This window comes from Haliotis rubra, unplaced genomic scaffold (genome assembly GCF_003918875.1).
Source record: "Haliotis rubra isolate DU_JTF1 unplaced genomic scaffold, ASM391887v1 Scf633, whole genome shotgun sequence".
Classification (NCBI taxonomy): Eukaryota; Metazoa; Mollusca; class Gastropoda; order Lepetellida; family Haliotidae; genus Haliotis; species Haliotis rubra.
The window spans coordinates 132089-276267 of record NW_025767339.1 but is presented as its reverse complement, the minus strand read 5'-3'; the positions used below and the strand labels follow the sequence as shown (position 1 = coordinate 276267).

General features: G+C 40.6%; 5 protein-coding genes and 1 long non-coding RNA gene across 16 annotated transcripts in view; 2 read left to right on the top strand and 4 right to left on the bottom strand.

Moving 5' to 3' along the window:
* Positions 1 to 3113, bottom strand: part of LOC124256651 — a 4874-nt gene extending 1761 nt beyond the window's left edge. Inside the window, exons 1-5 of the mRNA XM_046690625.1 lie at positions 2977 to 3113; positions 2464 to 2598; positions 1505 to 1679; positions 608 to 701; positions 1 to 415 (exon numbers count right to left, since the gene is read on the bottom strand). The exon at positions 1 to 415 is cut by the window's left edge and continues 1761 nt beyond it. Of these exons, the coding sequence (XP_046546581.1) occupies positions 1 to 415; positions 608 to 701; positions 1505 to 1679; positions 2464 to 2592 (813 nt within the window). The 5' untranslated portion in view covers positions 2593 to 2598; positions 2977 to 3113. The remainder of the gene's footprint in view (positions 416 to 607; positions 702 to 1504; positions 1680 to 2463; positions 2599 to 2976) is intronic.
* A 27758-nt stretch (positions 3114 to 30871) lies between these two features.
* Positions 30872 to 32000, bottom strand: LOC124256648. The gene is made up of 2 exons (XR_006893026.1): positions 31756 to 32000; positions 30872 to 31672 (listed from the first exon to the last, which is right to left on the bottom strand). It is a non-coding gene; the product is annotated as an uncharacterized LOC124256648 (long non-coding RNA).
* Positions 32001 to 32441: 441 nt separating this feature from the next.
* Positions 32442 to 54790, bottom strand: LOC124256646. 11 transcript variants are annotated; one of them, XR_006893021.1, is made up of 10 exons: positions 54500 to 54790; positions 48738 to 48863; positions 47594 to 47700; positions 46655 to 46726; positions 45270 to 45290; positions 41804 to 41824; positions 39206 to 39350; positions 38540 to 38631; positions 32856 to 33671; positions 32442 to 32717 (listed from the first exon to the last, which is right to left on the bottom strand). XR_006893021.1 is itself a non-coding variant. In XM_046690622.1 (8 exons), the coding sequence occupies exons 1-8, from the start codon at positions 54610 to 54612 to the stop codon at positions 33599 to 33601; spliced, it is 678 nt and encodes a 225-aa protein (XP_046546578.1). In that variant the 5' UTR covers positions 54613 to 54787; the 3' UTR covers positions 32835 to 33598. The 11 variants fall into 11 exon arrangements, 1 of the variants encoding a protein (XP_046546578.1); XR_006893016.1 differs by lacking the exon at positions 38540 to 38631 and having other exon boundaries at positions 54500 to 54787; XR_006893017.1 differs by lacking the exon at positions 38540 to 38631 and having other exon boundaries at positions 32442 to 32675; positions 33024 to 33671; positions 54500 to 54787.
* A 1819-nt stretch (positions 54791 to 56609) lies between these two features.
* Positions 56610 to 61749, top strand: LOC124256647 (dCTP pyrophosphatase 1-like). The gene is made up of 4 exons (XM_046690623.1): positions 56610 to 56819; positions 58634 to 58744; positions 59335 to 59369; positions 60744 to 61749. Exons 1-4 carry the CDS (start codon positions 56707 to 56709, stop codon positions 60953 to 60955), a joined length of 471 nt encoding a protein of 156 aa, XP_046546579.1. The 5' UTR covers positions 56610 to 56706; the 3' UTR covers positions 60956 to 61749.
* A 2148-nt stretch (positions 61750 to 63897) lies between these two features.
* On the bottom strand, positions 63898 to 69912 carry LOC124256645 (dynein regulatory complex protein 10-like). The gene is made up of 4 exons (XM_046690620.1): positions 68818 to 69912; positions 67355 to 67588; positions 66764 to 66835; positions 63898 to 64815 (listed from the first exon to the last, which is right to left on the bottom strand). The coding sequence occupies exons 1-4, from the start codon at positions 69688 to 69690 to the stop codon at positions 64546 to 64548; spliced, it is 1449 nt and encodes a 482-aa protein (XP_046546576.1). The 5' UTR covers positions 69691 to 69912; the 3' UTR covers positions 63898 to 64545.
* Positions 69913 to 70152: 240 nt separating this feature from the next.
* LOC124256644 (two pore calcium channel protein 1-like) lies at positions 70153 to 135541 on the top strand. Its single transcript, XM_046690619.1, is given in 27 exon segments — positions 70153 to 70232; positions 76128 to 76453; positions 83723 to 83836; positions 83999 to 84129; positions 84890 to 84978; positions 86434 to 86468; positions 87217 to 87275; positions 88692 to 88791; positions 96186 to 96302; positions 97007 to 97070; positions 100624 to 100733; positions 101332 to 101395; positions 108529 to 108573; positions 109017 to 109073; positions 110217 to 110282; positions 111308 to 111380; positions 111512 to 111616; positions 114479 to 114550; positions 116971 to 117060; positions 120334 to 120425; positions 120834 to 120880; positions 122496 to 122564; positions 122943 to 123006; positions 123009 to 123032; positions 132835 to 132956; positions 134802 to 134879; positions 135445 to 135541. Coding segments are annotated over 26 exon segments (2217 nt in total). The 5' UTR covers positions 70153 to 70159; the 3' UTR covers positions 134811 to 134879; positions 135445 to 135541.
* Positions 135542 to 144179: the final 8638 nt, after the last annotated feature.

The following is a 144179-nucleotide window of genomic DNA, read 5'->3' as shown; positions in this document are numbered from 1 at the left end:
ACCACTTCCGCCTAAACCGGAAGTCCCCGCCATTCCACTTCCCAAAGCGTGGCCAACTGTTGTGAAGTTATGACTGCTTCCCTTGGTGGTAGAGCGGCGGATTATCCCCCCTTTGTGGTTCACATTAGCGTAAAGGGCATCCAGGTCGGCTGGGGAGGCGAGGGTGTATGCTCTAGAGAGTCCCCGGTTCTCGTATCCTTCCCGCACATAGCCTCCCGGGGAGGGTGCGGAGACGACGCTCATGTCACTCAAGACCCCGGTGTGGTGAGTTGAAATGGACTCCCATCCGCCGTCGGAGAGGTGGTCGGGGTAGTAGTTGTAGTTGTTACTCCACCGATGGTAGAAACGTCGTGGTAAACGATGACCACCAAAAACACGGTCAGATTTTCGGCTGAATTTTTTGGCAACCCATTGTCTAGAAAAGAAAAACAATTCTCTGGATTTTGTTTTTAAGGAAATCACGATGAGTGTGTGAGTGAGTGTGTGAGTGAGTGTGTGAGTGAGTGAGTTGGGTTTAACGTCTGTTTGGACAGATTTGTAGTATTTCTAACACATTCATTACTGTTGAAATTATGCAACACTAGAAGAACATCCTCCAAAAGTTTACCTGCGTCTGATGAAGAAGACTGAGAGCAGGGCACAGAGCAGCATAAGGACTGCGGCTACACAAGCAGCGATCACAGCAGCCAGGGGGAACGAGGCTGAAATAGATCGAAACAGTGCTCAAACTTACACAAAATTTCAATCACACACCACCACCTCCCCTCCACACAACATCTATACACATTATCATATTTTACAGGTAAAATAGCATGCAGCAGAGAGGGTTCGGGTGATCCTCATCAACAGCTCAGGGCTCTTGTCCCCTCTACACGCAGCCCAGACAGCTAAAGGGACTTCTCCCAGAAAAACGCTGCCTAGTCGAGTGAGTTTAGTTTACGCCGATTTTAGCAATATTCCAGCAATATCACGGCGGTGGACACCAGAAATGAACTGCACACATTGTACTCATGTGGGGAATCGAACCCTGGTCTTCGGCGTGACGAGCCAACGCTTTAACCCCACCGCCACCTGCCTAGTCATACCCACCAAGGAATTTCATTATCATTATTATGTTTATATTTAATGGTCTGTCCTAATTATTACAATAGGTATTACCGGCTGACAGTGGGTGTAAATGTATAAAAAAAACTATACATAACATGGTACCGACTGATCGTGCTGCGGGGCGGTGGGGTAGCCCAGTGGTTAAAGCGTTCGCTCGTCACGCCAAGGCCCGGGTTCGATTCCCCACATGGGCACATTGTGTGAAGCCCATTTCTGGTGTCCCCCGCAGTGATATTGCTGGAATATTGCTAAAAGCGGCGTAAAACCCAACTCACTCACTCACTCACTGATCGTGCTGCGGTAAATTCTTCAGTTTAAACAACCATTAAGAACTGTCAATATCAAGTGACCACAGTGCAATGAGCTGTCATTGGCATCGTAAACTCATATGACATACATCCACCGTCACCGATGATGGCGACTGGCTGCGGGGACGTGGTGGAGACGTTGTTGTAGATGACGCTGTTGGTGACGGGCGGATCTGTCGGGAATGACGGGGGTAGGGAGGTCGATATCCCAAGGGCAGATGTAGTCGTTGTCGGAGGAAGGAACGTTGGCGTACTTGACGCTGTCTGAAGGAAATCATAAACAACGTATATTAACGAAGTGAACATGTTTTCACATGACTACAGTTAATTTATCGTGTGATGAAATGTTTACTATGGTCAGGAAAACCCTGGTTGTCCTTTTGTGTAGTTTATTCCAATTATGACAATTATGAAAGACAATCACTTACAAGTCACTGCTTCTATTTTATGGAAGAGAGGTTATGATAGTGTTCTCGAAGAATCAGAGTACAAGATTTAAAGTTGTTCAAACTAGTAGCAAGCCAATGTTAAAAAAGATACATCAAATAAGGTACAAATAATTACTTTGGTCCCAAATACAATTAAATAGGACATATGTCTTATGAATGAATGAAAATCAAATTTGAAATAAAATATACAAATTATGTACGATGAAATTGAAAGCCTTTCCATGATATCTGCACCTTCTGAGGGGATCCGTATTTCTTCCCAGTTGGCTATGTTAGTCTTAAGAGGTGAGCAAATATCTCATTCATTGTGTATCATTGTACCCTGATCATGTAGATTGTTGCTTACAGTGCCAGTCACTGGATAATCTGGTCCAAACAAGACTGTTTACAAGAGTGGCCATGTAGCTGTACATGGCGAGGATAGAAATTAACTTCATCTTATTAATAGATTAATTACACGGCAAAAGAGCCCTCTGACCACCATTTACTCCATATCGTGACTTTCGAGCAGGTCGAGTTAATAATAGGTCACTGGTAAGGTCTAACGGAAGCGTCGGATATTCCAAATGCAGTCAAACAAAATGGTCAAAGTCACCAACCGAACTGGCAGTAAAAGGGCTTCCGGGAGTCACAGCCGGTGTCCGCCCACCGCCACGTGTTGCCTTCGTTGTAGAGGTGGCCACAAGACGTCTCCTGAGGCACGTAGTTGCTGAGGCGCCGAAACACATCACTACCTGGAAGGGGAGAAAGAAAACGTCAGTGAACGCAGGAGAGTTCAACACCTACTCAGTTTGTCTGTCCATCTCAAACATATGACGGTGTTTGGCTCAGTCGGCAATTCCGTAGCTGCGAGGGGGTGAGTGAGTGTATGAGTGAGTGAGTGAGGTGTGAGTGAGTGTGTGAGTGAGTGAGTGAGTGAGTGAGTGTGTGAGTGAGTGTGTGAGTGAGTGAGTGAGTGAGTGAGTGAGTGAGGGAGTGAGTTCTGTTTACTTCCAGCTGCATCATGACATGTAGGTCTATGTTGGGTGAAAACAGGAAGAGAAGCAGGTCCGAGATAATTTAGTCAGGTGAAACCCAAAAGGACGGGTATAGGTATAATGACGGCGAGATACCTGAGTCGAAGTTCCAGTCGTGGTTGTACGCTCCGATCCAGTAGTTCTTCTTCAGCTTGATGTACGGTATGATCTCATACATGTCCACCAGCTCCCTACAATCAACAAGTCACCACCTCGACTGCGGCAGTCTGCACGTGCAGCAAACCACGTGACCCATGTTTGACCCACGAACACACACTGACCTTCCAACGTCAGTGTACAATCTGTCTTATTTCCTGCAAACAACCAGAGACTTTCAAATAACATGAAGTAGAATCAGATGTATTTCGGTCTTATATATTTTACGACAACGACGGAATTATTAAAATGTGTACTGTCTACTTAAAACCGTGTTGAATTGCGGACCGATGAATTGCAATCTAACTCGAAAACTAATAAACATATAATACTCAATGAAACGCTGATCATAATCAAAACATCAGACCTACTCTGTGATTTGTTTGCAGAATTTATGTTCTAAAATTAAAAAAGTTGTTTAACAAACTATCATTAAAATATCGACACAATTCACTATATGTTACGAGGGAGTAGTGCAGAGAAAGGGACAGCCAGGTGTGCGAGAAAGGATGGAGACGGCACAGCACAAGTTAATGAATCAATAACGTTGTCGGCACTTGTGCACGTGCTTCTCTAACACCTGGCTGTCCCTTTCTCTGCACTCCTCCCTCGTAACAAATGGTGAATTGTGTCAAAATTTTAATGATTGTTTGTTAAACAACTTGTTTAATTTTAGAACATAAATTCTGCAAACAAATCACAGAGTAGGTCTGATGTTTTGATTATGATCAGCGTTTCATTGAGTATTATATGTTTATTAGTTTTCGAGTTAGATTGCAATTCATCGGTCCGCTTTTGAGCCAAACGGACTATAGTTGCAGGAACACTGACCTAGGTTACACAGGTAGTAGTTCCTGGTGAAGCAGGGTTGGCTGGACAGCTCACGTATCGTCGTAGTGTCGAGGTTGACGCGGGCACACAGCGTCTCTGTCTGAGACAACGCTTCTGAACTTTTCAACACAATAGCTGTACCTGTTGAATAAAATGATATTAATCACTCACTGAAATGATCTTTAACATCTGATCTGGCGACATGAAGGAGTTAAGGTTTACGACGCTTTTAGCAATATTCCAACAATATCGCCTAGGGGGACATCAAACTTTGAACCCATGTGGGGATTAGAACCCGGTATTCGGTGTTAAAGCGAACGCTCTAACCTCTAGGCTACTTCACCTCCCCAACACTGAACACTACTAAACTCACTCGTGGGTTCTTTTCGGTAGATTGGCCGGTCCAGACTTTTTAATTTACGTGTTGACTCGACATAGCAAGGATATTGATGACGTTCACAAACTCACTTTATATATCACTGAACGTTCTAATATAATCACTGAAACGAGTACGATCTCCTAGTTGTGCCATGCAGTGACAGTTTGGCGAAATCCTAGTTGTGATTCCGGATTTGAATGTATCCATAACAACCTATGCTGGCCAATGGGGTGGCCATGTGGATCGGGTGGTTAGACACATTCACTTTATTGATTGCATGTTGGCGTAACTCGACGGCACTGAACGTTGTTCCCAATATCGATCACTGGAGTGTCTGGTTGCCGATGCTATAACCGGTGAAGATCCGGGTTAGAATATTGATCTTCAGTAACCCATGCTTGTCGTAAGAGGCGACTCACGGGATCGGGTGGGCAGGCTCGCTGACTGGGTTCACACTTGTTGATTCTGTTGATCAGTGGATTGTCTGGTCCAGACTCGATTATTTACAGACCGCCGCCATATAGCTGCAATATTGCTGAGTGCGGCGTTAAACGATAAACCAACCAACCGGATGCTATAATTTGCCGGCCACCATATAGATGGAATATATCTGAATGTGTGAACAAACAGCATGAGTGAGTGAGGGAGGGAGGGAGGGAGTTTAGTTTAACACTAGTCTAAAATCCTTACCGAACTTCGGGAAAGATGAAAACACCGACAGCCATTCTGACACGCCCCGTGTGTAGTTCCTATTGGGGCAGTCACCGATGTAGCGGGCATCAAACTGATAGCTGCACCAGCAACACGGATGTTGTCTCCCCTTCTTGTGCTGCAGCGACATAGTAAATTAGCATCCATATATGGTTAATATCAAAACATAACCACAAAGTCATATGACGTGTGCTGAAGCTATGTGACGTAAGATGTATTGACGTCACAGAGAATGATGATGTCATACTCATATCGATGGTAGTTTCTCCAGCTTATTCCACTTTTATGTATTCCATATCAATACAAATCATTAACAAACAATTTGTGGAAGAACACAATATGTTTATGAGATGATATCTAACATTGATAGTTATTCTTTATCTGATGACACCCAATTAATCAATATCTTCTTCTGTGATGAGGCTATGTCTCTTCCTGACGTAAGATCTTTGATGACGTAGAGGCACTTAAACTTCAATGACAGTACCGTGGAACAGCAGCTGTCTGCTTGATGGACTCACTAACTGACCAAGGGGCATTTTCTACTGTAGACTGAGGTTATGGAACTGCTTACCCCAGAAAATCAAAAAGTCCTGTCAAAGCCTCAAACGCCGTGACGATCCAGGTTACAACTTGCCTTCAGTAACCCATGCTTGTTGTAAGAGGCAACTAACGGGGTCGGGTGGTCAGGCTCGCTGACTTGGTTGACACATGTTATCGTATCCCAGTTGCGTAGATCGATAGTCATAATATTCATTACTGGATTGTCTGGTCCAGACTCGATTATTTACAGACCGCCTCCATGTAGCTGGAATATTGCTGACTGGGGTGTTAAACAAGCAAACTCTCAAAACACGTATGTATAATACGAGAATATAATTACAGATGGGCTATTATTGCTGTTGTTGCTATCACAATTGACTGACCTCTATCACTGAGAAGGGTGCACCCTCCTGTCTACATATACTGACGCAGTAGTCAACGCTGAGGTGGTTGCCGCAGACGTCAAATGACGGCACCGTCAACGCTGAGTAGTTTTGTGTACACGCCAACAACGGATTCAGATAAGATCCTGAAATCAAAGTTTTACATCAATTAGGTTCACATTTGTCTATCCTGAAATCAGAGTTTTACATCAATTAAGTTCACATTTGTCTATCCTGAAATCAGAGTTTTACATCAATTAAGTTCACATTTGTCTATCCTGAAATCAGAGTTTTACATCAGAAATCAGTTTTACATCAATTAAGTTCACATTTGTCTATCCTGAAATCAGAGTTTTACATCAATTAAGTTCACATTTGTCTATCCTGAAATCAGAGTTTTACATCAATTAAGTTCACATTTGTCTATCCTGAAATCAGAGTTTTACATCAATTAAGTTCACATTTGTCTATCCTGAAATCAGAGTTTTACATCAATTAAGTTCACATTTGTCTATCCTGAAATCAGAGTTTTACATCAATTAAGTTCACATTTGTCTATCCTGAAATCAGAGTTTTACATCAATTAAGTTCACATTTGTCTATCCTGAAATCAGAGTTTTACATCAACTAAGTTCACATTTGTCTATCCTGAAATCAGAGTTTTACATCAATTAAGTTCACATTTGTCTATCCTGAAATCAGAGTTTTACATCAATTAGGTTCACATTTGTCTATCCTGAAATCAGAGTTTTACATCAATTAAGTTCACATTTGTCTATCCTGAAATCAGAGTTTTACATCAATTAGTTTTACATTTGTCTATCCTGAATTTTTCACATTTGTCTATCCTGAAATCAGAGTTTTACATCAATTAAGTTCACATTTGTCTATCCTGAAATCAGAGTTTTACATCAATTAAGTTCACATTTGTCTATCCTGAAATCAGAGTTTTACATCAATTAAGTTCACATTTGTCTATCCTGAAATCAGAGTTTTACATCAATTAAGTTCACATTTGTCTATCAGAGTTTTACATCAAAAGTTCATTTGTCTATCCTGAAATCAGAGTTTTACATCAATTAAGTTCACATTTGTCTATCCTGAAATCAGAGTTTTACATCAATTAAGTTCACATTTGTCTATCCTGAAATCAGAGTTTTACATCAATTAAGTTCACATTTGTCTATCCTGAAATCAGAGTTTTACATTAATTAAGTTCACATTTGTCTATCCTGAAATCAGAGTTTTACATCAATTAGGTTCACATTTGTCTATCCTGAAATCAGAGTTTTACATCAATTAGGTTCACATTTGTCTATCCTGAAATCAGAGTTTTACATCAATTAAGTTCACATTTGTCTATCCTGAAATCAGAGTTTTACATCAATTAAGTTCACATTTGTCTATCCTGAAATCAGAGTTTTACATCAATTAGGTTCACATTTGTCTATCCTGAAATCAGAGTTTTACATCAATTAAGTTCACATTTGTCTATCCTGAAATCAGAGTTTTACATCAATTAAGTTCACATTTGTCTATCCTGAAATCAGAGTTTTACATCAATTAAGTTCACATTTGTCTATCCTGAAATCAGAGTTTTACATCAATTAAGTTCACATTTGTCATCAATTAATTAGGTTCACATTTGTCTATCCTGAAATCAGAGTTTTACATCAATTAAGTTCACATTTGTCTATCCTGAAATCAGAGTTTTACATCAATTAAGTTCACATTTGTCTATCCTCAGAAATCAGTTTTACATCAATTAAGTTCACATTTGTCTATCCTGAAATCAGAGTTTTACATCAACTAAGTTCACATTTGTCTATCCTGAAATCAGAGTTTTGCATCAATTAAGTTCACATTTGTCTATCCTGAAATCAGAGTTTTACATCAATTAAGTTCACATTTGTCTATCCTGAAATCAGAGTTTTACATCAATTAGTTTTTGTCTATCCTGAAATCAGAGTTTTACATCAACACATTTGTCTATCCTGAAATCAGAGTTTTACATCAATTAAGTTCACATTTGTCTATCCTGAAATCAGAGTTTTACATCAATTAGGTTCACATTTGTCTATCCTGAAATCAGAGTTTTACATCAATTAAGTTCACATTTGTCTATCCTGAAATCAGAGTTTTACATCAATTAAGTTCACATTTGTCTATCCTGAAATCAGAGTTTTACATCAATTAAGTTCACATTTGTCTATCAGTACATCGATTAAAGTTGCTACATCAACTAGGTTGCTAGCTTAGATAGTAGCCCTGTTCTCTTAACCCACCCTAAATCGAAGGTAAGTGATCTTACCATTAACCCACTTCCACTGCGGGCTCCACACACTGGTTGCGCCGATCCAGAAATCCAGCTTTCCTCCTGTATCTGGTGTGGAGAGTAGGCACTGGTTCAATCCTGACCCTGTTCCGAGTGTTGCTTCATCTATCCGGTACAAGGAGCCCCCCTCCCGCTCACAGATACTGGCCGCCTCAACCCAGTGCTTGGCGTCATTGCGATACGACAGGCACTTCCGCGCACCCGGTAGCTGGATGACATCTTCATCATCACATGGGTCGGACGATCCTTGTAAAGAAATACATACAGATAATGTGAAGAACAATTTTAACAATTAACAATTTCTGGGTAACATCACTCAGGAATCAGTGCTGCAGTGACACAAATGGGGCCCTTGGAAATCCTGAGATCAGTGAATTGCTTGCCCACAGAGCATACATGTATATGTTCTCTGTCACGCAGTTACATCACACGTCCTAGCCTTGATGCCTACCCCTTGTATTGCTACGCTAGGACTGGTGGTAACACAGTCAACACTTGTAAAGTTCCACGAACTCCGTAATGTCGCTGTTTTGCCATTTCACTGAGTACAGACAGAACAAAGTGGGTTTATACTGAGCTTGTCTGAGAATAATACTATATGTACTTCGTTATCATTCAGAGAAAATAATATCGTGCAAATTAATTCAACGAATTCAATGTAGAATTAATGAATTAATGAAAGATATATATCCCATCAACTAAAATCAATGATGGTGCTTATTTTCACCGCTGTTTCGCCTTGTACGCCCAAAGGAATCTGTTTCGGTGGAAAATAAAAATAATGCATGGTTATTGTCTGGGATGTAACACAAATGTGTAAACAAATATAATAGTCATCAACATATGACTACATACTGGCCGCCAGCGCAGCGTTATGTTCTAGTCTCGGTGTGGTCCTTTCTCTCATTTCGTCGATGAATACTTGATGAAATGTCATCCCTCATCCCTCATCAAGTGTTCAGACGTGTCCATTGCTGTCTTGCGTGCGATATGTCATCCGTCGTCAAATGTTCAGTACACGTGTACACGAAACACCAAAAGAAACGTTACCCTCCTTCCTTAATGACGGAGGTACCTATCTACAGCTGGCGTTGTGATGCGTGGACGTCCACTTCTTGATCTGTCTACAGTGACCCCATTCTGTCTGAAGCCCTGAATAAGTCTTATAACCGTGATACGATGGCATCTGAGGGAGTTGGCAACAGCATTGTATGTCGACCCCATCTGCACCATTACAATGGCTCTTTCTCTCTCTTCAGCTGTTAATCGTGGCATATTTCTCGTACTTGTGTATCATATCATGCATTCTAGGCTCTCTTTATACCCTATAGAATCATTCTACATGTGAAATGGATGCAAATACTGCTTGAATATGGCTGCGTTTTGGCGATTGATATTGCTATGTGTAAACAGAAAATGGAAAAATGTTACTTTGCAAGCAAATATTTTAACAAAGATATTTTTAAATGTTTCTAAACATCTTTTCACAATTATCAAAGACACGTTGTACTTGTTTTCACTAATGCAAATCGGCAGAAATGTTTTAAAAGACTGAAGTCATAGGAATGATTATTTTACAATTTTAAAAACTCTACAACAGTTGTTTTAATAGTTGAAAAATGGTGACTTTAAATGGTTCGTCTTTGTCTCAAACCAGAATCGTATTTCAACCTTTCTTTTGGACATCTAAATCACTGTTTTTTGGTTTATTTCGGCATGGACGAAAATAGGCCAATTTAACTCATCTGAAAAGATGACTTGCATAAAGCTGTGTTGTTAAGTTTTCTTGTAAACTTATACCTTCCAACATATCTTTGATAATTTTTAAGTAATTCATAAATGTAGGAGGGTAACGTTTCTTTTGGCGTTTAGTGTATTAGATCCCTCACCCAGTAATGAGGTTTTTAATTATTTTCTGGGCGCTTGTTAACCTGTAGGAAAGAACCCCTTACCAACATATTAAGCCGTTGTGTATAAGTTGCAAAACCATGTATTGCTGTCAAATATTGAAAACACCGGAAGTTTGTAAAATAGTGGGCGTATCCTACCCTACAGGTGTCAATTAAATATAAAAAAAGATATAACTAATAACATGTTAATTGCAGCAAACATACCCTAGATGTATACCTATAAAATACGCTCAAACTACATTAGTGAGTGAGTGAGTGAGTTTGGTTTTACGCCGCTTTTAGCAATATTCCAGCAATATCACGGCGGGGAACACCAGAAATGGGCTTCACACATTGTACCCATGCAGAGAATCCAACACGGGTCTTCGGCGTGACGAGCGAACACCTTAACCACTAGGCTACCCCACCGCCCCTCAAACTACATTAAGCAAATCATTAGAGACATTTCATATCTTGTAGACCGCATCAATTCTGATCAAATGAAACTTTTAAAAGTTCAATCGTCACATAGTACCCCAATGCAGTCCGACCCATATTCCACATGCGTCAATATATTGGTGACTCTAACACATACGTAGACAATCACACTCAGTCAGAGGAAGTTTGTCTTCAGGGCGTAAGTGTTAGTCCAACAGGATTCTTCCGCCGTGAGAGTGACCCCCAGTCCTCAAGTGAGTGGTCATCAAACACCTGTCTGTATAGGCCTTGGGGCAAAGGCCAAGCATGGCAGTTTTGTGAAAGCGGTCACGAAAATGCGCGCTTGAAATCCCAAGTTGATTTCATCAGATTTCAACTATTTCCCACCCTCGTCAATAGCTGGATAAATACAACTTGCAGTCCATCCTTATTTGGGCTTATGACACACGGTAAATAACAGATGCACGACGATACCTGACAGACAATCGATTCTACCAACAACGAGATTAAAGAACTTAAAGCACAGACACACACACACACACAGACACACACACACAGACACACACACACACACACACACACTCACTCACTCACTCACTCACTCACTCACTCACTCAATCACTCACTCACTCACTCACTCAATCACTCAATCACTCACTCACTCACTCACTCACTCACTCACTCATACGTATACACTAATATGATATCATATGTCATGTCCTGCCATATCTTATTTCGCCCATATTAACTTCTTACAAACTTAGGGGCGGTGGGTAGCCTAGTAGGGGAAAGTGTTCGCTCGTCACGCTCAAGATCCAGGTTCCATTCCCCACATGGATACAATGTGTGAAGCCCATTCCCGGTTTCCCCCACATCGATATTGCTAAAAGCTACTCACTCACTCACTCACTATTAAAAACTTCTCTCTCAATCAGTCAAATCACATCAATGGTCGCATGTATGCATGAATGAATAATGATATAATATTTGCGTGACTATATCAACATCTTATCCCGTAATTAACAATGCATGTACAATACGCGGTGTAACCTAAATTCTGCTGGTGACGAATTCCATGTACAAAAACATATAGTTCGTATACCCAGTGCTAAAATAAGTAATGTGAGATTTGAATGATAATCGGCGAGGGACTGGTCGCATGACTGCGCAACAACATCGTCTGCACATGATGAACGTCATGACGTTTTGACGTTATACGTTATTTTAAAAAGACTGGAATAAACACTAATTCCCGAATACAAATAAATGCAAGCGTTGTTTCTGATCATTTAGACAATTTAATCTTAAAATCAGGGTTTTCCATTACATGTTCATATGTGACGTCAGAAATCTCTCCGTCAATTCGGCTATTTTAACGTCAGAAGTCGTACCGTCCATTCGGCTATTTTAACGTCAGAAGTCACACCGTCAGTTCGGCTATTTGAACGTCAGAAGTCACACCGTCAATTCGGCTATTTTGACGTCAGAAGTCACACCGTCAATTCGGCTATTTTGACGTCATGTACTTTGAGTGTATCGCGACACACCGTTTCTGTGACTGACTTACTGGGTCAGTTCCTAATTGACAACTAATGGTGACGACATTTATATCTGTTACAACCAAACAACAGAAGACGTTACTCCAGAGGAGACCAACACTCACGTCACCTCTCATTTGAGGAACTATTTTGTTACCTGGTTGTGACAAGGCTACAGGTATAACAGTCACGGTTATATAATTACAGTCCTACGTGATACCAAATAGGGATATAACAATATCCAAGACTGACTTTTGTAATTTCGAATTGAGTATGAACCTTTATTGCGTGAGAGCAAGGGCACGCATACAGTGTCACCCTCACTCTGTGAAGCTTTACACCCTAGTGACCTCACACAAAATATAAGTCAGTTCTTAAATGACTACTCCAAATTCCAATCATCCTATAATTTCACCAACGTCTTTCAATGAATAGAAATTAGTGTTCACGCCCACAATAACAAACAAATATACTGATGCCAATAATGGTTGTCACCCCCCTCCCCATCCCAACCCACACACACCTCACACCCCCACCCCACACCCCCTCTCCAATGTAAAAAATTGAAGGGGGTGACAACCATTATTAGAATTAGTATATATACTGCAGAATCTTGAGTTAACCACTTGTTCAGGTCGCGTACATGTAACGTATTCTTGACTTGTGTCAGCATGAGCGAAATATGGATCTGTTCTCTTTAGAGATGTTATTTAAGGTTGATATCGAGCTTGGTTATATTCGCCCAGTCGTCTTTCTTTAAACAAATTCTACAGTAATACACATGCCTTATTACTACTCTAAAGATACCAATCCCATCACTGTAACACATCGTATAATGTTAAGATGATATCGGGTTTTATACAGATTTGAACAAAAAATCAATGTTTAGAACCCCCTGTAACTCTTATCTGTTAAAGGATAATAAAAAGCCAACGTCATAACATAATAATCTCGAAGAGCTACCGAAATAAACACATTTGGGTGAGTGTTACTGAGCGAGTGAGTTTAGTTTTACGCCACACTCAGCAATATTCCAGCTATATGGCGGCGGTCTGTAAATAATCGAGTCTGGACCAGACAATCCACTGATCAACAGCGTGAGCATCGATCTACGCAATCCTGACCACCCGATCCCGTTAGTCGCCTCTTACGACAAGCGTGGGCTACTGAAGATCAATTCTAACCAGGATCTTCACGGTTCTGAATTTGGGAGTAACACAAGTAATTCCCGCTATATGCTGACTGCCCCTCGAACAATCGAGTGTGGATCAAGTACTCTCTAATGTTTTACAGCATGTACATTGATCTATGTAGCTGGGATACGTAGCATTAACCAAGTCGCTCACGTTAACGGCCTGTGTTGCTGAAGATTAATTCTTACCCGGTTCCTTTCGGATCTTAATCAAAAGAAATATACATATGTATGTTTAAAGCAGATCCCATTATGCTCGTGGCAGTTAATACAAGACATAATCTTATACGTTAGACCAGAGGCTTATAAGGAGCGACACGGTTCAGTTTATTTTTGCAGAAAGAGTGCAGCGGAACATTACAGTGAAGTGTTTAATCAGAAGGTTCTACATTCGACGCCAACAGCGTCGATCGATGCTCATGATGTCAATCACGGGATTCCCTGATTATTTACAGACCAACGTCATATAACTCGCAAATTGCAGAGTGTGACGTTAAACAACAAAACATTCCACGAGTATATATTTCTTTCAAAAAAGGTTTTGCAAACAAGGAAATGACATAAGTTATCAACTCATATTTCAATCTTTGAACATACTTCCCTTAAAATAGATATTTGTTTCGTTATTATACGTGGTAAATTAATTGAGCAAGATGGACTGTTTTGGGTAGTTAGACATTATTCCATTGAAGACACCTGTAACCTTCGGGCTACTTGTTAACCGTCGGTATTGTAGACCATTGTCTGCTACAGCCAGTCGTCGAACATGGCTCTCCCGGGGGGACACAAACTTGGCATTTACAAAGTTGATTATTCATGTCTTCCAGTACTGGATTCGACTCAATACAACGGCTAACTAGTGTAGTGTCCATGTTACAGTGTCCAACTGCTGGGACCGCCTCCCTGGTGTAGTGGTTAGAGCGTCCGTCGGAGAGCGGAAGATCGCGGGTTCGATACCCGGCCGCGTCATACCAAAGAGACGTTAAAATATGGTATTTGTTGGTCCCTGCCTGGCGTTCGGCATTAATGGGTACAACAAGGACTGGTCGGCTCGGAGTCAGTATATTGTGTCTGAGTGGGGTATTCATGCTTAACTGCGGCATGGTATCTCAGTGAGCTGGCACTATAAAACCAGCTTAAGTCTGGGCTAGTACAAGCAGCCGCACATACACATACACACGCATGCACGTCGTCATATGAGCGAAATATTCTCAAGCACGATGTTAAAGCCCATTTCACCTCACAAGTTATTGTGGATAGTTTGGATAAAGGTCAAAGGATGAACTTGATAAATATTTATTTATAATATTAACGAACGAGGAATCTTGTAGCATGTAATATGTTTCTTAGCACGTCCCTAAAAGTTATAAAAAAGAAGACATACATTTGGGTCAGAGATTTTAGACATCATATTGTCTGCTCTTTTGATGGTTGAAAGCAGAAACTAAGAAGGTATAAATTGGAAGTGTATTGAATTTTCAGTCAGCGACACAACGACTCAATAACTAACGGGATCGACTCAATGTGACGATACTGGTGGCAGATTCGATACTGATGGCATATTCGCAACTATGAGTGACTGAGTGAGTTTAGTTTTACGCCGCATTTAGCAGTGTTCCAGCAATATCACAGCGGTGGACACCATTAGTGGCCTTCACACATTGTACCCATGTGGGGAATCGAACCCGGGTCTTCGCAAATATGAAAGTGAAATCGTTAATGCAAAAGAAGAGAATAAGCAGGCCACATTACCCGCCAAAACACACCATTTGACAAAACAGATGTGAAGATTATATAAATAGATCAGTGAAAACAGTAAGAAAACTTAAAGGAAGCGCGTTGTGTAAAGAATAAAACAACATGTTATTCTCGTAGCTGTATTCCAAAGCTAGGATTATATGTAAGTTTACCGTTCCACTGTACAACATTTAATCCCTCCGTAGGATTATGTTGTATTTTCGACATCTGGTATTCGTGAGGGCTGAAAGCAGCTCAATCTTCTGCATATTGTCATGGTATTTTACTTGGTATCATCACATTCGTATAGCGTCATATCCATTGTGAAGATATATCTCGATATATCTCGCCATAAGGATATTAGCTTTTAGCATGGGTATATATGCAATGTACCTAAAAGAGTTATATCATTACATTACCTGAAGCATAATTAGTCTTATTTTGAATACACTTACCTTGACATGCGACACAGTATATCACAGCAATGCTAACAACAATATATTGTAATAAGTAAAAAGTCTTTGTTTCGCTCATTTTCCCCCCGTGTCGTGCATGGCCGCTAGTCAGCGAGGTACAGCCGGACAGAAGAGATGTTGAGGAAAGCAAGGCTGTTTACCCAGGGGGCTTCAAGAGATTCCTTGTTTGAGGAATGGCAATTATACCAGGGTGTATATGCCACGATGGCAAATAGAAAACAGGGAATTTTTCGTTAAAACGAAACGAAGTCCGGATCGTGGTTGTGAAATGTTGCGGGTTTGTCGCAATGATGACCAGAGACAAATTAGCACCAGACGTGTGTTTTTGTGAAGAAGGGTAAACTGTGCCTATGGGGCGATGAGAGTTGTGTTGAGGGCTTGTGTTGGAGCTGTGTTTGTTTGTGTTGGCGATGAAGAAAAGTAAAGTCTCATCTAGGTGGTACTTGGCGGTCACGATCACATAAAGGAAGAGGTGCTTGACAATGGTTGGATGACGAGAGCCCATACTGCCATCATAGCGTCATCTCACCAACAACAAACGGTGACACAAACACCGACTTTGTCGTACTCCTCCTACACTGTACAATGCGCACAGGGATATAAACTGCATATATACAGTGTATGAAATACGCCAAAAACCCAGCCAGACATCAGGGCTGGTATCTTCAAAATGTTACCAGCCCAAAATGGATTTAACCAGACCAGACAATCCATAGAAAATAACTCAGTCTAAATGTAACGCTCAATTTGAAAAATATATTTTAAGATATGGTGAATTTACTCAGATGTTTGGAACATGTTATCGAATTTTTACCAGACAATCCGGCTGGCTACCTATAAATTTAGACCGTCCGTCAGAAACGGGCCTTATTTCATACACTGATATATAATTAATTTTTTTATTATAATCATTAATCATCACAATTCTGTATATCATTATCAAAGCGCAGAAACCTATTAGCTCTCTATTGTCATTCTAATTATTCTACTGGATACCCATTCACTGCTAGATGACAAGGATTGCGCAGAACGATGCTCATGCTGTTGATCACTGTATTGTCTGGTCCAGACTCGGATTATTTTCAGACCGCCGCCATATAGCTGAGTGCGGCGTAAAACTAAACTCACTCACTCACTAGATGACAAGGAGCATATTCGAATAAAGTCACCTGCCCTGGGAGACACTACACGTGCTTCATCTGACGACTATAAATCATCTTGTGAGAGGTAGTTCAGATGTACAGGTTTTCACGACGCTAACAGCACTATTCCCACTCATGGACAATTAGCCCGATCAACTGATAATCTTACTCTCGAGAGCCATTCTACTACTCATCCTGTCGGGTACCCATTCACTGTTAGATGACAAGGCGCATATTTCGAACAACGCCACCTGCCCAAGGAGACCCGTGAAGATCCGGGTTAGAATTGATCTTCAGTAACCCAAGCATAAGAGGCGACTAACGGGGTCGGGTGGTCAGGCTCGCTGACTTGGTTGACACTTGTCTCGTATCCCAATTGCGTACATTGATGCGCATGTCGTTAATGACTGGATTGTCTGGTCCAGACTCGATTATTTACAGACCGCAGCCATACAGCTGGGATATTGCTGAGTGTGGCGTAAAACTCAACTCACTCACTCACTCTCCTGCTCAAATAGTCGCTACATAGGCCCCATTTGGTGACTGAGTCGATGGGGTAGCCTAGTGGTTAAAGCGTTCGCTCGTCACGCCGAAGAGCCGGGTTCGATTTCCCACATGGGTACAATGTGTGAAGCCCATTTCTGGTGTCCCTCGTCGTGATATTGCTGGAATATTGCTAAAGGCGGCGTAAAACCCAACTTACTCACTCACTCCATTTGGTGCCTACAATTCATGGTGGGGGACACTGGTAAGGCATGCAAGTTTCCATAATGCTTACAGCACTACTGTTCACAGGCTTGGTGATAAATATAAACATATTGAGTAATATGGAAAGTAACTCAAATGAAAGAGAATGTATTGGCATAAAAGAAAAAAAACATCTGAAATCTAAATACCCAACTTTCCCAAAGGGCGTGAAAACCGTTTTGTGCAAATTGACATTTTAGGTAATCTCAGGCATAAAAATTCCCTTTTCACCTTATTTCAACTGCGCCAAAGTTTGAATAAACCCACCGTGACAAAATACAAAGATGGCTTCATGCTTGCATATAACCCGGGCTGCCATTTTCGAGGCCATATTCCCCTGAGCAAATGTCACGGGGAAAGAGGGTAAACCAATTTAACGCGATGTCCATTGAGATGTTGTTTGCTGGATCTCCGTCTGTTTACAGAACAAGCAGATTATGCGTAAAACCGTGGTGAGTGTCATTTTGATGTAGGTGTTGCAAGCCCCTACGTATCTGACCAGTTCGGTTGATGCGCACATCAGTTACAATATCTATGTCCGAGGCCCTTCCTATTTTGACTTGTACCTTATAGTCCTCTTGTGTGGGTGTTACCACGTGAACTGTAATAAAAACGTAAATCGTAATACTTGCAGAAAATTGTATTAATCCTTGACGTAAATTGTAATAAATCCGTAAATTGTAATAGTTGCAGCAAATTGTATTAATTCTTGACGTAAAGTGTAATAAAAACGTAAATTATAATAAAAACTGACGTAAACTGTAATTATTTTAGTTGCGATGAAATGTAATAAATATTTACGTAAACAGTGGGCTTTTATTCAGGTGTAAAACTGACTTGTTTTTGAATATGTTTGTGACGGGTGCTATCAGTGAGGAAGTAAACGGTCGCCTTGTCGCGAATACCTGATTTTGGTATCTACCATCTAGGTATTTTTGATAGGTAACCTCCCAAAACACCTACAGCCCATAACCCCAACAGCTTATAACAACAAAGTTCATGGTCCAGTGCACTGCTAATTATAATCTCCTGCCTGTTACCTATTTCATTCCAAACACTTTGGAAATTAAGAGAATGATTTATGAGCAAAAAGGAAACTAAGAGTTTGAGATAATGGTTTGAATTGAAGATAACAAAAATATTTTAATAAAAGTTCAATAATATTGAACATGAGGTTTAATTAACTTCATTTAATATCATAATGACAAATTGGTTTTACCATGTTCCAGCCTCACGATCCCAATTTTGTTTCACTTTTTATTTTGGTAGTTTGCAAAATCTGCAATAAATGCATCACAAACTTCAGGAAACAAAATATGAAAGAAACACTTTGTGTGTTTAAGATAGGCAGAAGTCCGCTAGAATCAAACTTAGACATTAAAGTGCATAAAATATAAAAGCAATGGTCACACAAGTGTCAGCTCTCAATATATTGTAAACAATGCCAGCTTGAATATCTGGACTCAATGTTTTTGAAAGATTAAAATGGGGGTGTCCTTGAAAAACAGTCCCCGTCTAAATGTCAATCAAGCAATCCAAATCTTTGAATGTTAATTATGACGGGTAGTCATCCAATATTATACTAAACATAATTTATATGATATTATCTGAGGGCATACAATTATCCAAGCGGTACCAAATGACAGGTTATTTATCTTCTCTGATTTTTAAAATAAAATATTATACCCCAATGTGTTGTGATGACTAATATCTCGTTATCCACATTACTCACATATGTGAAATTTTGGATATGGCTTTTCTAGTAATTTCTTCAAAATAAAATGGAATCTTTTCAAACATTGGACATGGAGAATATAGTTAGGCTGACTATATTTTGATATATACCACCCTAAATCATCTGAAATTATTTTTCTCAGTCTACTATCTCCAACACTATGGGGTATATGGGCTGTAGGGGTACTGGGCTGTGGGGGTTATGGGCTGTAGGGGTACTGGGCTGTAGGGGTACTGGGCTGTGGGGGTTATGGGCTGTAGGGGTACTGGGCTGTGGGGGTATTGGGCTGTAGGGGTTATGGGCTGTAGGGGTACTGGGCTGTAGGGGTATTGGGCTGTAGGGGTTATGGGCTGTAGGGGTACTGGGCTGTGCGGGTATTGGGCTGTAGGGGTTATGGGCTGTAGGGGTACTGGGCTGTAGGGGTATTGGGCTGTAGGGGTACTGGGCTGTGGGGGTACTGGGCTGTGGGAGTTATTGGCTGTAGAGGTACTGGGCTGTAGGGGTAGTGTTGGGCTGTAGGGGTTATGGGCTGTAGGGGGTACCGGGCTGTGGGGGTTATTGGCTGTAGGGGTACTGGGCTGTGGGGTATTGGGCTGTAGGGGGTTATGGGGTTATTGGGCTGTGGGGGTACTGGGCTGTGGGGGTTATTGGCTGTAGGGGTACTGGGCTGTAGGGGTATTGGGCTGTAGGGGTACTGGGCTGTCGGGGTTATGGGCTGTAGGGGTACTGGGCTGTAGGGGTACTGGGCTGTAGGGGTATTGGGCTGTAGGGGTACTGGGCTGTGGGGTTATTGGCTGTAGGGGTACTGGGCTGTGAGGGTTATGGGCTGTGGGGATTTGGGAGACAACATAAACACATGCTTACGATTTGTAGCTAGAATCGTAAACCCACTCTGACCTTTTTAATTATCTTTAAATAATTTTGTTATTGACGTTGCTAGTTTCCTGTGTCAAAACACCTTAGCAACTACGTCCACTGATGATGCGTTTGTGTCCCCATTTTTCACGTTGTAATTACCTGTGAAGATCCGGGTTAAAATTGATCTTCAGTAACCCAGGCTTGCCGTAAGAGGCGAGTAACGTGATCGGGTGGTTAGGCGTAGAACGATGCTCATGCTGTTGATCACTGGATTGTCTGGTGCAGACTGATTACTTACACACCGCCACCATAGAGCTGGAATATTGCTGACTGCGGCGTTAAACAAACAAACAAATAAAGAAAACAAACAATCCCGTTGTAATTATTGTCACCTACTGAACTGGAACTGCGATCCGCGTTCTGTTTAAGATTTCGTCTTTCTTGAAACACCCCCGTGATCACTGACAAAAAAATCATGGATGGTACGAATCGTTAGCGTCTGTTGTATAATTTCCTTTAACTATATCCATATGCCAACACCATAAAGGAACTAGAACCACGATCTGTATTCTGTGAAGGATTTCTTTATTCTTGAAACAGTCCACCCCACTAGCCAGCAACAGTGTATCTGACCATTCCAACACATCAATAATATTTGAGAAGAAAATGGTCGATACAAAAAGTCATATTGTGCTCTGGCCGCCTCCGTGGTGTAGTGGTTAGAGCGTCCGCCCGGAGAGCGGAAGGTCGCAGGTTCGATCCACGGCCGCGTCATAACAAAAGACGTTAAAATATGGTACTTGTTGGTCCCTGCCTGGCGCTCGGCATTAATGGGTACAACAAGGACTTGTCGGCTCAGAGTCAGTATGATGTGTCTGAGTGGGGTATTCATGCTTCACTGCGGCATGGTATCTCAGTGGGCTAGCACTATAAAACCAGCTTAAGTCTGGGCTAGTACAAGTAGCCACAAATTTCACACGCATGCATGTCGTCATATGAGTGAAATATTCTTAAGTACGACGTTAAACCCCATTTCAGCTCACCTCGCCCTATTGTGCTCTGGTTATAATTATCGATATGGAAGCACCTAGAACCACCAGCAAGCGTGTAACCTTCTTCACACATGAAATAGTGTACCCATAACCACTGATCACACCGTGACGATTGGGAATATGTTCTCATTCGTCACATCAGTCCTTCGTCACATCAGTCCTTCGTCACATCACCCCTTCGTCACATCAGTCCATCAGTCCTTCGTCACATCACTCCTTCGTCACATCACTCCTTCGTCACATCAGTCCTTCGTCACATCACTCCTTCGTCACATCACCCCTTCGTCACATCACCCTTCGTCACATCACTCCTTCGTCACATCACCCCTTCGTCACATCACCCCTTCGTCACATCACCCCTTCGTCACATCACCCCTTCGTCACATCAGTCCTTCGTCACATCACCCCTTCGTCACATCAGTCCTTCGTCACATCACTTCGTCATATCACCCCTTCGTCACATCAGTCCTTCGTCACATCACTCCATCACTCCTTCGTCACATCACTCCTTCGTCACATCACTCCTTCGTCACATCAGTCCTTCGTCACATCGAAGGTTCCACTCACGTTGGATTCAATGTGTAAAGCTATTTCTCCGCCGCGATATGTCTGGAACATGGCTAACGGGACATGAAACAAGACCAAACGAGTGACAAACGTCCACTGACTGGGTTATTTGGGACACTCTATCACTTTGACTTTGAGAGTGAGTGTGAGTGTGTTTAGTTTTACGCCGCACTCAGCAATATTCCAGCTCCATGGCTGCGGTCTGTAAATAATCGAGTCTGGACCAGACAGTCCAGTGATCAACAGCATGAGCATCGATCTACGCAATTGGGAGACGATGACATGACAAGGTCAGCGAGCCTGACCACCCGATCCTGTTAACAAAGTCAGCGAGCCTGACCACCCGATCCTGTTGCTGGTAGTCGCCTCTTACGACAAGCATGGCTTACTGAAGACCAATTCTAACCTGGATCTTCACGGGTAGAGAATTACAGAGAACTCTCATTGTTGTTGTCAAACTGTTATGATCGCAGATTCCGATTCTCTCTATAAAGGTGAAAAATCGTTTGACTTGAATTAGAGAGTGAGTGAGAGTGAGTGAGTTGTGTACCCTTCCAGTTATATTATATAGGTCTATATAGGATATATGATAAGGTTCAATAATTACCAGTCTGGTGAAAGTCAAAAGTACGGGTGTTGTGCTGGCAAACATCAAACAAAATATAGTCGAACGGAATTCGAAAATAGCCGGTCTCGATTATTCGCCATAAGAGAGTCCATAAGGAAAAGCAGAAAGGCTGTCAAGATTATATGAATGGATCTTTGGAAGGGGTAAGCAGGTAACGCTTCACCAGAAGCACGCAGTATTTGTTTGTAAATCCGAGACAGACTTCAAATAACAAGAACAAAAAGCAACGTAAGAGTGAATTACAACAACTTCAATCTGGTGTTTCCTGGCCCCCGTTTTTACATCATCCTCATCGCTGTTCGCGTTAAACTCTTTACACAGAAACCAGAGTAAAGCATTTGTGTAACTTGTTGGCCGAGGGTGAAATCAGAAACACACATGACCATTTGGAAGCGGGCGTAAAATATCTAATGTGCGTTATGTACCTGAAATTCTAAAATGTGGATTAGAATATCATTTGCTTCGTTGGTTGTTTAACACCACACTAGCAAAATAATAGCAATACTCCAGCTATATGGCGGCGGTCTGTAAATAATCAAGCGAGTCTGGACCAGACAGTCCAGTGTTTAATAGCATGAGCATCGATCTAAGCAATTACATACGATGACATGTGTCAACGATTTATGCCCGGGGTGGCCCTTCCCACAGTGGCCCCTGAGTTTTCAGGCCTTGTTAAGGACCCTTCCCAGAGTGGCCCCTGAACACTTAAGTGTTCCCGCACTGGCCTATCCTAACCCAATCCATGGAAAAGGTATCGCTCTTGCACAGCCTTTGCAGGTTATCAACAGTAGCAAATACAACAATTCTACTACTTTCTTGAAGATCGTCTATGAGCAGAAAGTCATCACCAGAAAAAGTCTCTGTCCATTCACCATCTAGCTGTAGATCTGTTGCTGCTTGCGGTGTCTGTGGAACTTTCTTGGCACGTTGTCTGTACAAACTCGACTTCACACTGTGAAAGAGCTTAAGATTTGTAGAAACTTCTAGTGGTGTTGCGTTTGCTGAATCTGTCAGTAGTTTCTTTCTTCTTGTTCATATATCTGTGGGATGCTGATGAATTCCTCTCAGGCTCTTTTCTTCATAGAAGTTATGATGACATGCTAACAGCCTCAGCAGTCACCTTCTACTCACAGTAGCAGATTAACTCTTTGTTTTCACAACTAATAAGTTGTCCCACACTGGCCCCCACGTTCACACCTTCCTAACGAGTTGTCCCGGAGTGGCCCCTGAATTTGGTTGTTACCTAATAGACAGGGGGACCACTCTGGGAATACACCGTGCCAACCATAGGAATGACAAGTCGTTATGGATGATCAACTTCTTGACTGTACAATAGCAACGTTTCGGTACAGATACCTTTACCGTTTTCAAGTATGAGGTTCAAGTTCAACATACACTCAACAAATACCGATAAGGGCCCATGTTCAATATTAAAGTATCAATAGTTCATATTATGATCAATATAATACTTAAATGTTGAATATGAAGGTGGTCCTTAGCATTGTTGTTCGAGTTTTCTCAGTGAAGCTCAGGTGGCTTTTTCATTTAGGGGTCAGACATGAACTAGGCATATTGTGCTCCTTGCAGATTTGTTTCCCTATGCATATAATGCAGAATTTCTGCTTGGGTTGGCAATGAAGATTTGGCCGGACGATTAAGTTAAGCTTTAGGTATATGATATTCTAATAACAATCAAATAACCAATTCGCTTCCACTGATTTACCCACCTTATCATAGGAGGACCATCGAGACCGCTTCGTGTGTTGAATATTTAGATCTATGCATGAAGATTCAAAGGGACACAAACCTCACCACAAGGCTGTATGAAAAGGACCACTTCAGCTTTCCAGCAGCCAAATTCCATGTCCAGCAATATTCTAGAAATGGGCTTCACACATTTTACCAATGTGGGGAATCGAAATCGGGTCCTCGGCGTGTCGAACGAACGCTTTAACCGCAAGGTTACCGCACCACCCCAAGAATATTGTGAACATGCATGTATAGGTTATTCTAGATTGTATTATTATGTGAAGAATTCATTCAACTCTTACAAAGCTAATGAGTTACAAAGGTATAGCTACCCACCGAATCATTGACGGCCTGTCCCAATTCTGGCAGTGCAATTTCCGTATGTCCCATTTCTGGCAGTGGATTATAACACCTCCCTACTTTTCACGTTTGATGATGTCCTTTAAGCGTTTCCAGATTTATACTGAAATTAAGCCGTTACCTTAGACTTGGTAACCTGTTACAATGGAATATTAATATTTTGGAGTGAGTGAGTGAGTATGGTTTTACGCCGCTTTTTAGCAATATTCCAGCAATATCACGGCGGAGGACACCAGAAATCGGCTTCACATATTGTACCCATGTGGGGGAATCGAACCCGGGCCTTCGTCGTGACGAGCGGACGCTTTAACCACAGGGCTACCCCACCGCCCCTAATATTTTGGAACTATTGACAGTCCCAAATATAACATGTTACTACTTTGACACACTGAAACTGTTAATCTTACTTAAAACATTATTGGGTTCGCAAATGGATAGCAAATGTAACAATAGGAATTTTGAATGAGAATAGGGAAGCACTGGTTTACGTTTAACATGTAACTATTTGGGCATACTGTTTACTCCGAAAATGTAACAAAAGCAAAATATATCACCACAAAATAACAGGGCTCTAGTCTCCCAACTTGAAGGATTGTATTACATGTACATCCGCCCCTGGGTTTAGCTCTCTTGAGAACAGTATTCAGTCAGTCAAAGACTATCAGTGATATGAGAGGAAAGCCATCGGTGAAGGGCGTTGACATTTATCACCTGAAACAGAGCTGTGGGTGCGACAACCAGTAAGGTGAAATGGGGTTGAACGTCGTAAGAATATTTCGCTCATATGATCGTTAATATTTTAAGCCGGGGGAATAAATATTTATCAAGTTCATCCTTTGACCATTATCCAAACTATCCACAATAACTTGTGAGGTGAAATGTGGTATAACGTCGCTCTTAAGAATATTTCGCTCATATGACGAGGTGCATGCGTGTGTATGTGTGGCTGCTTGTACTAGCCCAGACTTAAGCTGGTTTTATAGTGCCAGCCCACTGAGATACCATGCCGCAGTTAAGCATGAGTACCCCACTCAGAATACATTACAATGACTCCGAGCCGACCAGTCCTTGTTGTACCCATTACTGCCGAGCTCCAGGCAGGGACCAGCAGGTACCAAATTTTACGTCTTTTGGTATGACGCGGTCGGGGATCGAACCTGCGACCTTCCGCTCTCGGGGCAGACGCTCTAACCACTACACCACGGAGGCGATTTCATGGAAACAAAAGAGAGTGAGTATGGTTTTACTCCACTTTTATAAATATTCCAGTAATATCACGTTGATGGACATCAGAAATGGGCTTCACATACTGCACCCATGTGAGGAATAAAACCTGGGTCTACAGCGTGACAGGCAAATGCTTTAACAACAGGGCTAACAAAATGCCCCTTAAAAACAGCAAATACAGAAGTGAGTCAACATGCAAACACATTCAAAAGAAGCCATGATTTATTCATTTATTTGTTTGGAGAAGAAAAGGCAAAAAAAGACACAAATGCAAAGTTGTTGACCTAATGACATAATCACGCTCAAGGAAGGTACAAAACCAACTGGGTTGACACATCATAATAGTCAAGCTTAGAAAATACTGAATTATTTATGTACAAGTGATTGGTATTTTGGCAAGAAACAGACTACCCACATTCTAGCTTCCATACAGAAAACACTCCTTCAGGTATTACTGTGGAACGTTTTCTCTATCCCTACTAGTACTGATAAACAATGGCCCCTAAACATTCCTGGAAGACAATCTAAACTAATTCAGTTAAAAAAAAATCATATATATTTTATGAAGGATATATAATTATGAAAATATGCAACATTAACATCATAACAATATGACAACATAACAGAGACATTCATTTTCCATAAAAAAAGTTTAGAATTAGCATATGTCTTCTGAAGGATACCAGCTAATCCTCAACAAGAAAGTGCTGCCATGGTTCTGCCAGTAACAGTTTGTGTCGGGGCCAGACCAATATGTTTTCTCGTTCTGGGAAGAGGTCTTCTGTGTATTTTGTAAAACATGAATAGACAGGGGTTCAAAAATCCCATTGCCCGATGCCCGGGACAAGTCAGTTTTCATTTCGGGCAATCAAATAATGGTATCTTACTTGTCCGCGGGCTACTAGATAATTTCCACTTATGGTTTCAAACTGCAAATAAACTTGGATTTAATTTCATATCTGCTCAAAATGTAGCTATTAAATTTTGCAATGATAATAAAGTAGAGTTATCTTTTTTTGCTATTTATCACTTTAACATCAAATACCATGTTAATTTATTCTTTCATAATTACATCATCATAATTATGTCATAAAATCAGGGCAAGTGGAGAATTAGTCAGGACAAGTTACTTTCTTTAAGTTACTTGCCCTGTGGCAAGTGGCTTTTTAAAAACAATTTGAACCCCTGATAGAGTATGTGGGATCTTGTGAATAAAAGTAAATCACTTAATGAAAATCTTACATTTATCATGCTGTGTATGTTTTAAAGTATAACCTTTTAAAGGCACAATGTCACACCACATTTCTCTATAAATAAACTAATGCATTTCTCTCAATAATACTATCAGCCCTCAGGGGAGCTACCATATAATTTATTCCAAACAAAATTACGTATTTAGATTACAATATTAAATCAAAAGGTTCAAATGAATTAATGCAACGTTGCATTAAATTGACTCTCGCGCCCTCTGATAGCCGAACATTATTTCAAGTGAACCTCATAGAGTTATGTCCCTTGGAGCGCTCTTTACGAATATCCTATAACGCAACTTGTAATTGAAGCCAGTTTGGCAAACATCGACAACACTGCATGCTACAGTTTTCGATGTATGGAGCAATTGTTTACATTCCATATATGGCATAAATTCCCTGTTTGGAAGCTGTTCGCCTAGCAGTTTCAATTATCGATTTCAGGCAAATTGTAAGGGATGATAAGTCTTTTATTGCATCAACCCTATTCCTTGATTGTTTGGCACAATGATATAGAAATTCTGTAAAGAAGAAAACAGACTGGCCTGGCTTTAAGAAGAAAACAAACTGCAGGAATAATGTCAATACCTCCACACAAACACGACAACAAGTTTCATTTCATTAAAAGTTCTCCTGAATTAACAACTTGCAACTGATGTCAATCAACATCAATAACATCAATAGATATTTTGCACTGTTCCCAAATGCATATTACTTACATTTACATACATCCAATGAAATCTCTACCATGAATTGGGAAAATTCTGATTGGTCAATCAGAGGTTTTGAATCACAAACGACCACCACTGACCTGACAACCACATCACCACAGAATAATAATATTAATTCTTGAAAAATACTTCTTTCCCAAGTCATTATTGGGAGACATCTTTCAAAACTGATATGTATAATTATAGGTTATAAAATGTAGAATTACACATAATCTAACCTTAAAAGTATACTTCACAATACATCTGGCATAGGATAGGACAATAGAAATGAACTGGGAGTGTATTTCTGGTTTTTAGTACAACAGAAAGCATGAAATTTGGCACTTTCTACATCTGACTATGATGTCATACTTTCTGCATCACTATCAGTGTTGTGACGTCATAACAGTGACATATGACAGTGATATACAACTGTCAATGCTTGCTAAATTTTCTTTACACCTTTCCATTTCATGCTGGTTAACAAATATACACATTTAAAATGTCTGTAACACTTGCAAGCACAGCATAATGATCTGAAACACAATGTCTGAGTGTATATATGCATATTGTATGGCAATCATAGACTTAAATAATATTTACTTTATGCAGATTAAAGATTCAAACAACCCACTTAATATACTTGCAAACATCATGAGAGGTATAACTCAGTCTTGTCTAAAGGGAGATAAATATTGTATCACAGCAGCCACTGCACTCATCTGATGTCATCCAAAGAAATTTGAACAAAGATCAACAGATCAACATCTTGCCAGTTCTGTATTTTCCACTCATGATACAAGATTACTGACGTAGTATACACAACCTATGGGACTTCCTATCAGGACCCAGGAAGATCTGGGTTAGAATTGATCTTCAGTAACCCATGCTTGTCGGAAGAGGCGAGTAACGGATCGGGATCGAGTGGTCAGGCTTGCTGACTGGGTTGACACATGTCATCGGTTCCCAATTGCATAGATCGATGCTCATGTTGTTGATCACTGGATTGTCTGGTCCAGACTCGATTATCTACAGACTGCCACCATTTAGCTGGAATATTGCTGAGTGCCGCGTAAAACTAAACTCACTCACTCACTCACACTCACTCACTTCTTATGGGAGTACCAGGGGAGACTGTAAATGCCATGTAATCTACATTTGTCACAAAAGACTGGATCAGTTGTCAAGACTGTTGATTGCATGTCATCGTACCCTGATTGTATATATTGATGTTCATGATGTCAATCACTGGTTTGTCTGATCCAGACATAATATAGCTGCAACACTGCTCAGCACAGTGATAAACAACAAACTATAGTATAAACAGAATATACATGAATCTTGCAAACAGGTTCAGTGATGTAATTATTATCAATAAATAATCCACTCCAAATGACACCACCACACACTCACCAATGTCACAGTCACAAGGCTGAATATTGATACTGATAAAATAGCAACTCAATCATCCACTACATAACAAAATGGAGGCCCACTTTAAGCCTTAAGTGTTACTAAGGGGGGAGGGTTGGGGAGTTACACGATCAACAATCAGGTGTCCATTTTATGTTTGTCTTGACAGAGTTATCTGTGCCATGTATAAGACAGATTGTCCCATTATCAGTTCAAAATTTCATCATTAAATGTATAATTACATATATAATGAACTTCAAGTCATCAACTTCAAAAGAGCGGTATGAAGGATATGACTTAATAACGTTTTGTTGCCAAAGGGTCTGTGAACAGCCCCCTTGAAGAGTAAGTCTCAACGTATGAACACGATAACATTCACATTTTTAAGACATAAAAATGTTTGCCATTTAGTATTGTCCTACAAATGGAAAATATCAAATCCAATACAGTATCAAATCCAATACAATATCAACAAAATTGTACCCTGATACTTGAAACATACATATTCATCATAGCTGCACATTTGTGACTTGACGACAATAACAGTACAATGCATAACCATACCATGTAGCACGCCAAACACAGCTGTGACCTAATACACTGACATAACATAGAGAATGCTATCAGGCCATGTGTCACCAGGTGGAGCACGAGGAACATGCTGAATCAGCACAGTTTGTTTGACAGTATTTCACTAAACATTGTCTAAATAATTATCTCATGTTAGTCTTCACCCTGTCTGAAAACTCTGGCCAGAAACCAGGAAATTGATCCAGATAATCTTTTTAAGTATTTGTTTAGATGTGTCATATTTAGATGTTTGTAAAATCAGTATTTCTAAATTCATCTAAAATAATATCTGGAGTTGCTTACCATAAAATTAACAGTTTCAAATTTCATATATGAAAAGAATTATGAAAACAACACCTTGATGGGTTTTTTAAATAAACTTTTGAACTCTTATTAAAAAAAGTGAAACCTGACAGATATGATGATTGTGAATCTATTCAGCAATGATCACAGAATTAGTTCTTGTTGCTTCCTACCCAGTACAAAATGGTGTTTCATACTGATTCAGGGCTCCAGATAATTTTTCATGATCAGGAGTATGTACACCTTATTTATTCAATATAGGAGTACTGGAAAACCTTAAGAGTACATTTAGAGTACTGAATGGAAATTAATGGCGTATCAGTAATCTTGTGTTTCGTTTCATATATGCACCAAAACATTGTTACTCTTGTGTAAACAGGTCAATAAACAATAAAACAATACTTTTTCACATAAATACGTCTGTAAATGATTCTAAGACCGTACACCATTGCTGTGGTGCGTATCTGCTATGCTTTCTAAACTATTTCCTACCGTATCTTGCATATTTTTTATCCATACATACGCCGATACGACCCTTATCTGGAGCCCTGCTGATTTATGAAGTTAATAAGGTATGAAACACATGGTTATGAAAACTATCCCACATTCAGAGAGAGATGTACACGAGATCAGTAGGTGACATTCTGCACCTACTCACACATGTTGAGGACATCTGCAAAATGTCACACAGGTTACAACATCCATCAATTATTCTAGTCCATCTGGTAAAAACACATAAACCATATAACCCACATTCCTGGAACCAGGACATCATTGAGAAAGAAAATGGTACGTGAAAACTTAAGGGAAGCAAAAATTAGTGGGATTGTGTAGTTAAATACATCAAAATGGACAAAATAAAGCAAAATGTTTTTACCCCATGCCAATTATGTCAATGAAATTAGATCTGCTGTGACAAGATTCCTCTCTACATTCTGAACACACCTCCAAGGAAGGTCACGTCAGGTGCACCTCAGCAGACTTTGACCAACCAGTCAAAAAGATGGCTGCATGGGTTCTTATCAGCTGTAAGTTTTCTCAAACGATTCCGCTTCATTTGTTACCTCCTCAATTTGGAAATTTGTTATAGAAACTGCGCTCACAGAACACACATATTCCTTATATGGAAAACGGCACTAAGAAATGACAGGATGTATGAAATCTCCAACATGGTGTCATTAAATTTCTATTTGTGGGACTAGTATAAGTTTGTTTTCAAGAATCTGCAATCAGATAAGCTGTTTGTAAATACTTCAATCACTAATTCAAAGAATTTAAAAGCCTCGTGTTATTCAAGTTTTGAAAGGCATTTAGAAGTTGGACCAACATGAATACATGACACTTTTATGGATAACAACTTCTTTTTATTCTTTACACAACGTTTCAGAGCTAATTCTTGCTCCTTCTCAGTATTCACCTGATGAAGGAGCACGAATAAGCCCTGAAACGTCGTGTGTAAAGAATAAAACGAAGTTGTTATCCATAAAAGTGTCATGTACTCTTGTTATTGGTTTACATAAAAATTACAGCAATAGCCCCTTGCATTACATAATAAATGTATTAACATGAAACGGAAACATTAACATCTCTAAGAAAACACAGAAAACAATGTCTATACCAGTGTGCACATTTAACAGCAATCTATGAGAAAGTAAGCATCTATGTGTTTCTCTCAATGTCTATCATGCTCTGACATTCTATGATGACATACAGTTTTATGACAACAGGCATCAAGGTTACAACACAGTCACATCACAGATTACGGATATTGTGGCTTTACTCTCATTCACTTTTGCCATAAGCCACATGTGATGTTACAAAATGGGTCGTTGGGTTATATTGCAAAAATAATGCATTTTAAATGACAACTAAACTTCAAATCAGTTATGCCTACACCACTTGACAATAGGCTAACTTCAAATCAGTTACGCCTTCACCACTTGACAATAGGCTAACTTCAAATCAGTTACGCCTTCACCACTTGGCGATAGGCTAACTTCAAATCAGTTATGCCTTCACCACTTGGTGATAGGCTAACTTCAAATCAGTTACGCCTTCACCACTTGGCGATAGGCTAACTTCAAATCAGTTATGCCTTCACCACTTGGTGATAGGCTAACTTCAAATCAGTTACGCCTACACCACTTGACAATAGGCTAACTTCAAATCAGTTATGCCTTCACCACTTGGCGATAGGCTAACTTCAAATCAGTTCGCCTTCACCACTTGACAATAGGCTAACTTCAAATCAGTTATGCCTTCACCACTTGGCAATAGGCTAATTTCAAATATGTAATTAAAGGACTAATGCAAAACGTTAGTTCAAGTTCAACAGTGAAAAAATAAAAAAACATTCTTGATAAAAACGGTGAGCCTTCTTTGAATTAAACTCTAATGCTCCACTCTTGATAAGATACTTTTTATCTTTCCATGATAGACATATTCTCATAAACTGTCAAGGGTACTTTACATAGCATGACATCTGAGTACGCCTGAGTAGGTTCCATTGTGAATGCAGAGCATTCTGAACAAACATAGCACTAGCATTTTGTGTTTTCTAACTAAATAGACTGAAACTGTCATAGTAAATAATAGCAAACTAATTGCTACTATTACTTCAACAGACCCCTGTTAAGTATAAAGGAAAGAAAGAAATCTGAAAAAAAATCTGATGAAAAAAAACAGGTAAAAGATACCTGACAAAAAAGGACATTGCACTGTGTCTATGGAATGTGCTCCTTCATAAATAATATGTACAGTTAACACACATGACAAGCTATAGACATTGGGCGCCGAGACACTGCATCTACAGACACCTGCTGCAACAAGCACCTGGGCGCAGTCAGACACTGCATCTACAGTGCTGCAACAAGCACCTGGGTGCAGAGACACTGCATCTACAGTGCTGCAACAAGCACCTGGGTGCAGTCAGACACTGCATCTACAGTGCTGCAACAAGCACCTGGGTGCAGAGACACTGCATCTATGCATGCAGAGACACTGCATCTGCAGGTGCTGCAACAAGCACAGTGCATCTACGGTGCTGCAACAAGCACCTGGGTGCAGAGACACTGCATCTACAGTGCTGCAACAAGCACCTGGGTGCAGAGACACTGCATCTACAGTGCTGCAACAAGCACCTGGGTGCAGAGACACTGCATCTACAGTGCTGCAACAAGCACCTGGGTGCAGAGACACTGCATCTACAGTGCTGCAACAAGCACCTGGGTGCAGAGACACTGCATCTATGGTGCTGCAACAAGCACCTGTTCATGAGTATTCTCCAGTTCAATACAAGTTTCCACTCTCATGCAAGTGTGTATGGAATTACCTTGAAAATTTGTAACCATTTCAAGACTACAAATATAAGAGCCTGAATTTTAGGACTATTCTCATATCTGAAGATTGAACATGTTCAAGAAAACTGGAAATACACATGAGCAAAAATATTTGTAGCCTCCCCATATAGACACAAAAAGGACAATATATTCCAACAGACAAATAATCAATTTGAAATTTCGTAAAAAGAAATTTCCAGTATGATCTGTTGTGGTGACTCCACACCTGTCTGGCATCCTGTAGATGTCATGTAGATGGCCACAATAAACCACAATCCCTGAAGAATGATTTCCTGGCGACTAGATCCATGGAATCACACAAGCACAAGACACTGAAAATACCAATTCCAAATTCCATTGCCCAATATACAAGCATCCTTGTCAAGTCTCTGCCACCACCATCAGGACATTCACGATTTCCTCCGTCAGCTTCAGACCTCACCTCTTCCTTGCCTCTCAAGTTAGGCCTGCACCATCTTCTCCAGCTCCAGGGGGGACTTGGCCTCCTCCCTCGCCTTCTCTTCCTTCAGTTGCCTGGAAAACAGCATTCAGACAGTTACCATCTGGATTATGGATAACTTTCTGTGAGGAGCGAGGTAGTGGTTGTCCAATTAATTGAAATAATCGAAGATTGGTCGCAATGACTAAACGACAAAGCAATCGATCATGTTTTCTCATAATCGAACACACAATTTTGGACCACTTGTTTGCTCTAACAATATTTTTCACAAGGTTGGTTTCGTCTGTTACATTTCATAAGCACTACAAGTTTGTTCCACGTCATGATTGAATTCTGTGCAATGTACAAAAAAGCCCCAAAGAACTACATGTTTTTTCTAGATTTTTTGTGCATTAACACACACAGTCAGGAAGATTTGATAAATGACGCTAACCAATTATTTTCGATGATTGACTGACTGAGTGCCTTTAGTTTTTGTTTGGCTTTTAGCAATATTCCAGCAATATCATATGGGGACAATCAATTGTGCATCAATTATGGTCTTTTAAACCAATTCCCAACATTAGAGATTGATGGTTGTAATGAATCAATCATCAATTTTTTAAACCAATTCCCAACATTAGAGGTCAGGAAGCTTGGTTTAACAGTATTTCAGTAATATCACAGCATTTTCTTAATGTAGGATGAAAGCTTGAAGCTTATTTTTCTGTTTTTTTAACACTGTACTAAGCAATATTCCAGCTTGTTGTATATATATATATGTAAATAATCGAGTCTGGACCAGACAATCCAGTGATCAGCAGCAAGAGCATCGATCTATGCAGTTGGGATAAGAATAAGATGTGTCAACCAAGTCAGCGAATCTGACTAACCAATCCCGTTAGTCGCCTCTTACGACAAGCATAGGTTCCTGAAGACTAATTCTAATGGGGATCTTCTAACTCAGGATAACTGTACAGAAAATTCCTAAAATCTTTACATCTTCATGAAAAGTCTTATGAAATCTGACAGCATAATATATTAGAGCTTGCCAAACTTTAACAAACATGCATGTTAAACAGAAACAGATTAGCAACAACAATCTCTTGTCCGACAGGCCTCATGGAAGATGGCAGACAAGATTATTGGGGCTATTTCGCTATTGTGACAGTTCCCAACTCATTGCAAAACTATTTAACCAACTTTGAAGCTTGATAATCACGGGACGCTGAAATAAAGTATTTGTTTTGGGTTTTCTATTTCAATATGAAAATATTAGTACATTCTACTTGAACAGATTAACAAAATCAAACCATCACTGAACTGCTTTTCAAAATTCTCAAATTTCAAGGTCGAGGAACATGAACATAATAGTGACTACTGGAAATATGAATGGTTGTGAATACTGTTGACAACATTTCAATTCCTACTGAATGAAAGCAATAAAGTACTATCATTGAGAAAACAATGTTGATTTATCATTACTCTCCAGATCGAGTCAGTGACTATGGATTAATTCAACTTTCGACAATATTTTAGTATTTCAAAGCATTCCAGTGACATGTGAACACCCAAAGTCATGAAGGTGTTAAGACGTCTTCTACTTTTGTGACAACCTTGAGCACTGGTATGGTCCTGACTAGTCTAGTAAAACAATCAGGGTGAATGAAACACGAGAGACTTTTGCAGAAAAACAGACCAAATGAAGTATTGCAGTGAGCCCAATCCCTGAACTGACCCCCAAACTTAAGTAATACAACTGACGCTCTGAGATAAATATACAGACATACAAATAATTCACTCACACGATCAGTTCAGCATATCCTAACATGGGAAATTGATTGTTACCCTAAAACCTGACATAAACTGTGTCTGTTTTACCTTGCGACAATGCAATTTGCTTTTCGTCTTCATATCTTTCATTTGACTGATTAAATAAATGTAGGCCATTGTAGAGCTTTACTGAACAGAATTTCAGTTAAATCATAGCACATAGGATGAGGCCAAAGCAAGGCAAGTTTATTTTAGACATTTACCATCTAGGAGCAACTAGCATGAAAAAGCAGGGTGCCAAAAGACCAAAGTGAATAATCTGCTATTCGGACATATAATCCTGGTAAATTAAGGGAGGCAACTCTGCAAGTGACTTTAGACAATCCAGACCACTTCTTCACTTGTGCTTCCATAACCAACAGGTTCTGGTACAGCTAAGGGACACAACTCCAAAGTAGGACTTCACATTGATATATCTACACACATATTGCAGGACAATTGTATTCAGGCTGCATGGTTTCATACAAGTGCATTGAACATATTAGAATTAACAGTTTAGCTGGTGCATTTATCAATCAAGTGATGACAATTTACGCCTCATTTCTCTGTATATTATAGTAATTTTATCAAGCAAGTGATGACAATTTACACCTCATTTCTGTGTAAATTCTAATACTTTTATCAAGCAAGTGATGACAATCTACACCTCATTTCTGTGTAAATTATAGTGCATTTATCAAGCTAGTGATGACAATCTACACCTCATTTCTGTGTAAATTATAGTGCATTTATCAAGCAAGTGATGACAATTTACGCCTCATTTCTGTATAAATTCTCGCAATTTTATCAAGCAAGTGATGACAATTTACACCTCATTTCTGTGTAAATTATAATACTTTTATCAAGCAAGTAATGACAATCTACACCTCATTTCTGTGTAAATTATAGTGCATTTATCAAGCAAGTGATGACAATTTACATCTCATTTCTGTGTAAATTATAGTAATTTTATCAAGCAATTGAGACGACATTTCAGTATAGATTCAAACACCTTTATCAAGCAAGTGATGACAATTTCCGCCTCATTTCTGTGTAAATTCAAGTACTTTATCATGCAAGTGATGACAATTTCCTCCTCATTTCTGTGTAAACTTTATTAAGCAAGTGATGACAATTTACACATCATGTTTCTAAACTCAAGTACTTTATCAAGCAAGTGATGACTAATGAGATGACATTTCAATGTAGATCCTGACACCTACATCAACCAAGTGATGACAACTGAGGAATCATTTGTGGGTAGATTCTAACATCTTTATCAAACAATTGACGTGGCAGACTTCACATGAGCAAGCAGGAAATTAACTGATCAGTGCTGGTCAGTGAGAATGGTTTACATCACTGTTAGCTCAAAGCATGTAGAGGAACTTTGAAGGGAAGTCAAAATTGGAGCAGACTGAGGGAATAAAGACTGTTAGTTCGTTCGTTTCTTTGTTTTGTTTTCTGTCTTCATGTTCTGGAGCTTCTCTGTGCAAAAGTCACGAATCCAGGACAAAATCCACCCGGACAAAATCCACCCCAAAATTGCAACCTAGGACAAAATCCACCTGGACAAAATCCACCCCGGACAAAATCCACCCTAAGAATAAAACAAACTAATGACATGTTTAGTCACAGATGAATTTTATTCATATCAGTCATTCATAATTGAATGATTACGTACTGATCAAAGTGTGAGACTACTTAATGATACATGAAAGAGGATTAAGTAGTGATCAAAATGTGACAAATGGAGAAACATTTAATGTTTGAAACAACATCTAGGAACAACAGCCAATTAGGAAAACGTAAATGCTATCAAAACAATGCTTGAGAAAAGGAACTTGATCAAAGATCAGGACACACTAAAACTTTTAACAATAGCAATTTGAGAAGGGTGGATTTTGTCCATTTTTTTGTTAAGAAGAGGTGGATTTTGTCCGGGGTGGCAATTTTGGGGTGGATTTTGGGTGGATTTTGTCCGGTCACCAAAAGTCACACCAGTCTACTTGCCTGAGACCAGTACATAATTCTGTGGGCAAGTGACAATCCAGTGGTTTTAATTGTATATGATTTACCATTAGTGTCTTCATCCCATTAACTTCTTTGAGTAGAAACAATAGGATGAATATACAGACAAACTTTATGGATGAACAACTATATTCAGGTGTTGCGACATTTCGATACATATTCTTGTATCGTTGTCAAGCAAGCACAAGGACGGGGCAAGGGTGATAAGGATAAGGGCAGGGATGACAAAGAACAGAATGAAAAAACCCGCAAGACAATTTGCTTGACAACGATCAAGAATCTGCATCGAAATATCGCATCACCTGAATACAGAAGTTGTTCATCCATAAAGTCTGTCTGTATATTCATCCTATTGTTTCTACAGGGCCTTAATTATTATGATTATCATATAGTACGTTGAAAGTTAATCAAGATGTTGCATATCAATAGAATTCCCTCACCCTGACCAGATTTATCTATGTTGACAACACTTTATACATTCTTTTTATATGCATCCAAAGACCTGACCAAAGTCCTCATTCTCTGGACTTACATTGTCAGTCAAGATCTAAGAGGTTTTCATACTTTACATCACATTTGATGGCAAGTTTGTTTCTAAACCAGTCCTCAATACTTCAGTTTTGCAACAAGAAAACCTGACAGTAAATATAAATATATTAAAGCATTTGTAGTCTACATCAAGCAGGAAGAGCAACAAACTCTAAGATCTACTGAAATAAGTAAAACAAATCACCTGCGATATTCTTGAAAAGATAAAATCTCTATATCAACATGATCAACAACCCATTTAAATATACTGAGGGAAAAAAATAAGGGATCACATGAAACCACAAGTGTTTTTTTATTTGCTTCCAGGTTTCTTCTCAAGCTATGCAATACAACGCTTGTGAAGAAACCTGGAAGAAAATATAGGAACGCTTGTGCTTTCATGTGATAACTTATTTTTTTCCCTCAGTATATATCAAAAACCCAAATCCAATTAACAAACACTGAATGTTCCAAAAAATGCATTCATCAAGTTCTGCATAAGAATGAATAAGCAAGAAAGCCTGCTGCAGCTGAACGGATGAATGTTTGCCCATGCTGCAGTTGAACAAAGAGCTGCTGGCAGTATACTTACACATGGGTATGTAAATGAATATCAAGGAAGGGGTCAGACCCTACGCTACAGACTTTCTTATCTCCTCCTGTGTTACATTCAGCACATAGTATCTGTAGGGAACAAGTTACACGCAGGTTTCAGAGGAAACAAAACATACTGGCAGCAACTTCTTACTGATCACTGAAAATATCACTAAAATTAAACAAAACATGATTTTTTCATATCATTCTGTTACAGATTAACTATGTTAGCAAAGATCCATTTATAAAGGGCAAGAAATGTGTTAAGAAATTAAATTTGTAAGACTACTAGTACCGTACCATGGCCAGAAAATGGTTCCGTTAGATCTCGCCCACTGCGCAAGGCCCACATATCCAATGAAGGTCTCAGTGTCATTGTACAAAGCAGTCTTAGAGTTACCACTGTCTAAGACTATGTTACGGTATGGGTGATATTAACTTCGCGGTAAGATCACTATGGAAAATGGCACCCTCGCGTAATGAATAGTGAGGTACTTTTTTTAATTCCATTCAGAACTGTCAGTTTATGCTCGTTTCAGGGAAATTAGTTCGCTTGACACTGATTGGCAGAGGAGAGTGTTCACGTGAAGTGAAGGGTTGTGAGCTGCTCCCACAGAGAGGTAACAGTGAGACTGTGAATGAGACTAACTCTTGATATACTTACTTCTTCCTGACATGGATGACAATGACAACTGTCACACAAATGATGAACAGACATGCGCTGGCAATGGCAGCAAATGCACCATGGGAAATGTTAATTCCGTCATCATCATCTGGGTCTTGAATATTCTTTGCTGATGCCGGATCCCCTGAAACAGACACAGGCAGTTCTGAAACCAATGGTTCCAACACAAAGACACAATACCTAGCTGCCCTTGCTCTAATGAAGAAGCAACATTCTTAAAGAACTATTTCCGTATAACGCCGTATTGAGTGTACCATGCTGTGATCATGGCTTTGATTGTGCTCTTAGTAGGCCTAAATAAGAATGTTGATAAATAACTGTTTCTGAGTTGGTTACATTCTATACATTGATAAGGTTCATTAAAACAGAATATGAAATAAACCAGCTCACATTACCATAATGATATGAGGTCTGCCTTGTTAAATCATAAAATACTAAGTGCACCTACAATGTTCAACTAATGATGATTTAAAAATAAAATAAATAAATATATTTTTTTAAACAACTATTTGACCTACTTTGTTCCACTAATTATAGATGATTTACACTCAGGAATTGGGAAAGGCACATGGGCCATTTTGCACATTAGAATAAAATATGGCCCATTAAAATTTTGAAGTTTACTATTGATACAAGGGCAGTGGCCCATTCTAAATTCAGAATATGGCTAATAATCCTCAAAATGGCCCATTGTCAAAATTCTCTATCCCAATCCCTGTACACAACAACAAAATATAAAATCTTCACCAAATCAACCACAATACTGAAACCCATGCAACTATGACAACGTGAATGTGTCCGGACTTTCAGGGTAACACTACCCATAGTTCCCTGTAGACATCCTCTGCCACAAGCCAGCAAGACATGAACGACTGGCCCGTCTCCCATCATCTACTCTACTCAGACGTTACAGACCACCCAATTCTTTCCTATCACTGTTATCAATCTCTCATGCCATGACAGGTAAACTGTATTATAATAAACAATGGTTATAACAAGCTCAAAAGACCATAAGTTTTAGTTCATTGTAACTGCTGATTGTTACACGCATTTTGACTACAATATAGAGAACTCGACTGGGACCTATAAACAGTTCCCTATATCCATCGCCTTGTCATAAGTGTGTTCGTTATAAACATTGGTTTTTGAAATATGACAGAATCATGACAGTCTGAAACTATTTTGAGTAGTGCCCATCAAGTTCAATTTCACCAATACTATACATTTAAAACGAAAAATTCCAATACTTAAAATACAAATTAAATGTTTGGAAAATATCATTTATGTTAAATCCTTGTATCAAAATTCAATTCATTAGGACAAACAATATGGCCACTCTCAGCATTGCTGATGTAGGAAGTACGGTTAAATGCCACTTTTAACAGTGAAATGCACTTACTTATTATAACCATGTAGAGAATAAAACCTCTGCCTCAAGCACAATGAGCAAATGTTTTCACTAAGCCATACCTTATACATATATAAGGACATATTCAAATAATCCTCAATACAAATAACAATATCTACAATTTATCAAATTTTTCAAAATGATCTGATAATCAAACTGAATGATACTTGCACGCTGTGATACCGATTCAGTGCATCCAGCCTTGTTTACAAACAGAAAAGGGTCGTTGTATGACATAGTAGCTAGCTTGTGGCAGTGGCGTGATGCCAAGTGACGGAGTGTAAAGCCTGTCAGGAACAGGCTCAGTGAGGGAATATAGTAAATAGGGTTAAAATGTCAGAAGTGAACTGTCCGCCGTGTCAGAGTGACCTGTCCGCCGTGTCAGAGTGACCTGCAACCTGAACAACCAGGCAAACCTTTTCATCACCTAGATCGCAAAATCCCCCTGAATGATCTGTTTAAAGACTGATAAAAATTATAACATGTTCACTTTTGGATATTGAACCAGCATATCAAACTGTAATTTGTACGTATTGTAATAACTGTAAGACCATATTCAGTGGGGAAAGGTCAACCAAATTTGTCTGAAAACCAATATCAGATTTTCAAAATGGTTTCTCCATCTATGCAATTGCAATATTTCAAATCAAGCAAAGATACAGATCATTCATTTAATGCTGCCAAAATCACGGCTCATATCTGTTATTGATTTTTACCAGGTAACACACTAAAAAGAAAAGGTTAGCCTTTTGTTAAGTAAATTTACAACAATAAAAGCATATTAGTAGTATGGAACATGTCACTGCTAGTAGTCTATCTAATTTCTAGAAAATGGCAATAAAATCACCCCAGACATGTTGAAAGCGAGAAAATCACCCACATCAAAATAATGTTCACAGTGTTACAGCGTTACATATGTTACACCAACATATGGGCACGTGTTAGTACAGTATACCGGCAATCACTAACAAGCAGGTTTAAACACAAATGAAACTTGAAGAGATATTAACTCAGCAAGGGAAGTGTGGTATTCTCCATGCATGGGATAACAGAAGGCAATATCCATCAAAACTAATAATGTAACCAAGGTAACGGGAAACTAGTAAAAGAATTCATGGTAACCAACGTGGTCATGCACAACACCATGTAAGACAAGCATTGGTCAATACCTTTCGTTGTAACTTCGTCAGCTGTTTGGGAGGGAAATAAAAACAACTATAGTGTCGCTGCAGGTAATAATGAATGGTACAACAGTAACAGGAGAGCCTATGTGGCGTTGATATTCAAACATGACTTATGAATAACAAGAAAACAGCTTTATCAATATCCCTGCCTTGTGTCACATTGGAGTAGCTGAGTATGGTTTTACGCCGCTTTTAGCAATATTCCAGCAATATCACGATGGGGGACACCAGAAAATGGACTTCACACATTGTACCCAAGTGGGGAATCAAACCCTGGTCTTCAGCGTGACGAGCCAAAGCTTTAGTGAACCACTAGGCTACCCCAATTCGTAATCCGTCCCAGCAACAATATAATCAGATGTTTGATTGTGAGGCATTTAGAAGTTGGTAGGGTAATACAACACACTTGATATGGATGTGAAACTTCTTTATTATTTATTAGGCAGCACATGGTACTGTCAACAATAACTATTATACCGGAGATGACTGGTTACCTGTGACAAATTAACACTGTCAACATAATTCCATATCAATCAATCACTTTAACTACAATATTGTATTCGTGAATAATTATTCGTGATTCGCTACTCTAATATTTGTGATAATTATCATATTCGTGTATTCATTACAGCTCTACTTGATATGGATGTGAACCTTCTTTATTATTTACTAGGGCTGCACAATATAACCGGCTTACCGGTATTAACCGCTTCAGGTGGGGTGAGGTGAAATTGGGTTTATCGTCGTGCTTGAGAATATTTCGCTCATATGATGACGTGCATGCGTGTGTATGTGATGTGCGGCTGCTTGTACTAGCCCAGACTTAAGCTGGTTTTATAGTGCTAGCCCACTGAGATACCACGCCGCAGTGAAGCATGAATATCCCACTCAGACACAGTATACTGACTCCGAGCCGACCAGTCCTTGATGTACACATTAATGCCGAACGCCAGGCAGGGACCAACAAGTACCATATTTTAACATCTTTTGGTATGACGCGGTTGGGGATCAAACCCGCAACCTTCAGCTCTCTGGACTTGTATTCGGAAAACTTCGTAAAACTCGGAAACCTTGATGATTGTGGCAATTGTGGTAATGGTGATGGGAATGATCGTGGTGAAATTACATTTAAATATTATCTATATTCTTATTTTGTCATGATTAAAAGTTTTTATTAAAGCTTAATGAAGCATAGTGATTTTGTTGTGTTTTATAAATAAAGCGTTAACTTGATCATTAGTAGTTTATTGTTAAAAAAACCTTCTTGCAATATATTGCAATACATATCGCAATATAAGCTTTCGCATCGCAATATATCACAATATGAAAATTCTCTGCAATACCCACCCCTATTATTTACACATGACGTTTCTGGGCTAATGCTTGCCCCTTCATCAGTGAATGACAGTCAATAGTTACAGAGGTATATATAATATGTACAGGAAGCCACAGAGTTGTTTTTACAACAGATTAGTGAGAGAATTAAGTTAAAATAGGGTAAACATAATGTTTGTACAACATGTTTACATAGATTGAATGATCACAGATGATCATAGAAATCCTAGCCGTGAACATTAGCTCTCTGCTTAAACAAAAATAAATGGAAGTTATCCACATCAAACGGTCTAAACCTGAGCTGAATAGGGACCAGGGTGTCTTCCTTCCAAATGCCTGGTGCATCAAACTAATTTCAAACAATGGTCTTTACCTAAACATGCTGTACACCCCAATCGCCTATTCCCATCACTGTAAACCCTTTACTGGCATTAGCCCAGAAACGTTGCGTGTAAATAAAAAAGAAGTCGCACATCCATATCAAGTGTCTTGTACTGACAATATAATCATTAAATATAATCAGAATCAAATAATATGTAAGTAAATGTCAGCTATATTAAAAAGAGTGATATGAAGCCTTCAGAAGAGACAAGTGCTAGTGTGCTTGAAATCAGTAGTTTCTGAGAACAACTGTCCCCAGTGCACGCAGTCTGCACTAAGATGAAAAGCATGGAGAAAGGTGTTAAAAATAAATTTACAACAATTTTGAACCTCATTTTAGATCATGACCAGAAACATCAGAGTGTATAAGCTGACTTTTCCAACTAAAACAAAATGTCTTCCTATTTCGCACAGTATGCCCTAAAACTAAAAGATGGGCAATTCAAATAAAGCTACACATTTTATTCATTGCTGAGTAGTGGTGGTCCGATTAATTGAAATAATCGAAGATTGGTCGTAGTGATTAAACGACCAAGCAATCGATCACAATTTCTCATAATCGAACACAAACAATTCTGGAACACTTGTTTTCATTAACAATATTTTTCACATGGTTGGTTTCGTCTGTTACATTTCGTAAGCACTACAAGCTCGTTTCAAGTCACGATTGAATTTATGTTAAAGATTCCAAGAAATTTATGTTACTAACATACTAGTCATCCTTTAAAGATGTGAAATTTTGCCAAAACCCAAAAGAACTACTTGTTTTTTACCTTATTTTTATGTGCATTAACAAATTTCATAAATGATGCTAACCAATTATTTTCGATGATTGATCGGTAGTAATGAACCAATCATCAATTATGAGATTTTAACCAATTCCCAACACTATTGCTGAGACTAACAAACGCATGTGGACCATTACTGTGATCAACATATAAAAAGGGAATGTTGTTCAATACCAGTCAACAATATTCAAGATACTCCACAGCCTTTACATAGGCCAAGCAAACAAGTGAGTGACAGTATGAGCACCAGGGTACGATGACACACCATCAGTCAAATTGAATACACAGGTCATCAAATTTATACTCATCCACTGGCTCATACGCTAAGGAGGAACAATGTTCTTAATCTCCTGATAACAGTTGTCAAATTTACTCTATTTAAAATATGATTATATACATGTACACAAGATCAGAAAGGAAATAAGTAAAATTTACAATATTGAGAGAACACATGCCATCTCTTCTTGTAATTTTACCAAACTTGTTGGATTCTGGTCTGATTGCCATATATTGTTGGATTGATGTTAAATTAGAACTGAGTTATTTTCTTACAGTGTCATCCGTTATAATATGCTTGTCAATTTGACATATGCATAGATCGTTATACTATGGTTGTATATTGTGTTGCTATTTGATGTCATGATTTTGTACCCAAAAAAGATGAATTAAAAAAAAAAGGAGTGATTACTATGAGGCAACATTCAGGACAGGAATTAGTTGTAAAGAGTAAAACAAGGGAACAAAATTATTACCAAATTCATATTTTTAAAAATGTTAAAAAGGAAAAATACACACAGATGAGTATAAACTGTACTCCATATGAACTCAGTTACCTCAATCACACAATTTATACATACTTGCCATCTCAACAAATGTTTAGAAATATGGCAATAAGGGAACTTACAACAGAAACAGCCATGCACTACCACTAATGTGGTGGAACATACCTTTTGTTGTAAGCTCATCAGCTGTTTGATGAAAGGAAAAGAAAATATCGGTTACTTGTGAATAGGCTACTGGGTGGTACAATGAGGAGAATCAATGATGGAATTATTAAGAAATAGTACGAAAAATTTATTTGATACTGTTCAGTAGACGCGTATGGTGTGACACGTTCAAGAGACAGGTCCCCAGTTATTCATACATATGTGATACTGCATGTCCATGTACAATGGATTTCTGCATGTAATGAGTGAGTGAGTGAGTGAGTTTGGTTTTATGCCGCTTTTAGCAATATTCCAGCTATATCACAGCAGGGACCCAGAAATGGGCTTCACACATTGTACCCATGTGGGGAATCAAACCCGGATCTTCAACGTGACGAGCGAACGCTTTAACCACTACGCTACCCCACCACCCATGTCGGCATGTAGCATTAGAACGTGTCTACAAGTATTATTTATTTAAAACATAAAACAAACTTAAGTAGAGGGATTTAAAGTTATTGGATGGAATCAGATGTAAGGAACTGTAGAAAGAAAAACTTAAATGGTCAAATTTGGTAAAATGTCAGAAAACTTAGCTGTTTTTCAAAAGCATGTGTTAAGAATAGTAAAGCGAAACATATTTGGTAAGGATGTGGAGAGCGAAGAATTGACTTCAGTTTAATCCTGCTTTGAAAGGTATATCAGTTATATTATATCAGTTTGAAGTGGAACGAATGTCCCAAGTGTAACACTTGATAAAGCCTGAAGCAGATGTAAGGTACTGACAAATACTGCACCAAATCAGCGATTAAAACCAATGATCATAGGTTTGAGACATGACAAAGGAACTGATCTCACAGCAAACTGCAGCGCAACCTTGATTACCAGAATGTAAAGAAGACAAACTTCCAAATGACGTAATTTTCGAACTTCAACAGTGAGAAATATCCACATAAATACGACAAATTATGTGAAAAATTGACAATACACAGACCTTTCTGCAGTCAATAATAAGAAATTATTAGACATGTAAGAGTAAGTCTTTGTTGTCAAACAAAACACAAAGCCATATATTCCTAAAGTAAACTAATAAATGTTTAATGATATGTGCCAAAAAGGTCCAAAATAGGAATACTGACTTGAAACACAATTTTGAAAAGATTGATTTTTTAAGTTTCTTCTTGCACACTAGGCATCTGATCATTCCTAACACTGGAATAGCGTCAGAGATTGGTCTTGCCTACCAACAAATACATTTAAATCAACATGCATGAAATTTCTTTTGAGTGCCTTTATCAGCCGTGTGATTCATTTGACGACAAAAACAGCAGCAAATACCAATGCATGCAAACTAAAATAGAAAAAAGCCCACAGAGTGAAATGACTGTTTACAACAATTATACTACCTTCAGTTACATTGATTTGATCATTATTTGTGTTAACTGTAACACCTGCAGAGCCATCCTCCGTCTCATTCCCTGGAATGTCAGCCAATACAGAACATATTTAACATGATAGTATGTAGCCTTGAACAAAGGGAGATGACCCATGTTAACATTCTGAATTACCTCCCCTTGACAAAAACTACTCATTCAGCATCCAAATGAATCATGGAGATGAAATGAATGATTGTCTTTTCACTGAAAGCATGATTATGTTAAATGAAACCCTGCATTCTAACTGCACATAGTTCTTTGGGAGTACTGACTGAATCAGGGAATGTTGTATCATTCCAAAGTCAGCGATATTGTTCAAATCTCCATGAGAAAACTATGCTTCATCATGAAATAAACAATGCCTCATTCTTAATTGTAATTTATCATTTAAATATCTTACATTATATAATAAATCTAAAGCATTTGTGTATTTTTCTTTGACAAAATAGCCCCATACCAATATTCTGTAACTGATTTCTTTTGGGCCCAATGTCTGTTTTGCTTTGTGGAAAGTCATGTTTTCAGTGCCTGAAGTTTTTTTTCAATGCATGGCAGATTACACAGTTTACAGTTTTAGAAAACAACACTAGCTGGTTCCCCTACCTCCGAAAATACATTCCATCACCAATACTGTGCACAGTAAATTAAACATGCTTCATGAGCATATCAAGCTTTTCAACACCGAAAGAATACAACAGAACATTTTTTAAGTTCATGAATGTTCAGAATATTCAATAATACACAGTCTGTCAGCACCAAATAAGTGATTCCTCATTGCCTGAACAAAAAATTTGGATTGTCATGTGTAAACGATCAATGTAGACCATGATTTGATGATGATGATGATGATGATGATGATGCTGATGCTGATGCTGATGCTGCTGATGATCTTTAAGATTTGCTACTTACGGATGCATGTTATGTTGTTTGCATCATACATGTAGCCTTTACAACACTCTGTCACAATCTTGAACTTGGCCTTTGTGTCATTCCGCTCCTTTGTGCATGGGATCTTCCTGAATGGGAAAATAAGTCAATATAGTGATTTTTGACACACTTGCTTGAATGATCACATATTTCTTTAAATAAAAATATCAGTTATCCTACCCAAGAGCAAGTCAGGATAAGGTAAAATCACATACATCCACTCAAATGAGGTAGGCCATTAACTTGGGGCAGATTGCTTTTGGTGAACGAGTGTTAAATATCATGAAGATTTAAACATTTATCAGAATCACATGGGTTAAAGACATGCAACTGATAACTCGAGGGTTCATCAGTCTGTGTGACATTTAAAAAGAGGATGACCTTACACATATCTATCACTTTGATAAAAGTAGGACAGGTCTGAAGTTGTCAGACCAAAGGTCTGATTGTACACTGAGACTCTAAATGGTCAATCATGTGGTAATTAGATCTGTCCCTTCTTTAAGAAAAATAAATAAATAAAATCCTTACCAAGCATATATAACATACCAAAACAAGCATCATCTTGTTATGTTACAATGAGCATGACAAATTTGCTTTTGAATAATTTGAATGTAACTCTGTATAGATGATGCAATGGTTAAACGAATGCTGAGGTGTTGTTCCAGTTTTGATACAACCATGGGTATCCATGATGCCACATCTCCATTTTCATTGACGAGGCCTGGCAGTGGTGTAAGACTTCCAAAACATAAAAAAATTCTCTGAGAGAGAAAAAAGAAGCATAAAAATAACCATCAAACAGTCAGCTGTTCCCACCTGAGTGAGTGAGTTTAGTTTTACGCTGCACTCAGCAATATTGCAGCTATGTGGCGGCGGTCTGTAAATAATCAGGTCTGGACCAGACAATCCAGTGATCAACAGCATAAGCATCCATCTACACAATTGGGATATGACGACATGTGTCAACCAAGTCAGCGAGCCTGACCACATGATCCCGTTAGTCGCCTCTTACGACAAGCTTGGGTTACTGAAGATCAATTCTAACTCAGACCTTCATGGGTTGTTCCCACCAGAAGAAAAAGGTAAGCAGGACAGTCAAAACTTCACCAGTCCAAATACATACTCGTAATATGTGCACATCTTGAATGTAAACCAGCCACATCTGGACTGGTAGGACTCTGTGCATAGTTTTTGGCCATACTGGTTTACATCTGGCTTCATTATCTTGAGAGAGGTACAAAACTTGGCTCTGAAAGTACATGGAAATACAGTCTTTGAAACTCATTATGAAAGTCATGGGGTCCTCGTCACAGCTCCACTGTTAAAAGTAGGGCTGCACAATATAACCGATATACCGGTATTAACCGGTTCAGACATGAAAACGATAAGTATTGCGATACGCTGATAGAAAACCGGTATTTTGACTTGTATTCGGAAAACTTCGTAACACTCGGAAACCTTGATGATTGTGGCAACTGTGGTTATAATGGTGGTGGGAATGATCGTGGTGAAAATTACATTTAAATATTAAATATATTCTTATTTTGTCATGATTAAAAGTTTTTATTAAAGCTTAATGAAGCATAGTGATTTTGTTGTGTTTTAGCTTTATAAATAAAGCATTAACTTGAACATTAGTAGTTTATTGTTAAAAAAACCTTCTTGCAATATATTGCAATACATAAGCTTTCGCATCGCAATATATCGCAATATGAAAATTCTCTGCAATACCCACCCCTATTATTTACACATGACGTTTCTGGGCTAATGCTTGCCCCTTCATCAAGTGAATGACAGTCAATAGTTACAGAGGTATATATAATATGTACAGGAAGCCACAGAGTTGTTTCTACAATAGATTAGTGAGAGAATTAAGTTAAAATAGGGTAAACATAATGTTTGTACACCATGTTTACATAGAGTGAATGATCATAGATAATCACAGAAATCCTAGCCGTGAACATTAGCCCTCTGCTTAAACAAAAATAAATGGAAGTTATCCACATCAAACGGTCTAAACCTGAGCTGAATAGGGAATAAAGCGTTAACTTGATCATTAGTAGTTCATTGTTAAAAAAACCTTCTTGCAATATATTGCAATACATATCGCAATATAAGCTTTCGCATCGCAATATATCGCAATATGAAAATTCTCTGCAATACCCACCCCTAGTTAAAAGTTAAAAATGTCTGGAAGTACCTTGATTCAAATACCATAGGACAAGACTTCAAATACCTCTGTACCTCTCTGAATCCTTAAATGCAGAGGTATATAGGTCATGTCAGTAGGACTGCACGGAACTACCGGTACATCGCAATACACCTTCCAAACGATACGTATAACACCTATTGCAATGTTTTTGCCCAGAACCGGTATATTGGGTATATATATTGTATATGTGAAGTTTTGAGATTATGTCTATTTTTTAAGTTAAAATCTACACAGACTTTCACTGAAGTTTTCCATTGTAATTAATTGACAAAACAGCATACTTTACATACATTTTATAAAAAAAAATGCAATCCCTCAAAGTCAAAATCAAACCTAAATTTGAAATTTCTGTTATCTCAACCATTAAGTTCATTATTATTGATTTAGTTTGTAGAAAATAGGCTCTGCATCAGGGGTGGAAATAACCCATTGACGTCCGAGTCCAGTGTCTTTTCCTGTCGGGCAAGCAAATTTGTATATCACACTGTACCGGTGTCCAGTTGACTTTCCAATGTTAATTATGTTGTTTATTTAAAAAATCAACAAGAAACGGACGGTCTAGCGGAAAAATTATCAGGGCAAGTGACTTTACATGTGCCACTGTACCGGAGTACACTAGCAATTTTAAAGTTATTTCCACCCCTGTGCATGTACAATCAATGTCACTCACTGTCAAACACTCAGGTTCCCAATGCAATGTATATTGCAATACATATCAGAATGCAGGTACCAGAATCACAATATATTGCAATACAATTTATTTGCCAATACACAGCCCTACATGTCATACAATGTTTATGTAGTATGTCATATGTGAATATTAACAAAGCACAATTCTGATTAGAATATTCAACAAAAGCGTACTGTTAACATGTCACATTCCACTGTACCTCACTAGCCTAGTTTACCTTCATGCTGGCTCTCACTGGCTTAGTGCTACCAGATCACAACATAGATTTCAAAAGAAATTTAGAATGCTTGTCTTCTTACTAACTGTGGCTAATCAAATCCTTGTTGACAGATGTTACATCTGTCTGATCAGTTTGTTGCTTCTACTAAAAAATAATTTGAATTAAAAAAAATATTTTGACTTGTATTTTAATAAAATAATACAAATATTTGTAACCAGTTATCATAACATGATATGGTAATTCACCAACAACTTTATGTCAATGAAATATATTGGGATGAGAATGAGTATGAGTGAAAAAAGAGGAAAATGAGCCGGGGTTCTTGGCGGCCGCAAGATTCACAATAATGACCCCAGCGTGATCAAATCCGGGGAATTACCGATGATCATTCATTCGACTTCTTGTCATTTGTTTCAAGACACAATTTGTCAACTTTTAAAAAGATAAACACATACATTGGTGCATAATTTGTAACATTCTCTGTAACATTTATCGATTTATGGTAATGCAAGCATTTTCACTATTTGTATAATTTTGGTTCAAAAGACTACAAAATTGAAACACATTTCTAATGTCGCCCATGTTCTGCACAACTTGCAAATCTGCAGTACTCAGGGCTCCAGATAATTTTTCAACATCAGGAATATGTACTCCTTATTTTTTCAACATAGGAGTACTGGATAAACTTAAGAGTACATTTTGAGTACTGAATGGAATTTAATGGCGTATCAGTAATCTTGTGTTTCGTTTCATATATGCACCACAACATTACTACTCTTGTGTAAACAGGTCAATAAACAATAAACAACACTCTTTCAGCCAAATACGTCTGTAAATGATTCTAAGACCATACACCATTGCTGTGGTGCGTATGTGCTACGTTTTCTAAATTATTTCCTACCGTATCGTGCATATTTTTATCCGTACATACGCCGATACGGCCCTTATCTGGAGCCCTGAGTACTTATTATCGGATCGATAATATGACTGATATGTATGTATTTTGATGAAGCGGGGATGGGAATATATTTTCCTTCAGGGACAGAGGGAGTAATTACTCTTGGAATTACAATGTATTTATTTAGTATCATGGACCTGTGTAACTGGAATCTGAATAATAAAATAACATTGTTGTGTCTGCATTGTACATGACATGCAAGGTGCTTTGGAAGGAAAGCACACTCATCGAAGTCGTGATATTAACTGCCTTTGACATGTACACGAGGTCAGGGGGAGACAATGCAATCATTTATCAGCATGTCCCAACTGGCATGTTCCTGATGGAAAAGTAAGCAGCCTTATTTTTGGAGTTGTTACCTCTGTTTTTAACTAATTAGCAGGGCTGCAACAAATACACTATGGGGTGAATAAGATATGTTTTATGAATATTTGGTAACAAATACAAATATTTATTCATGAATACTTTATGGTTAATATCAAGAAATATACAAAACAAACATGTCATGTAATTGCCAAAGCTGAACATTTAAATATTTTCTGCAAGGCATAAAATCAATACATTGCGAACAATGCCGCTTATGGCCTAATGACAATGCTGTAAGTGGTCTTTGCAACTGCGCTGCCTTTATATATTCCATTTTGCTTATCTCAATTAGACAAACATACCAACTCAAAACACTTCAAAAACTTTTTTCATAAAATATTTGCAAATATTCAATTCTAGTGACCATGAATAATGAATTGAATTCATGAAGGCAGACAGTTTGATTCAATGAATATGTGAGTGAATTCAGTACTACTAATTGGTATGACTTACGTGGGACAATGTGACATATTCCTTGATGAAATAGACATCATGTTTTTAGAGCAGGACATGTTTCAATGTTGACGATTCTTGTTGTTTATTGGATACATTTCTTGACTGACCTGACATCCTGTGTTTCCATCATTTGGTTACATTTAAAGTAGTGTGTACATCACATTGTAGGGAATTGGTTAAAATCTCACAATTGATGATTGGTTCATTACAACCGATCAATCAGCAAAGATAATAGGTTAGTGTTATTTATCAAAATGTCCTGGTTATTTTTGTTAATGCAAAAAAAAATGAAGAAAAAAGCATGTAGTTCTTTGGTTTGTTTTTTTTGTTGCAAATTGCTTATCTTTAATAAAGGATGAGATGTATGTTAGGAACATAAATTTTTGGGGGTCTTTACGATAAATCCAATCATGACTTGGAACGAGCTTGTAGTGCTCATGAAATGTAACTGACAAAACCAACCTTGTGAAAAATATTGTTAGTGCAAAAAGTTCAACTGATGAAGGAAACTGTAATGATCCTGAAACGTTGTGTGGGAAATAATAATAAAGAAGCTTAATCCACAAAAAATATCTTGGAAATGCAAAAAGTGTTCAAGAATTGTTTGTGTTCGATTATGAGAAAACATTATAGATTGCTTGGTCGTTTAGTCACTGCGACCAATCTTCGATTATTTCAATTAGTCGGACCACCATTAGTACATCAGATGTTCAAGTAGGGCTTTGTTCTACGATATATAATATGAAGGCATTTCTGAAAGACTGATGTTGAATAGAGAGACACGCTTATAGTGATTAGTGTTTCTTTACAATCATGATTTAGAGGCCAGTGACACTTGTTCAGAAAATAACATGTTGTAATATCAGAATTTGTCATACTGTACAATCCATACATGGCCAAAAACCTTGCAAAACCCTAGAATTGTGTGATGTACTAAAATAGACATGATGTTTCTTTAGAAAGAAATATCCCAGGTTATGACTGACCCATTTGGCTTAGCCCTCTAATAGCCCATACGCACTGCCTGTGTAAGATGTGATGGCCATCCGATTTACATTTTCTAAGTTGAACGACAGATTTGTTCGCAGATATGAATATCTGAATTTATGTTCATAGAAATTGATGGTACAATTAGCAAGTTGAGAAAAACATACAGAAATGGAATTTTGTTAGGTAATAGCCACATGTTTGGTGGTAATACTTGTCCAGCATATAACTAGATGACTTTGCACTATACCATGGTGTGCTCACTTTGATGTAGGCCTTAGCTGGAGTTTATTCATATAAACTATAGTGGAAATACCTGACACCAATGTTACGCTGAAGGGGTTGTTGTCGGCACAGGTACTACAGATACGTACCGCAGGTGCGATTCTGTATACAGATATGTACCTTAAACAAAGTCAAAATACAGAAACGTACCCGGACCCTAAAAGCCGCATGTGTAGTTGTTCCTGTTTAACTGATTGCAATTGGTATTCATATGCATCGCGAAATATCTGTTACTGTGTATTCTCATTACTTACATAAAGCAATCAAATGTATCTAATACAACACATGACAGTTCAGATCAAGAATACGACACAATGGGAATGGAATCGTCCTAGGGTACATTTCTGTATACCCAGGGTACATATCTGTAGTACCCGTGCCGACAACGACCCCTTCAGCAATATTAATAATTTGACAGGCAAGAAAATTGTTAAAATGTTTATAAGTATAAAAGAGAACAAGTGTATAAGTATAAAAGAGAATATCTTCAACAAAAAACTTTGCTATACTACTTAATTTTATTTTAAAATATTAGGATGCTGTTATCATGAATATTTTCCAAGTAATTTTTGAAGGAAACAATCTTTAGAATTGGATTCCTGTAACTGACAAAGTTGTGCTTCTATTTATTTGACACCAAGGCTGCTCAGAGCGGCTAGCACACTTTGATAATTGATTGTAGATAGGAAGCTGATAATAGGTCTACTTACTCGGTTTGTGTCGCGAACAATAGGAACGTCAGTGCCAACATCGCCACCAACTGCGTTGTTCTCAGGTAATGTTGTTGTCCAGAGGAGAAGCGATTCTTATCATCTGAGGCCATTTCAGACACAATTCAATGACAATAGTTGGAACAAAATTGAAAGTATGTCCTCTTAATATTCAAATCCCGTGATGCGAATCAGAAAGCGCGAATAGGTACATCTCGCTGCCTACGTGAACTTTGGTCTCCTGAACAAAAATAAGCCGCCATAGCCGGAAGTGCAGTGACGTAGCAGACGGACACTTCCTCTTGTCTGATTGTCGAAAAGAAGGCATCTGTTCTGAAAACGGATTTATTTGAGAAAAGGAACCGAGTGGTCCAGTTTATTGACTGGCATTTATCATCCAAAACTGTGTTCCACAGGAGATATCGCTTGTGTGAGATCAAACGATATCTCCTAGGAGATATCGTTTTCACAGTAGATTTTGTACAATGCCCTGACAAAAATGCTATGACGTCATGTACTTGATGACGTCACAATGCTATGACATCGCTGCACTGCAAGTCTAATGGCAGTAAAAAGTTCAGAGATGTACATTTTTCATTGAAAATTAATGAAGAGTGATTTTGGATGATAAATAGAATCTCACCCTCGTGTCTTCTGATATCAAATATATCAACACTCGTTGATAAAGTAAAAATATCCTCGGCAAGCCTCGGATATTTGTAACTTTAGATCTATCAACTCGTGATGATGTAATTGATATCAGAAGACACTTGGGTGAGATTCTCTATTTACTCTCTGTCTGAATATTTTGAATAAAAAAGCAAACTAGATTTCATTTGAAAAAGAGTCCATGGGGTAATCAGACCTAGTCCTGTGGGAAATCGACCTACTTCTGTTAGAATTATGGCAGTTGAACAAGGACTAGGCGGACGGGAAAACAGAATGGTTTACGAGCTGGGGCTTTGTACCCCGATCAGTGGACTGCCACCGAGCCTTTAAAATAGGTCACCTATCCATCAATAAAATAAGTGTATTGTCATATAGTATTCATGGAAATAGAAATGAAATGGTTTTGATGTTAATTTGATAGTTTGAGAACAATTAACAAAATGAGGGTCGAGTCGATGCATGCGCTCTGATATTTCATATCGAGCGCAAGACTAGCTTTTGACCTAATAGATATCATCTTTAGCATCTAAATTCACATAATATTCATATTAATATTGTAATATTAATTCTACGTTGAAAATTCAATAAAAGATATAAATAATTACAACGTACCTATGCATCAAATTTATTATATGACGTTTACTGTGTGAACCTAACACTCGAGTCAGCCAGAGACCATATACCGATGGTCTCTGAGTCAGCAAATCAGTTCATTAAAAGTTAGTAACTTGCATGATGCGATCCAGAATTGAAAACATGGACCCAACTTAATTTCTGAATGGACCACTAAAATTGAATCGGGGGGATTGAGTCATGGGCCAACGCCTAGAATGAACTCGGGGTATACATTTGATCATTGTAGTGTATTGGTGATAATAAGTTGTGTCACTAGTATTATCTGGGTGACAAATACAGGATATTACTATCACAGACCACTAAAGGTCAACCTAAACGTCACACACCTGGGCGGGAAGGGGGCTCATTTATTTCATAAACATACACCAAAAGCATCTTTTGTTGTACATCACAGACACCGGTTAACGTGTGTGTTTGATTTGTTATTGATATATATGGCGTATTACATATTTTGTGATATCAATTTTCTACACATGTACTGGGGAGGGGGGTCAGCAAAATGGTATATAACATATTAAAACATTTTGCTAACAAAGTAATGGATGGGGGGTCATTTACTCTGTACATAAATTTTAGGGGGGGGGGGGTGGCATTCGCATTGTACATGCTTCTCCGTAAAAATAATTTCCATACGTACGCACGCACACAGACACATTGCCGTTGTATCACTTTTGTGGTACACATATCTATTCACAAAATTACGTCAAATTTCGATGAGTATGTAGTGTCATGCTCGTTTCGGATGTGAATGTATATTTTTATAACACCCACTAACCTTTGACACTTCAGAAAACAAAACATTTCCATAGCGCATGCGTTAACTCGACTTCCTCCACGTGGGTTCGACCATTTTAACAACAAACCAGAACAAGACGATTGCAGAAGAAGAAGGAACAAGAAACATGGCTGAAAAACGACCACGTATGGAGGCTGATGGCAGAGAAGATGTGGACGAAAATACTAATCAGTCAAATGGAACTTTCATGTTTAGTGACAAACCTTCACTAGAAGAAATGTAAGTTGTTCATCTCTATGAACCATTTCGTGCACTTTACCGGGCGCACTTTTTCAGATTAATTAGCGCCGCTGGGGTTCCCTAACCCTAACCCTAACTGAAATGCTTAGAAAAATGTTCAAATTTAGCCCGATCGGCCTATAGCAAAATAGGCATAACGGCTTATAATATCCTGTTCGGCCTATTATAGTCCAATCGGTCTCTCAGATGTGATCGACGTATCCTCTTTCCTTCAGATCATCGACAGATGTTTATTTCGAGTATTGGTGGCTGACTTGTCGGGCCAATATGTTAGTCAGGTGTGCCATTGTGCACTCAGATTACTTTCAACTATATAATAAACAGATTGTTTATCGTTAAACCATTAATTAATGTCGCACTTCAATCTTGCCGTCAAACAATAATAGTCCAGCATTATAAACTAGACGACTTAGCACTATACCAAGGTGTGCCTGGCAACTCGATGTAGGCCTTGGCTGCAATACAAGTTTATTTATATGAACTAAAACCATATAAGATATGAATCAGTAATTTTAGGGCCCCATCGAAATAAATTAATAATGAAGCATAGAACTTTATGAATTTCGTAGTTCATATAAATAAACTCGCATTCCACACCTTGGTATAGTGCTTAAGTCATCTAGTTATATGCTGGAGTATGGATATGGATAAACTTCTTGTTTATTGAATAGAGCAACATTGTCAAGATAAATAGAGATTATTAACCGCGTGTATTTCCATATCATTAATATCATATAATAGGAATATATTCCTAATATATGATATTAATGATACGGAAACACACGAGGTTAATAATCTCTTTATCATATAACGTCATTCTTAAAATTACTCTTAAAAAAGAAGCAAATTGTACTTGAATTTATATGAAGAGAATCGAGCATTCGCGTAAGAATACTTAGCGGTACACCAAGGTGAAGGTCGTTTATGACGGCGGCATATGGTTGTGACTAGTTGCTAATACAGTGCCAACATAAGTCATGCTTAAAATAAGATCTTTCTGTCTAAAAAGAACAACAAAATCAGGCAGGGTTTTCCTAGCAGTGTTTCTAATTTCATTGCGGGTAATCACCTCATCAATATCAGTTTCTGATACCTGACAGAATCGATTCGTCGTCTGTATTGTGATCGATAGATCGAAATGCTTGGTTGGTACCTTTCTTAGATGATTGCCTTTCAGTCGTGCCTTATAATCCGTACCCTCAATTTGAACGAAGTACTCCGTTTCATGTTCTCCAAAGTCAATTACTGCAGTAACGATTCCAGAACCTCTGTCATCAATTCTTACAGAATCACCAATTTTGAGAATGGGGGCAGCCATGTTTGTTTACAAACAATGTAAACTCGCTACGACGTCATCAATAAAATGTTAAACGTTTTAGGATTCACTTGGCATGTATGGAGTTTTGTGAATGTAGTTCGTGGATTGATGTAATTTGCATAGTTATCAGATTTGGATACCAAGTTTATCAGATTTGCTTTATTGCACCGATAACACCCTCCATTAGGTGATAAAAGTAACTACAACCAGATGATGATGATTTGGAGATTTAACATGCACTTTTGTTATGACAAACAACAGATTAACCTCATTACAAGTGGTACATAATTGGATGAGATCAGGTGGTGAGTAAGAACAGGAAACCAATAAGCAAGAGGGATTAATTAATAAAAGTAAAAGTACTGTATCAGTTGCACCTATTATATCAGGAAATGTATTGCATCACGGCCACGGCCTCATCATATTGCACCTGTGTAACTGATACTATCAAATTATTTTCAAATTTTGTTTTCAGCCGAAAGATGTCAAGCAAGTTTGCAGATGATCGTGACTGGAACCAGTTCCATACACCCAGAAATTTACTCCTGGCGATGACAGCAGAAGTTGGAGAGCTTACTGAAATATTGTAATTGTTGCATTTGTCATTGGCCCTGCTGTGACTTGATGTAGTTAAATATATAAGTTTTGTAGATGATTAGGTATACAATCATTAGACACCTCTATCACCATGGTAACAAAGGCTAAGTTTGGTTGTAAGTTTGCAAGAAATACACACCATTGATGCCATTGCCACAAACCTACAGTAACAGTGTAAAAAATCATGACACTGTGGAACCTGGTTTTTCTCAGACACAACTAGCTTTTTATGTCACGTTGCACTTGGCATATACTTAGTTACGTTCTTTTTATCAAGCCCAGCATTATGTCATCTCAATGGGGAGCAGGGGCTTGATTGGTGTAACCATGACAACTTCAAAAATTGATTTCTCTTGTAATAGGAAATTATTCAAAGCAATGACCATTATCTCTACACAAGGAAATGGAATGACACTTTGAATATAGACATTGTATGAAATAATAAACCTTCGAAAAGCTGATAAGAAATATTCACCACATTTAAAAGATTAATGTTGACTTTGTTATCCCCTAAAATCATTTACTATGGCCATGATTATCATATTCTGTGAGGTTTTCTGACTTCATTTTCTGTTACAGTCAGTGGAAGGGAGAGGTGAAGGAAGGGCTACCAGGTTTGTATATGGTTTCAAAACAAATCCTCCAAGTATTGGTCTCAGTATGAATTGGTCCCCAGCAGCCAATGAGTGAGTGAGTGAATAAGGTTTCACACCACGTTCAGCAATATTCAGGCAATATTTCATGGGGACACCTGAAATGATCTTCACATTGTACGCACTTATCGAAGTGAACCTTTGAAGTGACGAGCAGAATCACTAGGCTACCCTACTGCTCCTCAGCGACCCATGAAGATCTGGTTTGCATATGGTCTTCAGCAACTTATGCTTGTCGTAAGAGGCTACTAACAGGATCAGGTGGTGAGGATGATACAAGGTTGATATATTTCAAAGTATGCCAGTTGTGTAAATTGATGCTTATGATGTAAATCTCAGGATTTTCTAGACCAGACTAGATTATTTACAGACCAATGTCAAGTAGCTGGAAAATTGCTGAGTGCTGCATTAAACAACAAGGAAACGCAGCAGCCGGTGCCTATCATGAGAGGTCACTTGATGGTCAGATGGTCAGACCTGATGACCTGGTTGATAGCTCGTGTCCTGACAGCATACATCATGGCTCAATATCTTGTTTCTTGTCCAGATTTGAGTGTCTACAAGTTGAATTATTCCTTTCAACTCATCCTTTGAAACTGTTGGCAGACCTGCAAACCAGTGATTAAAGTTAAAAATACTTCCTGATGTATCCATGACCAGAGAACTGTAACAAAACTGTTCAGGGCGCAACCTTTGAGCACTTGGCTGACATTAGTGTGTGTTGTTGAACTCATCAATATTCCAGTTGTAGAAATAGAAATAGCATTATATTTGTTCAGCTAAAGCACATCATCAAAATGAATGTGCAGGATTATCAAGGAGAACGGTTTGTTAAGGTAGATGATGTGTCCGCTTTTTTTGTGCATAACAATATGCATTAGTCATGTCAAGTTGAACACAAGTACTCAAGGGCGGTGGGGTAGCCAAGTGGTTAAAGCGTCCACTTGTCATGCCGAAGCCCCGGGTTCGATTCCCCACATGGGTACATGTGAAGCCAATTTCTGGTGTCCCCCACTGTGATATTGCTGGAATATTGCTAAAAGTGGCATAAAACCATACTCAAAATGTACATTCAAAATTACTGCATATTTATCCTCTAGACTGACTGACTGACTGACTGAGTTTGGTTTTACGCCGCTTTTAGCAATATTCCAACAACATCACGGCGGGGGACACCAGAAATGGGCTTGACACAATGTACCCATGTGGGGATTCGAACCCGGGTCTTTGGCGTGACGAGCCAACGCTTTAACCACTAGGCTACCCCACCTCCCCCTTATCCTCTAGAAGGTCATGGAACCACTTAAATACTCAATGCCATGAATTGTTCTTCAGATTTCTCCGAGGCAGAAAAGCGGCATGTTGGTCAGGAGATGAGTGATGTATTACTGTACCTGGTCCGGCTAGCCGATAAATGTCACATTGACCTCACAGCGGCCGTAGTGGACAAGATTCAACTCAATGCCAAGAAGTACCCAGCTGACAAAGTGTATGGGAAAAGCAACAAGTATACAGATTATGACAACAGTAACCGTGGTGATAGCTGATTTTGAGTGGTTCCTGAACACGGTTAACATTTGAAGTTAACATTGGACATCATCATTCAGAGCAGTTGTGAGATGTGTCATGTTGTAATGTCATTAAAATCAAATCATATTTCTCCCTGCTGTCAAAAACAGACCTGAGGACATCCCATTATGTGTCACATCAGAGCAATGTTTCATACCAGCGATCAGAGTATCACTACTAGATCAGGAAAGTGACTTTTGGGATTTGTATTTTTAATCATGCAAACTTGAAAAGGTTAACACAGGTATTCTGAACATTTACTGGCTGTACAAATGATTCTGTTAAAGCCATCATCTGTCTGTCGCTTCAGTGGGACAAACATTTGAAAGGAAACTGACTTTACATAGCCAGTAGAATATAATCTCGGACATCTCTCAGACATTTATGAATCTTCTTTTGTTTACTTTTCAAATTGTTAGTCAGGATTTTTGTCAAAACATTTTTCAAAGAATTGGCTGGAATGAAAGTCGCCAGTTTTAGAAGAGTGTCATAAAGTTCAGGAGTCCTTCCACTTGACAGTCAAGGTTCACAAAAAGGTCACTCTGACATGACAGTGCAATGGGTTTACTCAGATATTTGTTTATTGGTAAAGAGACATAAGATCTGCTATTAATGTGATTGTTGATGCCATGTGTTTGAAGCCAGACCAACATCACCATGGAGACACCATGACAACAGTACTAGTTGACCAAATCACAAATTGGTTTCTCAGTGACTTCATGTTTGTTGTTGACTTTGTTTACAGACTTTTAAATAAAGATATTTTTTCTTAGTCTTTAGGTTATGTTATGTTGTGATCATGTCAATTTGAAGCACGTGATTATTTCAGTCACATGAACAAAAAGCATCTTTTGTAGTGGGTTATTGAGATGTTCAGGTATAGAAGTAGTTGCATGAGAAAACAAGGCTTGTGGAAATACCATAGTATTCTGATGACAGTGATATGGAAAACATGAATAGCAACATGCTTTGAATCTAAGTGATCAGCTGGTAATGATTATGGTATTAACTCTCTACAAACATGGACAAGTGCAGGATAGGCCTCCAGTGCATAAGTGAGGTGAGGTGATATGGGGTTTAACGTCGTACTTGAGAATATTTCGCTCATATGACGACGTGCATGCGTGTGTATGTGTATGTGTGGCTGCTTGTACTAGCCCAGACTTAAGCTGGTTTTATGCCGCAGTGAAGCATGAATACCCCACTCAGACACATTATACTGACTCCGAGCCGACCAGTCCTTGTTGTACCCATTAATGCCGAGCGCCAGGCAGGGACCAACAAGTACCATATTTTAACGTCTTTTGGTATGACGCGGTAGGGGATCGAACCCGCGACCTTCCGCTCTCCGGTCGGACGCTCTAACCACTACACCACGGAGGCAGTCCCAGTGCATATGTAGACAAGCTAGGGGTTAGGTGGTTACTGCAGGGTATTTGACTTGTATGTCAATATAAATTCATGTTAGTTGCAACTTCAAAATTGTGCTGAAAACAAGCAGACATCCAATAATGGTTGTCATTGAGTGGAAACTTTGAGAGCTGACTTTGGAACCAGTTCTGAATGTTCCGATTTTCCGACAAACAAGAACTGAAAATGTAAACACTGTAAACAAAATACGACTGATTTGTCAATATTCTGGGTTCTCCACCCAAACATACAGATTATCTTTGTGTTCTGTAATATGTGCTCTGAAGTTCCACGACCTTGTACCACGAGGGCCAGTGGGTAGGCTGAGTGTCAAAGCACTCATCAGTACTCCTCTGATTACATCACACAAATGGTAATATTTCTCGTGCTCTACACGTTGCTTTAATATCAGTTTCATGAAGTTTATTCATATTAAAACTGAAGTCAGAAAAGGTAAAAACATGTTTTTGTCCATGATTAAGTTTCTTTTCAGATTAAATTTGATAATTAAAGCAATGTGTGGCATTGTGTGGTCCTGGGGTAGAACTCAAGTCACAAATCGGGTGAAGTTATGTAAGCAACGTCGAGCTCGGACAGTCCTTGGATGGGTGACCGTGTTTGGCAGCTTGACTCCTGAGAGTTTTTTGGACTTAGTCCTGCCCCACAAAGAAGCACATGTGATCTCACTTTAGGCAAGTGCCTCTGTTCACCCAGCAAGAATCGGGTACCCGGTTGGATAAAGTCATGTTACTATAATCTTCTAGCGCCTAACAGGCAGCTTGGGTTATCCGGGGCAATAATAATCAGATTCTGATTACAGCGTCCAGTGAGCAACAAGTCAGATGGATACTAGGCGCTATATTGTTATTATCCCCCGTAACGCATTTTGCGGGGGGTATTAAAATGGACTCCGTGCGTGTGTGCGTCCGTCCGTGCACATTTGTCTTTTCCGGAGCAGAACTCTAAAACCGTTCAATGTTTCTTCACCAAACTTGGCACATAGATTGGTCTGGTGGTGTACTGGTGCCTTTTGGTAGTTTTGGAATTCTGAATAAAATATTTTTGGCATTTCCATGGCAACAAGTTTGACTTAGACTGAAATTAGTGATAGTGCTCCTTTATGGAGCAGAACTTTAAAAACCTTTCAATACTCTCCTTCCACTTTTCTATATACACACCTAAATATTGACATAATCATAACTCGTAGACATATTCATGAAGAGTATTTTGCCATTGCGGGGGATATTGATGACTTTGTCTTCTTGTTGTTAATAAAAAAAATGACTTTTGCTGTCAACTGCAGTGCTGCAAACACTCAGTTATCCACATTTTCATCAGACATTTATACTGCTCAACAATCAATAACTCAACATGATTCTGTTCCAGTACACTATCAGATGCTATTTGTATGGCAACACTACCAAACAATCAGTTCCGTTCAGCCCCAACTAGACACCCAGAATATCTCTTTCAATAGGTGACATATTTAAAAAACATAACACGAGACACATAACATTTTGAATTTTTTTATTCAATACTGTGACTTGAAAAATACTTGATAATTATAAGTGGCACATTGTTTCGTGTGGCACAATCAGGTGTCATTTTTGTGTGGGTTTGGACATCATAGGCCATCAATGCTAATAGCAGACATACCTTTTCTTCATATACTTATCACAGACTATGGATATCAAGGGTTAACAATACTGTTGCAAATTATACATAGGTTCATCTAATAAACGATGAATTATTGAACTCAATGTTATACATTATATTTGACTTCAGATGCCAATAGCTACAGGAGGATAAATGCAACAAAATGTGTAACAAACGTTTTCAAATCAAAATTATCAACACAAAGCACGCACGAACTCGTCTACAAATAGGTTAACATTGAGAATATGTGTTACTGGCATAGATACCAATGGCATGGACAGATAATGACAAACACAATGTTTTATCTTGGTACAGTATATACAAGGCAAGGTAAAAAGCAAAAACTGGAAGATTAGGTGAAATAAGTATTTACCAAAACATTTGAATACCCATATAACAACTTTATAAAAAAAAATAATAAATAAACATTTGAAAATTCTCAGATTTAACTTTTCTCCACACTTTTGGATTATAAGATATAAATCTGTCTCCTGCACTTCCTCTACTTCTTCTTCTTCTTCCCACCACCCTTCTTCTTCTTGGACTTGAGGGCCTTTCGGACTTTGAATGACCTCCAGAATGCCTGGATGGTTGTGGCAGCCTTCACCATGAGAGCCAGCTCCCTCTCTGCCTTCTCGCGCTTCTCCCGGGCCAGTCTTCTCTCCTCCATGATCTGCACGTACTCTGCCTCCAGGGTCTTGAAGCGTTCCTCTAGCTCGTTCAGCTGTTTCTTCTCCTCTGTGTAGATCGCGTCAATCTCCTCATACTCATCCTGAAAACAGAAATTAACAGTGAACATTTTGGTTCACACTATTGGATGGGAGTCTGGTTAACGTGTCATAGTTCAGTTGAAATATCTGCCTGCCCAGTTGTCTGAGATGGGCAGTTAACAGTCACAGAATGCACACCTGATAATTGTGTTGATTTGTTAACCATACGAATAAAGACATGTTCAACACATTTAGAGAATACCCCACGAGGTACGAGTGATTACGGGAAATATGTCCCGAGTAAAATTAATGTTCACTGTCCCGAAGCTTTAGCGATCTCGAATCAGTGCGACTACAGCACGGTCAATTCATCAATCAATCGATGAAATTTATAGTATGAATGATCGTCGTGATGTGAAAGTAGTTCCGACATCCAATGAAAGTTTACAAATATTCGATCGACCAAACAATGTCGAGAATCACTTAACTGCACACTGTGCAAATATCAAAAAGATATTACACGGGATGTCCTCACCCGTATGGGTAATAATACTAAATAGTTGACATTAGCTGAGAGACTCATTTGTGACTGCTCAAAATGCTGCTGTAGCCAAAGCTAGCATTTATAAAACTACATGAACTTTTGGAGTGACATCTCCCCTCACTGCAACAGTGCAGAGACAGCATTATGCGAGGAGGCCAGATATTGTGTTGAATGTGTTGTGCTGAACTGTTTAACTGACTGTGATTTTATTATCATTTACCAGGAGTTGGACCCACCTGCACAAAGTGATCTCAGTGATGTGGAAATAACTCCCATGCTCATACTTCCACTTAAGTAAGTCATAGTGCTAAGACTGCTTTGTGCACCTGGGCCCTGGTTCATTTAGTTTGGATTACACTGTGTGCGTGAGTATGGCTCTACGCCGCTTTTAGCATTATTCCAGCAATATCACAGCGGTGGACACCAGAAATGAGCTTCACACATTGTACCCATATTGGATTATGCTGGCAACTGTTTATTTGGGCAGGTAACCATTGTAAATATTAGGGCTGCAACGAATACACTATGTGGTGAATATGATACGTATCATGAATTTTGGGTAACGAAATATGAATAATTATTCATGAATACAATATTGTAGTTAAGTGATTGAAGCACTTTATGGAATGCCCATGTTGACAGTTTTGATTTGTCACTGCAATAACCAGTGATCTCATGACACTCAAATTTGGTATGTAATAGTTATAGTCGACAGTACCATGTGCAGTCTTGGCAAACTAACATGACTTGCACTACTGCAATGCTAGTACATGTTCCATTCTTGCATATCTCACTTTGGAAAGGACATAAGGGTTCAAGTAAAACATGCTCCCTTAAAAAAATCGTAAATATTTGTTAATATTCGGTTCTGGTAACCACAAATAACGAATTGAATTCATGAAGGGCTACGGTTCGATTCAGCGAATATGCGAGTGAATCGTTACAGCCTTAGTAAATATTACACCGTTTTTAGCATTATTCCAGCAATATCACGGCAGGGGACACCAGAAATGAGCTTCACACATTGTACCCATATTGGATTATGCTGGCAACTGTTTATTTGGGCAGGTAACCATTGTAAATAACCAATCACACAGTCTGGCAAGATGTTTTGTAAACAGTCAGCACTTCTTAGAGCAATTTTCAAAATCACGGCTTTCTCCGGTTCCTTGACATGTCCTGCCATGGAATGTGGAGATGTACATAGGTTCGACATAAATCTTAAACTTTTTCAAATAAGGATCCCTTTCACTCCATGCATCATTTCAAACACTTCTTGAACAGATTCTACTACAGGTATCAAAATGCCAGTAGACCCTAAAATAATTGCCCAATTTGTGCATTTGTTAGATACAAACTCCTGGGTCCAAAGGATTTGTTTGTCATGTCAGTAGGTAATGATTCAAAGCTTTTCTCTTGTGTTAAAACACGGAGAAACTATTTTTAATCAATTAGAGAAAATTCACCTGTCGTTCTCCCATGTCCTGGTCATATTTCTGAATCCAGTTCTCAACTTCAGTTTCAATCTTGAACTTCCTCTGGAAATGAAGAAATCATTAAGTTAGAGGTGCAGACACTTTAATTCGTTACTTTGATTTTAAGAAGAAACATACTCACATGTTAATGGTCTTGAAACAGAAGATTAACCACCTGTCATAGATCATATTTCCCAAAATGACTGACAGCTTTGATATAGACGTAAATGGAGAGAGTGAGTAAGTATGGTTTTATGCCACTTTTAGAAAAATCATGGCAGGCAACACCAGAAATGGGTTTAACACATTGTACCCATGCTGGGAATCAAACCCAGGGCTTCAGCGTGATGAGCGGACACAGTAACCATTAGGCTACCCTACCGCTCCAGATGGAGAGAGGTTAATATGCATGTAAACAATATTTTTATAGTCGTGCTACGAGCTGTTGCAAACCCTCGATGAGTAATGAAATTGCTTACACTAAGCACTTCTTGGCTTACACTGCACTCCTAGTATCGAACTATTAGTAAAAGCTGGTAATGAGGCAGAAAGTGTTTGGAAAACACAGTCAGTGACCCTTACCCTGCGAAGTTCTTGCTCACTCTCCCGGTGTTCCATGGTGAGGTTCTGCAGCTGCGTTCGCAGCTGGTTCATCTCCTGCTGCAACTTCTGCCTCTTCCCGTCACTGTTCTTCATGTCAGCAGCTTCCTGTTTCTCTGCCTCTGTTTTCACACGACGGATGTGTTCCTCAGAAAACTTTTCTATCTGATGCAGATCAGCCTGAAGGCGGCGGATGACATCATTTTTCTTGCGGATCTGAAAATACAGTTTATTCCAATGTTAAACCATTCATTACTTCTAAACATATTTGCACATAATTATATTTAGATAATTAAATATCTTAAGCAGTACCTTTAACATGTGATATGAAAGATAAAATACCTGTGGAATAATCTTTAACCATGGGCGATCATTTGGAACTAGTGGTGGTCCGATTAATTGAAATAATCGAAGATTGGTCGCAGTGACTAAACGACCAAGTAATCGAACATATTTTCTCATAATCGAACACCAATCTTGAAACACTTGTTTGCATCAGCAATGTTTTTCACAAGGTTGGTTTTGTCTGTGTCATTAAGTTTACATTTCATAAGCACTACAAGCTCGTTCCAAGTCATGATTGAATTTATCTTAAAGAATCCCGGAAATCTGTGTTCCTAACATACTAATCTTCCTTTAAATATGCGAAATTTGCAAATGGACTTTGTGCAATTTGGAAAAATCCAAATTACTACATGTTTTTTCTTTATTTTTTTTGTGTGCATTAAAGATAACAGGAACATTTGATAAATGACACGGTTGTAATGGACCATTCATCAGTTATGAGATTTTAACCAATTCCCAACACTATTTGGAACTGCAAAATTGACGAACTTTATGGATAACAACTTCTTTATTACGAGAGTGCGACGTTTCATTACAGATACTTCTACCGCTGTCAAACTTCCCAGCTTCTAAAATGCCACTCAAAGAAGTTATTTGAAACTGACCAATTATAATATATGTTCCTTGATATATGTTGTTTAACTCCACAGTCCTTGAAGTTGTATTCTACTATCAACAAACAAATCAGTTCTAGACATGGTTTGGTACCGTAGCAGCACCTCCTGTTTTTCAAATCACCCAATATCTGCACTCAGATTTACACAATTCGATAGTAAATTTAATATTCTACATTTCTGTGTAATTTTATAGCTGAAGGAAGATCCAGGGCCACTAGTGCATTTTTCACATATTTACTTTTCTGGCCTTGTAAAAATGTGCACCAGAAGTTTTGTGTTACAACTCCCTGTGCTTCTCCTAGCAAAGTACACATAATAACAAAGCCTCTCACAGAAATAAGTGTATGCCCATTAACAACGGGCTGATGCTAAATTTCTCTTATTAGCAATGCGCCAGTACCATAATGGTGCAAATATGTCCCAGACTAAGGGTGCCATATGCCCATTAACTTAAATCCAAATATTTAACCATCAGCCACATACCTCTTCCTCCTTGTCATCTAATGCAGCCTTCAAATCTGTCTCCATTTTGTCAATAATAACAGCATTATTTCTTTCTCTTTGTGATATTTCATCCAGGTATGCCATCTTTTCTTTCTCCTCCCTGGGTGTAGTTAATAGCTTGCAAAGAAGTATTTCCTTCAGTTCATGCAGATTCCCACACAGCGTCTTACAATGGGCATCCCTTTTCTTGAACTCAGCAGTAACTGCATTCATGGCTGCGGGATTGATGCTGAAACATCGCAGGATGTTCTTGCATGAGCTACTCAACTGATGAGCAACATAGGTCAGGTTCCTCCTCATGTTTTCTGTTTGGCTGTCAATGCTGGCAAACGAACCCGCACTTGATGCGCTAGACGGTCGTACAATCGACTCTCCTTGAGTTTCTTCCCTATCAAGCTCATTCTGACCTTCCTCCTCTACTGCCTCTGTAGATTGGGTCTTCCCACTCCGGATTCGTTTGGCCAACTGTTGATCCAGCATATCACGTATCTCCTGGTAACTTTCCTGAATCCGATAATGTTGTTCCAGGAGTTCAACCAGCTCCTGTCCAAACGATATGCGAAACCTATCAAGGTTTTGAAGGATGTGAGGGAGCAGAGTGATGACTTCCACTCTTCTGATGGTTTCCTCAAACACTGTCATAACCCTCTGTGACTCAATGGTTGACAACTTTTTCCTAGTAGGCTCAAGAGCCCGGGATGGGTCAATTCTAAGTTTCCTTAATCCAGCCTTAGGTGCCATAGTTGGTGGAGGTCTTGGGACTGTTTGTGCCTGAAGACGAATCTGTAACGTTGGTTCCACCTGAGGCTGTGTAACTGTCACCACATCGGTGACAGTCATTGCAGCTGCCATCTTGAATGTTTTGTGCAATGATAATTACGTATAATAGAATTTCTTAAAATAATAGTTCATACATTACTGGAGACGGAAGGTAGTATGAACTGTTATATCTTTGCGTTCCTGTGTTCACATGTTGGTCGCTTATGTCTGTAGAGTCAAACAACTGGCATCGTTTTCACTGCATCTTGGCCATACAACCAACTAACTACCCATGTTGATTATCATACTTCCCATGACAACAAATAATCCACAATCATTCCGTATTTGATGAATGAACATTGAAAACTGGGGATATATTAACACGAGAATTGACTTTTGTCTATCTTTCATTACCAAAACAATATATTTTGTAGCATAGATGTCTGTTTTTGACTTAGTGTGTTTAATACAAAGCACTCCGCTGTTGTTAACGGACTACTTTTAAGAAGCGGAAATGCATCGGTTCCCAAGGTCAAGGCCATGAGGTCAGGGGTCGTTCAAAATGGCGGAGGTGTTCGAAAGCCCCCTTATCAGTGTTCGCAGTGATCATGGGAGGCGTCGGACACACAGCATCAGTAAGATATGGTCAAGGTCTTCTTTTGTCTGATGTAGCCTACCTTTATCTCGTGCCTTCATACACATTACCGTGGATCATCTGTCACCCTAGTTTGCCTTGTTTATAGTAGCGGCTATTTGACAGGATGTATACAGGGATGACAGATAAGTTTTCCCAAAGTTTTGAGATAGTTATCCGCAAACAGTATATTTATGATTTGTGGTCATAATGATGAGGTGGTGTTATTAACTGTTGATCTTATGCTAAGTAGTTATTATTTATTTGTGACATTTAAAACCCACTTTCTTTGCCTGTGTAGTATTTGTTTACCTGTGATTATGTAATGCACGTGGTGTAAGTACCCGAATTGAACTGACACTCAGCTTTAGAGTTCAAGTACATGGACACGTTTACAATTATTACAATGTCTCAGAGAGTGATAGTCTTTGCTGCTCATTTTTGTGCATTCCAGTTATTGCTGATGCAAACAAACCAATCTGTTAGGCAATTGCTGTGATGGGGTCCTAGAGTCTAAGACATGCCACACCATCTGTGACTGTAGGACTCCATCTCGGCTCTTGGCTGTACAATCTTCAGCGTTAGCATTGCAGAAAGGGAAACTAATGTGGTTCAGGAACTGTGAGACAGACTAGTTTACAGGTTTACATGATGTGTACTGACTTATAACAATAAATTGAAATGACATTTCCGTCATGTTTGAAGTTTAACTAGATAATCAAAGGTATGGGCATGCGTATTTTCACAAAGGCACACCTGAATTATCTGTCTGGTGTTGTATGACACGAAATAAAGAAGTTGTTATCCACAAAAAATTGTTCTATATGTCGTATTTTACTGTGAGTGTGATAGTACATTGTTAATTCTGAGGGTTTTATAAAACATTGGGTAGATGTAGGCAATGTAGTGAGGAAGTACGGTATCCTTTATAGGAGAGCCATGGTGGTAACTGACAGTCAAGGCAGGACCAAACAACATGATGTAGCAGGGGTGGAAATAACTTTAAAATAGCTAGTGTACTCCCGTACAGTGGCACATGTTAAATCACTTGCCCTGATAATTTTTCCACTATACCGGCGGTTTTTTGTTGATTTTTTAAATAAACAACATAATTAATATTGGAAAGTCAACTAGACACCTGTACAGTGTGATATACAAATTTGCTTGCCCGACAGAAAAAAACACTGGACTCGGGCGTCGGGCAATGGGTTATTTCCACCCCTGTGTAGGATCATGTCTTGAGTCTCAGTCCCCATCATGTCTTGACTGACAACAACCTGAAATTTTACACAAACAAAGCCTTGTCATTAATGTCAATAAGGACCTGATACTTGGAATGCACGAGGGTGTTATTTTTGTATGAATGACTGACTATGATATTAAGCTAAAATACCATTGGATAAATGTTCCATATTTGTTATTTCTTGATGTTTATGCATATTTTTCTCTAAATAAGAACAGCTTTTCATAATAAAACTGGTGTCAGGGGAGGAAAATGTTCAGGGGAATAATTATCGAAATATCCTTGGTATGGAATCAAAGGCCACAGAAAAGTTGCTTTGTAGAAACCAATTTACTGGGTGGACTATTTCTCTTTGTATGCACCGTGTTGAGGTGAACCTGCATTGCTTATCTGTATGTAGTCTGGGCAATTAATTAACCAACACTTCAGCTCTTGATCATTGGTGCTATAAATAAACTAGTACTCATTTTGTTGATAATTACTAATTCAGATAATTAGCACTGTAATGGTAACTGCTTTTTAATATGCACATTTCTCTCTTTACCTGCCTCGTGGTATGGTGAAATTTCATATAAACATGATAAATCGTGTGGTTTTGTTTCACCTTTTTAAGTGAGAGTTTCATTCTTCATGGTTAGGAATACGCTTTGTCATTTTGTTATAAAACACACAATTTTGTGCCATTGTTTTGGACCAGTACATTTTATCTCTCAAACAAGTGTTATTTTAGAATTGGTTTGATGTTTCTTCTCCCCTGTGTAAAGATCATACTGATGTGATAGTTTGTCTCAGTTGGGAGAATGGAGTGGCTTCAATATAGGTCTTACTCGTCATGCGTCCATGTGTCATCAGCATTAAACATGTTGAACAATGCATAATCTGTTCACTTCTAACTATCGCTCAGTATGTCACTCTTATATTTGCAGTGTCCTCTGCACTCTCACTCACCCACCCACTAACACCCACCCACCCACTCACACCCACTCATTCAGTAACTCACTCACCCGTACCCACCCACCCACCCACTTACTCACACCATCCAACTCACTCACCATCACTCACTCACCCCCACTCACTCACTCACTCACCCCCACCCAATCACTCACTCACCCCCACCCACTCACTCATACCCACTCACTCATACCCACTCACTCACTCAAACCCATCCACTCACTCACTCTCCCCCACCAACTCACTCACTCACCCACTCACTCACACTAATGTCAGCTAACCATGCTGTGTTGCTTGATAGATTCAGTTGGTATCATTGTGATTATTAAATGGAAATAAGTTTGCTTGTTGAAATTTGAATTCAGTCTTACTTAACTGTTGTATGTTGCCATGCTATTTATATGCATCTGCATGATCTATGTTGTATAATGAGTCAGTGATGGGCTGAGACATATCCTTCCTGACACTCTTTCCTGATCTTAGCTTGCAGTTACCATGGTAACAAGATGATTCTCATCTTGAAAATCCCAAAGTTAATCTTGAACTTTGTATGTACAGAGCTGAATGTTGAAAACAGTTAATGATGATACAAGATCAATAGACAATTAATAAAATATATGAAAACACACAGCATAGTTTTAGGCTTACCATGTTTACAGTTCTGCAGGGCAGTTCTATGAGTCAAATAAGTGTTAGCAATAATCAGTAAATTAATACAAAAGTACGCTCACAAATCTTTAGAAGTTTTCACAGTCCATTCTTGAATCCAGCATAGTATTGTAACCTGGCAAGAAATCTAATCTTTCAACTTGGTGTCCAATCTGGAGTAACTGGGTGTTAAATCTGGACATGCTGGGTGTCCAACCTGGACTTACTTGGTGTTGAATCTGCACTAACTGGGTGTCCAATCTGGACAAACTGGTGTGGTGTGTTAAGCCACTTTGCTGTGTGTTATAAATGTAGGCCACTGGGCCATGTCTTAAGCCACTGGGCCGTGTGTTAAGCCACTGGGCAGTGTGTTAAGCCACTGGGTCGTGTGTTAGGCCACTGGGTCGTGTGTTAAGCCACTGGGCCGTGTGTTAAGCCACTTGGCCGTGTGTTAAGCCACTGGGCCGTGTGTTAAGCCACTGGGCCGTGTGTTAAACCACTGGGCCGTGTGTTAGGCCACTTGGCCATGTGTTAGGCCACTTGGCCATGTGTTAAGCCACTGGGTCGTGTGTTAGGCCACTTGGCCATGTGTTAAGCCACCGGATCGTATGTTAGGCCACTGTGTCGTGTGTTAAGCCACTGGGCCGTGTGTTAGGCCACTGGGCCGTGTGTTAAGCCACCGGGTCGTGTGTTAGGCCACTGGGTCGTGTGTTAGGCCACTGGGTCGTGTGTTAGGCCACTGGGTCGTGTGTTAAGCCACTGGGTCGTGTTTTAAGCCACTTGGCTGTGTGTTATAAATGTAGGCCAATGGGTCGTGTTCCAAATGTAGGCCACTCAGCCGTGTTGTACACATGTAGGCCACGGATGTGATATTATGGTGATATACAAAGTTACTCGATTGAGGATCAGCAGAAGTCTAATCTAGGCTTACTGGGTGTCTAATCTGGACTTACTGGGTGTCTAATCTGGACTTACTGGGTGTCTAATTTGGACTTACTGGGTGTCTAATCTGGACTTACTGGGTGTCTAATCTGGACTTACTGGGTGTCCAATCTGGACTTACTTGTCTAATCTGGACTTACTGGGTGTCTAATCTGGACTTACTGGGTGTCTAATCTGGACTTACTGGGTGTCTAATCTGGACTTACTGGGTGTCTAATCTGGACTTACTGGGTGTCTAATCTGGACTTACTGGGTGTCTAATCTGGACTTACTGGGTGTCTAATCTGGACTTACTGGGTGTCTAATCTGGACTTACTAGGTGTCTAATCTGGACTTACTGGGTGTCTAATCTGGACTTACTAGGTGTCTAATCTGGACTTACTGGGTGTCTAATCTGGACTTACTGGGTGTCTAATCTGGACTTACTGAGTGTCTAATCTAGACTTACTGGGTGTCCAATCTGGACTTACTGGGTGTCCAATCTGGACTTACTGGGTGTCTAATCTGTACTTGAGGGTCTCTAACCTGGAGTTACTTGGGTGTATACATGTCCTAATGGTAAGATGTTGTAATTGTAGATGCTGATTGTTGTGTTATCAGCTGATTGTGATATTGATATGAAAATAATATGCACTAGATGATCACCCCGTGATAGGTGACACTGGTGTTGTAGACAGCTGATAACATACCTCCTGATAGTGATACAGCGCTGGCAGAGGGCCGGATGTGTGTAGTTGACGTTAGTCTGTACGTCACTGATGCTTATCCTATACTGGGTTGACTTGGACAAGTTTCGGAACACTGTCGTTTAGGGTCAGGATGCTGTGATGGACATCATCAGCTGGTTCGTAATTTAGTTTTGTGTGCTTCAAATTGGTTGAATTTGTGTTACATCTTTATATGATGATTGCCGGCGTATATCTGAACGTGCCAGTCATGATGAAGATCTAACATTTCCTTCTCAGTCTTGGGCTATTGTGTAATCGTTGTGGTTTATTACCATGGTTACCATGACAAGGCTTTCTCCCTGCTTGTGAAGAAAGTGCCCTTAGCTGTCAAGTGGGAAAAAAATTAGTGTTGTTGTTTTTTCTTTCAAAATTTGAATGATTATTTTATTGTTCAAACTTTCTATAACATGATTGTGAGGTATTTGAACACAGTATGTGGAGTTTGGATTCAGTACAAAATATGATAATGATGATGATCATCATCATCACCATCATCATCATCGTCATCATCATCGTCATCATCACAATCATCATCACCATCATCGTCATCATCATCATCATCACAATCATCATCACTGTCGTCGTTGTCATCATCATCATCATCATAATCATCCAGTATATTTCCTTTCATTAGGATGATTAGTGAAATACATAAGTCTACAGTGACACATACTAACCCTGACTAACATGATTAATGCTCATATTACATTAATATATATTTTTTAACATGTAAAAGATAGAATATTGATCATTTTGGTCATTTTTGTCATGATACTCTTGGTTGCACAATGGTTCAACAATGGTTTCGTTATCTCTGTTATCAGATCAGGCATGGTTTTTGTCTGTTTCCATGTTGACTGACTCAACCTTGCCGGCAGTCATGTGCCATCACATGTCAGATTGTGTGTCATTGTCCACAGCAGATGTTTACCTATCATCTACCCAGACAGAAGTCATTACAAATCTCCAGTATCATTACTAAATACTATGTCGTGGTGTAGCTTCGTGTCTGGGTGGGGTGGGGGGTGTTTAGCCTAATGGTTAAAGCTTCGCTCTTCGTGCTAAAAAACCATGGTACGATTCCCCACATTAATACAATGTGTGAAACGCCTTTCTGATGTCCCCTGCCGTGATATTGCTGGAATATTGCTAAAAGCGGCAAAAAATCATGCTCACTCACTTTGTGGCCTTGTGGCCGAGATTATTGCTGTTACTCTCAACTCACCCAGACTTATTTAATCCCAGGTCACCATGAGCATCATGATGTGGTTTGCCATAAAACAACATACAATCTAAAATGATGATTATGATGCGGATGTAGTATTAAATTCTAAATGCATGAAAAAAATCACACAGCGATAATGTTTGTGTAATGATTTTGCAGATGACCCCGAACTTGACATTGCCTATGAATCGGGGAACATGGCATTTGACATACCCACATCATACGAAGATGCTGACGAACAGCTCCGCGAGATTAACCGCCGCAAACGCTGGCATTTGAATTACCAAGAGGCAGCCATCTTTCTGCAGGAAGGGGAGAACAATGACAAGTACTACACCCATCCCCACTCCCATGATGCACTGCCAGCGTACGAGGTGGCCCACAACCGCTGGTTCTATGTCCTGGACTTCTTGGCGGCCCTACTGGTGCTGGGTCTGGCTTTGTGTGAGAGGCCGGCCGTCAGCTACCTCAGTCTACCTGTCGGGGTAACATCACCTTGAATTTTTCAACTTTTGTTACTTTTCATGGCTGGATGTTAGGGGCACTCTGGGTAGGTTGATTTACACTAGAGGAAGGGGTGGGTCAAGAGGTTAATACTGGGGATATGGGGTAGAGGTTTATTCTTTGGGGATGTGGATAGACATTTATACTGGTAGAGTGTGTGTTTTATACTGGAATGAATGTGGAAGAGATTTATACTGGAGGAATGTTGAGAGATTTATACTGGAGAAGAATGTGGAAGAGATTTATACTGGAGATGAATGTGGAAGAGATTTATACTAAAGAAAAGAGATTTATACTAAAGAAAAATGTGGAAGATATTTATACTGAAGAAAAATGTGGAAGGTATTTATAGTGGAGAAATATGTGGAAGATATTTATACTGGAAATGAGTGTTGAAGAGAGATTTATACTGGGGCCAAATGAAAAAAATGTTGTGGTTCCGATTACACCTCTTTAAAATTTAGGGTAGGTAGGTAGGAATTATTTTTACATACCGGTATTTTTTTTAGAAGAGAAGTATAAACTAATATTAGTAATAACACATGTATCAATGTGTAATTGTTTATTCAATCAAGCTTGCATCCAATTTTTCCTTATCCTGACTCATGCTATTTGCTTGTCTTCTTCTTCTTGCTAACACAGTGGAACACTTGTATTTCCCAATTGAAGCTCCCTTCAATGTAAAATCACTAATTAGTACTCACCACGAGTTATCTTTCCCCTCGAAAGCGCGGGAACGAGGGCCACCTCTCACCATGTGCCTCACTCTCTCCTTCTTCTTCCAGTGAGCAGGACGTGAGAGCTCTGTGTCTCCCTACACACTATATCCTTTATTTATATTTAGTTTGTTACCTCTTATATTCATCTATAGAGGTGTAACTAGTATCCTTATTCAACATGCATTGATATTTATTCGTGTTTCTGCTGCTTTATTCACGGTCCGCCGGTTTGCTCAGCAGATTGCGCAATGAAAATCTGCACTGTTTGTAAATTACGCTTTTCTGCTGCCGATCCGCATTTAATATGTCCTAGTTGTACAACGCCATGCTCTATTGTTTCACGCTGCAATTTATGTATTAAATTGTCTAATTCTGCCTTTGATAAATATTTATATTGCATCTTGAGACGTAAGCAGATAGATCTCGAAACAGTCTTCAGTCATGGCTGATAGATCAGAGTCAGATATACCCTGTCAACTGTTGGCGGATCTACCCTCTCTACCGCCTGGTGTTCCGCCTGAGTTACCTTCGGGGGAGAAGCGGGACGAGTCCGCTATATCCAAGAAGCGACCTGCATCCCAGGACATTCCATCATCACAGTCTAAGACTAGGAGAGCTCCCAGCCGCTACAACGTGCTTCCGCACTCCCCAGGGCTACAGCTTCATCGAAAGGGAAACCCACGAAGGCTACTAAAAACTTTTCATCTGACATTCTTCCTGTTTCAGAATTGTGTTTATATGATGATGACATTCCGATTATCATTCCAGATGTACGGCATAAGAAGCGTCCAGTATCGGCTACCGTCACTTCAGCGCAGATCAACACGCAACCAGAGATGCCTACGCTGACGGCTGAGATTCTAACTGAGGGTCCCGTCGACTACCATAGAGAGGGCAGCCTCAACGCCAGCGCAGACCGTCCCAGACGACCTGGTCAGCCAAATTATGATGTTGATGGAAGACCGATACGGTTTACAGAGGCCTCAGAGCCGCGGGCCCCAGAGCCCAACCCATAATAAGTCATGTAGGGCCCCAGAGCCCGCTATGACTTCGCGTAGGGCCCCAGAGCCCACAAACGCGCCTCCACGAAGGGCAACCCAGCCCGTATCAAAGCCTTCGCGAAGAACGTCCCAGGCCGCCTCCACGAAGGATCCAGATCCTCACCATTCGCTAAAGGGCTTCACGGAGGAGGAGTGCTTCACCGAGCTCAGACCCTGAAGAACACAGAGGTCGCTCATGGGCAAGCTCCTATATAATGATTCGGACTCTGACTCGACACCTTCATGAAGGCCTTCACGAAGGTTAAGTGGCTCCAAGTCATCTTCATCCAGAAGATCTAGAAGGGATTCATCGAGAGCTTCACGAAGCCACCAGCGTTCGCCGAGGAAGTCTCCTCCAAGGTCTCCCTATACTAGCCACTCGTCAGTCCGTTCACCACAATCTTCTCGTCGATCTTCTTACAGATCTAGGACTCCACCTCACTCTATTATATGTGATCCTACGTCAGAAGAGGAAGGAGGTATCGTATTCTCGGATGCAGAAATTAGATACTGGATGGTGAATGGATTGGAACTTACTTCCCCGTCTAAGAACGAGAACTCAGTTCATACTTATTTGATGAAGGAAGATGATGCGGACACTATCTCCTTACCTCCTATTGACCCAATAGCAGCGGTTCCAGCTAATCTGGATACAGTCTTTACCAAATCTACGAAGTTTCAGTCAACACATTTCCCGGTTTTCAACGCCAAGAAGTTTGCAGGCCACAATATGGACTCCTTTTTCAAGGCTCAAGATATTGATGAGAACTTAATCAGAAGTTAATCAGCGATGCCAAGTCCAGGAATTACAGAATAGACGATCGCAAACTAGCCCAGTTGGATACCATTTCTAGGAGAATGTTTTTTGGATTGAATAGATCTAGAACTGTCAATGAAACCCTCATCACCAAGTTCAAAGATTCTACAGAGGAAGAAGATAGGATGATCTACTCGGCTCTACTCATGCAGAAAAGAGACCAACAGTTCCTTACAGATCACTTGTCAGCACTTACTGCAGCTACTACCATGGCTCGTCGTCAGGGTCTACTAGCCTCCTGCAATTGGGGTAATCAATTTACGGAATCCCTCTACGCTGCCCCGTGGTCATCACCTTTGCTCTTTGGTGGTAACATAGACAAGGTCTCCAAAGAGGTGTCTAAGGACTCTAGAGAGGTGCTTATGATCAAGTCCATGGATACGTTAGCTAATGTCATTAAGCAAACATCCTTGAGATACTCTGGCAAGTCTAAATTCTCTGGACTACAGAAAGCACGGGACAAGAAATTGGCTACAGCAAAAGGTCCCAAGGAATCTTTTCGTCGCCCATACAGCAATTTCAGAGGAGGATCAGCAAGAGGCAGGTCATCCAGAGGTTTCCGCGCTTTTAAACGATGAAATACAGGTTCGGATCGACTGGAGTCTTCCACCCCCAGCCGTTCCAGTACAACCTTCTCAAGTGGGTGGACGCCTTCAGCTGCACTGGGAAAACTGGGGATTCCTACAAGATCCTTATGTATCCAACATCCTACAGCACGGATATCAAATACAACTCAAGGCCATACCTCCGTTGACAGTCATCCCTCCAAGGTTCGACTTCCAACCGGCACAACTACCAATGTTAAGAGAAACGGTAGCTACTCTTTTAAACAAACAGGCCTTAGAAGTTCTGGATCAGCGAAACATTGTACCAGGTTTCTACTCCCCAGTTTTCCTAGTGCCCAAGAAAAATTCCAAGGAAAAGTTTCGTCTCATATACAACATGAGCATCTTCAACAGAGACTATCTAAGCAAACCGCCAGCGTTTCGCATGATACACTTACCGCAACTTCGGTACTTAATTCGTCCCAGAGATTACATGGCCAGCATAGATTTGCAAGACGATATCTACACATTCCGATTCATCCAAGTTCAAGGAAATATCTAAGATTTATCCTAGACGGAATACATTACCAATGGAAAGTACTTCCCTTTGGAATCTCATCGGCCCCTTGGGTATTCACAAGAGTGACGAAAACCTATTGTCTCATACCTACATCGTCAAGGTCTTCGCAGCGCTTTTACCTAGACGACGGGATACAAGTGGATCCAGATCCACAGCGTCTCAGACTACAGCTGAACTTTATAATCAAGTTACTAACTCAACTAGGATGGTTAGTAAATCTACTCAAGTCAGACCTAGAACCAACGCAAGATCTGTAATTTCTAGGTATACGATTTCTAACAGCCCAGAATCGTATATAGTAGTCCCGAGGACAGATGGATCAAGATCCAACAGTTAATCCCACAAGCCTTACTCTCCCTCTACCACTACGACAGTGGCAGAGCCTATTGGGACTACTCACATCAGCTCAAGACTTGACAGTCAGAGGCAGACTTCACCACGTCCGCTACAAGTCCTCATCAATGCGCATCTCAAGACCCTCTACCGCTCAGTCTACCAGATCACGCCAAACCTCATCTACTTTGGTGGACCAAGAGATTGAATGTTTGCGTGAGGGCGCCTCCTTAATAGAGCCGAATCGAAACACATCTCTCGTGACGCTGCGCCACTACAAGGTTGGGGAGCCCACCTTGCCAACAGGACAGCGTCAGGCCTATGGAGCAATCAAGAGAGCAAGTTACACATAAATCTGCTAGAGATGCAAGCAGTCATAAACGCCATAAGTCACTGGAGCAACCTACTACAGAACGCCAGTTGATGATTCACACAGACAATTCGACAGTGGCGCTTTTATGTGAACAAACAAGGCTCAACAAGGTCACCGAACCTACTGTCTCTATGTTTCCGATTATTCGATCTAATCGACAATCTAAACATACATGTCAGAGCTTGCCACATTCCAGGAGCAAAGAATGTATTAGCAGACGCTCTCTCTCGGCACACCTACCTTAGACAGAATGGATGCTCCACACAGAGATATTCACTCAAATAATCAAGGAAATAGGATCTCCACTAGTAGACCTATTCGCCACTGATTCAACAAACAACTGACAACGCTCAGATCGCCAGTTCCAGACCCACTAGCATGGGCAACGGACGACTAAGCATATCGTGGAGGGACTCAACGCCAGACGCTTTCCCACCCACCAGCGTTAATCCCACAAGTCTTACTGAAAATCAGTCAAACGCAGAGCCTCCATCTGATTTTGGTCGCTACTACTGGCCAGCTTAGAGAACGTGGTTTCCAACTCTTATTCAAGAAATCGGACAACCAATTCTACAACTTCCAGAGTGCTCGAATCTGTTGATACATCCGCGACACCAAACAAGCGCATTGGAGAAAGCCAGAAGTATTCCAACTTCACGCATGGATTGTATCAAGGCATGTCTGAATAAGAGAGGTTATTCAGCCAGAGCGGCAAAAAGCAGTCACGCTTTGCCCTGCGCGAACTCAACTCGCAACTTATAACGATGACAAATGGCACAGTTTTGTCAATTATGCTGCAAAGAAAGGATTTACAGCCAGATATGCTACTCATCCTCAAGTGGCGGACTACTTATGTTATCTACGTCAGACTAAGAATCTAAAAGGCTCAACTTTGTCCACTTATCTTGCAGCAATAAGCTCTGTCATAACTATGAGAACGGGCGTCAAGCTAACCAAAACCCCAGAGTTACTCGCTTTGCTACGAGCATTCCGATTGGAGGATCAAAAACGGAAGTTTCACGCTCCAGCTTGGGATCTAAATATAGTGCTCCAACACCTCACAAGTGAGGCTTATGAACCGTTAGAATCTACATCGTTTGAATCACTGACTCAGAAAACATTGTTCCTGTTATCTCTAGCTACGGCTGCCAGGATGTCAGAGATTCACGCATTGGATTACGAGAGAACACGCTTTGATGATATTCATAACATCGTTCATCTGGGACTACGCTGGGATTTTATAGCCAAGAACCAATTGCCAGGTCAACCAGACAGATTATTCCACGTCCCAGCTCTCTCATCTATACTTGGACCTCATGATACGATGGATCTATCACTATGCCCAGTAAGAGCACTGAAAATATATCTCCACCGATCCAAACAGAGGAGAGCAATATTCAAGAGATTATTTATCCCTCTATCTACAGCTACATGCAGACGGAAGTCTCACGCACTACTATCTCCATTTGGATCAGAACTGTCATACTACGTGCCTTACAAGGCTGCAGGACTCGACCCCTCCAAGAGCATCTAATCCTCATGAAATTAGAGCTAGCATCTACACTTGCTCTACACGGCAACTGCTCTTTGAATACCATAATGGAGGGTTGTTTCTGGAGATCCGATATGGTGTTTGCCAACCACTATCTGAGAGATATCACCACCGAGGACATCTCAGGTATCCACCATTTCGGTCCCATGGTCCTCGCTCAACAGTTGACAGTTCCTCGGAGAAGATAAGTCAATCTTACAGATTTTATACTTATCTTATAACAGTACTAAATAGCTACATGCTATATATATTTTGCTTAAGTTCATTTTATTATCTTAAGCTCAGTACTATGGTTGTTATATCATACAATATATTAGCTAACAACTCTAAGGAGTTTTGCTATTATATATATTTAGCTTAAGTTTCATCATATCTTAAGCTCAGTATTATGGTCACATTTTAAAATGTATTAGCTAACAAACTCTACGGAGTTTTTGCTATTATATAGCTTAAGTTAAATTATATCTTAAGCACAGTACTATACTCATATAGCTTAAGTTTATTCATATCTTAAGCTTAGTACTTTGGTTACTTCATAAAAGTATATTAGCTAATAAACTCGAAGGAGTTTATGCTATCATATTAACAACTTAAGTCTATTAGTCTTAAGCTTTGTATTAATGTTGTATATACTTTTATCATATAATTATATTGTAATAACCCATGTATGGCAGCTGATAAGTTAGCAGCAGGAATTCATCAATTCAGTGCCTTTATGAAGTTCCCATAAGGGTTATTACAGTCATTACAGTTCAAAATCACTAATTATCCAAATCCAAAGTATTATATATTCCCACCTCCGTATCCGTCGGATTCTACAAGCAAATAGCATGAGTCAGGATAAGGAAAAATATGTAATTTTCTGAATAAAATTGATATTTTATACTTATCCTGACTCATGAGGTAAGCCCTCCCGTCCTCCCCACATAACACTTTGGATTTCCCTGTAAATTCAAGTGTTGGGCTCGCTATAAAAGGAGAGAGTGAGGCACATGGTGAGAGGTGGCGCCCTCGTTCCCGCTCTTTCGAGGGGAAAGATAACTCGTGGTGAGTACTAATTAGTGATTTTACATTGAAGGGAACTTCAATTGGGAGATACAAGTGTTCCACTGTGTTCGCAAGAAGAAGAAGACAAGCAAATAGCATGAGTCAGGATAAGTATAAAATATCAATTTTATTCAGAAAATTACATTTTTATATTGTTGAAGATAAATGTATACTGGGAAAATGCAGTGCCGGATGGCATGGGGATAATATATTTACTATATGGTGATGAGGTGCTTGTTTCCAGGTCCACGGATCTCTGGAACTTCTTGGCCTGCTCATTCTGAGTCTGGACCTGGGAATCAGAATTAAATGGCTGGGCTGGAGGACGTGTCTCCGTCACAAGAGGACCGTCATCAAGGTTAGTGGTTTCACCAGAAACTGAAATGTGACAAATCTAGATTTGACCTTTACTAATAATGACATGTAGCTCTTGTATTAGTGGGAGACATTTTTAACTCATTGTAACAGGTCTGTTTATGCACTTATGATTGTTTCCTAACAACTAGTTTTATGTCTGCAGGCTACAACACTGTTCATCATGGGCGTCGAGGCCATCGTGGTGCTGGTTAGGCAGACCAACCACTTCCGGGTCACCCGTGCCCTTCGACCTCTCTTCCTTATCCACTCACATTACTGCCGAGGGGTCAGGAGGTCAGTAATTGTGTTGTGATCTAATCGTGTCCACTGTGACCTGCAGTGACCACTGTCTGATAGCTGGTTTATTGGGCTAACTTTCACAGTGTTCTTGTAAATTATATAGGATATTCATGCAGGGCAGATGGGGACCTTACAGAGTTATGTCCCTTTGGCATGCCCGAAACTTTTGCTTATGGGTGTAAATCCTGTTCCTTCCTGATTGTCATCGTAGTGTCAGCAAAACAGTAGACATCTAAAACCAGGGCTCCAGATAAGGGCAGTATCGGCGTATGTACGGATATAAAATATGCACAATACGGTAGGAAATATTTTAGAAAATGTAGCAGATACGCACCACACCAATGCTGCACGGTCATAGAATCATTTACAGACGTATTTATCTGAAAAAATATTGTTTTATTGTTTATTGACCTTTTTACACAAGAGTAGCTATGTTGTGGTGCATATATGAAACGAAACACAAGATTACTGATCCGCCATTAAATTCCATTCAGTACTCAAAATGTACTCTTAAGGTTTTCCAGTACTCCTATATTGAAAAAATAAGCAGTACGTACTCCTGATGTTGAAAAATTATCTGGAGCCCTGTAAAACCTATACGACTTTCGTCTTTCCTTCAACTTCATGCTGACAAACTTGTCAACAACAATACCATCTCACCTGAGATTTTAAAGTTTGAAGCATGAAAAGAAGGTTTACTCTCCAAATGGTCTGATTCTCCCTGTGATCCCTGACCATGTGTTTCTGTTGACAGAATCTCCAGACAGGTGCTTCAGTCGATGCCGCCCATCTTAGATATGATATTCCTCCTCCTCTTCTTCATGCTCATCTTCTCAATCCTGGGTAAACATCTGTTATGTCCTCCAGACGGTAAACATATGTTGTAACATAGTTGTCCCCTGCCGGAAATGGGGACTATGTAACCAGCAGCGTACGTACATCCCGATTCTTGTAAACACCATATCTCATGTACTGTCGTACCCAATGTCTTCAAATTTGGTGACAGCCTACATTTGGGGACTATGCGGACACCATTCAGTTTGGGTGACCTTACCCTTATTTTCAAGGTCACCATGACACTTTGACCACTGTTCAAACTCATGTAAAGCGATATCTCATAAAACATTGCACCCAATGTCTTCAATTATGTTGACAGCCTACATTAGTACATATGTCGACACCAGTCATTAAAAGGTTGTATTGTCTTGGAAGATTTAGACATAATTTACAGTCACCTGTTTCAAATATAATACATGGTTAAAATATTGAAAAACTCAAAATTTTAGCGTCCGAGCTGAACAATAAATTGCCATTTCTTACAAATTTGATGTCAGGAATTAACCTAACGGGTATCAGGGAAGGGTAGGATAATAGTGGGTGTGGTACCTGGGTTAAATATTTGGACCCGTCCCAGTACTAAAACACACTGAAACTGACAGTGACTATGTGCATCTGCATCTATACATTGAAATCTACTATTTGTTATAACAGGGTATGTATCTCTTATTACACCCTAGAAGAGGTAACTAACTTAAATGCTATTGGACATTGTACCCATCATAATCATAGTAAAAATATTTATATAAGTTATTACGATGTTCTGCTGTTTGTTTGATTATTAAAGAAAACCCTGAATGTTTTAAACATCTGAAAAACCATGGATATGTACGATACACACCGTTCATTACAATCAGCACTGAATTTCGCTAGTTTACAACGTGATTAACCTGAGCTCAACAGCGGATTTGTTATATGCTATTGCCGATGACGTGAAGATGTGTGATTGCTGGGCAAATTTTTTCATGGGATACACAGATTACCCCACGGTTTAAGCAAATCTACGGTATAGCGAAGAGCGTTATTGCGAGGGAAGACTGTACCACCAAACATGGTAACTTGATGGTCTGACTTATATGTCACTGATCAGGGTCACTGTTATGTTATGTGCCACAAGGTAACTATCTGTTACCATTAACCGTTATACCACATAACTATCTGTAATAACTTATGGGCGGTGGGGTAGCCTAGTAGTTAAAGCGTTGGCTCGTCACGCCGAAGACCCAGGTTCGATTCCCCACATGGGTACAATGTGTTAAGCCTATTTCTGGTGTCCCCCGCCGTGATATTGCTGGAATATTGCTAAAAGCGACGTAAAACTAAAACTCAATCAGTCAGTCTAATAACTTATATACATGTATATGGCTAAACAGGGAAATATGAAATGGAATGAGATACTAGGAAACTAAATTTTACACAAATGTTTGTATGAGCTTTAAATTTGTTTTCTTGTTGCTTCAGGCTTCTACCTGCTGTCTCAGATAGATAACAACAGTGTGAGTATATACCTTGTGTGTTTAATTCCGCCATGTACAGCTACGATAGTGTCTCAATCAGGATCACTGATGTGCCACCATGGTTATGTTGCGATAGTTATAATGTCTCTGTTGTTATTGGGTCTGAAAACTTACAAGCCTGGGCCCCGTTTTACAAAACTCTCGTCGCGCTACGACTATCGTAAGTCAGTGTTACTCTATAGGGGGTAGGAATGCTACAAGGAATGTTACAAGATTTTATGCTTACGAGAGCTTTGTGAAACATGTTGTGGGGCAGGGCCTTCCTTAAACACACCATGATTTGCTGGGTTTAGTTAAGATTACAAGAGTAACCTCCCTTACCATCCTTGATCTCTCAACACTACTATATACATGTATGCTTATGTTTCAGGATTTCTTTCATTCTTCCACAAGAAGTTGACACATTCAGATGTAACGTAAATGTTGTTTAAATTGATAATTAAACCCCCAGTTTACTGTAACACGTTGATGTAATAGTTTTGGTTTTGCTGTTAGCATGAATATATCATATATCATATATCTGAAGGACAGGCAAGGATATGTGGTTTAACATCATTTAGCGTCATGGTTACAATAGGTCCTTAGCAACCTGTGTTTTTTGTAAGAGTGGACATTGTTGAATGTGTTGTTCAACAATCTACACAGTAAATGTTTTCATGTCATGTTTCCTGTGAGAACATGATCGTGTCACTGTTTGTTTCAGCCTGAAATTGTCTGTCTGTTTCAGTATTTCCAAACTATTCAAGACAGCTTCGTCAGTTTGTTCATCCTTCTCACAACAGCCAAGTGAGTGTGCACTCTCATCCTTCACCTTACATGCTGACAAAACATTAGTTGATGATACCTCCTATGACTACAAAGATTGGAGACCGCCTCCGTGGTGTAGTGGTTAGAGCGTCCGCCCGGAGTGTGGAAGGTCGCGGGTTGCATCCCCGGCTGCGTCATACCAAAAGACGCTAAAATATGGTAGTTGTTGGTCCCTGCCTGGCGCCCGGCATTATTGGATACAACAAGGACTGGTCGGCTCGGAGTCAGTATACTGTGTCTGAGTGGGGTATTCATGCTTCACTGCGGCATGGTATCTCAGTGGGCTAGCACTATAAAACCAGCTTAAGTCTGGGCTAGTACAAGCAGCCGCACATACACATACACATGCATGCACGTCGTCATATGAGCGAAATATTCTCAAGCACGACGTTAAACCCAATTTCACCTCACCTCACCTCACAAAGATTGGAACTATTCAGCTTTTAGCTAGTGATAGTGTTACCATGGTTACATGGGCTCAATTTAGTGCTTTGTTACTTGCACTGGTGCAACCCAATATTACAAAGTGCAACCTAGTTATTAGTGCAAGTCAATTTTTTAGAAATAAATCAACAATAAATCTAACATTATAAGCATAAATATGTCAGTTCATCTTTCTTCTAAACTATGAATAGCCATGGCACTGAAACATTGTTATTTATAGACACGTCTCGGCTATGACAGCTCTTGTAAACAGGGATCAGCTGTGTCTCTGTGTTGCTATGGTTTCATGGGTACTACATAATGGAAATATGTTTACGTGCACTGAAACCTCTGACGTTTCAACACACTACGTTGCAACTGGAATTTGGCTGGTGCAACTAGGTTTTTATCTTATATTGCACCTGGTGCAAGTAGGTTAACATCTCTTAAATCAAGCCCTGTTACCTGTAGATGTTGTCAATCAATGCTCATTCTATCGACCACTAGTTCCTGAGATCCAGGGGGCAGTGGGGTAGTCTAGTGGTTAAAGCGTCTGCTCGTCACATTGAAGACCCGGGTTCAATTCCCCCATGGGTACAATGTGTGAAGCCCATTTCTGTTGTTCCCCCATCGTGATATTGCTGGAATATTGCTGAAAATGGCGTAAAAGCTTACTAACTCTTGAGGTCCAGAGCCCAGTTTATTAAACAACTATTGCTATGCTTCTCATAACATTATTTGTACCATGACTACATTTACAGTATTGGTCAGTTATATTAAGTTCAAGTTTGTTGGAAAATTGGAGCATTGAAACTGGGTCAGAACTCCAGCCCTCAAATGTTACTTGTCAATGAGTACCAACATCATTGAATTTCGTCTTGTCCTCGTCGGAATAAATAGTCTCATGCTAGCAGAAGACTGGTGTGAGTATAGTTTTCATATCACTGACCGAGTCATCGACTGTTTCTGCAGCTTCCCCGATGTCATGATGCCTGCGTACGCAACATCACCGTTTTACAGCCTGTTCTTCATCGTGTATCTCTCACTGGAACTCTACTTCGTCATGAACCTGGTCAGTGTTAGATAGATTTGGGACATTGATTTAAACCAGTTAAGATTTAAACCAGTTTAATGATGCACTATGGAATATAATGGGTATACTCAGTAGTGGTGGTCCAATTAATTGAAATAATCGAAGATTGGTCCTAGTGACTAAACGACTAAGCAATCGATCATAATATCTCATAATCGAACATAAACAATTCTGTAACACTTGTTTTCATTAACAATATTTTTCACATGGTTGGTTTTGTCTGTTACATTTCGTAAGCACTGCAATCTCGTTTCAAGTCATGATTGAATTTATCTTTAAGATTACAAGAAATTTATGTTCCCAACATACTAGTCATCATTTAAAGATGTGAAATTTTGCCCCAAAAAACCCTAAAAGAACTACATGTTTTTTTCCTTATTTTTATGTGCATTAACAAATTTCATAAATGATGCTAACCAATTATTTTCGATGATTGATCGTAGTAATGAACCAATCATCAATTATGAGATTTGAACCAATTCCCAACACTAATACTGAGTATAAGCTGACAACACCATCAGTTATACTGTGCTCTGTTGACTCATTGATGAGGAAGTCCCAGCTGTGAGAGCTAGCTTAGACATTAAGAAATGTCTTCATTTTATGTATCATACATGAGACAACAGATAGTACCATGTCTATTTCACACAAAAAACTTGAGAAGTCTCACAATTCGTGGCCTTGGCACAAAGAGTACTGACAACAGGGACATTTATCACACAGGTGTCACATCCATGCACACGTTAAATCAAGTACAGTGAGACCCCTGATATCTGGACACATTCATTTTTTACGTAAATCGTCCAGATAACTGAATATCCGGATATCTGCATTTCTGCCGTCCTGGCTTACCGTATACTTCCATCTATAAGCCGAATTTTGAAGATAAAAAATGTAGTCTGTAGAAGGGGGTCGGCAAATCTTTATGAGTTACGCTTTCGTCAAACTTTTTTCCAGGGGTAAGAAAACAACATCACATCACCTAGCGTGAACAAACAGAAGACAACTTTGTCAGAAGAGACGTCAAATTTGCAATTAACATCACTAGACAAGATTATTTACCTTTTAAGTTCTAAGTTGTTTTTGCTGGGCATTAAGATTACCGTGTGTATTTGAGCCGGAAATAGCAATCAGCTGTGCACACGTTTCCCAGTGATCAAGTTTAAACATGCACAATAATGTAGGTGTTTGAACGGTAGCGCGCATACACTTCTTGTTTATACACTTCTTGTTTAAAATCACTCACCCCTGGTGCCTGTGATTCGTGCGACTGTTGCCTGTTCCATTGACGAAGCGCTGTCACTTTGTAATTCGGGCTGTCCGTCGCGAGATTTTCAAGGCCTACCTCAGCGCCAAGAAGAAACGCTTTGTCACAACGGAAGAGGAAAATGTCTTCCCCTGTTTCTTCTGTGGACTCCTCGGGTCTTCCCCGTCAGACGCCCGATCGGACGCTTCTCCTGTGATAGATCAGCCGCCCACCCCTGCGCCTACTGCTTGCTTGACGCCAAAGCCGCCAGTCTGACGCCTTTGTTGACCCATCCCACCCGGACGCTTTGTCGCGATCCGAGGTGTTCAGAAGTTGCCCGACGCTCTTTTGCCGGGCAGCTGCCGGAGCCTAAGCTTAGCACCGCTCCAGCCGCTGTTTACAGCTTTGTCCCTGCGCGCGCGACACCTGTGGCACTTGATTCTCCTGTTGCTGGCTTGTTGCTTCAACCAACGCCGATGCCTACGCCGACGCTTATGCCTATGCCGACGCTTCATGCTGACGCCGACGCCTGTACCGACGCCAGCACCAGCTCCTCCGACGCTTTTTGGTAGACTCACCGTGATCCCCAGGAAGGCTACGCGGTGTCTAGAGAGGAGGACCTACAACGCCAGTTAATGGAAGAGCGCTCCCCGACGCCAGGACGCCGAAGCGCTCCCATCGCTCTCGACGTTCGCTCCAGGTCTCCCTCGGCAGCATCATCGGTCTAGGAGTCCTCGCCTTAGTTCGATACTTCTCTTAGCCGTCCGTCGGTCTGACTCTAAGGTCTCTCCTGCAGACGCTCCAAGGATAGGGAGAGGCCACGGTCACCGATGCGTGGGAGGCGATGATGATGATGGGGGCACCTACCTCCCTCTCTCTGCTGTGTTCGACTGGATTGTTCGTGCAAGAGGATGATGATGATGGGGGCACCTACCTCCCTCTCTCTGCTGTGTTCGACTGGATTGCCGACAGACTGCCGGATTGTCCTTCTCCCTCTTCAGGTTCGGCCGACCCGAAGGCTATTCGGTCTTCTCCGGAGTTACTCCTCCCGCCTCACCCGATGGTGGCCGATGCTGTGGCTTCTTTGGACGCTGATTTTGCTACTTTGTCTCTCAATACCACTATTAAGGCTCCTAAGTCACGCAAAGGGGACTACAAGATACATAGTTTGGATTTCGTTTGGATGAATCCCTCAAGCGCTTATCGGGTTCCCCACAGTCATCTTACCGAGTGCAGGACTCCAAGATGTTGGCCATTGATGCAGAGCTCAAGCGGATGTTGAAGCCTGTATCAGCGTTGGCCTCTGCAACTTCGGCTGCAGCTTGGGATTTGACGGAAGACAACGCGTCAAGGTTAGAACATCTTTACCACCCTGTTTCAATGGCAGGGTAAGGTGTTGCATGATTTGCTGGCGACTCGGGCGGCTTTGGCCATGACAACTGTTGTTCGGGCGGATGGGTTTCCTGGAGCCCTGTTCTGGCAGGAAGAGTTTAAAAGGAAACTGTTAAGAGCCCCTTTTGCGCCTCGCTTTCCTCTTTAATGACGCGTATTCGAGGTGTATAAGGGAACACGCAGAGCTTACCAATACGGGAGGTTTCTTTTTTCTACGCTCGGCATTGAGTTCGGCCTTTCAGGGCAGATCATCTACAAGGGGTAGAGGGAAGCGCCGCTACGCCCCGAAGAGACTCGATCGGGCGATGCCTCTGGCAGAGGACGGGCCGTGGCAGGTCCGAACCTGTTTTTCAGCGCCCGCCAGCAGGACTCGGCCCCGGGACCCTTCGACCCCCGCAGGGTAGGGGGAGGCTCTTACTTCGGGTCGCTGAAGTTAAGCACCAACACGACTGGGACCTCCGCGCCCCAGTCGTGTCGGTTTGTCCTACTCCAGTAGGCGGAGACTGGGGATCTTCTGGCCCAACTGGACAATCCTGGAAGACCCGCTTTGTCACCAACATTCTCAACACCGGTTACAAGCTGCCAATCGCAGTGTCGCCGCCTCTGACTACAACGCCCCAGTCACGTGTGTATGCTCCAGACCAACAGTTACTGCTAGCAGACAGCATTCACACTCTGTTACGCAAACAAGCTATAGAGACAGTGCTAGACCCCCAACAGTCCCCAGGGTTCTATTCACCAATCTTCCTGGTTCCCAAGAAGGACTCAGTGAAACTACGCATGATTCACAACATGGCAGTTTTCAACCACCTTTATCTTCGAACCGCCACTTCCTCGCATGGTGTCCCTGGAACAGCTACGAGCCAAGCTTTTCGCCCAGGGTCTGGTTGGCCAGCCTCGACCTTCAGGATGCCTACCTGCATGTGCCCATTCACCACCGTCACAGGAAGTACCTGAGGTTCTTTTCAACGGGTCCCACTACCAGTGGAAAGTGCTTCCGCTTTAGGCATTTCCACAGCCCTGGGGCTTTTACCGATTACTCGGCCGATCACCCGGTTCCTCCATCTCAGGGGCATCGATTTCGACTTTATATAGACGACTGTCTCATGAACCACTCGACCCTCAGTTGCTTCGCAAAACAGATGCACTTTGCCATTCATCTCTTTGCAGCAACTGGGATGGATTATCAACACAGACAAATCCCACCTGGAGCCGTCCCCAGGAACTGACGCTATAGGAGGCTTATTCCTGACGACATGCACCTTGTCAGGATTCCGCCGGATCGCTGGAGAAAGATTGTCAGTTTCGCCAACCGAGGTCTATCTCAGCCGCTCGTGCTCAGGGAGGGGCAGTCCTCTTAGGTCTCCCCACCTCAGCCCAGGACTTGACGCCAGAGGTCGGTTGATGCTTCGGCCGCTACAGCTTTCCTGTTGCCTTACATCCAGGCGATCGACCTTCAGTTGAGGGTTCCTTTGCCCCTGCATCTCCACGCTTACCTCCTGGTGGATCTGTCGAGTCGAACGCCTGGCGCAGGAGTCTCCTTTGACAGAGTTTGTTCACGATCACGAACTGTTCGGTAGATGCGTCTCTTCAAGGTTGGGGTGCACACCTGCGCGATTACAGACCACCTCGGGCTGTCGTCCGCCCCGAGCTAAGTTGGCACATCAACAACTTGAGCTGCAAGCAGTCATTTTAGCCGTTCGACACTGGGTGCCTCTGTTGCGGAACACCAGGCTCCTGATAGCGGCCGGACAATTCCTAATACGGTGGTGTGGTTGATTCACAATCAGGGAACGACCAGGTCCAAACAGTTGTTGGAGCAGACTTTCCAGCTGGCCAGTCTCCTGGACAACAATGGCATCAGCGCCAGAGCCCGCACATCCCAGGGTGCAAGAACGTTTTGGCAGACGCTCTCTCAAGGCCGGGCAAACCGTCTCCAACAGAGTGGATGCTACATCCAGAAGCTTTCAAACTTCTTTGTCACAGTCATGGCCGCCCTCTGATCGACCTGTTTGCGACTCGCTTCAACACACAACTTCCGTTGTACGTGTCTCCGATTCCAGATCCGGCGGCATGGACAGTCGACGCCATGTCCTTGTCGTGGGAGGGTCTGGACGTGTACGCCTTTCCACCACCAGTTCTGTTGCCAGCGGTAATAGCAAAGGTCAAGCGGACAGAGACGATTCGTCTGCTTTTGGTCGCGCCTGGTTCCCAGATCTGCGCCATCTCACCGAAAGCAGTCAGCAACAGTTACCAGACTGGCCTCACCTGCTCAGGCATCCCCACAGTCGACAGTGGCATCCCGATCCGACTCGGTTTCATCTGTGCGGTTGGATCATCTGCAAAAGGCGCTGAAGGCCAAGGGCTTCTCCACGGGTGTCGCCAAGGTTATTGCTCGTGCTCATCGAGTCTCCACAAGATCACTCTATGATGATAAGTGGGTTTCTTTTGAGAAGTTTTGTGCACAGAAGTCCAAGGACCCGTTGAAAGCTTCTCCTCAGTTTATAGCAGAGTTCCTTCTTTTCTTCGAAGTCCCGGGCGCTCAAGGGCAACACTATAGGTACTTATTTATCGGCTCTTAACTCTGTTCTGGCGTCAAGTGCGACAAAAGATTTGCAAGGTGCCGGAACTCATCGCCGCCCTCAAAGCGCGTAAGCTGGAGGACCAGAAGGCAAAGCCCGGCCCCTCCTGCTTGGGACCTTAACGCCGTTCTTAGGCATCAGAGAGGTCCCCTTATGAGCCCTTGGACACGGCTTCATTTGAGAACCTCTCCAGGAAGACAGCCTTTCTCTGGCCCTGGCCACAGCGGCTAGGGTTAGTGAGATCCACGCATTGGATGTCACCAGGGTGCGCTTTTGAGCAGTCACGCACGGTCTTGTTCATCTCGGACTGCTTTGGGATTTCGTGGGCTAAGAACCAGCTGCCGGGACAACCGGATAGGATCTTCTCCATCCCTCCTTTGTCTTCCATTCTAGGACCTCACGCTGAGGAACAGCTGCTGTGTCCGTGAGGGCACTTAAGATATATATTGCCAAGTCATCTTCCAGGAGGCAGTCTCAGAAGAGATTGTTCATCCCGTTGTCTTCTGTGGCCAAAGGTGAAGTTAATAAGAATACGCTTGCGCTCTGGCTCCGCGACTACCATCCTGACCGCCTACGATGCGCCAAGATCTGCCTCATCCTACAGCCAATAATCCGCACGAGATTAGGGCTCTGGCATCCACCATGGCTCTCCACAGAAACTGCACCGTTCCAGCCATCATGGAGGGTTGTTTTTGGAAGTCTTCTACTGTCTTCGCTAGTCATTACCTGCGGGATTTGGCCATCGAGGACGTGGAAGGTCTTCAATCGTTTGGTCCACTGGTGGTTGCTCAGCAACTCACCCTGGCCCCACCATTAGGTAACTTTTTCTTTACCTTCTGGTCTTCAGGTTAACTTACACCTTGGGTATATTTGTTTTCCTTAGGGTTGCCTTTAGTTACTATCTGTCTCCGGTTCCAGGCTCTCCGACAGTCTGCCGATTCAGTAGTTTCTTCTGGTTTTCCCTTGGCATGTGGGTTTTTCTTGGGACGGTCCTCTGGAGCCTGACACCGCCGTCCCTACTGTCGAATCCATATGCATAAGACCTATGGTAAGGTAAGTTAAAAATTTATTAAAATCTAAATATTTTAGATATTTAAATACTTACCTTACCATAGGGCGGTAACTCCCTCCCAACGCTGGATGCTCCTCCCCTCTCTGGGCTCTTCGGACCTTCGCTTTCGCGGGAGGGGAGATCACGTCACTTCCGTTGCCTGTACACTCGTCGATACACGAGGTGGCCGTTCTAGAGAATGGCGAATCAACGACTGTCTGATCTCTTCAAGCGGAGCTTGAGGTAATATGCATAAGACCTATGGTAAGGTAAGTATTTAAATATCTAAAATATTTAGATTTTAATAATTCCAAAACAGCATGGTCGTTTTGATTTGCCAATTACAATTCACTCAGTGTCAGATAGGCCTACTGATCACCACCAACACCCTGCTGATCGATATCATTAATCCGGATTAGCAGACCTTGTCTTGTGTCAAAACACATGGGACACTCGCGCTTCACTTCACATGGTCAGCGGAAGATCAAAGCTTCGTGCGGATAAGTGAGTCAATTTTGTGTTGATTTAACCGGTTGGTTTGTAAAATTTACCGTCCGGGAACGGAAACCGCATATCCATTATAGACAGTCACTTTTATAACGTAAGAGGTTTTTTTTATGAAAATTGACCAGGAAGGCGAGGTTTCCGGATATTTCGGGTCTGGGTATCTGGGATCTCACTGTATTAGAGAACTGTAGGGGCGGTGGGGTAGCCTAGTGGTTAAAGCATTTGCTCGTCACGACAGAGACCCGGGTTAAATTGCCCACATGGGTACAATGTGTGAAGCCTATTTCTGGTGTCCCCCACCATTATATTGCTGGAATATTACTAAAAGCAGCATAAAACTAAACTCACTCTCTCATTAGAGAACTGACTTAGTTTAAACGTCATAAAACTGAAACTTATTTTCTAATAGTATCCAATAAGCACAAGACATTCCAGACTGTCGTCGTAAGTTTTCGGCTTATAAAGATTACTTACAGATATAGATATAAGTTGGTCAGAAGGCGATAAATTAGGGAGCATGATTGCCATGGGAAGTATGGTAATGAGGTAACATTGATATATAGTCATGTGTTACAATGTGCTTCTTTCTCCTCAGCTGTTGGCTGTCGTGTACGACACCTTCCTGAATCTGGAGAAAGTCAAGATCCGGTCTCTGTTCTTCCACAAAAGAGAAGGATGTCAACATGCGTTCAAGCTGGTCACAACCAAACAGGTACTGCTGAAAGTTTTTGTCCCTTCGTATATTAAGGAATGTTATTATCCCCCGCAACTTCGTCTGTGCATCTGTCACACTTTGTCCGAAGCATATCTCCTAAACTATACTGCTTAGCTTCATCAAACTAGGTACATATGTCAAGCATGATCCCTAGATGTGCCTTTTGGGGGTTAGACCCAGGTATGAATTTTATTTTTTGTGGTTTCAATGGAAACATGACTTAGGTTTTGGCTATGAAGATGTCATCTTGTCTGGAGCAGATCTCCTAAATTATACATGCTAGCGTCATCAAACTTGGTACACATATCAAGCATGATCCCTAGATGTGCCTTTTGGGAGTTAGACCCAGATATGAATTTTATTTTTTGTGGTTTCCATGGAAACACGATGTAAGCTGTGACTATGAGGATGTCATCTTGTTGTATTTCCATGGCAACAAGTTAGGCTTCAACTGAATTTGGTGGTAGTGCTCCTTTCTGGAGCAGATCTTAAAACCTTTCCATACTCTCCTTCCACTTTGCTGTATACACTCCAAAACATTTGACGTAATCATAACTAGTAGACATATTCATAAAGAGTATTTTGCCGTTGCGGGGATTATCGATGACTTTGTCTTCTTGTTGATATTAAAAGGATATTGCTCTTAATATGAATCACTGGTTTGTCTGGTTCAAACTCAAACACTTATGTCTGTTTTTCAGAACTGTTCCACGTTGAGCGTGAGACATTTTGTTGGAATGATGAGGTTCTTCCGACCAAAACGAGGTGAGTGGAGTGAGGATGTAGGAACAGAACAGGGTGGAAGTGAGGATGTAGAACAAGGAGGATGAGAACAGGGTGAAGTGAGGGTGAAGTGAGGATGTAGAACAGGGTGAGGATGTAGAACAGGTGGAAGGAGGATGTAGAACAGGGTGAGGTGAGGATGTAGAACAGGGTGGAAGTGAGGATGTAGAACAGGGTGAGGGTGAAGTGAGGATGATGTAGAACAGGGGGATGAAGTGAGGATGTAGAACAGGGTGGAAGTGAAGTGAGGATGTAGAACAGGGTGGAAGTGAGGATGTAGAACAGGGTGAAGTGAGGATGTAGAACAGGGTGGAAGTGAGGATGTAGAACAGGGTGAGGATGTAGAACAGGGTGAAGTGAGGATGTAGAACAGGGTGAAGTGTAGAGGGTGGAAGTGAGGATGTAGAACAGGGTGAAGTGAGGATGTAGAACAGGGAGGATGTAGAACAGGGGTGAGGATGTAGAACAGGATGTGAACAGGGTGAAGGAGGATGTAGAACAGGGTGAAGTGAGGATGTAGAACAGGGTGGAAAGTGAGGATGTAGAACAGGGTGGAAGTGAGGATGTAGAACAGGGTGAGGATGTAGAGGGTGGGATGTGTAGAACAGGGTGAAGTGAGGATGTAGAACAGGGTGAAGTGAGGATGTAGAACAGGGTGGAAGTGAGGATGTAGAACAGGGTGAAGTGAGGATGTAGAGGAGGTAGAACAGGGTGAAGTGAGGATGTAGAACAGGGTGAAGTGAGGATGTAGAACAGGGTGAAGTGAGGATGTAGAACAGGGTGAAGTGAGGATGTAGAACAGGGTGAAGTGGAACAGGATGTAGAACAGGGTGAACAGGGTGGGTGAGTGAGGATGTAGAACAGGGTGAAGTGAGGATGTAGAACAGAGGGGGTGAAGTGAGGGATGTAGAACAGGGTGGAAGTGAGGATGTAGAACAGGGGAAGTGAAGTGAGGAGTGAGAATGTAGGTGGAACAGGGTGGAAGTGAGGGATGTAGGGATGTGGATACAGGGTGGAAGTGAGATGGAACAGTGGAAGTGAGGATGGAGAACAGGGTGTAGAACAGGGTGAAGTGAGGATGTAGAACAGGGTGGAGAGGATGGAAGTGAGGATGTAGAACAGGGTGAAGTGAGGAACAGAATGGAGGACAGGGTGGAAGTGAGGATGTAGAACAGGGTGGAAGTGAGGATGTAGAACAGAGATGGAGGATGGATGGTGGGAACAGGTGGAAGTGAGGATGTAGGTGGAGGACACAGGTGGAACAGGGTGGAAGTGAGGATGTAGAACAGGGTGAAGTGAATGTAGAGGAAGTGGAGGGATGAACATGGTGGCAGTGAGGATGTAGAACAGGAAAGGAGAAGTTCACTGAGTGAGGATGTAGAACAGGGTGAAGTGAGGATGTAGAACAGGGTGGAAGTGAGGATGTAGAACAGGGTGAAAGAGAAGCTCACTGAGTGTCTTTTGATAATGAACACGACATAAGGTTTTATGTTTCATTAAAGTATGTTTTCTATAAATACCCCAAACGTCTTCAAAACAAGACATGGTTATGTATGCACTCATTTGTGAAGATTCAAAGTTATTAAGTGCTCAAAACATGTCAGAGAAACTTTATGTATTCATTCCTCATTATCGTGATAGTATGCCCTTCATTTGTACACCTTTCTTACCCCCACCACCATGTTGTATGAATTTATTGTTTGTTACGAAATGTACAAGGGCCTGTGACCCTTATACTGAAAAATCTTTCTTCGTCTCTATGAACACAAGTCAACTTCAAACTTTCATTGACAAGAATTGATATTGTTGTTATGAAAAGTTTCAACACACTCAACAATGAACCTCATCCCAAATCTTTTGTCAGTCTTTGTAAATAATTAGTAGTATCAGCTTGTTGAGTGAAAAAAAGTCACAGTTAACCACTCTCACTGACAGAGGTATTAGTTGTACAAAATTCCCAAAATTATGAACGGCCCCTGAAGGAGTTAGGAATTAGTACAACTGTTAAAAACTTATCAATAGTGAAATTTGCCATTGCCATTATGACAACAATGACTCTTCTGTGGAAATACATTAAAATGAACAGTTCATTATGTTCATAAAAAAGCTAAACTAAACTATAAAATACCAAGAAACAACTTCAGTTGTAAGACCGCCTCTAATGGTGTAGTGGTTAGAAGCGTCCACCGGCAAGACGTCAGCGGTTCGATCTAATCACATCCTTGCAAGAGGCGTTAAAATGTGGTACTTGTTGAGGGTCCCTGCCTGGCTTCGGCATTAATGGGTACAACAAGGACTGAGTGGAAACAGGGTCAGTATACCTGTGTCTGAGTGGGGTATTCATGCTTCACTGCGTGGTATCTCAGTGGGCCTAGCACTATAAAACCAGCTTCAGTCTGGGCTAGTACAAACAGCTGCACCTTTTACATACAAGCATGCTGCGATGGTCATATATGGCCGAAATATTCTCAAGCACGACGTTAAACCCAATTTCACCTCACCTCCCAGTGATCTTCAGATCATTGTGATGCAATTTCATTGCAATGATATCTCCTCAGAGATAGTCCTTGGAGAAAGGGATTGATATCAACCGAATGATATCTCTTATGGTAGCGAGTTTTTTCAGATATGATCAATGTCAGTTGCTGAGTTGTTTTTCACAAGATCTGAGTAAAATGAAATTGTTTACAGTTACTCTATGAAAGACTCTAGGAGTGAAATAGGAATGAAGGAACATACTCCTACATATCACATCTGTCATGCTGATTTTTAATGTACCAATCAAGGCAATGGGCAGATGGCTGGTAATTTAGCCTCATTATGAATACTATAACATACCATACCAATCTGTCTGTACTGCACATTGTTTCTGTGAATAAAGCATCTGACAGGAGCAGACGGTCAGTGTTTGAACCCTAGATGATGTTAAAACATTGTACATGTTGTTGCCTGACACATATCCTTGATGAAAACACTGTCAGTAATGAAATTGTTTACCTGTTGTCTGTGAAACACACTAGAATTAAATAAAAAGGAAGAAACCTGTATGTATCATGTCTGTCATGTTGATTTTCAGTGGAAAAATCAAGGCAATGGCAGATGCCCAGTTATTGTCCTCATTAAAGATTAGACTTTGCAATCACAATTGAAACACTAATACCTCCCGTCTGTCTTTTATTTATTACTCGCTGTTTTCGTTGGTGAGGCATCTGTCAGATGAGAGCAGACGGTCATTGTTTGAAGCCTGGTTGATGTTCGAACCCTAGTACATGTTGCAGCCTGGCATGTGGCCTTGAAAACACTGTCTGAATTGTTTACTTATGTTATGACTGTAGCATGGTATCTTCTTGGACCCAGGTTCCGACAAGTACAAACAGCCATAGCCATAATTGTGCTTGCATGTTGCTGTGTGAAGGCAATCTTGAGCACAATGTCTAACCCTATTAAACCTCACGTTATGAATCTGTACCAGCCATTGTTAGAGTGCCATTTACCATGATAATACAGATGTTGATGATCAACGCTTTTATTCCAGAAACACGGGACTACTACTTGATGTTCAAGAGTTTGAACACAAGCAAGACAGGGGGGATAACTCTGGATGAGTTCTACAGAGTATTCGAGATCAGCTCTCTACAGTGGAAGGTGAGTTGAGGCCAAGGCAGGATGGTTTCACAACTTCTGGTAGTCTAATACCAGTGTATGAAATAAGGCCCGTCCGACCGCCTGGGAAGGACTAGATTTCTGACGGACGGTCTAAATTTACAGCTAGCCAGCCTGATGGTCTGGTAAAAGTTTTTTAGATATTCCATACATCTGGGTAATTCCCCATATCTTGGTAACTGGTCTGGTATTTGCAGTTACCAGCCCTGAGATGTCTGGCTGGGGTTTGGCTAATTTCATGAGCTGCTATTACAGATTCAGTTTGGCCTGTGGTTTGTGAAACCAGTACTGCAACTCAAATCTTCCTTTGTCAGCTTTGATGGAGAATTTCTGTTACCAAATTTGGAAATTGTTTTCTGTCAAAATTGGGGCGGTAGGGTAGACTAGTGGTTAAAGCTTTTGCTCGTTACGCCAAATCCAGGGTTTGATTCGCCCCATGGGTACAATGTGTGAAGCCTATTTCTGGTGTACCCCACCGTGATATTGCTAAAAGCGGCTTAAAATCGTCCTCACTCACTCCATAAAAAGTATTCTATTTGAATGTTTTTCTCAAATGATATTATATTATTTTCACCCCCAGCTGAAGAATGACGATTCCTTATGGTCTTCCAACTTCCGTCATCCGTGTAACATCGTCTTCAAATGTAAGTACACATGACTTGGAAGGGATCTTAAATTTGATCTGTGCTTACAATTGGGCTCTGCAGTTTGCAATGAAAAACATTAAGGTTGGGCTTTTTGTGCAGCAAACAATTTGAAAGCTTATGGAGTTCGAACTAGACCAGCAACCCTCTCAAGGGCTCTCAGCACCCAGTGAATCCCGACTTCCATTGTGTAGACTGTAATCATTGGCCAGCCACCAAATCTTGGATGAAGTCTGAGAATAGACGATTATGAAGGGTTTAATCCAAATGACTTTTCCTCATACTGTGTTTTGCTGGCAATAATGGGAATTATTGGTTACTAAAGTTGCTAGATATATAAAGAGGGTCATTCTAGCTGGGTTTATTTTCTAGCCGTTTCAACTTTGAAAGACTTTTGACAGTAAAATGATATGGGAATAACTGTTGATGTAAATAATCACTTATTGACATTTCAAAATCATCTAGGGCGGTGGGGTAGCCTAGTGGTTAAGCGTTGGCTCGAATCCCCACATGGGTACAATGTGTGAAGCCCATTTCAGGTGTCCCCCGCCGTGATGTTGCTGGAATATTGCTAAAAGCGGCGTAAAACCAAACTCATTCAGTCAGTCAAAATCGTCTTTCTGCTCTGTATTTCTGTCAGTATATATGTGCTATATTAAATACAACTATTGTTCAACTCCTGACATTTGGAACAATTCAACATCTGTGTGGAAGTACAGCTTGACATGTACAGATTTTTTATTATTTTTCCTTATCCTGACTCATGCTCTTTTTGCTTGTCTTCTTCTTCTTGCGAACATAGTGGAACACTTGTATCTCCCTAATTGAAGCTCCCTTCAATGTAAAATCACTAATTAGTACTCAGCACGAGTTACCTCCCTTCCACAAGCTCGGGAACGAGGGCGCCACCTCCACCCATGTGCCTCACTCTCTCCTTCTTCGCCCAGTGAGCTGGACGTGAGAGCACCTGTGTCTCCCGACACACTATATCCTTTGATTATATTTAGTTAGTTACCTCGTGATAGACATCTATAGAGGTTTAGCTAGTATCCTTCAACAATTATATATTGATATTTAGTCGCGGTTTCTACTGTTTATTCACGGACGCCGTGTTTGTTTCAGTGGATTACGTTGATAAAAATTCTGTTCTGTTGCAGATTACGCTTTTATTCTGCTGCTGATCCGCATTTAGTATGCCCTAGTTGTACTGCGCCATGTTCATTTTATTCAATGCGTTGCAGTTGGCGTACTAATTTATCCATTTCTGCCTTTAATAAATAATTACTTATGCGTTTGAGACGCCGCAGCAGATAGGTCGCTGCATGCAGAGTCTAGCCATGACTGATACACCTGAACCCCTCGCCAGTCTACTGCTGTTGGTCGACACCCTCCCGCCTCTGGTGTTCATGCTTAGAGTGGTGGAGAGGCGTGGGATCGAACCGTCCGCCTCAAGAAGCCCCCTGCTTCCCCAGACATCCCATCGCCGCAGCTTCTAAGACTAGAGGGTTTCTACTGCATCTCATCGCGACCTCTGAGAGGAAATCAACGAAGTCTACTTGAACTTTCTCAGCCGAGAGATTGTTCCCGTCGCCGATTTGGGCCTGTATGATGATCAGCCATCATCATACCTGATGTACATCAAAAGAATGACCCGATGTCGACAACAGTGATGTCAGCGCAGATCAACATACAGCCTGATGTACCAACGCTGATATTCTATGATCTTCCTGAGGGTCCCGTCGCTACCAACACTCAACGCAGACTTCGCACCCCCAGGGCAGCGTGGACCTCTGAGGGGAATTCAACGAAGTCTACTAGGACTTTCTCAACCGAGATTGTTCCAGCCGCTGAACTGGGCCTCTACGATGATCAGCCGATCATCATCCCCGACGTACGCCACAAGAAGCGACCGGAGACAGCTACAGTGACATCAGCAGAGATCGCCATGCAGCCTGAGGTCTCTACACTGAGGGCTCCGCCGCTAACATCGCAGAGAGGGCACCGACTAATTCCTCGCAGACCATCCCAGATGAACTGTTGCGGCAAATCATGATCATGATGGAGGGCCACTACAGACTGGGAAGCAGCCAGCCCTAGGCCTGGAGCTCTTCGAAGGTTCCAACGCAGACGACACCCCAGAGGCACCCCCATCAGCGTAACAGCCACGAGGTTAGCACCTTCACGAAGGAAGTCGCAGACCACCTCCACGGCGACCCGATGTACAGCCTTCTTCGCAAAGGCCTTCGGCTACGGATAGATCATCACCTCCGCCTCAAGCCATCCTTAGATGCGACTCAGACCATCAGACCTCACGGAAGCCTTCAAGGTCAAATCGCCATTCCCAGGACCGACGACGACAGGAGCCCGCGAAGGACACCTGACTACACAAGAGCTTCGCGAAGCTATCAACATTCTCCTCACAGGTCTCCGAGAAGGTCAACCCATAGACGCAGATCACCACGTCGATCGTCTCACAGGTCACCACACAAGTCTGCACACAAGTCTACAGTCAGCTCTCCCCGAGCGTCACCCGACATAGAGATAGAAATACACAGTCCACCATCAGAAGAGCAGCAACATCTCATCAGCGAGCGTTGGGATAGAAAATGATGGAGGTATCATTTTCAGACGCTGAGATACGATATATTGATGGTAAACAACCTAGATCTCTCTTCACCTTCCAAGAGTGGCAACCTCGGGCGCAGACATACCTGATAAAGGAAGACGAGGCAGACGCCATCACCTTACCTCCGACGACTTCGATTGCCGCGGTGCCACAGTATGTGGACACAGCCTACCATAAAGCCATAATAGTTCAAACGCCAGAGGCGCATGTTCTGGCATTAATAGATCTAGAACCCATCAATGAGATTTTTATCACCAGATTTCGCAGGACCACTTCTGAAGATGATAGGATGATCTACTCGGCTCTACTCTATGCAGAACCAGCAAGAACCACACCCCGTATGAAGCTAACGCCATATATTGATCGGATTCTAGACACTTCGCTATGAAGTCCCAGGCCACCTCCCGGCACAAGGAGCTAGAGCCTCACCAGTTACAAGGGACGCCACGGAGGAGTAGCTTTCACCGACCCCACATATTGCTGAGTGCGGCGAAAACAAAACACTCACTCACTACCACTCCTGTTGAACACAGAGGTCGTTTCAAGGCAAGCGCTTCATATATATATATATATATACTGATCGGGCTCTTGATTCGATACCTTCGCTTAAGGTCGCTGGCTAAGTGGCTCCAAATCTACCTCACACAGGAAATCTAGAATGGATATCTTCCGAGAGCTTCACTAAGTCTCCGGGCGCCCACCGAGGAATTGTCCTCCAAGGTCTCCATATATTAGCCACTTGGCCATATATAGCTACTCGTCAGTCCGTTTCAAGACATCGCATAAGTTGTCTATCAACTGTATGCCATATGCCGCCTATAAGCCTACGCTGTCAATTGCACAGGCTATTTACAACACAAAACGCCGCTATATTAATTAATCAACGGCGTTGCATAGATCTTCACAGAAATCAACTCTTCTCCGTGATAGATTGCTAGAATATGCAATCCCGACTACTACGACATATCGATTATCTACATGCGACCATTACGCAGATATGCAGACAATTCAATATCGAAATTGAACAGCAGCCATGTTACAGCTTAGTATAACTCATAATCGCCAAAGTTTCTGAGAAGAAATATGTACAAGTTCAGCTTTAATTCTACAATTATGACGATACATTCATGTATACAGTCTACAAGCTGACAACTCTGCAAGTTTATTGTACTCTTTTATATAAGGAAGTCGGAATTATATTCAAAACTGAAGTTACATTCACGACAGCCAGGGAAAATAACCTACCCAGCATTAATATTACAGAGTGAGGTATTTCTACCGCCGGAGGTTCTCATGCTTACCTTAACTCCTCAAACACGGGTCACCGGGTAACTTCAGAAGGTACGGTGTGAAGACCGACGATTATGCTAATATCAACGACGGCAAGATTTTATACAAGGTTTTTCCTCCTGCTACACCGGTGATATCATCACGCTGGTATTCTACAGAATCAAAATGCTTTGTTCTGATTGGACCATGTTGGACAACGACTCCACGAGAGGTCGATCTTAGTTCACAGTTCAAGACTTTACGCTACAAGTGAAAACTATATATCAGTGAACGAAGCAAGCCTCCTTACAGTCCAGTTAATCTGAACCTTCATGATTGGGCTGCTTTCTTCAGGTTAGAGACCTCCCCTGTCAAGTTAGGACGAGGGGCACGGCAGTCAGGCAATTTTACATAAAGTTCAACGAGGACAGACACACCTGGTTGTGCACCTACATCGCCAAGGACTTCGGTGAGCTAATAACCTAGGACGACGTGGATACAAGTGGATCTAAATCCACAGCTGCCTCAGACTACAGCTGAATTTCATAATCAAGCTACTAACACAACTAGATGGTTAGTAAACCTACTTAAACTTTCTGATTGGAGAATTAAACGGAAGTTTCAACCCTCCAACTTGGGGATCTGAATATAGTAAGCCTCCAACACCTCACAAGTGAGGTTTATGAACACGCTTGGATGACATACTTGGACTCCATGATACGATGATTCTATCACGATGGCCAGCAAGAGCACTGTAAATTTATCTCCACCGAAACAAACAGAAGGGAATAATACAACAGATTATTTCCTCTATCATCAACTTACGCAGAATGAAATCCTCACGACTATATCTCCGCTTTGGATCAGAACTGTCATACTATGGCATACAAGACGGATGGACCTAATCCGGACCCTCCATGAGCTTTAATACTCATGATATTAGAGCTTAACTTCTACAATTGATCTACACAATATTATTTGAAATAATGGAGGGTTTATTTTCTGAGATCCCCTGATATGGTGGTTACAACCATTATCTGAGAGATATCATCACCGAGGACGTCTCAGGTATCCACCACCTGATCCCATGGTCCTCGTGACAACAGTTGACAGTTCTCGAGAGAAGATAAGTCAATCTTACAGATTTCTACTTATCTTATAACAGTACTAAATAGCCACATGCTATATATAATTTGTTTAAGTTCTTTTATCATCACAGTACTATGATTATTACATCATACAATATATAAGTTAACAACTCTACAGAGTTGGTTATTATATATTTACCTTAACTTAATTATATCTTAAGCATAGTACTATACTCAGATTGTAAAAATATATAAGCCAACAAACTCTACAGAGTTTGGGCTATTATATAGGTAGCTTAAGCTTTTATTCATATCTTAAGCTCAGTACTATGTTTATATCATATCAGTATATAGGCTAACAAACTCTAAAGAGTTTTTGCTATTTGGCTTAAGGCTCATCATATCTTAAGCAATATGGTTACATTATAACATGTATTAACTAACAAACTCACGGAGTTTTTTACTATTATATATGTAACTTGCTTATTCATATCTTAAGCCAATACTATGTTTATATCATATAGGTATATTAGCTATCAAAACCTAAAAAGAGTTTTTGCTATTATATATTTACTTAAGTTTCATCATAATTTAAACTTTATGGTTACATTATAACTTGTATTAGCTAACAAACTCTAATGGAGTTTTGCTATTATATATGTAGCTTAAGTTTTCCTTCAAATCTTAAGCTCAATACTATGTTTATATCATATAAGTATATTAGCTAACAAACTCTACGGAGTTTTTGCTATTATATATGTAGCTTAAGGCTTCCTTCAAAGCTCAATACTCATGTTTATATCATATAAGTATATTAGCTAACAAACTCACAGAGAGTTTTGCTATTATATATGCAGCTTAAGGTTTCCTTCAAAAACTCAATACTAAGTTTATATCATATAAGTATTTTAGCTAACAAACTCTAAAGGGTTTTTGGTTATTATACAATTAGCTTAAGTTTCATCATATCTTAAGCAGTATGGTTACATTATAAAATGTATTAGCTAACAAAACTTAATGGAGTTTTGCTATTATATATATAGCTTAAGTTTAATTATATCTTAAGCTCAGTACTATGGTTATAACATAAAAGTATATTAGTTAATAAACTCTAAGGGTTTTTTTGCTATATACATTTAGCTTAAGTCTAATCTTATCTTAAGCTTAGTACTATGGTTACATTATAAATCTATAAGCTAAAAACTCTACAGAGTTTTGGCTATTATATATGTAGCTTAAGCATTATATCTTAAGCACAGTACTATACTCATATTGTAAAAATATATTAGCTAACAAACTCTACAGAGTTTTGCTATTATATAGGTAGCTAAAGCTTATTCATATCTTAAGCTCAGCACTATGTCTATATCATATAAGTACATTAACTAACAAACTCTAAAAAGAGTTTTGCTATTATATATAATTAGCTTAAGTTTAATCATATCTTAAGCTTAGTACTATGTTTATATTTTAAAGTAATTTAGCTAACAAACTCTAAGGAGTTTATACTAGCATATTAACAAGCTTAAGTCTATTAGTCTTAAGCATTGTATTAAGGTTATAAATACTTTATCATAATAAGTACATTGTAATAACCTTTATATGGCAGCTGATAAGTTAGCAACAGGAATTCATCAGTTCAGTACCTTTATGAAGTTCCCATAGGGTTATTACAATCATCACAGTTCAAATCACTAATTATTAAAATCCAAAGTATTATATATTCCCACCTCCCTTTCCGTCGGATTCTACAAGCAAAAAGAGCATGAGTCAGGATAAGGAAAAATATGTAATTTTTAGAGTAAAATTGATATTTTATACTTATCCTGACTCATGAGGTAAGCCCTCCCATCCTCCCCACATAACACTTTGGATTTCCCCTGTAAATTCAAAATGTTGGGCCTCCAGTATATGAGGAGAGAGTGAGGCACATGGTGGAGGAGGCTGGCTCCCAAGCCAGCTTGTGGAAGGGAGGTAACTCGTGCTGAGTACTAATTAGTGATTTTACATTGAAGGGAGCTTCAATTAGGGAGATACAAGTGTTCCACTATGTTCGCAAGAAGAAGAAGACAAGCAAAAAGAGCATGAGTGTTATGTTATGTTTTCTTTGAACTACAGAGAAGCAACTTCAAGTATATTTTGTCTTTCAGTTCTTAACCGATTCATCAACTGGAAGTGGTTTGACTATTTCATTTGTAAGTATATGTAATGTCCTTGTAGTGAATGAGTATTTTTTTACACCACATTTAGTAACATTACAGCAATATCACGGCAGGAGGTTAATGCATGTGCTTCTCATGCCAAAGACACAGGTTCGATTCCACACATGCATACAATGTTTGAAGCCATGATATTGCTGGAATATTGCTAAGAGCTGCGTAAAATTTAACTCACTCTCTCACTTTGAACATAATGAAGATTATTTGTGATAGAACAAGATTTTAGTACAATGCTTGTCACAAGCAAGATACAAAGTTCATGAAATATGTATGGATGGTTACAATGTATTTCCCTGCAGACGGTGCTGTAGAACAAAGTGAATCGCTGCTCTTGCTGTCAACCACTGGATTATTTACACATGGTGGATGTGTTCACTCACTGGTCCTACCTGACAGGTCACTATTTGTGTTTGTTACAGATTTGGTGATTGCATGTAACTTCTTATGGATCCTGATAGAGACGATCAACTTATCTAGTGAGTACATTGGGAAGTCTGCTTCAAGCCTTAACCAGTTGGGTTAACATATGTTATATTTGGGATTACACTTTGTTAGTAAAGTACAGATTCTAGTATTTTTGGGTTGAGTCCCATCCGGGATTCAAACCTGCACCCTCAAAGTCAGGCACCTAATCGCCAGCACACAAAGTCAGACGCCTAGACCGCTCAGCCACTGCGGTTTCCACATTCTAAAATGGCATTGTGTATTTCACAGTTGGGTTAAGCTCACAGCTTTTCTTTGGAACATAACCCTCTGCATTTGATACCCTAATCTTGATTTGATACCTTCTTCTGTGTTTGATACCCTTCTTTGGATTTGATACTGTCTTTAGATTAGATACTTTCTTTGGGTTTGATTCCCCACTTCAGATTTGATTCCTCCGTCCAGATTAAATACCTCTTTCCAGATTTGATACCTCTTCTCTAGACTTGATAACCTCTCCAGATTTGACCCAACCCTTGCCCCCCCCCTCCTCCAGATTTGATACCCTGAAAAAATCTTGACACTATAATCAAATTTAAGGATTCATGCAATCCAATATTAGCAATCTAAAACAACTAACTTTTTTCCCTGCATTCTCAAACTAAAAACATGTACAAACATACTTTTATCAATTTTGGAACTGCTGTTTAAGTAACTTGACCATGATGGATTGAATATATGAATCCATTGTTCTTTTGTCTAGCCTGTGCACCTGAAACATTGCTTGACTGATCCAAGCCATTGTTTCTGAAAATCCTTGGATTTACACATGGCCACCATTGCTACCATATTGAAAATAACATATTTCCTATAATTTTCCAAATTATTGATCATGAAAATTCATGTTCAAGGTGGGTTAACTAAATAATATTTAAGGTTTTGGGCATGTAATATTTGATCAAGATTTTACCTTTGACCATCTCATACACCCATTTTTGGTAATGTTGCTGCAGTTTAGGTAGATTCGTTTAATTTCTGGTGTTTTTTTAGGTAAATTCTTGTAATTTGTGATTTATGTATTAAATATTGCATGCTTCTGATGCATAGAAAAAAGGAACCCGGGGAATTATTGCATAGTGAAATTTTGATGAATGTAAAAGACTAATGGTGTATATCTATCTGTGTTTTTCTTACAGTAAATGCTGTCAATGTAAAGTCATACGATTTCACAGCAAGCTGGACTTCGATTGTGTTCGTATGTAGTAAGTAGCATTGGACACATCATTGTCAGTAACTAGTCGAGCGCTGCAGTTTCGAACAAATTCTCTGTGCTTTAATTGTGCTACAAATTGGTGCTGAATATAATTGACCGAAAATGAAAACATTCTGCCTCCTTAAAGCAGTACCAGACTCTGCACTTGTCTTGAAAAGTCAACTTTCTAAGTCTATAAACATGGTGATCCCCATGTTGAAATAACTCTTGTTAGAATGGCTGGTATGTCATCACCTTGGTCACTGATCATTGGTAAAAATATGGGTTTGTTCATCATGTTTATCAGTGGGGTAAAGTGATGATTAGTTAATATCTATCCAGTGTTCACAAATAGTGTTTCAAAGTAACAAGACATTGGGTCCTGTAAGTTTCAGATGTCTGTCTGACCCATTGAAAATTCACAGGACCCATGGAATAAAATTAAATAAACATTTCAGATTTAACATTTCTCATAATTGGCATTGAAATTATTAACAAACATAAGATTTATAAACAGCAAACAAGTGTCACATGTCACATATAACAACTTCAGTCAAAGTCATTGTGAAATATGCAGTCAGACACTGGGGCCGGTGGGTTGTAGACTTCTATCAGACCTTTGGCGAATCTGCCGGATTTGTCAGAGGGTCAGACGCTATTCGTGAACACTGTCTGTCAACTGGAATTGTTTTGCCCTGTGGAAATGCTGACTAGTAGAAGAAGCTTGTCAAGCAAATACATGTAGTTTGATAGGCGGGATGTACTGTCACACTGACTTCAGAGATTTTATGTCGTCATACCCTGACATCGTACAATGTCATCAGTCTGGTCTAGATTTGATTATATACAGACTGCCTCTTTACAGCTGAGATATTGCCGAGTATGACATCAAACCATCAAACTACCACTAATAAATAGTGTTACCATGGTTAATGATAAATACTGAAATTGTTTAGCTTCTATATGTCAGAATGTACTGTTCATGGTATTACTTCTTGCAATGGTTGTACATGAAGTGTTTGTTTTGTTTTTCAGTATACTCAGTGGAGGCCATCTTGAAGATCCTTGGCAAGGGGCCACATATATATTTCACATCAGGCTGGGACCTGTAAGTTCACTGTTTGTGATGTTTTATCTGTGGACAGTACCTGACTGCATAGTGTTTTGATTAGTGATGACAATGTATGACATGTTCTTGGTTTGCAAGGCATATATATGACATGTGCTTGGTGTTGCTAGGTTTGACTTCCTGGTGACCGTCATCAGTGTTATAGGAGTGCTCCTTGAGATCCTGGACGACAGCTTCTACTACATCATCGTACTCCGTCCTTTCAGACTGCTCAGGTACACAACCTTCTTTGTAGCAACACATGGCTCCACATACATCACAGACATGGATCCACATGCATCACAGACATGGCTCCACATACATCACACGTGGCTCCACAGACATGGCTCCATATACATCACACGTGTGGTTCCACATACATCACACACATGGCCCCACATACATCACACACATGGCTCCACATACATCACACACATGACTCCACATACATCACACATTTCGCTCCACATACATCACACACGTGACTCCACATACATCACACACGTGACTCCACATACATCACACACAGGGCTCCACATACATCACGTGGCTCCACATACATCACACACGTGACTCCACATACATCACACATGTGGCTCCACATACATCACACACGTAGCTCCACATCCATCATACATCACACACGTGACTCCACATACATCACACACATGGCTCCACATACATCACACATGTAGCTCCACATACATCACACACGTGGCTCCACATACATCACACACATGGCTCCACATACATCACACACATGGCTCCACATACATCACACATTTCGGCTTCCACATACATCACAGACATGGCTCCACATACATCACACACATGGCTCCACATACATCACACACATGGCTCCACATACATCACACACTTGGCTCCACATACATCACACACATGGTTCCACATACATCACACACATGGCCCCACATACATCACACACATGGCTCCACATACATCACACACGTGACTCCACATACATCACACATTTCGCTCCACATACATCACACACGTGACTCCACATACATCACACACGTGACTCCACATACATCACACACAGGGCTCCACATACATCACGTGGCTCCACATACATCACACACGTGACTCCACATTCACATCACACACGTGGCTCCATACATCACACACGTGGCTCCACATACATCACGTGGCTCCACATACATCACACACGTGACTCCACATACATCACGTGGCTCCTTATACATCACACACGTGGCTCCACATACATCACGTGGCTCCACATACATCACACATGTGACTCCACATACATCACACACGTGGCTCCACATACATCACACACGTGGCTCCACATACATCACGTGGCTCCACATACATCACACACGTGGCTCCACATACATCACACACTTGGCTCCACATACATCACACACTTGGCTCCACATACATCACACACTTGGCTCCACATACATCACACACATGGCTCCACATACATCACACACGTGGCTCCACATACATCACAGACATGGATCCACATACATCACACGTGGCTCCACATGCATCACACACATGGCTCCGCATGCATCACACACACATGGCTCCACATACATCACACACATGGCTCCACATACATCACACATGTACATCCACATACATCACACACGTGACTCCACATACATCACACACGTGACTCCACATACATCACACACATGGCTCCAAATACATCACACACATGGCTCCACATACATCACACACATGGCTCCACATACATCACACATGTGGCTCCACATACATCACACACGTGGCTCCACATACATCACACATGTGGCTCCACTTACATCACACACATGGCTCCACTTACATCACAGACATGGATCCACATACATCACACATGTGGCTCCACATGCATCACACATGTGGCTCCACATACATCACACATGTGGCTCCACATACATCACACATGTGGCTCCACATACATCACACATGTGGCTCCACATACATCACACATGTGGCTCCACTTACATCACACACGTGGCTCTACAAACATCACAAACATGGCTCCACATACATCAAATACATGGCTCCACATACATCACACACGTGACTCCACATACATCACAATCGTGGCTCCACATACATCACACACGTGGCTCCACATACATCACACACGTGGCTCCACATACATCACACACAGGGCTCCACATACATCACAATCACACACTTGGCTCCACATACATTACACACATGGCTCCACATACATCACACACATGGCTCCACATACATCACACACATGGTTCCACATACATCACACACATGGCTCCACATACATCACACACATGGCTCCACATACATCACACACGTGGCTCCACATACATCACACACATGGCTCCACATACATCACACATGTGGCTCCACATACATCACACACATGGCTCCACATACATCATACATCACACACGTGGCTCCACATACATTACACACTTGGCTCCACATACATTACACACATGGCTCCACATACATCACACACATGGTTCCACATACATCACACACTTGGCTCCACATACATTACACACATGGCTCCACATACATCACACACGTGGCTCCACATACATCACACACGTGGCTCCACATACATCACACATGTGGCTCCACATACATCACACACATGGCTCCACATACATCATACATCACACACGTGGCTCCACATACATCACACACATGGCTCCACATACATCACACATGTGGCTCCACATACATCACACAAGTGGCTCCACATACATCACACATGTAGCTCCAAATACATCACACAACAAGGACTGGTCGGCTCGGAGTCAGTATAATGTGGGGTATTCATGCTTCACTGCGGCATGGTATCTCAGTGGGCTGGCACTATAAAACCAGCTTCAGTCTGGGCTAGTACAAGCAGCCACACATAAACATACACACGCATGCACGTCGTCATGTGAGCGAAATATTCTCAAGCTCACGACGTAAAACCCAATTTCACCTCACCTCACTTCAGTTGTAATATCAAAAATATGCAGAAGTTCTGCTAGAATGTGTTTATTCGTGGTGCAAGCTAAATGATCGGTGTATTATCAGCTGTTTGTTCCTCTCCTCAGGTTATTTAAGATCAAGAGACGCTACAGAGATGTGCTGGGCACACTGTTTGTGCTGTTCTCACGACTGACCAGGTCAGGCTACTTTCATGATGTTGAAAAATTTATGTAGTTATCAGGCCTACCAAAGAAAACTTTGCCAGGGTGCAGAAAAGCACACATTAATCATGAAAACAGCAACATAAACATAATACCTCGCGACAGAAACAGTAAAAACGGCGACTTTAAATCGCTAAAACTGGATAAAAAACGAAGAGCCTGCAACTTCGATTTTGCGCATGCACACATGGAAGAGGAAGTCTCTAGAGCATGTTGACATTTTCTAGCTTGGACAAAAGTTACATTCCCTTTTTAAAGTATTTCTGTTGTGTTATTTGGCATTTATCATCATGATGCTTGTGTGCACACTTGTTTAGTTTACTTTCAATTCGTATGATATGATTGACAGCAATTATTTGGCATATTTAATACTTTTTCCTACGCGAGGCAATTCACGGCTGCTCGGATATTGGAAAGAAGCGCAGATCGTACTGCGCATGTGCAGTAGAGGTCAAAGTTCGCTGCTATAAAAATGCTGCATTTTCTTTGTCATACCTTGCCGTTTTTACTGTTTCAGTAGCGAGGTATTGTGTTTATGATGCTATTTCCACAATTCATGTGGGATTTTCTGCGTTTTTCGGCACAGTGGGAAAGTTTTCTTTGGTAGGCCTGGTTATTATGAGACTTTTCCTTTGATTACTGATGAAATGTATTATTATATAGGTAGTATTTTTCTTGTACCACGAATGGTCAAAATACCGTCACATGATTGACTACAAAACACGATATTGACTTGAGTTTTCTGATAAATTACGATATTGACTTGGGTTACTAAAAATAGACAAGGAATCCCGTATGAAGGGGCTTCCCCCGCTCTTCAGCCAATCAGATCACTCGGATAGATGGCACAGTGTGTGCATTAAAAGTTTATGTTAAAACCCGCTTTCTTCATTATATAATAAAACAATTATAGACTCTTGTAGAGGTCGATATCGCTTTTTTATTGACCTCGAGAAAACAATATCGACCGAAGCTTATGGTAGGTCGATATTGTTTTTCTCGGGTCAATAAAAACTGATATCGACCTCTACAAGAGTCTATAATTGTATAATATCACTGTCAAATGTTGACTGGTAATATAAAGGTATGTTCATTGTTATATTGTTGTTGAAACCACATTTGGATGTATGACATTGGCCTAAAAATACTCTAGAACGGACAGACCAGTGCATTAGAGATGATCAGAGCTGGCAACAATGAGCTGTTGCTGGCTATTTATTAAGCAGTATCGTAGATGTGTCGGTACATGTCATTATATCCCAATTGCCTTCTTAATTTTGTTCTTGGGTTCGATCCCCGGCAGCGCCATACCAAAAGACATTAAAATATGGTACTTGTTGGTCCCTGCCTGGCGTCTGGCATTAATGGGTACAACAAGGACTGGTGGGCTCGGAGTCAGTATACTGTGTCTGAGTGGGGTATTCATGCTTCACTGCAGCATGGTATCTCAGTGGGCTAGCACTATAAAACCAGCTTCAGTCTGGGCCAGTACAAGCAGCCACACATTCACATGCATGTACATTGTCATCTGAGCGAGGGCCGGTGGGGTAGTCTAGTGGTTAAAGCGTTGGCTCGTCACGTCGAAGACCCGGGTTCGAATCTCCACATGGGTACAATGTGTGAAGCCCATTTCGCGTCATGATGTTGCTGGAATATTGCTAAAAGCGGCGTAAAACCAAACTCAGTCAGTCAGTCAGTCATCTGAGCGAAATATTCTCAAGTACGATGTATACCCCATTTCAATTCACCTTTATTTTGTTGTTACCTGTGAGGATTCTAGATTATAAGGGACAACTAACAGGATCGGAGGGTCAGGCCTGCTTGTCTGGTTGAATGGCTATCATGATGTCGCAATCACTTGGGACCGCCTCCGTGGTGTAGTGGTTAGAGCGTCCGCCCGAAGAGCGGAAGGTCGTGGGTTCGATCCCCGACCGCGTCATACCAAAAGACGTTAAAATATGGTACTTGTTGGTCCCTGCCTGGCGCCCGGCAATAATGGGTACAACAAGGACTGGTCGGCTCGGAGTCAGTATACTGTGTCTGAGTGGGGTATTCATGCTTCACTGCGGCGTGGTATCTCAGTGGGCTAGCACTATAAAACCAGCTTAAGTCTGGGCTAGTATAAGCAGCCGCACATACACATACACACGCATGCACGTCGTCATATGAGCGAAATATTCTCGAGCATGACGTAAAACCCAATTTCACCTCACCTCACCCAATCACTTGAATCGATGCTCATTATGTCAATCACTACTCCAGACACAGTTATTTACAAACCACTGTTATGTAGTGGGAAAATGCTGAGTTTAGCCTTAAACAGCATCCAACCAGTGAAAGGTTCCTGTCATTATGTCTGTAGAGCTTGTAGAGATACATGAATGTTGCTGTTACAGTTTGGCCGTGGTGATCATCATGGTCTATTATTTCTTCGCTGTCATTGGAATGGAAATGTTTCTCAATGTCGACCTGAGGAACTGTTGCAAGTAAGTTGGCTGTTGTTCCATCAATCTCGCCTGGTGTTTTGTGTTTTATCTTCTTCATCAGAATGCACAGCTGTTCCTGTGGTAGTCTTGTGTGTTGATATGCAGAGTTATTTCCCTTGGCATCCTTGATCCCACACTGCCAGATCTAAACTGAAAATCACAATGATTACAGAATCAGATTCACTTCAGTTATTTGTTTGATCTTGCTCAGATGCACATCAAAGCTCTTTCTTCCTCTAACCACCATCACCCACCTAATGGCTGAGACTTCATCACTGATCATCGGTAGACATATTGTCCTAATCAAGGTGGCTGGTGGGGTAGCCCAATGGTTAAAGCGTTGGCTCGTCACGCCGAAGACCCGGGTTCGAATCCCCACATGGGCACAATGTGTGAAGCCAATTCTGGTGTCCCCCGCCGTGATGTTGCTGGAATATTGCTAAAAGCGGCGTAAAACCAAACTCAGTCAGTCAGTCAGTCAGTCAGTCAGTCGTAATCGAGAACTAGGATTTTTTTTTTTTCTTTCAATGTTAATTCTTAAAGAACCACTAAACTTTGTTTTTTGTTACTCTTTTAACCATTACATATGAAAGATTTGTGGTTAGTCTTATGCGGAACACCAAATTTATTCTTTAAAAACTTGTGGTTAATTAATACCGAAAGATTAAAAGTGGCTAAAAAGTCGCCTGCTTCCCTCTCGCCCGCCAACGAAACCACAGACAGGTTACGTAACTCTGTCGCCAGAGCACTGCAGTGACGTCATATGAGGAACGATTTTCAGTTAGTTGTATAGAAAGTGTGTAGCACGCCATCATTTTGATGATTTCTCGACATGAACGAATTTACATGCCGAATCGCTGCTTTGTCGCCAATTGCTCCTAGGGGTCGGGTGATGGTGTCACCATGCACAGATTTCCACAGGACCCCGCAGTTCGTAAGCAAATGGGTTATGTTTGTGAGTGCGGCTTAGCTTTGTGGAAGCCTCGAAACGATATCTTACTTTGTGTTCAGATCGCTTCACGGAAGTTAAAGAATCAAACTACTTACTAGTTATAGTAAAATATGTATATGATTGATGACCATAAAGATTTTCCATAACACAACTTGTAACATAACCATTTCTTCCTCGAAGTGAGGTTGTGGTCAAAGTAACAATAATATTGTAAGTAGTATTATATTGATATCTACCCCTCGCTGCCAGGAGAGAAATTGTTATGTTATACGCCATGTCATGCAAAATCCTATTGGCTATCAATAAAATACATATTTTATTACCATCAGAGTAGTTTTGATTTTGTAACTCGCGAAAACAAACCTAAATAGCATTTATCCACAGACTGGCGGATGTTCTCACAGGGCTTCATTTTTGAAAATCGTAAAGTCTGTTAGAATTAATGAGATTATAGTTTGTTTTCATCAAGTTAGAAAATCAAAACTACTTTCTACCGTGAGTTAAATATGTATTGGAATCATAACCAAAAGGATTTTGCATGACACAACTTATAACATAACGCATTTCTTCCACGGAAGCCAGGTGGGGGTCAAGTCACAATACTGCGCCGATAAATTTCTTTGCTACATTCACATGGTTAATGTCCACTCACCAGTATGTAGATACTAGTCAATGTATGCCTTTATATTTGGTCTTATAATCCTAATTAGTTTATTATCATACTTTTTATGCATTTTGAAACTAAATAAAAAGCTGACGATCTGCTGATACTTATAGTGAATTTATAACAGAACTGTAATATCTAGACATTTTATAGTTTGCCAATGTGAATCATAATTGCACACATACCCTAGTGTATGTTGTCTGTCTCATTACACTTCACGGGCGAAAAACAATGATTCTGTTGAATGCTACGACAAATGAATAAAACAAAAAATGCAAATATTAAAATTAAAACAGATTAAAGTTATAGGAACAATATCAGACCATTACCTTGTTTGAGGAATGTATCCATCAATATCCACAAAACTGTTCCAAATGATGTGTCTTTTTAACAGTTTAATATACGAAAAAGTGATAAATCTTTTCAGGTATTGGTGTATAGTCTCATTGGTCACCCAAGATAGCACACCTGGCAACTAATTGCATAATGTCCGCCTTTCATTAAAAAACACAGTAATTTAGGTAGCCAATAATGGGCAATCAATCAATGTATTGCCGGTTAATCCTTTGAAAGAAGGACGTTGTTTTTACGCAGACACCGACACGCAGAGTGTATTCAGTATAGATTAGTAGATCTACATACATAAACACTACCTTTTGACAAACCGCTGTGTAAGATAAAAGTAATTAATCAATCAGCGTGTTATCGGTTAATCCTTTGATCGATGTTTATAATGTTGAATATTTACTCCAGACACAAGAAATGCCAAATGGGAACCTTTGTCGGGTAATCTAAGTGTGTTACCACTAATTATACCTGTTATAAATTCATTAACTGACCATCAAGTGAATGATGACAAATAACATGTGTAGGTTTATACCACCTAACACGGGTTACAAATAAGGGAGTATTAATTGCTGTATTGCATGTGAAAACTTATGAGCCGACACTGTTTTGAGAATACAAACAGATTTTTACATGACATGATTAAATATCGAGGTAAAAACACAGAAATGGGATCAATTTGGATCAGTCATCATACAAATAGGGCCCTAACGACACCAAATCAATTGTGACAGAAGCCGTCTATGAAAACAAGTTGTAACTCAGAAACTAGGCAAAGCAGGAGACAAAAGTAAATGCCAGTAGATTGTGAGAACATATAGCTTTCATTTTCCACAACAATTGTCACGATTTCAGGTTTATACAAGCCTGTAAACAAGATAATTTACCCCCTAAAATGTAGATGAATTCTGCATCGGCCCTCAAAGCTATTCCTCATATGACGTCACAGAGTCGCGCCGCTCTGATTGGTTGAAATTTCGTTCGTGGGTGAGAATTGTGCACTGTTGTCAAAAAGGTCGATTTAAGTCAATTAAAGGTCGAAATTAGTAGTTTTAATGATGGGGTTTCATTTATAAGGATGCCAGTTAGTGATTTATGTATTTTTACCCCCTAGGGTTTATGTGACCTTTAAGAAACAGATGGTCTGCACAATAAGTTTGTTATTGTTTGTATTATATTCACTTGTTGGCAGGGTAACAAGAGCCACACAATAAAATCAAACAGTTGTCTGGTCAGCCAGTTATATGTCATGCAATGTCTTCTGGAGCACTGACTGGTGTTTTCCCCACTCACCTCATGTTGGTTGTTCCAGGAACTCCAGTATGGCCGATTACTACCGCTTTGACACCAAGAACCAGCAGGGCTACTACTTAAACAACTTTGACAACATTCTCAGATCTGGAGGTGAGACAACTGCCTGAATAGTACCTGTAGACATTGGCCTGACTCCTGGGTGACCTAACAACACCCAGTTACCCTATGGATGCAGGAGATGACTGGATCGGGAGGTCAGAACCGACGTGGTTCTGTTGAATCTACGTGAAGATTTGCCTTAATTATTTATCTTGCAAAAATTGTATCTTCAAAGCTGCAAATCCATGTTTTTTTATGTTTTTTTTGGCATGTCTGCAGTGATATAACTAAAATTCTGTTCAAGACGCACTTTTCAACTCCCTATTTAGTTGATAGAGACAAATTGTATCAAGTACTGCAAGGAGCATTTGATAATGGCTTTAATTTGTTGCATTTTGAATTGAAACGTGTATCTCATATTTGCCGCATGTCAAAGAATTTGTTTCAATTATCTTTCAGTGACCTTGTTTGAACTGACAGTTGTTAATAACTGGTTCATTATAATGGTGAGTTTATTATAATGGTGAGTTTATTATAATGGTGAGTTCATTATAATGGTGAGTTTATTATAATGGTGAGTTCATTATAATGGTCTTTTATAATGGGGGGTTTATTATAATGGTGAGTTTATTATAATGGTGAGTTTATTATAATGGTGAGTTCATTATAATGGTGAGTTCATTATAATGGTGAGTTCATTACATGGTATTGTCGAGGAAACTGTATGGTAATCTGATTGTTCAGTTACTGTATTCGCCAAAAAAAAATATATGTCCGTTTCCTATTACATGCTTTTTAAAAATAGGGTAGGTCAGAAGGACCAAAAATGACAAACAAGAAGTGGAAATTTGCCAGTCATAAAGAGCTTTCTTGAGTTTTCAGCACTACACTTTGGATAATATTTGACAAAGTTCTACATTCAGATTTTGAAAACTGAGAACATTCTGGAATGTCTAGTAGATGGCCAGGATTGTATGTCCATACATCCAAATGGCTGTGGAAAGCCTCCTCTAATTCACATGTTTGTCCCACTGATAAGAGACACAGATAACATTTTGCCTCAGTCAGTTGTACAGCTTGGAATTGTTGTCAGAAATACCTTGTGTTGATCTTTCATGGTTACATGGTTAGAAAACACATTCGTTCACAACCCCAAATTATTGTTGTGATTAGTGGAGTGTTCTGGATGGATACAGTAGCGGGTTGCCTCAGATCTTGGGGTGGGGTAGATCTTGGGGTGGTGGGGTAGATCTTGGGGTGGTAGGGGTAGATCTTGGGGTGGTGGGGTAGATCTTGGGGCGGTAGGGGTAGATCTTGGGGTGGTGGGGTAGACCTTGGGGCGGTAGGGTAGATTTTGGGGCAGAGGGGTAGCCTTCGCTCGTCACGCTGAAGACCAGGGTTCGATTCCCCACATGGCTACAATGTGTGAAGCTCATATCTGGTGACATCTTGAGATATTGCTAGAATATTGCTAAAAGCGGCGTAAAACCATACTCACTTGCCTCAGATCTCTGTTAGGCAGTATAATATGGTACTTTTGGTCATTAGTTTATATGTTTAGTTGTGTCTGGGGCTCAGCTCGAGAGGAAGCAGTTCCATTTTCCAACAAGGAACAAAATATAATGTGAAAAACACTCCGATCTTTTTCCCTCGTCAATGGTATTGTCAAAATGCCAATTTTTATAACTCTTTGTTTCACATAATGGTTTTGTTGTTGCATTTTGTGTTTTAAAGTTAAGTGGTATATTTTCTACATTGCTATTATAAATAAATTGAGATAGCTATCATCTAGGTTGTGTAACACAGTTAATCCAGACTGTCATAGGAAGCGGGACTGGCTTAACCTAGGCCATGTTGTTCCAAGTGAGATGGGGGCGGTGGGGTAGCCTAATGGTTAAAGCATTGGCTCGTCACGCCGAAGACCCGGGTTCGAATCCCCACATGGGTACAATGTGTGAAGCCCATTTCTGGTGTCCCTCGCCATGATGTTGCTGGAATTATTGCTAAAAGCGGCGTAAAACCAAACTCAGTCAGTTAGTCAGTCCAAGTGAGATGTCCATGTTCTGTGTACATCTTGTTTGTTGGATGTTAATGTTTCACTGTGGCATTGTTTTGTTATAGGAGGGGTATGCGTTGGGCATGAGTGAGTGGACACGGATCTACTTCATGCTGTTCTACATTGTCATGATGGTGAGTGTGGCACTGACGGGAGTACGTGAATCTGCAATAGACTTCCTTTCCAAAATTGCATCCATATCTAGCTTTCATTGTTTTTTCCATCTGACTCATATTTTGGGTAATCCAGTTGTTAAACCTTTGGCTGGTCACACTGAAGACCCGGGTTCGATTCCCCCCCCATGTGCACAATATCTGAAGCCCATTTCTGGTGTTCCCTGCCTTGATATTGCTAGCATGTTGCTAAAAGCGGCGAATAAACCATACTCACGCACTAGCAGTTAATAATAATAATAATAAATTTGGGTATTTATACAGCGCTACATGAATGTACAGATGAATGTATTTTGCTGGAGATGAAGTATCAGTGAAGATGAGTTATCTCCCTTGCAGGTTGTGATGAACATCGTGGTGGCCTTTGTGTTGGAATCGTTCCTGTTTCGTATCAACTATCGGCGTACATGGATGTGGACGACATAGAAGGTACAGCAGCATGTTCACCTGTATTTTGTATAGAACATGTTTGGCTCACCTGTATTGCAAGTGATCTCTTATCCATGTGCAACATGTTCACCTGTATTTTGTAGAGAGCATGTTTGGCTCACCTGTATTGCAAGTGATCTCTTATCCATGTGCAGGACCTTTTCACATTTTCAACTTTTCCTCGAAAAGGTTTGACAAATTCAACTTCAATTTTGTGAACCAAATTTATTCCAAGGATCAAAGTTTCAGTTTTAAAATGGTCTGCGGATAGCCATCTGTTTTTCTAAAAAGAAAGTTTTTCCGAAAGTGTCCACAAACTTAAGGGGTAAAGGGCCTTGAATGTGATGTATGAGATGGTCACTGTATGTGGCAATGTGTTTGGTGTCGGTATTCAGGCTCATTTCTTTGTTCAAAATGCAATTAAATTTGGTGTTTGTTCCAATAGCAGTATGGCTCAACACATGTGTTTAGTTTTTTCTCATGTTCTGAAAACTGACTTATATTTTCCCTCAAAATGCATTTGGGGCTGTAAGCATCTTCTTCTCTGAAAGACACGATATGGCTGAAATACGATGTGACGATAAATCTAAACTCAGTCAGTCTTCTCTAAAACTGAAGCTTGGTTTGAATGTTCTGTTTCTGATGACCTTTTTTTCCTATTTATTAGATATTAGTGGTAAAAATTTATGAGGAGTTTTTTTATTTTTCCTTATCCTGACTCATGCTTATTGCTTGTCTCCCTTTCCTTCTGAATGCTAGTGGAACACTTGAATCCCCTTTTGAAGCTCCCTTCAAAAAAGCGGACATAAATCACTTACCAGGAGTCACCTCCCTTGCCAGGTTTTGGCGGGAACGGCGCCACCCGTCTGCCATGCTCTTCACTCTCTCCTGATTCGCCCGAGTGGTCGGTTGTGAGAGCACCTGGTCCCCTATACGGCTTTATATCCTTTTATTATTTAGGCTTTTCTTCTAAATTAGCTGTATAAGGCTTTAGCTAACATTTACCTACAATATTGTACGGAATTAAATCTCAAATTTCTCCGTTTTTTGTCACGTTTTTATGTGATTATTCACATTGTTTACAATTGATGAAATCTTGTTCTGATTGTAGGTATCGTTTGTCTGCTGTTGATCCGCATAACCTATGTCCTAATTGCAAGCCTATATGTTTATCTGACACTCGTTGTCAGTTGTGTTTTCACCTGTCTGATATTGCATTTTACAAATGTTCATATTATCTGTCTAGACGTGCAAAGGACAGGTCCAGACGAGATTTTACACGACATGTCTAAACCGGCTAAGCTTGCAGAGGACCGGCAGTTGGTGTCTGCGCAGATACACCATTCCAGTGGTCTACGGGGTCGTCTACGGAGGAGGTTGCCGCCTTAGCCAACGCTGGCTCGAGGAAGAGATCGTCCCTCTGGAAGAAATAGATGTCTACGATGAGCCGCCCATCCTCATCCCTGAGATCACATCTAAGAAGAAGATGAAGACGTCTTCTACAGTGACCACGCAGGACACCCTATCAACGCAGACGTTCGGCACGAAGGTTCTACGCCCTTCAGAAGAAGCCTCATCCATCTCAGATGCGTCGTCAGTACAACAGACAACGCAGACCTTCAACCCGGGCGCCTTTATGCAGCAATTCACCCAACAGATGTTGGATCTGATGGATCAACGGTTCGCACGCGAGAGAGCTGTGACGAAGACGACGTCTGCGACGAACCCGACGTCCGTTGAGAACCAACGTCCTGCAGAGCATACAGGAAGATTCCAGCTCGACTACAGCGTTCTCACGAATACCTGGCAGCCATACCAACGTGGACTCCGCACCAACTACGTTCGCCGGAAGGACCAGACGTTCGCGGAACCCACGCAGATCTTCATCGACGTCAGATGAACGTCGTTCAACGCTAAAAAGTTCTCTCTTCACCACATGGAACCCTTCATGAAGGCCCCAGAGATAGATGAGAATTATAAGATCATCAACGACACTCGGACTAAAGCTTACAAGATAGAAGATAAAAAGCTGGCACAGTTAGACACAGTAACCAGATGAACCTTCTTCGGCCTAGCCAGGTCAAGAGCTGTCAACGAGACTCTCATCTCGAAGTTTAAGAATTCAACTTCAGAGGAAGATAGAATGGTTTATTCAGCTCTACTTACACAGAAAAAGGATCATCAGTTCATGTCTGAACATCTATCATCCATTTCTGCAGGCTTAACTTTATCAAGAAGGCAAGGACTGTTATCTTCATGTACTTGGAGTGAGAAGTTTACCAAGACACTCTACAGAGCCCCTTGGTCAGCACCATCCATTTTTGCAGGAAGGAAGTCGCCAAGGAAGTCGCTAAAGATTCCCGAGAAGTAATGATGATCAAGTCTATCGATACACTGGCCAGTGTAGTACGTCAGACCTCCCAACGTTATTTCGAAGTTTGCAGGCATCCAGAGAGCAAGGGATAAGAAATCAGGCAACGCTAAAGGAAATAAGGATTTTTTTCGTAAGCCCATCCGCAGCTCCAAGAGGTAACTATGGAAGAGGTCGGCCCTTTCGGTAGCCAGAAGTTCCAGGCGATGAAATACAGGTTCGAGGCGACTGGAGTCTTCCACCCCAGCAGTTCAGTACAACCCTCACAAGTGGGTGGGCGTCTGCAACTCTACTGGGAGGGAAATTCTTCAAAGGCGACTTAAGATCTCAGATTCTACGCTGGTTACAGGATACAGCTACAAGCAGTACCACCAGTAACAATTAACCCTATGGTTCACAACTACGCTGCAGACCAGAGGAAATCTACTAGAAGCCATCACATCTCTACTAGAAAAAGAGGCAATAGAAGAGATAAAACACTGCGTCACACCAGGTTTCTACTCCCCAATTTTCTGGTACCAAAGAAAAATTAAAAGAAAAGTCCTCATTTACAACATGAGGAAATTCAACAAAGATTACCTCCTACCACCCATGAAGTTCAAGATGATACATCTTCCACAGCTCTGACAGCTCATCGATCCGGCTAGACTATCTGCGCCAGCATAGATTTACAGGATGCATGCTTACATCCCGATCCATCAGGAATCAAGGAAATATCTACGATTCCTGTTCAGCGGACGTCATTTCCAATGGAAGGTCCTGCCATTTGGAATATCGTCGACCCCTGGTTGTTTACTCGGTGACAAAGCCCATCAATATATATCTACATCGTCGAGGTCTCGCTGAGTGTGTTCTACCTAGGCGACAGGGATTCAAGCTCAGCAAGATCCCAGTCAACTCAGACTGCAACTGAACTTCACCATCAGACTTCTCACTCAACTAGGATGGCTAGTAAATCTCCTGAAGTCGGGAACTACAGCCTACTCAGGACTTGCAATTAGTGTAGGAATACGACATAACAACGAATAATCGCATTCTCGTTCCAGAGGATGGATTGGATCAAGATTCAACAAATGATCTCTCAAGTTCTACTCTCTCCGTTACCACTCACGAGAATGGCAGAGCCTATTAGGTCTCCTCCGTCAGCTTAAGACATGGCGCTGGAGGGAGACTACAACTAGATCCACTACAGAGATTTTATTTTTCTGGGTTAGATCTTCTTTTATTCCACGAGTACAACGTTTCAGGGCTTGTTCTGGCCCCATCATCAGGTAAACTGAACAGTAACTGTTTTTTCTGGCCGTGACGTCTTTTTGCTTATGACGTCACAATGCTATGTTCTGACCCCATCATCATGTGGTGGTCAATAGATACAGATGACTCTGGCTCATAGGCGTCACATGCTTATTATGAATATATCAGATGTCATTTACAAAATTAATGGATCAATTTAGATACTGTGACATACTCATACAAAATTGTTGATTGAATTAGAAATGTACAGAGACGTATTTATAAATGTATAGAATGTAAAGTAATAGCAGTGTATACATAGAAATTATGCTTTATACATGGGAACAGTGACGAGGTAGGGTATTGTCTTATTGTTTTATGTACCATGCATTTGGGAGGTAGACACCCTGGTCCCTGTTTATTGCTGGTTTTGTGCGTTTGATGAAGATAGCTTCAATCAACTTGCGTTTACGCCAGGCACTGATGTTTTTTGAGAGGACTTCAGTTTCCCAGTCAATTTCATGATCGGGATTATTCATAATGTGTTCAGAAACTGCAGATTTTAGATCTGATTTGTCCACTGAAGTTTTGTGCTCTTTCACACGTGTAGCTACTGGTCTGCCTGTCTCACCAATGTAGATGTCACCACAGTCACATTTCAGTTTATACACACAGCCTTTAGGGTTGGATATAGCGTGATTGCACCCCTTACCATTTGCACGTAGCAAAGTTTTAAGGGTTTTGCCAGATGAGAAAGTGGTGTCAATGCTGGCCATTTTCTTTAGGAGTCTGCTGACTTGGTGGCTGATGGGCCCAACATACGGGATGTTGATGCGGATGGGAGATGGTTCAGGTTTCGGAGGAGGCTGAACTTGATCTTGTAGTGTTTTCTTTATGGTGGTTTCTACAAGGTTCTTTGGATAACCATTGTATGTGATGAATGTTGTCATCAGGTGGTCTGTTTCTTGTTGCAGTAGGTCAGGGCTACAAATCTTTTTCGCGCGTCTCGCAAGTGTGGCAACAATTGCTCTCTTGATTTGGGGATGGTGGTTTGAGTGATAGTGAATATATTGGTCTGTGTGGGTAGGTTTCCGATAGACCGACGTGATGAGCTGGTTGTTTGAGTTTTCAATGGCGATGTCCAAGAAAGGGAGGTTGTTATGCTGTTCTGTTTCCATCGTAAACTTAATTCTAGGGTGTTGATTGTTGAGGTGATCTAGGAGTGCATTGGGGTCATGATGGTTGTCTAGGATAGAGAACGTGTCATCAACTTTCCTGTGCCAACATAGTGGTTGGAATGGTGAAGTAGCCAGAGCAATTTCCTCAAAGTTGGTCATGAATATCTCAGTTATGAGAGGTGAGAGTGGAGATCCCATGGGTAGACCATGAATCTGCTGATATATCTGATCTTGCCATGTGAAATAGGATGTTTCAAAACAGCTGGATACAAGGCTGATGATGCTGTCGATGGAAAGTTTTGTGTCGATATGGTCTATACAGGACTTTAATCGGGATCGTAGGATTGCTAGGGATTCTTCTAGAGGAATGTTAGTGAATAAGTCTACCACGTCATAACTGACCATGGTGCCACAAGCTTGGTAATCCTTAAGTTTGTTAACAAATGATGATGAATCAGTGATGAAGGATTTACCTTCTTTCCCTAATGGTGATAAAAGTTTCGACAGGAATTGGGCAGTATTGTAAAATACCGACCCTCGGGGAGCACACTAAAATTCTGGTCTTCACTGGCGATTTATGAATTTTGATAGTGGCACGAGCGTAAGGTGGCTGGGAGTTGTTGGGATTCAGTTTGTTGTGTATGATATCATTAATCTCACCTTTGTCATGAAGTGTTTTCAGGTTCTTCTTATGTTTAGATTCTAACTTTGCAGTTGGGTCCTTAGACACTAGTTTGTAGGTGGAGGTATCACTTAAGGTAGTGTTAACCAGGGTCAGGAATTCAGGTGTATTCATAATGACGGCTGCTTTTCCTTTGTCGGCTTCGGTGATAGTGATGTCAGCATCATCACGTAACTCTGCTATGGCACTTTTTTCATCTTTGGTCAGGTTGGGTTTATTCTTGGGTTGTTGCTGTAGCAAGGCCGATATCTGATGACGCAAGTAGTCTACATTTCCGTTTGGTGCAAGTTGTTGAAGACCACTTTCTATGCTTGCGATGTAGTCATCTGAGTTGGCTGAAGCTGTTGTTGGGATAAATTTAAGTCCTTTAGACAACAAGGATTTCTGAGCTGCACTTAGAGTTTTGCTACTTAGGTTGACAACAGTTTTCTCCTTGTAACTATCAAGTTTGGATTTGGCACAAGCGGTTGATGTAACATCTGATTTCTGCTGTTTCAAATTGGTGAATTTCAATATCTGGCGCTTCTTGATTTTCTCACACAGGGAGTAGTTGTTAGATTTAGTTAAGGTACTTATCTTCTCATACAAGTTGGTATTCAGTGTTGACTGAAGCATAGCTGTTGATTTCTGCAAGTCATGTTCAAGGGAAGCCTTCTTCCTTCTCATTTGCTGGATCTGCTGTTTAAGGATCCGGGTACTGGCTTGATGAAGGATTTTGTTGATGGCTGGGTTTGATGGAACCACTGGTGATTTGAGTCGAAAACCCTTTGGAATAATTTCATTGTCTCTACATCTCAAGAGGAATGTCAGGTTGTTCTTTGTTTGTATGTACTTACAGTTGATGATACGTGCAAATGGTAAGGGGTGCAATCACGCTATATCCAACCCTAAAGGCTGTGTGTATAAACTGAAATGTGACTGTGGTGACATCTACATTGGTGAGACAGGCAGACCAGTAGCTACACGTGTGAAAGAGCACAAAACTTCAGTGGACAAATCAGATCTAAAATCTGCAGTTTCTGAACACATTATGAATAATCCCGATCATGAAATTGACTGGGAAACTGAAGTCCTCTCAAAAAACATCAGTGCCTGGCGTAAACGCAAGTTGATTGAAGCTATCTTCATCAAACGCACAAAACCAGCAATAAACAGGGACCAGGGTGTCTACCTCCCAAATGCATGGTACATAAAACAATAAGACAATACCCTACCCTCGTCACTGTTCCCATGTATAAAGCATAATTTCTATGTATACACTGCTATTACTTTACATTCTATACATTTATAAATACGTCTCTGTCTTTCTAATTCAATCATTTCTAAAGTATTCAATCAACAATTTTGTATGAATGACATCATATCATCTGTATCTATTGACCACCACATGTATTGCGTCGTCATAGCATTGTGACGTCATAAGCATTGTGACGTCACGGCCAGAGTTAACAGTTACTGTTCAGTTTACCTGATGATGGGGCCAGAACAAGCCCTGAAACGTTGTACTCGAGAATAAAAAGAAGATGTAACCCAGAAAAAATCTCTATGTTCATCAAATATCATCTTCTAAAATGCCAATCAAGCATCTAATGAAGTGGTTGCCGGGAAATGGTCGAAACAAGAAATGAATCTGCATATCAACATGCTCGAGATGAAAGCAGTAGTAAATGCCCTACTACATTGGTCCAACATACTAAGGGACGCAAAATTGATGATCAATACGGACAACTCAACAGTGGCGTTCTACATAAACAAACAAGGATCAACAAGATCTTGCAATCTTCTAGACCTCAGCTTTCAACTATTCAACATAATAGACAATCTCAACATTTATGTGAAAGCATGTCACATTCCGGGAGCCAGGAATGTAATAGCAGATGCGCTATCTCGACCACATCAACCATCCCCAACAGAATGGATGTTACATCCACAAGCGTTCAGATGCATCATACAGACGATAGGATCTCCACTTTCGTAGACCTATTCGCCACGAGATTCAACAATCAACTGGCAACATTAGTCTCTCCAATTCCGATCCACAAGCATGGGCGACAGGCGCTCTAAGCATCCCATGGGAAGGGGCTAAACGTCGTGCGCATTCCTTCCGCCAGTGTTAATACCACAGGTATTACAGAAAATCAGGCAGACAAACAATCTACAACTGATTTTGGTCGTTGCCTTACTGGCCAGTACAGAACGTGGCTTCCCGTTCTTTTACAAGAAATCGGAAAACCAACAATACAACTTCCAGTTTGGCGAACCTACTAATTCATCCTCACACCAAGCAAGTTCACAAGTATCCCAGATTGTTCCACCTACATGTATGGAGCGTTATCCGCACTTGCTTGTCGAAAGAGGATACTCCGCCAGAGCAGCGAAAGCAGTTACACTAGCTTTACGCCGAGATCTACTCGTAACTTGTATGGCGACAAGTGGCAAAGCTTTGAGAAATATGCATCGAAGAAAGGTTTCACTACAGTGAAAGCAACACATCCTCAAGTGGCGGAATATCTTTGTCATCTCAGACAAATGAGGAAATTAAAGGTTCGACATTATCTACATACCTAGCGGCTCTCAGCTCAGTTATCACTATGAAGACAGTGAAACTGACCAAGGTGCCAGAGTTACTGGCCTTGCTACGCTCTTTTTAAACTGGAAGACCAACAAATGAAATTTAAAGCGCCCGGCTTGGGATATCAGCGTGGTATTCACGACATCTCACCAGTGATGTGTACGAACCACTAGAAAGAACTTCTTACGAATTTCTTACACAGAAAACGCTATTTCTGATCGCCTTGGCTACAGCGGCATGTATGTCAGAAATACATCCGCTGGACTTTGAACGGATACGTTTTGACACACGTCACAACACGGTTCATCTAGGATTGAGGTGGGATTTCATAGCTAAGAATCAACTACCAGGTCAACCGGACAGACAATTCCACATCCCAGCATTATCTACAATCCTTGGTCCACAGGATATACAAGATTTATCCCTATGTCCAGTCAGAGCACTGAAAATATATCTACAGAAGTCTAAAACTAGGAGACGAAAATTCAAACGCCTTTTCATCCCCATATCGTCGGAGACACCCACAGAGATCTCACATACTACGATATCAGTTTGGATGAGAGCAATCATACTACGAGCCTACAAGGCAGCAGGACTTGAGCCTCCTCGAGCCTCCAATCCGCACGAAGTTAGAGCACTGGCATCTACACTCGCTCTACATGGAAACTGCTCCATATCCACGATCATGGAAGGGTGTTTTTGGACAGTATTTGCTAACCACTACCTCAGAGATTTTGCTACCGAGGACGTCTCCGGTATCCACCAGTTTGGACCTCTGGTTGTAGCTCAACAGCTGACGGTCCCTCAAAGGCGCTGAGATGTATCTCGCCCTTTTACCGCATGTCATGCAAAGCTCGTACTCCAAGGAATAGAGCTTATAGTCCATGTACATGTCTAGAACAGACTAGCATGAATACTGGACCCTGTACTTGTAAGGAATTACTGGTACACGGATAGGGTCACTACTCCACTTGATACGACCATCAAGAGTTGGAGTTATTTAAATCCAAATGTACGTTTACAGAAGAGTTTGATATATTGTGGTCCCCCCAAATTACCAAATTATTTCGACATATGGATCAACAGCAGCAGTGCCATTAAAAGTTCCCATGGGGTATATAGGACGTAAATTCATCACTAAGGAATCCAGAGGTGGCTTGACCCACCACCTATACCGGCGGATTCTACAAGCAATAAGCATGAGTCAGGATAAGGAAAAATATGTAATTTTCTGACTAAAATTGATATTTTATACTTATCCTGACTCGTGAGGTAAGCCCTCCCAACCTCCCCTCAAGGCACTCTGGATTTCCCAGTAAACCAGTGTGTCGGGTTATAATACGGAGAGACTGAAAAAGCATGGCAGACGGGTGGCACCGTTCCCGCCAAAACATGGCAAGGGAGGTGACTCCTGGTAAGTGATTTTACGTCCGCTTTTTTGAAGGGAGCTTCAAAAGGGGATTCAAGTGTTCCACTAGCATTCGGAAGGAAAGGGAGACAAGCAATAAGCATGAGTCAGGATAAGTATAAAATATCAATTTTAGTCAGAAAATTACATTATTCAAGAGCTGTCAACTTTTGTTAACAGCTGTGTATGCTACTTATCCAGGTGAGCTACTTATCCAGGTGAGCTACTTATCCAGGTGAGCTACTGCTGTTGGACTAGAGAATAGTGTCTGACAAAGGTTCATAGGTGAGGTTCTTTTAGAGTGTTGACAGCTCTATATCAAAGACAGCACTTATACATCGATCACCACGTGTTTCAGATCACGGCAAGTACAATGTGGAGATTTCCCTGTCAGAAGAGGAGAGGGACATGTGTGAACGGCCGCATGCATGGCTGACCGGTGCTCACATATCTACCACAGCTAATCAAGAGGGATCACAGGTACGTCAGTCATAGATCACCATGGTGACTAGACATTACCGAGGTCCTCTTCATGAAGCCATAGCTGATGCCATTTGACTCGTAGTGTCTATATTAAGGTACAGTGAGACCCCGGATACCCAGACCCCAGATATCCGGAAACCTCACCTTCCGGCCATTTTTTATAGTCTTACGTTATAAAAGTGACTGTCTATAACGGATGAGGTTTCGGTTTCCGGACAGTAAATTTTACAAACCAACAGGCTAAATCAACACAAAATTGACTCAATTATCTGAATGAAGCTTTGATCTTCCGCTGACCGTATGAAGTGAAGTGTGAGAGTCCCATGTGTCTTGAGACGAGACAAGATCTGCTAGTCCAGATTAATGCATGAAGCTTTGATCTTCCGCTGACCTTGTGAAGTGAAGCGTGAGTTGTCCCGTGTCTTGACACGACACAAGGTCTGCTATTCCGGATGAATGACCGATCAGCAGGGTATTGGTGGTGATCAGTAGGCCTATCTGACACTGAGTGAATTGTAATTGGCAAATCAAAATGACCACATTGGTTTGGAAGTGATTTTAAACTAGAAGTGTATGCTGGCTACCGTTTCAACACGACAGCCTGGATGACAGGAATCCAGATATCCGGATATTCAGTTATCCGAACGATTTACGCAAACACAAATGTGTCCGGATATCCGGGGTCTCACTATATATGGAGGCATGTGACATTTTCACGAGGTGGTATCAGTCATAGCTCACCATGGTGATCAGTACCATGGTACTCTTCATGAAGTCATAGCTGATGCCATAAGACTGGAAGTGTGTATCATTCGTATTACCATGATACAGTAGACAGGGGCATGTGACCAGGTGGTGTAGTAGGCTCGTGAATAAAGTGTTCGCCCATCACGCAGTAGACCAGAGTTTATTCCCTGTGTGGTACCAGTAGTGAAGCCTACGTCTGGTGTCCCCCCTGCTGAAAGTTTGCTGAAACATTATTCTCTCACTTCTTTGTATTTGTGTCCACCCTTGTTTCTAGTATTACTGCTTGACATTCATGCTGTCCCACTGGCCCGAGTCTAGTAAAATGTTGACAGGACCAGTGCAACTATGATAAGTGCTATCCTCACGGTCCAGTAGATATTTAAGGCTGTCAATAGAGTCCCCTAGCAGGACCAGTAAGAATCTGTAAGGACCAGTGATTTTTAAAAGTTACTGGTCCTGTGGTCTTGTTCGAGAATTTGGTTAAATGTCAAGCCCTGTACTGCATTAGGAAGGTTTCCTTGTGAAACTGAAAGTGATATGGTATTTGGTGGTCTCTCTCTCTCTCTCTCTCAAGTGTAAAACAACAGATCTCCCGAGGATTCCAAACTGGAGGCCGTGAAAGGTTAAAATAACAAGTAGGCTCCCTTCTTTTGAAGTCCCTACTTGCTTCAGGTCTGAGGTGTTTTGTCATATTTTGACATGACATTTAATCAGATTATGCAAGCCCAATCTACTGTATAAACTCTGCTGTATAAACATCTATTATTTGTACATCATTGGCTTCCTTACTGTCCTTTGTCTACTCTCTGACTTCATCAGCTTTCTGCCTAGCCAATTATGTTAATTATGTTGTTTTCTTTGTTACATTGTTACATCCAGTATATATACACTTCCCCCTTCTTCATGTTCCATTATGCTTGACAACGGTACAAGAATCTGTATCGAAACGTCGCACTCACAAATAAAAAGAAGTTGTTATCCATAAAGTTTGTTCTATATTGTACTTCCGAACTTCTAAAATGCCACTCAAAGAAACTAGAGGTGATGACGATGATGATGCTGAGACTGACTTATTGATGATGTTAATTGTTGTAGATGCCGTAAGTGTACCGTGGGGAGAGGTTCCGAAGCAAGGAGGACTTCAGTCTCAGGATGTACTCAGACGAAGTGCAGGTGAGTGGACCTGGGTGGGCATCAGATCCAGATCACTGCACTGTACCACACTACACCATACTGCACCGCACACACAACACACGCCCACCAACCCCCACTCAATAAGTACCACTATTGATAGCAGCATCACAATGCCACCATTATCTAGCACCTCCTTATTATCACCCACTGCACCTTCACTCTCACATTCTAACTGCTCTTCCATTGTCCCCCTCTTGACCTGGAGAGGGAAGACTAAAGCACACATCCATCCACAATTCTAACTGCTCTCTTCCCTTGTCCAACCCCCTTCCCAACTTGAATAGAGGAAGAGAAAGCCAAGTGCACATTCATCACAAGCACTTTCCTTACATGACTAACTGCTCTTCCCTTGCCCCCTCGACTTAAATAGAGGAAGAAAGCCAAGTGCACTTTCACCACAAGCACTTTCAACCACAAGACTAACTGTTCTTCCCTTGTCTCTCCCCCAAACTTGGATAGATGGATAGAGGAAGAGATAGCCAAGTGCACATTCATCACAAGCACTTTCACCCACATGACTAACTGCTCTTCCTTTGTCCCCCAGACCTGGATAGATGAAGAGAAGGCCAAGCGGAGAGAGGCAATCTGTGAGATGGAACAGATGAGACAGAGAGTGAGTCGCCCCCAACTCCAGGACCTACTTGAGACACAATCGAGGATGACCTGGACTTTTTGATCCAGACAGCTCCACAAGATGACATGAAGATGTGAATAGGATGAGAAATACTTTCAAACTTGTAGATATATGAATGAAATACAGCTGCCAGTTTCTATAAGCCAGTAAGAGGGACAAGCTTGCCAGTGAACATGTGTACCACGTGTCACAATAAGTCTTGTATGCCATGAGCTTGTTGTAGCCTATTCTATCATAAGCTGAAGACCACCAGATTCTTTCATATTACTTTAACTAATTTAGTATGAAAAACTAAAATATTTTTGGGACATTTTTATAAAATACTTTAGCTCAAGATCGTAGTAGCCATTTTCATGGCATAATGATTTAAATAACAGCCACAAGAAGTTCAATTACTCTGTGAGGATGTCATGGAACCAGTAACCATGGTAACTAATGTCTTTCCGCAATGGTATCTAGTGGCTAGTGATCACCGCACAAGCCAAGATGATGTGTGCACTCACTACTGTAAAACCTGTACAGAGTGATACCTTGTCTGTCTGGACTCTGGTAATGTGGCCACTTTTTGTGGTCTGAGACAAAATTACTTCCATAATGGTGCTTCCTTAAATCAGAAATGTGTTGATCCTAGCGATTTCAGCAGGAATGCACAAAACCACCAGATTATTCTTGTATTTTATTCTGTTTTGGAAATCGAAAAGTTGAACCTGTCCTGAGTGGAGTAACTGTCCAAATACATGTCCAAACATTTATGCAAAATCTTACTGGACCTGTGCTTTTGGCTCATTCTCTCTAGAGTCCTTGTGGTAAACAGGTAAACAAACTATGTTCCCTTGATGGAGGAACACACACATACAGAGGGCGTTCTGAGAATGTATGAACCCGGTGGACCAGTTTTACACTGGTATATAAAGTACAATATTGGTACAACTATCTGTGTTGCTCACACACTATGACCAGGTGTTTTTCAATCAAGTTAAAATGTAAAACACTAAATTTTTTCCTTATCCTGACTCATGCTTATTGCTTACCTCATGAGCCAGGATGAAGTATAAAATATCAATTTTAGTAAAGAAAATTACATTTTACTTTTCATTTTACCTTATTACTATACAACCTTGTGACAACTTTTCAAAATGACGTATAAAGGTTTTGTGCCACTTTAGCAATTTTCCAGCAATATCATGGCGGGAAACTAGAAATGGACTTCACACACATTGTAGCCATGTGGGGAATCAAACCCTGGTCTTCAGTGTGAAGAGCAAGCGCTTTAAAACAACTGGGCTACCCGCTTTCGCCCCTTGTAAATTATATCTGGTCAACATGTATTCACTTGTGTATATAGCATTCAATGTGTTCTTAAATGGCATTATTACTCTGTATGAATACCCATGCATTTGCTGTATAAGCAGCTTCTGTACAAATCACAAACCCAATGACCATCAAAGAAGGAGACTTTATTAGCTGACAGTAACATGATTCCAAAACATTCACATTTCAATCCATATTTTCTAATTTCAGCATCTGAATGAAGTCTATTCTCTGATAATTTATTGTCATAATCTCTGATAAGTCTTACCGTGATATTACTGTCTATATGTCGAATTTTGAGGACCCAAAAGTAGCAGTCTGTAGAGGGGTCGCCTTATCCATGGGTTCACGTTTTAAGTCAAACTTTTTCCCAGGGTAAGAAAACAACATCATATCACTTAGTGAACAAACAACAGAAGACGACTTTGTCAGTAGAGATGTCAAATTTGCAATTAAACATCACTAGACAAGATTATTTAAATTTTAAGTTCTAAGTTGTTATATTTATTTGCAGGGGATTAAGATTACCGTGTGTATCTGAGCGGAAATAGCAATCAGCTGTGCACATGTTTCCTCGCGATCAAGCTCAAACATGCTAATAATATATACGGCGGACTAATTCTGGACGAGCATCATCAGTAAAATATAATACAGAACACTAGGTATTGTTTTATTAGCATCTACCTCTTTGTATTGTTTCCGCTGTGTGTTGGGAATGCAGTACTTATTAATGAGGTCAGAGGTTACCACTAGAGCAATGGGACTGCCAACACGCTGCTAGGTAGGGTGAGTTAGCACAAACAGAGAACACTGTCATGTTGTTCATAGCATTTTGATATTTCACTGCAAATGTTCAAGGTGTGTGTCTTGTTTTATATATGTTGTCGATAGGACCTATACTTATATGATATCAATAACAGTTATCGGTCAGAAATCTTTAACTGGAAGTCTATCTTGAACTGTATGTGTTTTACATACTTACGATTTTCTCTCACCATTCTACTTTGACAGTATTGTAATTTTATATACATTGTATATTTATATACTTATCCTATCTCACAGCGATGGATACCCACCTGACTCTGCCCACATGACAGATTACTGGAAGCTCAAGGCGAATGACAGGCACAGGAGCTAGTCACATGATCATCTGAGCTTGAGCTCCACTTTTACGGAGATGATTGACAGTAGCTGATGTCGGAGGGGCAGAAGGTCAGGTCAGAGGTGGTCAAGGCCAATAGATTTGATTCAACTTAGCCTACAGCGTATTCCACACATGGTGGAAGAAGAGGAGAGGTGCATACCGTGAGATAGGATAAGTATATAAATATACAATTTATAATAAAATTAACAATTTTAAACCAGCCTTTAACATGATGTTTCAAAAATATATGTATAAGCATCTAATTTACTGTTAGACTTCCACAAATCTGAGTAGCTTTATGTTAAGTTTGGAGAAGATGTGCATTAAGTTTAGATGACTTCATTAAGAATGTTTTGATAGATATTTCTTGCTATATTAGCTAATTGTCTTGACAGAGACACATTTCATAAAAACAGTACCCCTCCTGTATTAACATATATATCTTCACCAAAAATTCAGTGCAACTTGGGCCCTTGAAGATCCAAGGTTAGAATAGATCCTTCAGTAACCTAAGCTTGTCATATGAAGGCGACAAGCGGATCGGGTGGTCAGGCTAGCTGACATCATGCTGTTGATCACTGGATTGTCTGGTCCAGACTTGAATATTTACAGACTGCTGCCATACCTGTAATATTGCTGAGTGCAGCGTAAAACTGAACACACTCACTCACTCACTCACTCACTCACTCACTCACTCACTCACTCACTCACTCACTCAATGCAACTTAATGTCGTATTTAAGTTCAGCTTGCAGCACTAACAGAGAAACATTGACCTTGCAATATTCAAATATTCAAATGTGGTTAGATTTTCCTTAACTTCTTTCAAACAGTTTATTTGTGTACATACTGTATTATTTTATTGCATTTATTTCACATGTATGTGTAGATAGTATTAAATATTTGTCATGCTCGTTAAGATAGTGTTGATATCTTAATATTGGAAATGTCTGTAGAAAGACACTCATTTATCAATTGCTCTAGTGGGCCCACCAGCCTCTGCCTTGAAAGAGGCGATGACATCACTGGTCACTTGAAGACTTGATTGTATGTTGTTGTGTAGATCAGTGCTCATTATGTCAACCACTGGGTTGCGGTTCCAGAATTATCACAGACTGACTGTGGCATTCAACAACTAGTCTGTTAACCAAAGTCAACATGTCTCTTTTTTAAATATCATGATGGATACATATTGTATCTTGTTATCACTGTATCGACATACCCTACAGTATAGGAGAATATTCTGTGCAATAACAGCATTGTAGAAAGACTATTTTTATACCAACGCCAGTGAATCTACTCTCACCATGTGTTTATGTAGTGTAGAGGGGTTACGGATGATGCTTGATGTTTGTCCCTCATTGTTCATATGTTTGATGTGCTTATTTATATCTGCCATTTTATAATGGTTGGGGCCGGTGGGGTAGCCTAGTGGTTAAAGCGTTGGCTCGTCACGCCGAAGACCCGGGTTCGATTCCCCACATGGGCACAATATGTTAAGCCCATTTCTGGTGTCCCCCGCCGTGATATTGCTGGAATATTGCTAAAAGCGGCGTAAAACTAAACTCAGTCAGTCAGTATAATGGTTGGTGTTCCTTCAGAATATTTTGCTTTGTGTAACAAATCCTAAATCAGCCATTACAAGATGTTGTATACTGAACAGCAAAAGAAACGCAAGTCTGGCTTTTTGTCAAGTTTTTGAATTGAAGACAACCCAAATTATGTCTAATCGTTTATTCTATAGAAAGCACTGTCAGTGTAACAGCTAAACGTTGCTGTCGACATTGAATTGCAATAAGTTCAAATTAATCACAGTCCGTCAAATAGTGATACCCCCGAACGCGAAAAGTGACAGTCTCTTTCGTAGCGCGTATAGCCACCTTGAGCTTGCACACAGGCCGTGCAACGTGGCCTCATTGAGTTCACAAGAGTCTGAAAGAATGCCTGATGCAACTGGTTCCGCTCAAACACCAATCTCTATTCCAATTGTGCAAGTGTGAGTGGCTGTCTACCTGCAGCAATCCTCCGTCCAATTTTGTCCCAGAATGTTCAATGGGAGCCATATCCGGGGAAAGAGACGTTAATGTTGTTCTGAGCCAGATAATCCATCGACACCCTTGCTGTGTGAGGGCTACAAACGTCGCTGGCGTTGTTGACGTGCCAAAATTGGCCCCACATATGGTCTTCGGCAGTGAATTCCAGCAGCCCGAAGATCGATGCCTAATCGTATCGCTTGGCACTGCTCCCTGACCCAAAGAACTAAGGCTGCTGTTACTGTTGCTGCTTGAGTTCGGTTCCTTAGATGAGTGACCGATGAACCCGATCTTAAGCATGAGTTGTCACTGCTGTCGTGCCCGTCCGGTATGCCGACGGGGACGATCAGCAGCAACCCGCTTTGCTGATGACGTTGGAGCAAGTCGCGGTGATGGTGGTAAAGATGACTGCCCAATTGGCTGCTTCAGCGGTTGCAGTGCTACCCCGCAACTCTTTCAATGGCCATTCCCTCTGCTCACTCGTTAGTCTAGGCATCGTTTATGTGGCGTGTACACCTCCTAGCGTCAATGCTGAACTGTTTTTGTGACACAAACCTTTATAAAGGAGATACCTCAGAGTATGAGATGCATGCTTTTCATCCATAACCGTCGATGCTTGTGCTACAATTATGGTTTTGCTGCACTATTGGTGTGTTTGTGCGAATGTTTAGTATGGACGTCAAATTGCATGACATCATCTCATCTGGGATCATTACGTCACTTTACCATGAACGTTCCATAAACATGAACGCAACTACTTTTACCTAGTATAGTTTTTACCAATGAAATGATAATAGAATACTAGCTAGTCAAACAGCAATTTTTTGTGACTTTAAATATGGCACAAGTTTTAAAAATGGCCATTTGCATTCCTGACTACACTTTGAAACGCATTTTGTTCACAATTTAAACAAATCAAAGAAAAATCGGGATATCTTGAAGAAGGACAAGATTGTGCAGCATTATATTCCCACTGGTGAAACTCTCCCATTGTTTATCTTATAGTCATTCAGATTGAAACACAGTCAATGAAAGTTGTTGCTTTATTCATGAAATTAGTGTTATAAATATTAGTGTTTTAGCTCTCATAACTGAAAGTCATGTGAGTGTATGTAGTGGTCTGTTTGTCTGTAGTTGGTCGTCCATTGTAAACATTGCATCTGAAACACTGAAGCAAATGAAGCTGAAATTTAACATAATTGCTCCCACCGGAGATAAACCCTATAACAGCTACCGGGTATGTTAAAAATACCTGCGGCCATTACTTGATTATCTTTTACCATAAATGGCATGAGATTTGGTACATGTGTACTAACACGTGGGTCTCAACATATGGGAAAGACTACAGAATGTCGGATACCTTCCGCCATCTTTGAAAACTTTAGAACTTCCAATTAAATGTGCTCAACTCGACTCGAGGTTTTAGTACCTCCCTACCTTAGTGTACCCGGTACTTTCTTTTTTAGCCCTTGGATGTCTGTCACTATCTTTCTTAGGGTTAGTTTAACGAATATGGTTAGGGTTAGGTAACTTTCCAGAAGTTGTCCCAAATAATCCGATTATGGTTATTTTTTATTTTCATGCTCCCTTAATGTTTTTAGAATTTTATAGCTCATGTGCACGTGGCAGTAAAGGCTATGGTTGGTAGATATCCGGTATTCTGTATGTTCAAATGATTCTGCGATATTTACCTTGACCTTGATGTGACATTTGCAATGGATGATACAACTTATCCAGGTGAGCTACAGGGTCCTGGCACTGTGTGTTAAACACTTTTACATTATTGCAGTCTTATACACCTGTAGCAATTACGTCTTCAGTCAGGAAATACTGTTTGTATTCAAAGGAATACAAGTCATGTTTTTTCCCTGTTTTTACCCTTTCACGTTTTAAAACATATAGTCATTGGCCACTTTTATTTTTTCTGCATACCTCAGTACTAGTATAACTTTTACAGTACTAGTATAACTTTTACAGTACTAGTATTACTGGTACAGCCTCATACCCACTATCTGAAGCATCCCTGATTATCCTGGGTATCATATCTCCTCTCTATTAACAATAATACCTGTCACCTAGAATTTGTTCGAAGTGATGTCTCTTGTGTTGTTGCTCAGTACAGAGGACCGCCTCCGTGGTGTAGTGGTTAGAGCGTCCGCCCGGAGAGCGGAAGGTCGCGGGTTCGATCCCCGACCGCGTCATACCAAAAGACGTTAACATATGGTACTTGTTGGTCCCTGCCTGGCTCTTGGCATTAATGGGTACATCATGGACTGGTCGGCTCGGAGTCAGTATAATGTGTCTGAGTGGGGTATTCATGCTTCACTGCGGCATGGTATCTCAGTGGGCTAGCACTATAAAACCAGCTTCAGTCTGGGCTAGTACAAGCAGCCGCACATACACATACACACGCATGCACGTCGTCATATGAGCGAAATATTCTCAAGCACGACGTAAAACCCAGTTTCACCTCACCTCAGTACAGAGCTTCATGGTTTAGTGGATAAACCCACAGAACAGACTGTTGACAGCCCCAACCCAGACAGCTTGTCATAAGAGGCAACTAATGGGATCGGTGGTCACATTTGCTGTTTTGATTGACACATGTCACCGTATCCCAATTGCGTAGATCAATGCTCATGCTGTTGATCACTGGATTGTCTGGTCCAGATTCAATTATTTACAGACCTCCATCATATAGCTTGAATATTGCTGAGTGCGGCATAAAACTAAACTCACTCACTCATTCATGTGTAAAGATGTTAAAAGATTGTATTTTTCCCTACCTGGGGCTCAGCATTAAGGGTATAGAAAAAGAACTGGTTTCTGTTTACAGTTTACTGTGTTTGGGGATATCCATGTTTTAATGTGGTATGGTATCTCAGTGGGGTAGTGGGGGAGGTGGGGTAGCCTAGTGGTTAAAGCGTTGGCTCGTCACGCCGAAGAACCGGGTTCGATTCCCCACATGGGCACAATGTGTGAAGCCAATTTCTGGTGTCCCTCGCCGTGATATTGTTTGAATATTGCTAAAAGCAGCGTAAAACTAAACTCAGTCAGTCAGTCAGTCAGTCATTGGGGTAGCGCTTTAAGGAGACATACCAGGAGCTACAGAGTTGGAAGGGTGTAGGACTGGCTATAGATGTACATCATAGAGAACGATAAGCATCAACTAAATATTGATGGATTATCAATAAATATCTGAGACCTAAATTTGAGTAAAATTGCAAAAAAATGTCTGAAAGAAATGACTATATTTCACATCACTGGTGAGTTGTGACATGTTTTTCATGGATTATTGACAAAACAGTGTCCTGAACATAATTAAGAAGCCCACCACGAATAAAGTCCAAAATTTGTATATTGTGTTAGAGAGTGATAACTTTTTTCTATCACAAACGTTAATGTACAGTGTTATCGATAACAGTTTTCATATCGATAATGATTAATAATTTTTACCTTTTGACGGGTGAGGAGAGAGCCACACTGCCAAAAATGTACAATTATCTTGAAAGCAACTTTAAGCCCCTTTTCACCGGACCTGAACCCAGAATGTCTCTTGAAAGATTGAATTGCTATGTTTTCTTTTGGCATCATCAACTCGAAATGGGTATTTATGAATATAGGAAGGAGATATAATACATAATTGGGGATGTAGCACAAGTTCAACCCATAATCTGCAGGTAAGCCATAGATCTGGCTGACTTCCGATGTAGATGTCATATTTTAGCTCAGTACCGTATGCATTAGCAATGTTTTTGTTTTGACTCTTTTTTTTTTTTTTTTTCTTTTTTTTTAGCATCATGTCCTGCTGCTTTTTCAGTTTTATTTCACTACGGGTAACAGTCTTTCAGCCTTACAAGTTTTATTCAGGTTTTAGTTCATCTGTTTAGCTTGTTTAGAAAGTGAAAAGAACCCAGGTACATCATTTAACAATTTCCATGCATGTAACTTAAGAAACCAATCCAGCACAAGCTTGTGGCCTGTGTATTACATGATGGGGGTGTGGGGGGTGGGGGGTGTAATACCAATTTGATGATGTCATGGTATTGTCTCTGCAGTCAGAGGGAAGCCAGGAACTGGTTGGTCATTCTGAATGTTCACCTGGAAAAGTAAAACTGACTCTTTGATTATGCAAAAGTATTGAGAAATATTAAATCA

Excerpts from the sequence above, each read along its gene's own strand:
- LOC124256646 (XM_046690622.1), bottom strand. The coding sequence starts at position 54,612 with ATGGCCTCAGATGATAAGAATCGCTTCTCCTCTGGACAACAACATTAC. Across the intron at positions 45,291-46,654 it reads TCAAATCAATGTAACTGAAG|CTGATGAGCTTACAACAAAA; the intron begins GTAGTATAATTG and ends TTCATCAAACAG. Across the intron at positions 39,351-41,803 it reads TGACGAAGTTACAACGAAAG|GGGATCCGGCATCAGCAAAG; the intron begins GTATTGACCAAT and ends TGTCTGTTTCAG.
- LOC124256645 (XM_046690620.1), bottom strand. The coding sequence starts at position 69,690 with ATGGCAGCTGCAATGACTGTCACCGATGTGGTGACAGTTACACAGCCT. Across the intron at positions 67,589-68,817 it reads TAGATGACAAGGAGGAAGAG|ATCCGCAAGAAAAATGATGT; the intron begins GTATGTGGCTGA and ends CTGTATTTTCAG. Across the intron at positions 64,816-66,763 it reads AGGACATGGGAGAACGACAG|GATGAGTATGAGGAGATTGA; the intron begins GTGAATTTTCTC and ends TTCTGTTTTCAG.
- LOC124256647 (XM_046690623.1), top strand. The coding sequence starts at position 56,707 with ATGGCTGAAAAACGACCACGTATGGAGGCTGATGGCAGAGAAGATGTG. Across the intron at positions 56,820-58,633 it reads AAACCTTCACTAGAAGAAAT|CCGAAAGATGTCAAGCAAGT; the intron begins GTAAGTTGTTCA and ends TTTTGTTTTCAG. Across the intron at positions 58,745-59,334 it reads GGAGAGCTTACTGAAATATT|TCAGTGGAAGGGAGAGGTGA; the intron begins GTAATTGTTGCA and ends TTTCTGTTACAG.